Raw genomic sequence first — 142,595 nt, 5'->3', positions numbered from 1 at the left:
CTGTCACCTCGCAGAATTGTTTCCTACAAGAAGGACATCACTAAGGGTATCATGGTGCCCTTCGTAGTAGGTGGCCTCCTCAATGTTTGCGATGTTAACATCAATGTCAACATTGTCTTCTTTAGTGCCATCTTCAAGGGCAATGTAGTCCCGTTTATGAATATGAGACTGATTGCTGCGCCTACGCCATAAGTGTTTAATACAATTACTACAATAACATGATAATCGGCACACCCTCAATGCTGTTGGATCATGCTGAGAGTGTGCAGAGATTGAATGTAGGGATCTTGTGTTTGTTATAGCCTTGACATTCCATGTCTCATCTCTATCTATATCACCCAACTTTATCTCCCAAAAGACTCTACTAATGTACCGAGCTTGTGATTCATATATGTACTCGGCTCCAGTGCTAAGCGTTTCTTGCAAAAACTTTACAACATCAGCTGCACATTATTGGAGCTTCGCACCATTAGTCTTGAGTTGTTCATGAGTTAGTGCTCTCTTCACCACAGCCCCTGCACAGTCATGCTCTCCCTTTCCATGACTAGATCCAAAGAAATTCCAAGTCATTTGCAAACCTGTGATGGTGGTGTACCTAGAAACAAAGTAGAAAGGCCTTTTTGCTTTGAATTGAGATGAAGCACCATCAAACCAAAACCAATGACATTGTAGGGGAATACCTAGGGTAATACCCAATTATAATGTAGCATGAAATAATGTTGCACAAAATGGGTATCATGCTTCTTACCATCAGAGATATAAAAGTGAATCGTTTTGTGGATGTCACCTGCTATGCGAAAGTATGTAATATGCACAAATATGGACACTTGGCTTGAATACCAGTGCATTGAATGTATCTCATTTTGTTCCTTAAAAGAGTAATTCTTAGCAAAGTCTACAATAGATATTACCACATCTTCGGGAAAATTGGACATGCATTCTTTGTATTGCTCAGATTGCCACGTGTACACAAAATTATGTTCGATAAACTTTTCAAGCTAGTCATTGAATATTTGATTCAGTGCCTTGCGTGACATTTCCTTGTGTCTTAACTCTTTTCTCTTCTTTGTCTTGCCATCACATCAATGGTTCCACAGTCTATGTCTTGAAAGATCTTCACTGACAAGTCAACCAACGTATGCAGATTTAGCTAGACAAACTGCTATGTTTGGCAATCTCTCTCTCTCTCTCTCTCTCTCTCTCTCTCTCTCTCTCTCTCTCTCTTATGGAGTTCTTAGTGTGGTTTAATCCACCCTAATTATGTTGCTTAATCTATGTCTATCACCATGATCAATCCCATTTTAGGATTGTTTAACATGGTATCAGAGCTTGGGTGGGCTCTTGGTCATGTGAATATCTATATATAGTTTTTTCTTTGTTATGAGTTCTTTGATTAAGCATTATTTTGAGTTATTATGGAAAAACAATTATGCACACTCATATCATCATTTGGATTTGCATTTGTGAGCATTTGAGAAAGATTTGGAGCTTCCATTCTTAAGTTTGAGAGGAGATTTGCAACAAGGAGGTTGCATAGAAGCTGCCCAAGAGAGTTGCAAATGGGAGTTTTCCAACATGGAGAGCCTGCTCATCAGATTTCAGCAAGTATGAAGGCTTTGGAGCCTTCGATGTCCATTAAGGAGAAGCTTCCAAGGAGATTTGTGAAGGTATTTGGGTGTTTTTGACTCTAATTTGGTGTTTGAGCATGGAAGAATGCTCGTATTTGAGAAGGGTTGCTATGTTGGGACTTGTGAATCCTATGGTTCTTTACACTTGGGCAAAGAGCATGTGTGGAGGTGCATGCTTGTCAAGATGATGGCAAGTGAGATGGTGGACTCAATGAAGTTCACATGTGTGTGCATCAAGAAGAGGATGTGCTTGTGAATGTTGCTCAAGGAGATGAGCAAAGTGGTGGAAGTTGTGGGAACTTCATATATATATGCACCTATGGTTTCTCAATGGGAGAAACTTGATAAAGCACCCTTGAATTTTGTATGCAAGGAAGTATCATGTAAGTTTAGAGCACAATGCAGCCATATTGATGGTTGTTGGAACTCATGGAAGAGGTTTGTGGAGGCAGTTTTGCAGCATGAAGAGATTGAGGGCTCAAATAGCTCATGGAGCTCAAGAAGAGATGCTACAAATGGAGCTCATTTGAGAGCTCATGGCAGCTATTTTAATAGCTATGGTTGAACCTCAAGATAGAGGTATTCATCAGAGGCAAGAAGTTGTAGCAAAGAAGCTGTATATGAATCTAAATGGGAACTCATGAGACGATCATGAAGATGGTCAAGATGATGAAGAAGGGTTGAACCATAGATGGATAGCTTAAGTAGCAAACTGTTAGTTTAAAAAAAAACAATGATGATGGCCAAGAGGAAAATAGCATAGGTTGCTTCATCAACAATAGCAACATGTATAGTTTTTTCAACAGTGAGACCCTTGCACACAAAGGAAGAGAAAGAAAAAAATAGCTACATCACTGTAGTAAGAGAGACACATGGGAAAGCCTGAATGACAAGAGGTGATTGGAAGTAGATACAATAACTTTGCGCAGCTGAGGAGTAGCAGAGAAGGATTGTAGCCGCGCCAGCAAATGTTGACCTTAGAGATGTTATCTCAAATAACATCTTCAGCAGTAGAGCAAACAACAAGAAAAGAGACTAGAGCAAGCACATCAGCACCATTGCAGCAAGCATTGCAGCAAGCAGTGCAACAGCTCTGGCGGCATCTTGCAGAGCGATAAAGCAGCATAATAGAATAACATTTGGATTCGCAGAGCAGAAGCGGCACATCAACAGAAGAAAAAGCGAAGCTATTTGAAGTTGCCAACGTAGCACGAATCGGGCACATAAAGGAGAAACTCAAAGATATGAGCAACATGGAGACTGCTGGTATATGCAGAGGGGACATATCAGCAGAGAGGAAAGAAGGGAAGCAGCCCACTCAAGTGGCAGCACGTAACCACCATCGCCTCGCCATGGAAGGAGCCGCTAGAGCGGTAGAAGAAATTGCAGGCTACAGATATTCCTTATTTTTTTTAATGGAGGATAAAAGATAAGGTTTGAAAACCTAACGTTTTCATGTGTGGTGTAAAACACACTTAAACAAGGGTTTATTCACACACACTTAAATAAGGGTTCATTCACACTTAAACAAGGATTTTTCACATGCTATCGAAATTGGGATGATAGTTTGAAGATGTGTTCATATCGGGTTCCCTGCTCGACTGCGGTCAAAAGAGCTTTATAATTTTCACCCAAAGCTTATGAGAGTAACCATACCTGAGCAGTTAAAAGCTCAAAACGAGATATATATATTTTTGTTCTCACCCATTGGTATGAGAGTTGCCCTGCCTGAGCTCACCGAGAAGCTCAAAATGGTTGTCGTGATGTGTGCATGAGCGATGCACGTTTGAGGTGCATGCACATGGGTTGGTTCCCACCCGAACTTCTATGTTCAAATTGGACTCAATGGTTCCGCAGTGAACGAGTCGGCTCAAAATGGACTAGGTGCTAAGATGGTAGACACGCGCACACATGTTTGGTTGATGAACACTCCAATGTATCATTGAGGGGGAGTGTTGAGAGGTAGCGATTGCGGTTGTGCAATGCTACATTGATGAGTGATGGGTGAGTTGTGGAACACCTCTATTAAGAGGGGGTGTTGAGAGATGTAATCGCGGTGATGTGTGTATGTGGGAATGCATCCTAGAGGTGCAAGATATTGTGGCAAGATAAGAATGCCACCTGTAATATTGAATGGTGTGTGAGTGTTGACCAAAAGAGTGGAAAAGGAGTTGCCACACATGGATGATGATGTGTAAAGTGGGATAAAGCTAGAAAGCCTATATCATTGTATGGTGCAATAGTACAATAGAATTGAGTGTTGAGTGTGCAATCTCTCTCTCTCTCTCTCTCTCTTATGGAGTTCTTAGTGTGGTTTAATCCACCCTAATTAGGTTGCTTACTATCACCAATGATCAATCCCATTTTAGGATTGTTTAACAACATTTATGATCACAAATCAAGAGTTGCATAGGGAAGGACATATTTCAAGATGATGATGTGCAAGGATAAAGGACTATTTTCATGCAACAAGATGTTTTGCTACGAAAAGAAGACTACTATTTTAAATTTGCAATGTGTAGTGTAAACCTTGTAATCAAAAAAGATTTTGGTGCTATTGGTTTGGCCTAAAATAGTCAAATGTAAGCATGTGGGTTTTTTGAATGGGGTATTTATCTATGATGCCATGTGTGATTAATCAATGTTACTCGTATCTATGATCTAATTACGACACAAGCCACTGGTTTGCAGAAGAAAGGCAACACAAGGCGAATGGGAAGGATTGCCTAGAAGAAAGCACGCAGCAGATTGAAGCTATTCACGGGTCTCCATAGGAATCGGTAAGACTATGTCATTTGGTTTTGTTTTCGCTGTGAACCTTGTTAATTAGTGTTTTCTTGTCTCTGTAAATGTAGTCAATTAGGGTTTTCTTGTCTGCGAGCTTTGCGAGATTGGGTTTTCTGCCAAAAGACCAAGAGAAATGATTGCGACTGTGTTGTTTGGCAGATTGGTGTAGTGCGCCGCCAATTATAGGGTTTTCTTGTATCCTGAGAAGACTGAGGAAGGGCATCGGCGAGTTTGATTTTCAAACTAGGTTTTTTGCTTCTGCTTTGGCCCTCCAAGCATGAAATCTTCCCTCAGGTTCAGAGAGGAGAAGAGCCCCTTGCTGCGGGCAAAGTTGCCCTTCAAGGTGGGTCCAATCCCTCTCTCATCTGGCATAGCTGTGGGTAATAGCCAAGACCTCGCCGTGCACCTGGGGACCTTCTTCCCAGCCGGCCCCACCATCAAATTAGCTTTCAAACCCAATGATTCCAGCCCTCTCTCTGTCATCCTGAAGACAGGGCTTGGACTCTGGGGTTCTCCTAATGGTGCTTCCCTCTCCTTGACAGCAGAATTTTGCCTCGCCCCTAAAGGTGGGGATCCATTCTTCTCTCTGCGGCTCAAGCCGAGGGTAGGAGATTTCAGCATCAGAAAGGATGTCAATATCGTCAACTTCCTGCCAGCTCAACAGAAAGAGGCAGTGGCAGCCCCTGTACCCTTGCAGTTGAGGGAAAACAGTGAGCAAAGCCGTGCAACAACACCTGACAAGCCCGACAATGGCACCATGTCAAGCCCAGTCCACAAGCGTAACAGCGGCAACTTCATGGACAAGGATCGCGCTCGCAGTCCTTCGGTTGATTCCAATGCAGTGGTGATTGGATCTAATTTCTCACTGAAGATTGAAGGGCTCGATAAAGAGTGGAAAGGGCGTGGCGATTGGAAGCAGAAAGCAGAAGGTTTCAAGGAGCAGGATGCTGAAGGTGACATGGCAGGAAATGGTAATGGCATGGTAGCACACCATGAAATTTTACATGAGCAGACAAAGATGGATAGTCAGAAGTCCTCTGATGCATTCTCTTTCGCTGGTGCTCATAGTACTCTTCGAGGTTGCAGAATTGTTGCCCACAGCTCACTTCCGTTGGGCAGCCAAGCCAGGCTCAATATCCGATGGGGTGTGAAAACGCCCCCTGAAATTTTTCAAAGATGGGATGGCAGCTTGCCATTATTGTCACTTTATAAACTACCATCTCTTCTTTTAGATAAGGTCAGCTTTGAGCGAGTCAGGGATCCCACGGAGAAGCCCAAGGAAACTGCCCCTCGGCTTGGAAATACAGGCTATCTAGAGCAAGGATTATTACCTGTCAGCTTTCTTGAGGAGAATCGAGAACTTGCCCAAGTAGCTGCCATGTGCTACACTATGAAGCGGCAGTTGCACTTGATGTATGCTGAGAACCAAGTGCTCAGAAGGGCTATGGAGGAGATGAGATCACAGGTAGAATTCAGAGGGTCTTGGAATTCTACTGGGACAGATGATGGTATTCTCACAAAAGAGCAAAGGCGCCCTCCAAAGCCTCCGCTTTTGGATGTCCCAAGACTGCCTCGCAATGAGGTTGAGGCTAGAAAGGGTCAGAGAGAGATGCAAAGAAAAGATGCAGATTTGGATGCTACCAAGCTGTCGTCTTCTATGGGTAGTAGTGCTGATGTGTCTAAAGAGTTGGAAAAGGCAATCTTGAGTGCCAAGAATGGGTCAGTCGGAGGAAAGAAGGATTAGACAACACGATTAGACTACATGGCATTGTGTACAGCATGGATAATTTTAGGCTTGGCTATGTTTCCAAGTCGTGTACATTGTGCATTTTTAAGTTTATGATTCTGGACAAGGTAGATGGTACTGCTGCAGACATGGGAGTTGACTATGGTGGATCAATATTTACCAGTCAATATGTAAGAAGATCATCTAGATAAATGTATGTTCTTTTATGCTTGTTATTTTTGCTTTAAATATCAATGCATTGCTGTTAACATTTTTTTTGGTGGTGGAATGTTTTGAAAGGTGGAGGTAGGTGGGGGGTGGGTGGGAATCATATACTGTGGAGTGTCTTCCGTCTCCCTGTGACAATTTTTGCAACTTCTCACCAATTCCATTAAGTTTTGTGAGGTCGTTACTCTCAGTTTGTCTCTCAACGCTTTTAGAAGATTTGAGGGCAGATTTCTTATCCGTGTTAACCTCTGTAACTAGGTGTCTTCCTCTTGGGCCAGATGGTGTGGAAAAAGTGAGTCTGGGACAGTAAGTGTAATAGGGGAGTGGTGATTTTCATCCCTCTAGATTTTTGTCTAGAGATTCTGGAAAGCAGCACGTACAGAGAATCATGATGGAAGGACTAGGGTTACATCAAAAGAGTACATACAAATCAATGGAGCACTCGCGCTTACATGAGAGATGTCATTGGTAGCACTGCTCAGCACAAGGCATATGAGCATGCTAGTGACAATACAAGTGATGGACAAGCCTTGTTTATTGCAAAACTTATCCTCCCTAATAAGGAGGTGGCTTGCCCAACAAACTTTACCCTGTTAAATCACTCGACTTTTGACGCTACTCTAGAGACACTCTTTTGATTACCTTTGGCACCATAATACAAGTGATGGATAAGCCTTGCCCTCCTCTGTGGAAGTGGCTTGCCTGTCAAACTTAACCCTTTTGACATAGTCAAGGGGTCACCGGAACTTTTTTTTTTTCCCCTGGGAAAAAGATCCTTCAATTAGTTAAAGAAAAAAACAGCCACAAAGGGCTAAGTACAAACCACGACGGCCTAGATACAAACTCGCCTCATATAAGGGGTCACCGGAATTTCGGCCCTAAAGAAGAGATATCTACTCTTCTGATTGCGTTTGGCCCATTTACGTCTTTGCCAATTATTTATATTGCTCATACCCTTGGAATTTTGATCCTAAGCCATAGAATTTTGACCCCAGCAGAAAGGTGCTCAAGTGAGTGCTTAAATTACATGATGCGACATTGATTGCTACGTCGCTAATTGTATAACATGATATGCCACATTGATTGCTATGGGCATTCAAATTACATATTATCATGATCATCTTGTCTTGCCTAACTTGTAAAGAATGCATATGGTTGCCAAACCTTATCATGATGGAACATGTTCCCTCATGATTGGGGATACACCACATATTGTGCTTGGAAATGAATCTTGGATGCATGGATGTTTAGGATAGGCTTCAAAAGCCACTAGATTGCAAGATTTTGCACGAAACCACATTGACTATATTAGTGGATTATGGCTAAATTCTTGATTGACTAAGTAAACACTTTCGATTCTAGAGTTCTATAGCATGAGCCAATGCTTGCTATGATTGTCTTGTCACAAGGTTGCACACATATGAATTCAACGCGTGGTGTGATCTACCGAATATAAAGATTCTTATAATCTTCTTCATGAGACCACAAGATACTTGAATTCAATACATGGCTTGCATTACCCAACATGTTATGTGCAACAATTAATGGGGTGCCACATGGACATTATTTGGCTAATTATGTGCAATTTTGGCTACCTAAGCATGTGTAGATTAGCTTGGTCCAATTGGCTACCTAAGCATGTGTAGATTAGCTTGGTCCAACAGGCTAAGGATTGTGCACCTTGTTGACCCATTATGACATGTTTGGCTTAATGACATTATTTTTGGCTGATGAGAGCAGTTATGAGCCCATAAGTAGGGGGCTAATGGACATCGTTGGACCATTAGTCCTCAATTTTGAATCAGCAAAAAAGAGCTCCAGGACAGCATTTGCTGCACATGGAGCAGCCAATTTAGTCATTAATATGCATTAGAAGTTAACACACATCATTCAAGTGTCCAGATCTACTTCTAATCTGAACAATTATATAAATATTCATGATCATCCATTTAGTTAATGCCTAATACAATAGATTAGGTTGAAACGATGGTGCGTGGCCCTTGCCGGACCATGATAATTGGCTAATTGTTGGAAGGGGAAATCGGCTCCACCCACTTGAGTGGGCCCCGGGTGTGTACGAAAAAAGAAGAAGATTAGGTTGAAACGAGAGTCTCTAGCTCTCGTCTTTGTGCGTTTTTAGTTTTGCATTATTTAACTTTAATTAAACAAGCACGCTTCTGCTTAGCATGTAACATTAGTATCAAAGCATATGTCTTTTTTTAGGGGGTTGTGTATTGCATACAACTTAGGTTCTTAGCCATGTAAGGCAAGTCTAGGTCTTGATAGTAGGCAGTAAGATATGTATTTTTCTTCATAGTAGCAGGCATGGAAGGAAGTTTGAAGGCTCTTTGTAAGCAACTTGGGAGCAAACGATGAAGGCACGTCTCTAGAGCTCCTGGATAAACAAATCTAGGATTCAACTTGGATGAAGAAGATAGAGATAAGTAACGATAAAAGTGTAATTATTTAATTAAGAAAAAGTAAAATTATGTGAATGGATTAAATTAGGTTGTATTAATCACTAATTTTTAGTGGTGCATGAAAGGGTAGTTAGTTAGCACACAAATTTCAATGGTGTAGGAATCCAAAGTTAGACAAGTTTGGAGAGTAGTTGAAAGGTAACAAAGTCACGCTCGATACAAAACTAGAATGCTTGGGTAGCCTTATCTGCCTCTCCAAGTGCACAAGTGTGCTCAAACAAATATGAAGTCCTAATTTTTGCAGCACGTCTTCTTCCTAGGCATGCCTTTCCCAAGTTTCGGTTTGCCATGTTACCTATAGCAAATGTTTGCCGGTTTTGATTGACGTATCTCAAAGGCAAAGTTCCCTTGTTGTGATTGAACATTGCATGGAGACGTAATTATTTTTATTGCCATGTGGTTTACTATCCTTCTTTGCTTTGGTGCAAGCATCTTAGGCTACCCAAGTTAAAAGAAGAACATGCATAATTAATTGGAGGCTTGTAATTGGAGAAGGGAACTCGTGTTTCCTTGAACAGTGATTACTAGGCTGCAAAAGAGAATTTTTAAAGTCATCCCAACCTGAATCGGAGCCACAAGGGTCTCATGAGAAACCCCACAGAAGGAGCTCTCTCTCTCTCTCTCTCTCTCTCTCTCTCTCTCTCTCTCTCTCTCTCTCTCTCTCTCTCTCTCTCTCTCGTGTTTTCTATGAAGGTTAGAGAGGTCTCTTTCAAAGCTTGCAAAGACCAAGGCATCTATGCAAAGCCTCTAAAAGAAGGGACCATCTGCGATCAACAACAACACACTTTTTTTTTTCACTTTCAACACACACGGAGGCACGGTGCTCGAGGGTCGTAAGGGTCTAGGTTAGAAAGGTCTCACTTTCCTATATATATATATATATATATATATATATATATATATATATATATATATATATATATATAGAAAACATGTGTTTGTGCGATAATAATATTATTGGTTGGCCTCACTTTGTTTTTTTTAAAACATAAAATAGTTATATTAGAACCTTATCATCAGTTATATACAAGGTCCAAATATATCACTTACTAAACTCTCAACATTTCATTATTTAATAGACTGCATATCAGATCCCACCTCTCATACTCCCATTTCCTTTTGTATGGAGGGGTGAGCTCAGGCTATAGTGGGCTATTGACCATTATTAAAAAGAATTTAAACCCGTGCATTACAACGAATCATCCGAATGGTAGGATTTTGGTAGTGGAGGTCCAAATAGATGGGAGAGGATGTTGGTGGTTAATATTTATGGGGCCCATAATTGTAAGGTGAGAGGTGAGATGTGGGAGTGGATTGCCAAATTGGATATTCATTGTCCCTGCATCCTTTTGGGAGATTTCAATATGGAGGGGTGAGCTCAGGCTATAGTAGGCTATTGAACATTATTAAAAAGAATTTAAACCCATGCATTACAACGAATCATCCGAATGGTAGGATTTTGGTAGTGGAGGTCCAAATAGATGGGGAGAGGATGTGGGTGGTTAATATTTATGGGGCCCATAATTGTAAGGTGAGAGGTGAGATGTGGGAGTGGATTGCCAAATTGGATATTCATTGTCCTTGCATCCTATTGGGAGATTTCAATATGGCTAGTCTCACTTTGTTATACATAAAGAGGTCTCACTTTTCTTCTTATGAAGATTACATAGGTCTCACTTTATTATATATAGAGTCCTAAAGAATGTGTGCATTTCATGTGGGATAAATGAGTGGGAACCCTAGCTCAAAGCAGACACGTGGTGAGTGGGTTGTGGTACATAGAGGAAGTTGTGGGGGAGAATAGAGAAGCCCTCGCATGGAAGATTTTAAAGAAGCCATTTTTTTGAAACAATAAGTATTTATATTTAAATTTATAAGACAAAAGCTGCCATTTACAAAAGGTCCCTTTTTCCACCTACCATATCCAGCCTACTCCCAATCCAGTTGATGTTCAAGCATGTGCACTGCACTATTGTTGGTGTGTATATTATATAAATAAGTTGAATGATAACCTGTTTGTTGAGTTAGTTCGGTTGAGCTAGGTCCAAGTTACTGGGATATTGTACCCTAACAAATTTTGATATGTAGCAGGTTTACACAAGGAAAGATTTGAAGACAAGGTACCCTAAATTTGAACCCAAATCCAAGAGATGGTACCAAAAGGAGTATACTTTTCTAGCGGTAATTGAAAATCCTTTGGGCATGAGACCGGTTATGAAAATTTGGACTAAGGGAGATTATTTTGAAGAACAGACCCCAAAGGGATGTACCTCTGACTCTCTTCTTGTGGCATGTATGGAATTGGGGTATCATATATCCTAGGAACAGTCATCTTTTGCGTGGGAGGAAGAGAGGTGATATTTTAAAGAAGCTTTAATGGATCATAACTTTTGATCTAATGAATATATATATTGGGGAGCTTTTATTTGGATGTGATTTAGGGTAATGTGTAGAGAATTTCGGTATGTTAAAAGGCTTTTAAAAATTGTAGGTTTTAGATCTTAAATTAAATGAGTTAATTATACCGTAATTACACTTGAGATTGAGAAAACTTCTTTATCCACAATTTTGTATTTAGAGTACCTTTGTAAGAATCGTCTTTTAGGTTGATTAGAGGGGTGTTATGGCATGATTTTGGGGGATTGAATATGCTGGAATTCAGAGAGAGAACCCTCCAAAAAGAATCTAGTTTACCCTCTTTGAAGCGACTTTTTGGACTCGATTCGAGAGCCGATTATGACCTCTGGTTATAACCAGCATTGGATGATTAAAATTGACTAATCCTTGGGACTCAAACCATCTTTTAGGTTAAATTAAATGGGTGTTATGGCATGGCTTTGGAGGATTGATGAATATGCTGGAATTTGCAGAGAGAGAGAACCCACTTAAAATCACGGTGTTGATGGAGTTTAAAAGAAGCTTCAAAACATAGCCTTAGGGTAAGAGGCATCAGGACCAAGGCACCTACAAGGTAACGACACACCCAAGGGCCACAAAAATATGGAGGCAAGGAGTCTCTCTCTCTCTCTCTCTCTCTCAATTTCTCGTAAATTTCTAAAGATTCTTCACTGTGCTATATATTAAGTTTTAAAGAATGTGTGTGCATCTCATGTGGGCTAAATGAGTTAGAACCCTAGTTCAAAGGAGATGGGGAGAATAGAGAAACTCTTGCATGGAAGATTTTGGAGAAACTTTACTGGATCATAACTTTTGATAATGAATATATTGGAGAGCTTTCTTTTGGGTGTGATTAAGGATGTGTGGAAAATTTTGGTATGTTAAAAGTCTTTAAAAAATGCAGGTTTAAGATCTTAAATTAAGGGAGTTAATTAGACCTTAATTGCACTTGAGATTGGGAGACTTCTTTAGGCCATAACTTTGGTTTTATAGTACCTTTGTGAGAACCGTCTGTTAGGTTGATTACATAGATGTTATGGCATAGTTTTGGATTGAATAAGCTAGAGTTTGTAGACATAGTCCTCTTAAAATGAGCCAATGAGGCGATAGCTCAAGGGGTGAAGGTGTTTGCCTAGGACCAAGAGGTCCTAGGTTCAAACCCCCCTTGGTGCTTCCTCAGTGGCATCACCTATGGGCAGATAATCAAGCGCCTATGGGCGGTGAACAATTGGTAACTATGGGAGAATGTTGGACCTAAGGTCAGCTGGAAAAAAAAATCGAGGTTTTGATGGAGTTTTTTTTAAAACTTTAAAATATAGGTAAAGTGAAGACATAGTTCTCATCCCTAGTTAGCCCTATTTGAACTCAATTTAGGGGCCAATTATCTCTATAGGTCTTTGGTTATGACTAGCATTAGAGAGTTTATCAAAAACCATAAATCCCATACAAATGTTCAGCTCTCCCCGAAGGGACCAATCATAATATCCACTTCGACCTTTGTAGGATATGCCGATGTGTTTCTAGAATATTTATCAAGAATACCTCCTTTAAGACCCTTAGATCATGCTATTTGTGTGGTGCTCGGAGAGCAACACCCTATGAAAGTTCCATAGCAGATCAATGTATGAGAGCATGTTAAATTGAAGCAACAATTGGATGACCTACTAAAGAAGGTTAATTAGACCAATTTTATAACATTTGGATGCTCTCGTTCTCTTTCAAAAGAAAAATAACATACACATTGACTATAGAGGATTCAACAAACAAACCATTAAGAATAAATATCCCCTACTTCACATTAATGACCTATTGGTTTAATGAAACGTGGTTTTCCTCTAAGGAAAATTATATAAAATTGAGACAAGACAAAGGAATATCTTCTATATATGTTGATCCTTTCAATTATGCATAGATAACAAGAGGACGGAGTTATATTAATATCTTTCAGATAAAAGGAATAAAAAACTTGTAAATAGAATAATACATGAAGTACTAGTGAAGTGGGAATTATACCCAGTAGAAGATGCAACTTAGGAAGACCTAAGTAAGTTGAATTCAGAGTATCCATCTTTCTACTATGAGGATAGAAAGAGCCCTTTGAAGGAGGGGTGAATGTAAGGTCCCAAATTACCCGTGTGAATAAATGCCAAAGGTGTCAGTGCAAACATATGTACAAAGTCTAAAATAGTAATTTTTAGTACTTGAAGAATGGTTTTAATTGGTGATGAATGTGCTTGAGTGGATCAAGATCTCACCTAGGCTACATGGAGTTCAAAATGGAGCTCCAATGAAGGAGATATAGATATGTAAATGTAAACATAATAACCCACTCCTAAAACCTAGATAAAATTTAAATTAATTAAAAATTTACCTACATAGATAAGTAAAAGTAAGCATAAGAACCCACTCTTAAAACTTGGATAAATACTAATTATTAAGAATGAAAGAGATATAGATATGTAAATGTAAACATAATAACCCACTCCTAAAACCTAGATAAAATTTAAATTAATTAAAAATTTACCTGCATAGATAAGTAAAAGTAAGCATAAGAACCCACTCTTAAAACCTGGATAAATACTAATTAACTAAGAAAAGGTCAATTTGTGTGAATGGATTAAATTAGGTATCAACCACTAATTTTTAGTGGTCCATGAAAGTGCATGAAAGGGGAGTTAGCACACAAATTTGAATAGTGTAGGAATTTGAAATTGGACAAGTGTTGAAGAGTAGTTAAAAGGTAAGTTGTGCTCATAAAAAGAAAAGAAGAAGAACTAGCATCCATGGGGGTTCTATCTGCCTTGTAAACTTAAGAAGGGAACTGCAAGGAGGCTCTCAACCAAGGGTCATGGAACATGGAGGGGACACGTTTACAGTCTTGCCAACTACCTACACACACGCAGAACTGACGCTCGAGGATCATGAACATAGTATGGAGGTAAGGAGAGTCTCTCTCTTTCTCTCATAAGTGTTCAAAAGGTCTCCCTTTGCTATATATCGAATCTTGAAGAATGTGTGTGCATCTCATGTGGGATAAATGAGAGGCCCCACGTAACTTACGTGATGAGTGCAAGGAGCAAGGAGGCTCTCAACCAAGGGTCATGGAACATGGAGGGGACACGTTTGTAGTCTTGCCAACTACCTACACACACGCAGACCTGATGCTCGAGGATCATGAACATAGTATGGAGGTAAGGAGAGTCTCTCTCTTTCTCTCGTAAGTGTTCAAAAGGTCTCCCTTTGCTATATATAGAATCTTGAAGAATGTGTGTGCATCTCATGTGGGATAAATGAGAGGCCCCACGTAACTTACGTGATGAGTGCAAGGACCAAGGCGTCTACACAGATTTCAAGGAGGGGATGTTTGCAGTCTTGTGAACTACACACACACACATACATGATGCTCTCTTTCTCTCTCTCTCTAATGTTAACGAGGTCTCCCTTTGCTATGTATAGAATCTTGAAGAATGTGTGTGCATCTCATGTGGGATAAATGAGAGGTCTCACTTTTCTTGTTGTGAAGGTTAGAGAGGCCTAACTTTGCTATACATAGAGAGGTCTCACTTTGCTTGTTGGGAAGGTTAGAGAGGCCTCACTTTGCTATATATAGAATCTTGAAGAATGTGTGCATCTCATGTGAGATAGATGAGTAGGAGCCCTAGTTTAAAGGAGACATGTGGTGAGTCATGGTACATAGAGAAGTTGTGGGAGAATAGAAAATGAATGGAAACCCTAGTTCAAAGGAGACACCAACTAGCAACTTGACACAACTTACAAGAGTATGTCAATGGTCAAAAAACCAACTGGTGACTAGACTTGAACTCTTATGCCTACCACTTTTAGGCTAGGCGACTCCGATTTACAAGAACTTATTGGTAGCATGCTGCCAATGTAAATGCCTCAATTCCAAGGAGTATTGGGTTCTCCTAAAAGCTTTGTAGGGAGGCCAAAATTCTGTATCACCATAGTCTCAAAGTCATAGAGCATGTACCTAGGTAGAAATTTGAGTCGATGGAAATAGAAAGCCACCACATCCTCATTTGGTCCTTCATTGAGATCATATAGTAACTGTTCTTTGCCCCATCTTGTGCCTATTTTTGGAACATCTAAAAGTGTTATAATAAGCTGTATAAATCTAACAGTTGCCACAAAAGCAGGATCAGGTATCTGCCTCCATGCATAGTACACTTTCTTAAGGTGGCTTCTCATTGCCTATATATCCACGAAGGTTGACGGGTGGAACTTAGGATATTTAAAGATACAGTGGGGATTCTTGCCTTGTTTAGCATTGAAGACTTCCCTATTCCACCTTCTAGGGTAGGGCACAAATCATGGATTAACATGAGGTTCCTTGGTGAATAATGATAGGCATATGCATAGTGATCCACTTGTAGGTAGCTCCGTCTCCATTCCGGTTGTGCACCCTCCCATCCTGTTGGCCTTTCACTATACCTTGCACACCATAGACCTCCAACCACTAGACACTGTCTTGCATCGACTATGAGTGACTTTTAAAATTGCACAATACTATTGGGGCTTCCAACTGTATTGGCTCTTCTTCATCATTTCAGATTTGAGTGAGGGTAATGAATCTCAACCAAGCTCTAAAATTAAGCACAAATGGGTGCACAAGCCATAATAAAAGATCCCTTAACCCATATTCTTTGCTAAAAATACCAAAGGTGAGAGAGGGGGAATTGCATAATGGGGCAAAAAGGCTAAAATTAGTTGTATATCATCCCTCTTGAGCTGCTTGAAGTCATACTGCAAAGTTACTATAGATAGGTTTAGGTAGCATATCGCCATTTTAATTGTAGTAAATATTTTCCTTGGAGCCATAGGTGCTTCAGCAAGAAAATAGTGATCTCAAAGGCCAATGTCCCAAACCAAACATGGTATGCTTTAAGCTTACTATTTCCTTGGCAGTAACTTCGTTTGTGTATCCCACATTTCCTTTTCACTATGCACAGAGTCTTGAATTTCTCGTAGATACTGGAAGTACTTGGAAGAGAGCCGATTAACTTCCTGTTCCACCTTGGTCAATCGCGTTAGAGTCTGAGTAGTAATATCCTTGGCACGGCTAAGCACTTGTTCTAGAGTTTTCATGTGAGTGCCCTTCCACCATTTGTGTAAGCCTTCTTAAAATATGTGTGAGCCTCATTATTTCCCATTGGACCGCATAGCTCCATTCCTTAGTCTTGTTATGCAAATCTTATAAAGGTAGGTCAAGTTCTCCTGCACGACTGAGTATTAGTGTAGCTTCAGCTTCTTTACTATTACCTTCACTGTTGCCTTTAGAACCTCCCTCTGTTGACTGAGCATTCACAAGGAATAAAGTGATATATGGGTATGTTAATCTGTTTAAAGCTTTGCCCAACCCTTCATCTTCTTCTGAGTTAGGTGGCTTGCCATTGAAGTGTTGCTTGAAATCATTTTCCCATTGAATGACTTTGGTTTCATCAATGGAGGGGTAATTGATGTGAGGTAAATCAAATTTTAAATAATTTCCCCCTCGTTTTAGCCTTTCCAAATGCAATGTAATGAGTTGGAATAATTTCCATATGCCCAAGGGGTGATAATTATTGCATTGCCTAGCCCTTAAATACAAGGAGCAGTCCCTAGCCTCATAAGGTCCATAAAGCTGCGTCCAAGTTAGGCTTTACTCTAAGTAGTCCACAGATGTTTGAGCTTCAAAGGTTAAATCTTCAAGAAAACCTAAATTGATTAGTTCACCCTCTTCAAATAAATCTTGAGAATTTAGAAGCCCCCTAACCGAGGCCCTGAAATTCATAACTATAGGATGCAATAGGGCATAGAAGAGATCACTAGGGCTTTCTAGACTAATATCCCCATGAAGAATGGCCATTACAAATTTTGGGGCATTTTGTTTGGAGATCGTTTTAAAAACCCACTGCACTACCTCATTGTTTAAAGGAGTCTCAAAGTCTATGTCTTTCACATTCATAGATAGTAAAAGGGTAGAGGTGTAAAAATTCTGGGTCTTTGCAGGAGTTCTTAGGGAGGGAAACAACTAAGGTAGTAGATTAGAGGCATGGTTAGAGATGGTATCAAGTAATGTATCTGCCCCTTGTTCCACTAGAGAAGACTCCTCCTCTTCATGCTGATTCTGCTTCTGGAGAGTAGACTCCAATTTTCTTGCTTTATCCATAGCTTCATCATGATACTTTGTGCAATCTTCTTGTGCCTTCTTTAGTTGTTGCTGGAATAAACTATCCTTTTCTACCTTATGCTTGAGGTATAGCCTGAGTTCTTCTTCATTCTGCTTTTGAAGTTGATGTACCAAACTTTCCTTAGCTTCATGTAGTCTACACTCCAAGTCACTACATTGGGATGTCAAGTCTTTTACCTTAGTTGTTTCCTCAGTAACCTTGTTGTGAACCGGATTCCTATCTGCTATTACCAAGGCAAGTTCTTTTCTTGAAGTTTCTAGTTCTCTTATCAGATCCTAGTTTTGTTTTTTTACCTTTTCATTAACAACCCTTAAGTATGTTAGCAACGTTTTTTTTCTCTTCAAGATTGGCCACACTAATTCGCTGATTTGGTTTGCTTCCTGTACCTGTTTCTGTGTCCAGTCCAAACATAGTGACTACCTACTCCTATACTTGTTGCACTTTAGGGTTTAAGACTTCCTTTTCAATCCTTTTCTTCTTTGTTATAGGTTTTGACGATTCTTTAGGCATATCCCTGAATCAATTTTACTCTTGCCTTTAGGGTCAGCTCTTGCTGTTGTCGCTGTTGTGGACTGTGCTTGTGGATAGATTACAATAGGGGGTTCTCTACACATGGATGAAGATTCACCTTGCACATGTTGGCTGCTTTTTCCGTGAGAGCCTTGATCTCCCTGGTCTATAGAAGATAGGGATTACCAAGTGTATACTTATGGTCTGCACAATAAGCAATGAGATTGTTAAAGATTATATTCCCAATCTTCCTCGTCGCCTTCAACAATCATAAAGATAGCCCGAGAGTTTATCCTATTATGTCTACCAATGTATTTTACCTGAGTGAGAAGATAGACTTCCCTACAACCATTTCTACTATAGGATCCAAGATCTGTGCAAAGAGTTCTCCGATGCAGTGACTTACTCCCTCTTTTCATGTGCTTTACTGATATCTATAGTGCCTATTTTTAGTTTGGAATATGACACCTCTGAAATGCTTCAATAACTAGCTTTCTGTGTAGCTTAATCTTAGCCTCATAGTCTCCTATGGTTACTACACCCACCCCCTATCTGCATCATAAGAGTTTAGGAATTCGGTTATGAGAATAGGGTCTTAGTAAGGATTCCAGGAAGCTGCCATCTATTCCTATAGCTAGTTGCCTTTAACCTCTCCATCACACCATCTTCCTTAAAAACTAAGTAGCATTCCGGTGCATGGTGGTAGGTAAACAACCGGGGCTCCTTATTTGTATTTCTTTGGAACACTCGAACGTGTATGCGTTCTCCATTTTTTCTAGCATTTCCTGACCAACTAGATGAATAACTATGCTTCGTTACCTACCCTTCAGCATCATGTAATGACCTATCTAGCACCTTTGGTATTTTCTTAATTCCTTGGGCTCTTCTTGGAAGTAACACCTCATTTCCTCATCATTTTTGCACTAGATTCAATACTTGCTTGAGTCTTTGTAGACATTTCTTCTGCAAACAAAACCCCATATCAGTGGTGGTGAATTTTATTTGGTTTGTTTTTTCTATATATATATATTTTTAAGAATATCAATATAGCACTATTACATGCAGTGTAGTGACCCAGTGTCCTAGTGAACTACGCTATACCCTTCCGGATAGGACATGAACTTTCGATTGGGAAAAAAAAACCCCATTCCCGCGAGGCGAGTTCCAATGGCCCTTTCCCACTTCCTTGCTTTTGAAAGTGGTGGTCAAAATCCTAGAGGCTCAAGACCCACAAGATGTCCCTCCCCCTGCCTAGACCCAGTACACTCTTCCATGAGTGTGGATGCCCAAGTGAATGCAATCATTATGGCCAAAGAGGGTGGATACGTGTAGTAATTACCAGACAAAATTAGATATGGTTGCCATGGACAAAAATAGTCAGCTGTTTGAAGAGACCAGACTCGAGAGGGCTGAATAAAGCATAGGAAGGATCAGATCTCCCCAAAAATAGGGAAGTTCTTAAAAATAGGCAGTAGTAATGCAGATTCTGATTTGATAGGTGAATAGAGAACAAAAAAATGATCGACTGTTATGAGAGGAAGAATTGTGAAATTAGGATTGTAGGTAGTCCATTTAGGCCAAAATCAGTCTTTAAGGTCCAAAAAAGGTAAACAATGACTGTTGGGTAGCTCATAGAAGGACTTGTTGGATAGGTTCAAGGACCCAACTCCTTGTCCAGGACATGGAAAGGAGATATTAGCAACAATCCAGACAAGATTTGGGTAAATACAACTTAAACTAGGTCATAATTTAAGTCGCCCAACCAACCATATGCGCATGAACCTGCTTTTTGTCAAAAGCAGGTACTTACCTATGTCAGATTCGAACAAGAATTTCAGTCGAGTCTCCCTTGTATTTTTCAAAATTTTCCAAACCAAATTTTGATCGAGTTGTTATATAATTCAAAAAGCACAACAAAAACTTACCTAATTGGATTCAGACTGATCAGTAATTGCTACTTACCCCCCTCAATTAATTGCTCGGATTTGATGGGAAGTTTGTGTACAGCACAAAAAGCTAGAATTGCAACAGAAAGCTAAATAAAAGTATCTTGAAAGCTTCAAATCCAATCATATGAGAGTGATATTGCCTAATCTTATTTGAGAATCAATTCAGCCCGTAGTAGTGCATGCAGAATATGCAAAGAAACAAGAAAATTTGAATAGATTTAAGGGTTTCGGCTTACCCCCCAAGAGTAATTATGAGAATGCCAGGTGATGCAAATGGATGTAAACTGGCAAGCGAAGCCTTTGGAGCGAACCGATTTTCTTCTCAGCTCTGCTTTTGCTCTGATTTGTCAGAAAAATCAGCCCTCTAGTAAGCTATATGCAAGCCAGTGGTGGTCCCAGGCTAGTGGGCTATTCTAGATGTGTTTGTAGTGAAATTCATGAAAAGAGGTAAGAGATGGGAAGGTTGAAGCAAAACGAGGTCTTTGTAAGTGAGTTTTTCATTATTATATGCAATATTAGCTTTTTGTTTTCTTCCCAAAATAAGCAAAAATTGACAAAGATCTCAGAAAATTGCCAAAAATAGCTAAAAATTTACTAAATGCATCAGAAAAGCTAGTTTTGGTATCTGGCCATCAATCATGCTCCAAAAATAATTAATTAGTCTAATTATCTTCTGTATCCAGCTAATTTTAGCGATTCGCTAAATTAGATGTTTCAACCAAGTGGTCAGATGGTTAGGAGATTTTAGGGGTGCATAGTTCTTGATGAGTGGACTCTAAATATGTAATCTTGTGGTCATTGGAAATCTATAGGTAGTCCAAAAGAGCAGTTGTCAGCACTCGGTAACCACTATTATGGACAAATAGTGTAATACGAGTCCGTGGGCATTTGGCATGGACAGAAGCTATAGTTAAGCTTTCCGTATGGGTCCCAGATTTGATATACATGCAAAGTGTATGTCAAATATGTATTGAAGAAGAGCCTAGTCACATTGAGGATCATATGAGCCTTTTTCAAGTATGTCGAATATGGTGTCTGGCTCATATTTCAATCATAGCCCCCTAGTTGCTTGTCCGGCACTGTAATACTATTTTAAGCATGTAAACAGAGTCAAAACAGCTGGTGGTTTGACACTGGGCAAGTCCATAATACTGTTCACACACATGTGCAAGGGCATGTTGAATTCTGACGGCAGCGGGCCGATTGCTAAAATTAGCAAACTTGAACCCTGGGAGCATTCATGGTGAAAAATCTACCTGGGGCATACTTTGTCAGCTCCGTAAACACTGGTATAGTTTCCGGATTGAACCAGGATTTAATATGCCCATAGAACAATGTACTATTTTGACATATACGAGGCCATGTCCGCATGAGAGGTCAGTAGATCCCTTTTTTTTATCCAAATGTGGACCCCTTGCTAGCCAGTAGGGCTACATTTGTGAGAGCAATGTACTATTTTGACATATACTAGGCCCTGTCCACATGAGAGGTTAGTAGACCCATTTTTTATCCAAATGTGGACCCCTTGCTAGCCAGTAGGGCTACATTTGTGAGATTACCTGTTTTTATCCAAATGTGGACCCCTTGCTAGCCAGTAGGGCTACATTTGTGAGATTACCTGTTTGAAGTAGGTTTGATGACTGTTGAATGCCTAAACAGTGTCTGATAAGGTCAAGGGTGGAGATGTAAGTGCTCTGGTATGTGATGAAGTTGTGTGCATGAGCATCTGGCATTTGGGCAAGCTGAAGGGGTTGTTTTTCCCAAATGTGGACCCCTGTATGCCTCTGTTTGGCATTAGGCCAAATCTTTGCCCGAGAGCATATAGACAAGCTATTTTTGGTGCCAAATTTCCCGGAATAGTATGCGGTTTGACATGCTTGTAGTAAGGGAATTTGACAATTTGACTACCTATATATGATTTCCCATGTCAAACAGAGGATGGTAAGGGCCCAAAAGAAGAAAACGTGGACCTACTATAGGCTAGGACAACAACTGATGCAACAGTGCTTCATGATTTACCTTGAACCTTCCAAAAACAGGACTTGGGTAGGATGTTCAGAATGGATGAAAATTTGAAATGCCAATTCTTAACACCCTGTTACCCACTTTCCATTGCAATGGACCCAATTGGGTGTTGTTACAGGGCATTGTTGGCTAAAATAGCAATTTGGCTTCTGAAAATATAAAAAGTTAACTTTTGGCTATTTTTAGTATGTTCCCATGGGCTAAATAACATATGATTGGAATCATAGAAGGTACTTTTGGCACCCTAAACATGTGCACTATGTTTGGTTTGGATTGGATGTCAGATTTGAGGCCATCCAATGGATTGATTTGAACAAGCTTTGTGCTAGTCAATTACTAAAAATACACCCTACATGATCCCAATCCTAACCAAACTTGGTATAAGTCATTAGGACACATTCCACAATCCTCATGTTGAATCTCATTGAAAATCACCTTAAATTAGAGGCTAGGTCCAAAAATATGAGTGTAAATGGGACCTTAAGAGAGCAGCTCCACTTTGCACTTGGCCAAATTGGGTCAAACTTTGTAGAAGGTTGAGCAGAGATGTTGTAAACTCATATTCTAGAGCTTGAAGAATTCGGTCACCATTACATCCTAAATTCTGGTTCAGACAAGATGTGCTTTACATGTATTTAGCCAACGTACAAAACATGTTGGAGGCATAGTGTGTAAACATAGCAAACATGATCAGAGAGACTCAAGACGACCTAACATATAGCAAGACCAATGAACAATTTGCACACCCAAAAATCAATGTTTTTTACTTGTTCATTGCCCTATTTTAGTAGTTAGGTAATCTGGATGGGAACCATACTGGACAGGCATGGAAACCTATGTGCGAAGCATAGATCTTTATGAGCATAGGGCAATCGAGTGTAGACTAGGTCAAATTTTTATGAAACGTGGGATTTTATTGAGCTGGGTTTGAAAATGATATCCAGGTTCCTATTCAGTAGCTTAAAAAAAGTCCTTCAGTTGACCAGAACAATTCAAGATTTGGTATGCCTGCAAAACAATAAAAAGACTACACACTTACCAGAGGCTGAAGCTATTTGATGAGTGGAAGCCCAGGTTTTTACCAAACGTAGACCCTTGATTGGGAGTAGTATTACCTGGTTTAAAACTAATGATTTTTACCAGTTTGAAGCCTCGTGTGGAAGCAGAGGTAGACTATCCGAAATTGAACCAAATTTAATGAGCTATAGTCCTAGTTATTTTTCTCTGCCAGGTATGTGCATGGGGCAATCTAAGTAGACTACGGTCAATTTTTTACCAAACATGGGCTTTTACACAGCTAGTGCTGAAAATGATGTTCGGACCCCACTTCAACAACAGTAGAAAAAGTGACCTTCCTTTGCCTGGAATGGTTTGAGGCCTGGTATGCATCCAGAGCAAGCATTGGAGTATTCATACACCAGGGGATGCAGAAAAATGAGGAGAGTAAGACCCTCTTTTTTCAAAATGTGGACCCCATGTGTGGGCATCTATCCAGAGGTGTCCGATCAAGGTTTTGAAAAGGTTTCCTTGATAAATGACCACTCTATCATCAGTAGATGTGAACCAAATCTTGTGTGCTTGTAAAGGGACATGGGAAGGTTTTTTGTGATAGTTTTTGGATTAATCTTTTATCAGTAAGCCACCCATCCAGCTAGACTTGAGCTCCCACGGACCAATTATGATGCTATGTGCAGATCTTTGCTTGTGGGTAACTTGGAGCACTTAAAAAATACAGTAGATGATGTCCAAACCCTTTGATATTTGATATGCATTTAGGCCAATGTACCCATTAAGCATGTGCAAACCCTTGACTGTATCAGGAAATGAGAAGAGAGGTGTTGTTACCAAACGTGGATCCCCTTCAGGCTCAGTTGGCTACTGTAGGCTAAAATGATATTTTGAGCAGTTTAGGTGTCAGTTAACCTACTTAGAGGTTTTTGAATGTGAAGAAACTTCACAAACCTATGAATGGAATTGGAATTGAGGTTTTTGCAAAAGCATACTGAAATAGAGCAACGATAAGGCCATCTTCCAACCAAACAGTCAGTAAAAAGAACAGTACATGACCAACTGTACATATCCTTGTCAAGGGTCATCTTTGAGCATTCCAAAATCATAGTATTGATGTTTCAAAATCATAGCATTCCAAAATCTTTGAGCATTCCAAAATCATAGCATTGATGTTTCAAATCCCTAGATATTGGACAAGCCTAGAGTCCATATCATAGTCTTTCCATATGCAAATCCTTGATGCCATACGGCAAGCATAAGAACCCTATTTTACGAAACATGGACCCCTGATGAGGTGGTCCCAAGATGGCTAAAAAATCAACAAATTCTTCATGCTTTTAGCCCCTTTATAGTAGTTAAGTTGGATAGAATGAAACCAATCCTTATAGGCATCAAGTACTGATTGTTTTTCACTAGCATGAGCATAGGTGAAACAGATGCTTTGAAGGGGTCCTAACTTCCAAACGTGGAGGCCTGTATAGAAGTGGCCTTTTCTAGTGTCTAGTGCTCAATTCAATAGCTCAGAATATGCCTTTTAGCCTGTTAGAAAACTTTCCACTCATATGCTAGAGGGCTCTGCAAACCAGTGAAGATAAGGTGCTATTTTTACCAAACATGGACCCACCCTGTAGGATAGGGTCACACCAGAGGTATGGCAAGAGATTTGAAGCAGTTGTGTTGATGCAATGAATGGCCCCGTATGATGTATGTTGGTCATCAAACTTCATAGGCCTATGAAAATAGATACAAATGAGAGTCCTGCAAAGGCATGATGAAAACTGATAGGTGGAAGGCCCCTAAACTGACAAATGTGGAGCTTTATTGCCTCTGTTTGGCCAAATAGTCATCTTTAAAAAAGGGAAAATTTGGAATTATCCACAAGAAAATAGTAAAGAAAGGCTCACATGAGGTGGGGATTTCATAATCATGAGTTTTTGATATTTAAAGGAGACTTTTTGGAGGCCTTTTGAAACCTCAGGGGAGTGGGAAGAGAGCTTCAAGGATGCACCTAGAAGTCCATCAATCCCCCATTTTTTAATTCAAAAATACTCCAAAAGCATGGGATATTTCATCTCTCATCTCCTCTTCCAAACTAGATCAGAAAGTGGGTTTAACTAGTCTAAATCTTGTCCAAATTGGATCAAACTAAAGATGGAAGCCTCTAGATCCCAGTTGGGCTTGGTTGGTGGCCTCCCTCACCTATAAATAGAACCTCATTCCTTTTTATTTTCATCTTAGTGTATTTCCATGCTAGTGTAATTTTCATTTTAGTGTATTGCCTTCATCCCTCTTCCTTGCCTCTCCATTGTGAAGCTTTGGTGCTTCACTAAACCTCTTCTTCTCTCCTGAAGACTACCCTCTTCTCTTGGTGGCCAAGCCTCTTCCTTGAGGGCTACACATCTCCTTGCAAGATAAAGAATCAAGCCCAAATCAAGGATAAGCCTAAACAATGATGTTTATACTATCTTCTTCTCCTCTACATGCTTGGGAAAAATTCTATGTCTTGGTTTCTTCTTAAAACCACCCTTCTTGATTTATGTTGTTGTTTAGATGAATTATTGTTAATCTCCTATGCTTAAGAGTATTGTTTATGATTTATATTCACTCTTTATGAAGGAATACTCACTTCTTATGGTTAAATCCTTCTTGGAAGGCTAAACCTTAATTCTAATCTCATTTTTTACCCTAAACTCTAAGCTTATCAAGCTAGAGATGAAGGTTAAACATTTTTATGTTTATTAACCTACTTAGAATGAGATGAATTCATTTAAGCTTGTTTTTATGATAAGAAATCTTATATTTATTCATTTTATGTGATGAAAGAGAGCTTATGATAACATTTATATATCTATTTTTATATGGAAGTTATATTTGAATATTTTTATTAAATAAACAAGATGTTTAGATGCATTTATGTTTATGCTTAGGTTTATGCATAAATAATTTTTATATTAAAAGAGGAAGTCTCATCATATTTTTATAATTATTCAAAGCATGTCATGCATAAATATTATAATGCTAAAAGAGGAATTTTCATGATATTTTATGCATAAATACTCTAATGCTAGAAGAGGAAGTTTACCTTTATGTATAAAAATTAATGTATTTCTATGCATAAATATTTTAAATGCTAAAAGAAGGATTTTGATTATATTTTTGTGTATACATACTTAGTATATGTATACATAAATGTTTAAATGTCAAAAAGAGGATTTTTTTATTATATTTTCATAATTATATTCATGCATGTGTATGCATGATTATTTAGATGACAAAAGAGGTTATGTGAATATATTATTATGTATATTCAAGACATTTTAAATATTACAAGTAGATGTGTGAATATATTTTAAATACGTATATTTATGGTATGTATATACATGAATATTTTTGTTTATCAAAAGAAGAATTTTTATCATATTTTTAAATATGAATATGCATAATTAATTTTAGCATCAAAAGAGAATGTTTTATCATATTTTCATGTATATATTTATGGCATGTTGATGCCTAGGTTTAAATGGAAAAGAGAATGTTTAAGAATATTTTCATGTGAATATCTTAATGAAATGATGCATGCATATTTATTGAAGGACAATTTAGAAAAGAAATATCCATGTTTAAATTCCATTATTCATGATTGAGTAGAATTATTTATAGCTCTTTTATATCCAAAGTAGAATGAACTTTCATATTATTGGATGTTTATCCATGCGATTAGAATTCACATTTATTTTATGAGATAAATGGAGAAAAATCTATTGGAAATAAATCTAGGAATAAATTCAAGAATTATGGTGCTAGACCATGACCATGTGAGAAAGGTGGGACAGTAAGATGCCTACCCATCTCTTGCATCGTAAATTAAGCCAAAGACTTGTGACCATTCCCATTTCTTCAGTGTACGAAGAAGGGATACCCGCCTGATTTAGAGAAGTTTTCCCTAAGATATGAAGTCGTCTAGAAATAAGTTAGAGATTTGTTTTGATTTGTATTTGATGGATGGATCACCCGAGATACGAGATTCGTGATTTTCATTAAGGAAGTCTGGGTTTTGAATCAAAGGTCTTGTGAAACCAATACTAGAGATGTTTTCTCGTGAAATAGCTTTTTGTGAGGTGAAAACAAACTCAATGGAAAAATCCTACTTACATAGAAACTTTGTTTTTTTAAAAGGATTGTCTTACGCTAGAATACTGGAGGAAACATTTGGTTTATTATTTAAATGAGGTCGTGGACCTAAGGAGAGTTTATGTTGCAACAGCCAGCGGGGAGTCAGTGAAGGACGTCTCTCCGGCAAAGCCTGCCAAGGTCTTGACTAGCCTTGGTATGGTTAAAAATGGTGTGCTCCCATTACAATGGGCCAGGGATCGATGAAGCAACCTCTGAGTGAAGAGCTAGGACACCTAAGGAGGATCCTAGAGGGTTTTGATCAGACGGTGCCGGGTTCACGATTACCCAGGTGTATGTTGAAGGAGATCTTCATGGATTGGCGATTACCCACAGGACACCCAGGTGTATGTTGAAGGAGATCTTCATAGATTGGCGAGAAATTTATTTAAGTAAACTGGAAACTATGAAATTGGATCTTGCTGGTTGACTAGCCGGTCTTCAACGGAGAGTTCGGATGACACTTGATTGGAAAACAATGGAACTAAAGACTTTCAAATGAGATAAATCAGGTTTTCTGCCAGTAAACCTCTCCTCTGGAGTTACATCATGTATGGCTGCAGTTGGAGTCCTGTTCATGACGTAAACTGCTGTAGAAACAGCCTCAGCCCAATAGCTATGCGGCATATTCTTCTCTTCCATCAATGCTCGCGCAATCTCAGCAATGTGCCTGTTTTTTTGCTCAGCAACTCCATTTTGCTGCGGAGTGTATCTGCATGTAAACTGTCTCCGAATACCATTCTTCTTCAAAAATTCCTTGATAAATTTCTCAATTGAGCGGATCAACGGCTGTGCCTAATCTTGATTAGGAAAAAAGCGTTGAATTGTTAGTACAATGTACAAGTTACTTAAAGTAGACACAGTGACTATTTGATGTGCCTCTTGCAAAGTGACTACATGTAATTAAAATTCACATTTCTTCCTAGAATCGAGCAGAGGGTGCTCTCTTTGTAATTTTGATTGGTGATCTCTTTTTTTCTTCAAAGATTTCCCCACTTTTGGACCTTTCATGATGCCAAAGTCTTGCTTTGTCTCTTGTTTTTTATCTGATGTCCCTGCTTCAATCTGCATGGCCTCTAGGTTTGAAGATGCCTCCCTATATGTGATGAGGTGGTGATTTTCTAGACCATCCAATTGCATAGAGCTTTTAATGCCATATGTGCAAGAGCATAGGCAGTGTAGGAAAGGTAGTAGCCTGCCCTGGAGCACTACTTGCCTGGATAATAACCAAAAATGTTGATGCAGAGAGTTTCTCAACAAGAATGACTTTGTCCTTCTGCTAGTTGATCTTGTGTCCACTAAGAAACTGTTATAATGACTTGAAGAACCACATAACTCTTTCCCCATCATTGCTTAATTGTTAGTGATAAATTAGCATTTTTGCAGAGGATAGCTTGTTAATATAGTGAGAGAGGTTGGAAAATTGACCAAGACCTCTCTCCCGACTCCCAAATGACCTCAAAAGGAAGCTACCGTCTTCGACAAGCAACTGTAGTGACTGAAACAAAAGTAAAATAATAGTGTATCGTGAGAACAAGAACATCAAAGGACACGACAATTTACCTTCATATTTTCATCTACCTATAGGTCCTTGTCTTTACAAGGGAAAATGCTCCTCTCTGAGCATTCCTCTTCTTCTTTCTCATGCTACTCCTCTTTTCCAAGCTTGTCAATATTAAGGTCTCTTTTAAATGTTTCATCATCCATCTCTTCAGTCCTTTCAAATTTGCTAGCCTCCTCAAAGGACAAGATAAGGGCTTCTTGTGAGCTAAACTAGTTTTCTAGACATATGAAGGGATCATTCTCATCATCAATTATTTGAGAATCCAAAATGCAGGACTGGGCAATCATTGCCAAGGCATAATCCTCCCTCAAATAAAAATTTGACTGGATGTCATGCAAGAAAACATATTCCAGGTCTTTAATCTTGAAAAAGTAGGGAGAAGAGGAAGAGCATACTTGCCGCTTTCAATGTCTAGGCCTTCAACATTCTCTGCTCCCTTGAGTGTCTATGACCTTAGCAACAAGGTCTAAAGCAGCAACTTCAAGCTTATCTTTTTCTAAATTGATATCCTCGTCTACTTCTTGCTCATCTGCTTCTTGATCCTAAACATTTCCTGTATCTGCTTTAACTACTAGTTCCTCTTCTTCCAAGAACTCCTCTTCTTCTGGTTGATCCTTAGTTGCACAATGATGAAAGTTGAGGTAGAGGGCAAATGACATGCTCTCATCTAGAAGTTTGCACTTTCTAGGGTGCATGCTGCACCTTGCCTTGATAGTCTCTGGGAAGAGGTCATACCTCTTGTTGATGGGACTCCTGTACCTCTCACATGACACTACATCCTTGAGGTGGATGAAAGGTTTGTCTCCAATACAAAACCTCCCTTTCCCTGTCAACTCATGAAGCAAATTAATTTCTTCAGCAAAAGCACTCATTCTCTAAGAAGTAGGGAAAATGGTAAAGAGAAAAGAACAACACAAGCTTCAAGAGAGTTTACCTTCTCCTAGTATGGTTCTCTCAAGGGAAATTGACTTCCTTTTCTTGTGTCCTTCACCACCTATTTTCTGTTCTTTTAATCTATTCTTTTGTTTTTTCTCTACATCATTGTGAATCCTCTATGAACACATGCTTGAAAAAGATACAGAGCAAACTATCACACAGACAACTATAACCTACCAGGTTTTGGATGCTCCTCAAAGGGCACACCAAAGTTCACAGTTCTCTTGAGAGATGTCATTTCTTTCTCTACTTAATCCGACAAGTGAGAAGGACAAACTTTAGTCTAAAAAGCAAGCATAAACAGAGATTGTGTGCTAAAGAAAGTGATTTGGGGTATTGGAGGGGTATCAAAGAGTCAAAATCCCTTTCTCTAGCACACTTTTTAGAATTATGCTCAAGAATGCAATTTGGGTTGTTGGGAGTCTATCCAACCTGCCAAATCGCTTTCTTCAGTACAAATTGGTAAATGAGTCACAAAGATTCCCTACCTCTTTCTTGTGGATCCATGGCAATCTAGCTATGGCTCTTGTTGATATTCCCTGTGTGCTTCTCTTGTGGCTTAGCTCTGATGTATACAATCCTTGCTTGGTGTGTAGATGCTGAACAAATCTGGTAGGAGATGTGGATTCCCAGGAGAAGGAGTGAGTTCACAAGGATGCTGGTAGTCCTTGATGATGGTAGAACTAAGAAGTGTTGATGTAGGGCAACTCTAGGGTTGTAGGAGAAGTGGGTACACAAGAGGTGGAGAGGGTTGACAAGCAGCTATTGTGTGTTTGCAGGTGAGTAGGAAGTGTGGCATTCTAGGTGCAAGTGCAAAAAGGAAATGCAACCCAAAAAAACCGCTCAATTAGCTTTTTAAATGGCCAAATGTGGGGGCATGCTTTTCGTGGTGGATTTTGCAATGATATGACATCAACAACTTGACGTGCTTTTGTAAAAGATGTTACAATGCACGTCCCTCCTCCTCGAGGTCCTTTTCTTGGCATCCCACTCCACCTGCAACCACTTGCCACCATGCAACCTTGTTTCAGGGCTCTCCAACAACACACCACAAGGAGCAACACACCATTGTCCCCTGCAAACTGAGAGGTTTAGGGTTTTGTGAGTGTGTGTGTGCTTGCAAGAGCTCAAGCCCTCTTTTCCTTTACATCTTTTCAGAAGAGCCCATGGAGGAGGCCACAATTGGTGTATAAGAGCCTATGGAGGAAGACGCAATTGGAATATAAGAGCTCATGGAGGATCAACCTCCACCAGAGGAGGAGCATGGAGAGCAGCAACCTTCATCACAGGACCAGCCTATGGAGGATCAGCCTCTGCCAGAGCAGGAACATATCCCAAATGTTTAGCCCCTTCCAGAGGAGCAGCCTATTCCGGATTGTCAGCCTATGCCTCACTGTCAGCCTCCACCAGCAGAGGATCAGCCTCTTCCAAAGGACCTTCCACAATAGCAGCCTCCCACATAAGATTAGTCTCTCCCAACACCAGACTCCCAACACCAGAGAATCAACCTCTTCTAGAGCACCTTCAAAAGGACCTTCCACAACAATAGCCTTCCACACAAGATCAGCCTCTCCCATCATTTGCACAAGAGTAGATGAGATGTTAGCTATATTTAGCAGAGTTTTACTATTTGTTTTTATGATGACTCCTTGTCACCTTCTCAATTTTGTACTGTATTGATACTATACCTATAATCATCAGCTTTGACTAATTTCAACAATCCCATCTAGGATGTCTGCATTAAATTGCACTTTCTCTCCTATGCAATACCTATTGTATTGTAGTGTTAGTGATGTATATTACAAACCAAGATATTGAACTTAATAAGGAAGTCTGATTCACCTTTTTGTTTTTGAGAATGAATGAAAATCCTCTCGCAACACCGTCCTCTATCTCCATATAAATATCATGGCACAATTAGGCTAGTGATATAACACTCAACACATTCCCATTCTCATAAACCTTTATGTCCAATGATTTATTTTTAGGATCAAAAGAGCTAAGATCTTGATCCATTAGAACTAATTGGTTCCCAATGAGTCTACTGTATTTATAGTAAAATGAAAAAATAAAATTATGGGTCGCAATCATATATAATTTATTCTAATCGAACTTGGCACAACTTCACAATAGAACTTGTTAGATGTTGTTCTATCCCAACCATCATCCACGAAGTCAGTAACTCCTTCAGCTCCATTTGCTCTAGGTGAGCATTGTTTGACACACCTTGACTGGATATTTGTTGAATAGGTCTATAAAAATTGTGATCGGCATGCAAACATTTATTTTGACAATTGTAGTAGCAATGCCTGACTGTAAAGATTGTTGTACCTCCGAGAAAAGTTTGACTCTATATGTTTTTGTAACACTGCCACAGGAGGAATCGGCTAATCCATAGTATTCCATGCTAGGAGCTCTTGTTTCTTCAATACGCCATAAGTGTTAACCTTGTCCAACAACAACTGGTAAAAGTGATCATAGAAAAATATACCTGTTTGAGCTACCTGTGTTGCAAGTCTTCCTTGGTATTGCAATTCTCCAATTTCTCCATGCGACACATCCAAAAAGCCTAAAATGCATTCCATAGGATGCCATTCCTCATAGGATGATGGGTATATATCTGAAACAAAAAACAAAAACATCCTAAATTAGTCAGAAAGCAACATTGTTTTGGTTATGTAGTATGAAGATTCAAAAGAGATACTCATGATTGGGTCTGTGCTATGGAAGATAATCCGGATAATCCTGTAGTACCAGTTCCTTTTGCATATAGACATGGTGAATTCATATTTCTTTTATACATTTTTTCCCATCTATTATCCTGAAATCTTTCAACCTACCCTTCCAAGCTGCCAGAAATGTATTGCTTGACCATGGTTTCTTTCTCCTGTTGGGCTCGATTAGCCAACTTCCTTTTGACACAACCATTCTTTGCTAATAACCACATGTAATGACCTTTTTGGCAATCTCTATAGAAGATATAGAGCAAACAAGTTGACGAGGCAAAGTGCTCACCTCTATATCTTCATTCTCTGCATTGTTTTCCACACAGCATTTTGCACAAGCACGATCATGGTTTCCTGTAGCCGTTGAAAAAGTACAGAAGATGTTCCAACACAAAAGAATGGACAACCTAATGAAACGTAGCAAGAAAACTTGTTTAGGAGTGAATATGTTTTTTGAAACATTTCTTTTTCAAAGATGATGTATCACATTTATTGTGAAAGAATCTCGCCAAAATCTAAAAAGAATCACTTCATTAAATTTGCTTGGTCATATTTACATAAAATATTATTTTTCTTTTTTATTTTGTTGAATTTCTCTTTTGTTTTGCAAATTGTCTAACATTACGCTGGCCCTTCTCTGATTGGTGGAGAGGGATTTTTGGTTTGGCCAAAAGGTCCCAAAATGAGCTCCCTTTTTTCCTAATGTCTGTATAGAGTCGAGGTGACCAAATCCAAATCTATGGAATGCTTGGTTTGGGTGGGCCATTCATTGTTTAGAATTCATTTTTCCTTGGGCAATAAAATATCCCAATCTGGTTCTAGTCTGTCCTCCTCATATGAAGAGTTATTGTTTGCAAATCTTGCCCATTCACGCATATGGTACATTTGGCACATCATTTGCCAAATAGACTGTCTATTTGCTCGAAGGTAAATGAGCCAAGAATGTATGGGCTCTCCATTTAATATCCAAGACATATTTGGCCATCCAATTCTAACATGGGATAACTTCTTCTTTCATTTCTCTTGCATTCATGACATGGAAAATACCTTCCACAAGATCATTGTTGCTATAATAAGACACATTGAATAAGCTGAGGGACTTGGACACACTACCATTGAATGAAATCAAGGCTAAACATGAATCCTAAAGTGTTGGTTTACCCATTCTTGCCCAGTTTCATAAGATAAGGCTTAAATCAGCTCCTGTTGTCAAGTAAATATAACAAAGGAAAAAGATGGTTCATGGCAAGGAATCCAAGGTACACCCATCCTGGTGTTATATAATCCTCATTTTCCCAGTTTCCAGCCATGTGGCTAGCTTGAATTAATAGCCTCTTAGATTGTTGTTGAGTTTTTCCCGCATGAGCTAGAGCTTCAATCCGAGCTAGCTTTTGCTTCTCTTTCTCCTTTTGTTTCCTTTGTTTAGCTTCATGGATTGCTGCAAGCATGGTTTCCGTAAAGTGGTCCATAAAAGTCACAGAATCATTCTCCCATTTACATAGGAGTCAAAAGGTATTCCATGCAAGGTTTCTAATCTGGTTGAGCCAGAATTAATGAGCTCACAAATTCTAAATGGACCCATGCACATCTTGAGTTTCCTTTTATTTCATTTCAGTATACCAAGTCACCTTCCTTGAACTCTTGTTTGCTCAAGTGGTTGTCAAACCATTTCTTTATTCGAAGCTTTTCTCAACATACTGACACTGAGAAAAATTAGACAACAATAGAAAGAGAAGGACTAGCTATGGTTTATATCATGAAGAAATACAAGAATTATTTATTGGCTAACTAGTTTGTTTTCTTTGTCGACCATCAGGAAGTTCTATATTTGGTGAACAAACCTTGTACTACATGACACATCACTAGATGGTTACTTATTCTTTTTGAATTTGCCTTCATAGTCACAATTAAAAGGGTTCATTACATGTACATACTAAACATCTTTCAAGAATACCAAATGGAGACCCACCAGTAGGTGTGGATGATGACCTTCCCTATGCTTCTTTATTTAAAATTGACCATGTGCCTGAATGGAGTGATAAAATAGCTCATTTCTTAGTAAATGGACTTCCTACAAATCATCCTATAAACAAGGAAAAATCTAGATGCCTTATCAAGAAGGTTGTACCCTATCAAATGATAGCAGGAATGCTTTATAAGAAGGGTCAAGATGGAATCATGAGAAAATGTGTTCATGAAGATGACTTTGTTGCCATTCTTGAACAAGCCCATTCAAGAATAATTGGAGGACATTTTGCAGGTGATACCACTACACGCAAGGTTCTCTTGGCAGGACTTTGGTAGCCTACACTCTTTGGTGAGCCAACTAAATTTGTTAAATGATGCGATGAATGTCAAAGGTTTACCATGGTCCAACAGAGAGATCGCATGCTTTTAACCCCAATTATGAAAAATGGGGCATTGACTTTGTCAGACCTATTAACCCAACAGCTACTAAAGGATCCCAAGCACAATACATTATAGTCGCAACACACTACTTTACTAAGTGGGGTGAAGCCAAAGCTACACAAAAAGATGATGCAAAGTCCACATCTGAATTCCTTTATGAACATGGCTTCACCCCACTTTACTAAGTGGGGTGAAGCCAAAGCTACACAAAAAGATGATGCAAAGTCCACATCTGAATTCCTTTATGAACATGTGTTTACTCATTTTGGCTGCCCACTAGAGATAGTGAGTGATCGTGGTAGCCATTTCATAAACGAAGTGATAGAATTCTTGCTCAAAGAATTCCTTATGGTACATAGAAAATATACACCTTATTATCCACAAGCTAATGGCCAAGTAGAGAGCACAGACAAGACGTGTGCAATTCTCACTAAAACCATAGAGGCATCCCCCCGAACAGATTGGAAACACAAATTACATATGTTGCTTTATGGTTCTACCGTACAACTTACAAGATAGTTATTGACAGTACACCTTTCCAACTAGCACTTGGGCTTGATGTAGTAATGTTATTGGAATATATTTTTCCAAGCCTTCGAATATTTTCTCGTATGGAAATCCCTTTTAAAAAAGACTTATTAAAATGGAAGAACTCAATGAATTGAGATTGAATCCTTCTTACAGATTAATGGTTAAAAAGTTACGATGCAAGGAGTGGTTTGATAACCAACTCAAAGATAAAAACATGAACAATGGAGACATGGTACTTATGTATAGTGTCAAAAGTGGAAAAAGAAAACTCAAATATAGAGGTTTAGGTCCCTATAGAGTTTCACAAATCACTCCCCCAAGGGACATTCCAAATTGAGACCTTGGATGGACAAGAAATGGTGGATTTTTCAATGGTAGCAAACTAAAATGCTACTATGGACAACTCACCCAGGATACGCTCTATCAAATCCACAAGAAGAAAGAAGAAAAGAAAAAAACAAGACAACGAAATGCACAAAGCACGACTTGAAGCATTGGCTCAACAAAAAAGAACCAAAGAGGACAAAGACCTGATAGTGTATAGATATCTGTTCATAAAGCTGAATTTATGAGTCTCAATAATAAAGACTCGTATGTGGAACCAGCTCGTCCAGAGCTAGAGATTCCCGAACCAGACCATATGGCAGCATGGCTAGCCATATGGCAGCATGGCTAGCCTTGGTGATACAGGAGCTAGTCATAATGTAATGTCATTGGAAACATGGACCTCATTAGGTCACCCAAATCTTAAACCGTTCGATAACAACAGTTGCTGCTGCAGTCAACAATGTCAAACAAGGATTGTAGGAACCCTTGAAATCGAGTTTATTATTGGGACTAAACGTGCATTTTGCAAATTCTATGTGACCCGTGTAGGAACAATTGAAGAAAACATCATACTAGGGAGAACATGGATAATGGCCACGGATTGTATGGTCAATTGGACAAAAAGAGCGACAACCATATCATATTGCAAAATGACAAAGTGATTGTACCATTGGAGTACAATACTAACCAAAACCATTCAATCTCCCAAACTTCCACCTCCAAAAATAATAACACAAGTTAGCTAGGTTTTAAACCTAACAAAAATACTAAAGTTGTTGTGCCGACAAAAACCATAAACCTTAATGAAGAACCAAAAACTTGCCAACAAGAACAAAAATTAGAACCTAGGCAACCAACAAAATAATTACCTAAACAAGTCTTGAAAAAAGTATGGATACCAAAGAAAATCTTGGACCATCATAATAGATACAATGCCATACCTAAACCATGGCGACCAAACACCTCATCCAAAGGTACTCCATACATCCAAAAAATTCCAGCGAAAAGTGAAGCCTTGACCAAGACATCCAAATTTGGATACCAACCAAAGTCCTTGCAGCAGCCTAGAGTATTATGAAGGCCACTCTAACATTTGGATCTCGAAGAGAACCTCTCCGTCAAGGCCTAACCTTTCTTTACAAAGAGTAACCAAGATGGAGTGGAGAGACCAAAGGCTACAAAATATGTTGTAGATGATTCCCAAGACTTAAAACATCTACAAATACCTGCAAAAAATTCAGAAGTAGTCATACGCGTCTCTATTACCGTCATGGAGCCACATCATCAATATTAACATGTAGATTTACCAAAATTCACACAAAGCCCATGTGCCACACCACAAATTCAGCTTGCCAGTTTGCAAACCGAAAGTCAAGTCAAATTCACTAACAAATCCAATGACCATGACAACTGAAGTATTATCATGAGCAAGCGATTTAACGCTTCGGTTCCTTAAACCTCTAAACCTTAGCAACAATGTAAATACGTAACATAAAACTTAAAAATAATTGTCTAAAAATTTAATACTAGAAATTAAAATAAGTCTCTAAAAACAAAATCTCAATCTTCTATGACTTTTATTACTACAAGCCGTGAATATGAACTTCTCATGGGTAGATATACGAGTGTCCTAATCATTGACTCGAATCGTACAAAGTGGTTCTACCAATGGAAGAGAAATATTCCTCCATTTCAAACCTGTTCTCATTACTTTTATGCATCATTAAGAGAAAAGTGTTATGAAACTGCATTTGTGAATCTTTTTTGTTTTCTTCCTTTTGCCCCATGCTTAGTTTGTGAGAGTTGCATGCTTCCTGCACAACATCCTTTTTGTGCTGGGAATGTAGAGCTTTAATCTAGACGCTATGGGACATGACTCCTTCAATCATTGGTAAGAGAAACCCCACAAAGACATGATGATATAAGTGTAGTCTACTCAGTGAGAGGACCCTATCAACTAAGAACGAAACAAGAACTCATAGAACAATGAAGAACAAATAAAAGATATGCAATGACTCCAATGTTCTATGAGATAACGCTACCACCTATATGTCATTTTAGGAGCATAGTACAAGAATTCCTTGAGCACTTAACTGAAGATATATACTTAGATTACTTGCCGCCGATAGTTTCCATGCCATTCTATAGACAAGCAATCACACCATTAACTAGTACAAACAAAGAAACCTATGTAGTAGAGACCAAAGACGATGCACATAGTGAAGTTGATTCAGAACCCACATATTGACTATGGCTATCTGATGATGAATTGTTAGTGTCAGTGTTTATTTTTAGAAGATCAGCATAGATCACAAACACAGGACTACATAAAAAAATCAACACTTCAAAACCTACCAGGTGCATTCAAATCTACAACTCACAAAATTTTAAAATTCATGTTTTAGTCATTTTTTGAGTGCCTACATTATATCATCTTATGACTGGTAATATTCTTCTAGTTATTAGTTCGATGAGCATCAAAGTATATTTCTCTCTAGACAAAAAGTCCTAGTCCAATACTTACATAAACTATGCCAAAAGAGTATGCCAAGTACTTCCCTCGTCTTTAGTTTGCCGTCTCTAATTAGAGAAAAGACTTCTAAGTAATTCGCATATATAAAAATAGACTAAATATGTTAATTAAAAAAACCCCAAAAGAGAGAGAGAGAGAGAGAGAGAGAGAGAGAGAGACCAAAAAAAACCATCACCATGTAGATCTTGGTAGGTCATTCGGTTCATTTTATAGACCTTGGGGCCATAGCCGTGATCTTCATGGGGTGGGACCTTGTGTTTTTTTTTTTGAAAGAAAAAAAAACATCGTCGTAATGAGATACTTAGCAGTTCTTATAAACTCTTGGTGGAGATATTGCTTTGATCTCTACGAGGTGGTACTTTATAACTACATACTTATTTCAAAAAAAACATAAATAATAACATAGATACAATAATAATAATCACTTAGCGATCTATTTAGAAGCTTCACAATAGCTAGAGATGACTTCACATTAGTGATGTTGGGTATTGTGCAATCTATACATGCATGTAAATGAGTCCTAATTTAGTTGTAGTGTGGGGCTCAAGTTAGGGTTTCCTAATTTTAGGAAAAGCAAGGCTTTCATGCCTATATATATGTAATTATTTTCATTAATAGAATGAGACTTTCACGTTCTTCATCTCAACATGTCTATTAGAGAAAAGGTCTCCATCTCCAAGGTCTAACAGTGGTGTCAGAGCCGGAGATTCCTATAGCAGCCTGGTAGCTAGCTGATAATTATTCGCCTCTCTTGTCAACTTTTGCAATTCGCCCAACAGATTTTTACGGTTTTTATTTGTCAGGATGGGGAAAGTTTATCCAACTGTCAGCGACAAGTACCTGTATGCAATGGACAAAGCCAGGAGGAAACTGCGACAAAGCCAGGAGGAAACTGCTCCCATCATCGTTCGCCTTGCATGGCATGGGGCTGGAACTTATGATGTGAAAACCAAGACTGGTGGGCCTTTTGGAGCTATCCGCAACGATGAGGAGCTGGCACATGGAGCCAACGCTGGGCTTTATATTGCTTTAAAGCTTTTGGAGCCTATTAAAGAGCAGTTCCCAATTCTGTCATATGCAGACTTCTATCAGTTTGCTGGAGTTGTTGCTGTTGAGGTAACTGGTGGTCCAGACATCCCATTTCATCCTAGAAGAAAGGATGTACCTGAAAGTCCGGAGGAAAGCCACCATTGCTGCCAAAGCGTACTGCATGATCTGCTCAACCAGCTTCTGTCCCTACCAATCCATGTCGTAGAATTTTGCTACAACATGATTGTCAAGCAAGATGCATGCGGAGTTATAGAAGGCGTACGATGCAAATCCAGTATTTGGTGATTTTGTAAGTTATGGTTGTTGTCAGTATTGTTAATATTGTTGTGAGTCTGCTCTAGTCATTATCTGCTTGTTATTAAGCAGTGTACACCACACCTCTGGTATATTGAGGGGGGACACTTACTCTTTGTTGCAGATGATGATTTGTTGCCTAGGGAACTCTCATAAATGTGTGAGTTTGTCAGACTCTTGTCATGTTGTTGTACGGGTGTGTTGTTGTACAGGTATAGACACTGCCCATGTATGTGCATGTGGTAAGACCACCCATGTCTTTGTTTGAATCTGTTGTCCACCACCTAACTGGTTGTAAGAGAGGAGTACACATACACCTTATGTAAAAAAGGGGGGGCTCCTACTCGTAGTTGTTGGGATGGTTTGTCTTGTCATGTTCACTATCAAAAGTTGTACATGTTTAGCTTGAGGGGGGATTGTTGGGTATTGTGCAATCTATACATGCATGTAAATGAGTCCTAATTTAGTTGTAGTGTGGGGCTCAAGTTAGGGTTTCCTAATTTTAGGAAAAGCAAGGCTTTCATGCCTATATATATGTAATTATTTTCATTAATAGAATGAGACTCTCACGTTCTTCATCTCAACATGTCTATTAGAGAGAAGGTCTCCATCTCCAAGGTCTAACAAGTGATACAGGATTGAGACTAAAGCATAACTAGAGACATACACTTAAAGTGTTGTCGAAGGATAAGATTTGGATCACTTTTTGTATTACTCTTTTCTAATAATTAGAGAAATTCTACGTTATCTTATAGTCTATTTAAAAAAAACATTATTGCATGTTAAAGTATTGCACTGTATTATAAAGTTTTCAATATCTAGAGAACACTTTACAGGTTTAAATGTTGCATTACAAATTACGAACAACTTCGGCATACACAAGCTCTACAGCAACGTCCCAACAAGTTGGCCCTCACAACTACACCTTTATAATCGACATAAGTTACACGAGGATACGATCACCATCAGGAAGGGAGGCATGTTAATTACTCCACTTAACATGGCCTTGACCATTCTATTTTTGTAGTACATTCTGCCAACTTATGTTGCCGTCACTTTATTTTTGCACTAAAAAGACGTTCTTTTATTTCAAAAGACGCAACATTTTGTATAACGATAGCTGTACTTTATGAGTGCAACCTTGCACTGCGTTTATTATAAAACAGGAAAAGCCTTAGACTTCATATGTAACATCTTAGGCTAGTAGAAGGCTGGACTATATTTAAGTCATGGCCAACCAAGTGTGAATACTAGTCGCATGTACATAAGTCAATTTCTCAATAAGCAAAGCATAATCATTCCCCTTTGCAATAGATTATATGTGACCTCTCTCTCTCTCTCTCTCTCTCTCTCTCTCTCTCTCTCTTGCATGTGACTTGTAATCTTGCATTGCATGATGGAGTGCGATTGTGATTAGGATATGATTAGTGATTTTCATTTACATAATCTTTTCTTTTTCAACAAAGTCTCTTCTTACTTTCATCATAGTAAGATTAAGCACACTCTTTACATCCAATTGTCTATGGAGCTCTCCGTTGTGACAACAAAGTGAGGATGGAGATGATCAGCTAGGCACCCACAAGAGGAAATTATAGATTACCACCACTTGCGGTGAAAGACAAGGTGAGTGCTTCTAATTAGCAACCACTTACTTCCCAATCAAAAAAGAAGGTGAAACTGGTTAGCAATGGGCTCTAGCCCAAATGAACAGATCCAAGTTCAAACCATGGTGTGTGTGAGTTGCACCCTGAGCTTCCAAAAAAAAGGGTGGTGGAATTGGAAAGAATCTAGTTCTCTCAAAAAGCAAGATCCACATGTCAGTTTTCTTTTCACTAGCAACACCTTAGAGCTGAAGTACCACATGGAGTAAATGACTGAGCAGTCCAAACGGAGATATAATTGCTACATGTCAATTCTTCAAGTTGTTGGTCCTCAACTAATCCAAGGAGAGCTATAAATAAGATAGCTTCACTAATCTCAACACAAGGCCAAGTGAAGCAAGTATCCTCAACTACTTCCAAAGGGTCCACCACATAACAACTCATTACCTTGCAACATTTGAGAGCATGTTCAACACACATCCTTCCTTGCTACTATTTCCACTGCTACCCAAGAAATATCTAGAAGCAAAAAGATGTCTTTAAAGGATTGTTGGAGAACAAGCTCAAGCAAGTCTATTTATCAAGGATGGAACCTACAACAGGAAGGAAGGAAAGCGCATCAACACATTTTGGAGCTCAATTTTGTCATGCATGTCCTAGTATTTTGTAAGAGCATAAGCAAATTCTTTTGCCAAGAGTCTAATGAAAAGTTCATGTATAATGATGAGTTCATGGATTATTTGCAAACGCTACGTTTATAAAGCCAACTCAATTTGTGGCATCTTTTAAAGAGGTTGAGCGATTCGAAATGGGGCACAGGTACTTGTTTGTAAGTCCAAGTGGATGATATGTTTAATAGAAGTCGAAGGTCCAATGCTTTAAAATGCAGAAAGTCGAAATAAATCAAATTGCATGGAAGCCCAATCGTACCACCAACCAAAACCAAAAGCTCGATGTACAGGAGACACAAGATCATGAAAAAAAATCATGGTTAGTCCTGGAGTTTAAGAGAACCCAAACTAAACCTCAGTATGTAATGTAGAGCTCAGAAACCAACCAATAACTCTACCCTTTGCTATGATTTTAACAAGCTTGTTCAACACAGCCTTGATGCCCTTGGAAAGAACCACCACCTACACCTGCCTTGGACAAGAAAAAGAAGAGCTTGGCTACTATATGTACAAGCAAAAGGGCCAGTAGGCTGCTCCCCCTTACATGCATCCACTCTGAAAGCTTACCCTTTCCTTACCATTTCCTTTTCAACCTGTCGCTTGCATTGATGTACAGCTTTGCATTGCTGGTGGACAGTCCATATTGTGAAAGGTTGAAGATGAATATGTTAATCAGATAGCCATGGGATGTCCTGCGTCTCGGTATCTTCGGCCCGGTTGCCCTTTTCTATGAGCTCCTGCTGTATGAAGCCACTATCCTCTTCATGATCCGGCTCGCCATCTTCGTCTGCATCTTCCTCATCATCAGGCTCGCTGTAAACATCATCATGCTGCTCTTCATCTTGTGCATCCTTATATGACTTCTTCTTTCCTAGGTCTTCCTTGGCTTTTGGGCTCTCGCATATGCATTCATCGGGATTCTCAAAGAATTGTCCACTCCCTGGCCTCAATTCATTTGGTTCTCCCATGAACCCCTTCTGTACCTTATGTAACTTTGATGCAAAACCATCCCATGTCATGTTGGGCTTTGCGAGAAAAAGCGCTCCAAGCCTCTTTGCATTTGGTCGTATTGTGCGTTTGTGACCAAAATAACGCCTGTAAGTCGTGTGTAGAGATCACTCAGTCAAAGCCATTGCATTCACATGTCCACCATACACACACACAAGCAAAATAACTAAGGAAACCAAGACAAACCTGCGTCCAGCGAGGATGCGTGCCATGTTGCCATTATTGTTAGTGACAAAAACATCACTCTCGTCACACACTATATAGTCTATGGCTGCCATGCGTGAAGAATAGTCGACATAGGGCTGGAGCTCTTCCTTAGTTGCCAGAGAATCCTTTGTATAGTAATTAGGAAACAGTGCTTTAAGAGGAGCCAGAGTACTCTCGCCACCATAGACTTCCCCTGATGCAACATAGAGATGCGAATCACTGCCAAATCCCAGTGCTCGTAACATTAATCCGACCTCTTCTGGAGTAAGAGGACATTTCCCATTCCGTCTCTCCCTCGCTGGATTACTTCGCTGGAATGTTTCAAAAGTGTCAAGATAAGTGTCAGGCTTAGATGTTGCTGCACATGTATCCCGCAACTAGTTTGCTTTTGACTTACATGTAGTGATTTCCATCGCTTGCGAATCAAACCAAGCTCTCTTAGTTCCACATCACCACCACCATAGTAGCAGCCAGAGAACGCCAGCATGTCAGGCTCAAATCTGCATAAAAGCCAGGATACTATGTTACTCTTCTTTATAGAAGTAAAATATAGTGTCCTAACATGATAAACAATGTGTATGCATACATACCTACATACACTTACAAATGTATATATGTTACCTACATACACATACAAATGTATATACATACATACATACACGTGTGTGTGTGTGTGTTGGGGGGGGGGGGGGGGGGGGATGCACACGCACACGAAAAGATATACATGTATGTATGTATGACATACAAATTTATCCCTGGAACCGCATTTGCCTTGTAACTATGATGCTTATTTAACTGTTTAGTGTAATGGCAAAACAAACCCCAACTTCTCCAAGGTTTACTTTTGTTGTTTGCTTTCGGTACCTCAAATGAAGCGCAATATATCGCCCACTCCTCTGCCTCAACCTTCCCACCAAGGTATCACCCATTGCTTTGATAGCTGTAGTAAAACGCAGGGCATTATAATTTACCCTGCAGCGAAGCTTTTGTAAATCCTTCTCCAACCTATTTGAAAGCCTATAGTCAAATTTTGTTAAACGAATCACCTGCAGGGGACACCATTTAATAAGTTTCTAAACCGATAATAATTCACTTCTTTTGTCAACTTTGCACACACAAAAGAAAACAAAGAGAGAATGAATGACAGTAAAAAGTATAAGACCATGAATAATGAAGCCCAAAACTCCAGCTGGCCTAGAGACGCTCACATCGGTGACAAAGGGTGTGAATGAGGTCAGCCCATATAGGGCAGATAACTCTTGTCACATGCACACATCTGGACATATTTAACCCTCTATTTTTGGCTAGATTAGGAGCTTTTTTAGGCATCGAACAGTTCTTTTTATGGGATTTTTGGTAATTTTCTATCCAAGGACCTGACCGGCAGCAATCAGGTATTGGTAGGGGAAATTCCAAGAGTTTATAAATACACTAGGGCAGTTCATAGTGAAGCCATCTAATCCCTCATAGGTGGGACAAGTAATTGGCGGACCTTTTCAGGTATTGGAAAAGATTGGTGAGGTGGCCTATCGCTTGAAGCTACCAGAACACTGGAGGATTCACAATGCATTTCATGTGAGTCTACTTAGACCTTTCCATGGGGATGTGCCTGAGGCATAGTCACAGGGGACGGCGGGGACGGCGCCTAGGAACGCGGGGACGCCGTCACGGTACGGCGCAGGGACGGGGACGGACGGGGACGGACGGACGTCCCCTGTCTGGCGTTTCAAACCGGGGACGGCGCAGGGGACGCCGTAGGGACGGGGGACGGCTGTCGGGGGACGGCAGATAGCCGTTGCGCCGGCCCGTTTCTGGCCGTTGCGCCCGTTTCCGGCCGTTGCGCCTGCGTGCCACGTGCCTGCCCCACTGTAGCCGTTTATGGCTGTTGGGCTTGGGCTCTACTAGCCGTTTATGGCTGTTGGGCCTTGGCCCTCTCTCTCTCTTGCCTATCTATATAAGAGCCCACAAGGCTACAAGCTGCCACACACAAGTTCATTGCTCATTGCTCATTGCTCAAGCTTCTTGAATCTTCTCAAGTTCTCTCGAGTCTCTTCCAACTTCCAAGTTCCAAGCTCTAGGGCCTAGGCTCTCACCTCTCCCTCAAGCCTCTTGAGTCTTGACTCTTCCAACTTCCAAGCCTCTAGGCTCTCTCTCTCTCTCTCTCTCTCTCTCTCTCTCTCTCATTCCTCAAGGCTCTCTCTCTCTCTCTCTCTCTCTCTCACACTCCTCAAGGCTCAAGAGTCAAGCGGCAAGCCATCTTCAACCATGGCATCCTCCTCACGTGCCGGGGCTTCTCGTAGAAGGACAACGGGATGGACATGGTGGGAGGAGGTAAACTACACCACATCCGTTCATGGAGGCGGTTCTCGGCCATGGGTATGCAAGCTTTGCCCGTACCGGCGAACGGGTGGCGCCGACAAAGTGCGAGCCCACCTCTTGCATGAGAGTGGGCATGAGGTGAGGTTTTGCACGAATGTCACGCCCGAGAAGAGACGGGAACTTCTTGACAAGCTTAGCGTCTACGAAGCGGTCGAAGCGACAAGAAGGACACCACGAGTGGCCGTGGATCCCCCGACGATGGGGAGAGGAACTCAAGCCTCTACCATGGAGTCATGTGGTGGATCGGGATCATGCACACCATCACCTTCGCCATCAAGTCGGAATGTTACTCCATCCACGACACCGGCACCCTCCATCTCCACGGCCTCTCAATCATTACGTGGCCCACGGCGACAATCTACACTTGGGGAGAATTGGAACCCCAAGTTGAAGGAGGAGGTGGATATGGCGGTGGCCCGCTTCTTCTTCCACGACCACATTGCCTTTCAAGCGGCTAGGTAAGTGCAATCGATCATTGCCAATTCATCATTCATGTTTTCATCATCCTAGTCTCCTTCTCATTAGTAAATTACTTTCTTGAATAGGTCGGAATACTTCAAGGTAATGGTTAAGAAGATTGGGGAGTATGGCTCAACCTATACGCCCCCCTCATCCGAGAGCTTGCGCACTACATTGCTCGACAAGGAGAAGCGCATTGTAGAGCAAGCGGCCGACAACACAAAGCGGCAATGGGAGAGGAACGGAGTCTCCCTCATTGTGGATGGATGGAGTGACACCCGCAAGAGGAGTATTCACGGCATGGTTGCATATTCCCGTGGAGAGATGTACTTCATCTCATCTCATGATGCATCCGGCACTGGGAAGAGCGCGGATGTGCTTGCGGCGGAGTGGGCTACCACCATGGAGATCGTTGGCCCCGAGCATGTAGTCGGCTTTGTTGCGGATGGGGAGCCTTCCAATAGGGCGGCGGGAGCTATTCTCCAAGGTATGTATGGACATGTCACGGTGTCCTTTTGTATGGCTCATTGCCTAAACAACCTCCTCAAGGACATCGGGGCATTACCATGGATCAGCCCGCTCATTGAGGAGGCCAACACCATGGTCTCCTTTGTCCTCAACCACCAAAGACTTCGGCATGAGTTCAACAAGAGGTCCTGTCTCTCTCTTCTCAAATATTCCGACACCCGGTTCGCCTACAACTTTCTCATGTTGGGCCGGTTGAAGGATTGTAGTGGTGCTTTGAGGGGGCTTTTCCTTAGCGACGAGTTTGTCGCCATGCAAGAGTCCCATACAAACACTGGCCAAGAGTGTAGGCTACGGGCGGATGACGCCTCTTGGTGGGAGCGTGTGAAGACCACAGATGCTATGGTGAGGCCCATAGTCCACCTGTTGAGGATTGTAGACGCTATGCAGCCATGCATAGGCAAGGTCTACGAGGCCATGGATCGCATGATAGAGAAGTTGAAAGACTTCGTGCCTGACGAAGACAGATACGAGGAGATCCATGCCTTGTGTCTAGGAAGGTGGAATTCCTACTACTCTCCATTGCATGCAGCAGCTTATGTGGTGGACCCAGAATTCCAAGGCAACAAGCAGGAGAGCGACCGGGAGGTGAGCGCTGGATGGAGGATCATCTTGGATCGTCTTGTGCCTGATGCATCGGTTAGGCGCAAGATCAGGGACCAGCTTTCGATGTACAGGTCGTTTCATGGCTCCTATGGCTGTCATGATGCACAGGTTGACCGCTCCAAAGTTGGTGCTGCTCTATGGTGGGAGGACTTTGGTTCAGATGGACCGGAGCTGCAGCAGCTTGCCATCCGCATACTTAGCCAGGCCGTCAGCTCCTCTTGCTTGGAGCAACTTTGGAGTACCTACAGCCACATTGCCTCTAGGAAGAGGAACCGACTCGGGGTAGAGCGTGCCAATGACCTTGTCTTCGTCAGCGCGAACTTGCGAATGCTTTGCAAGAGCATGACCAAGAAGGCAGATTCCTTCACCGAGTGGGAGATGAGTCAACAAGAAGAGCAACGGGAGGATGAGGTGCAGGAGCAGCATGCCAGTGAGGATGAGCTTGATGCTTCTTTGGCAGCCGCACAAGCTACCCATGACCATGAGGCGAGCACTTCACGTGGATGATCATTCATGGATCATGATTCATGGGCCTTACTACTTAGCTCTAGCCTCTAGCCTCCAGTCTTCAGCACTTTTTTGTCATTGACTCATTTGAGTCCGTCCTTGTATTTTCATTTTGCCTCCTTAAGGCTCCTGAGTCCCGACTCTTGAGTCATGACTCATTTTGTATCAGATATCTACTTAATTATTATCTTTGACTCAAAATCTTAGCATTTTAGTGTAAATTTGTGCTCATTTTGATGTGCTTCCAAAGTAGAATAAGTGCAAAGTAGAAAATTTTTTAAAAAAATTATTTTTTGAGTGCCGTTCCCTCCCCCGTCCCCGTTCCCTACTTATGGCCGTCCCCCGTCCCGTCCCCGTCCCCGTCCCCCGTCACCGTCCCCCGTCCCTTGTGACTATGGCCTGAGGATGTATCAGATGAGGCTGAGGAACTTGATGAGGTTCTTATTCCAGAGCAGATACTGGCACATAAGGAAAGAAAGGTACGAGGTAAAGTTTCCCGTCGCTATCTTGTGAAGTTCAAGAACTATTCACCGATGGATGTGAAGTGGATGGAGGAAGGTGACTTAACATATTTACCTCAGGTTTTGCAGCTTTATCTCGATGCCTTTGAGTTGGAGCCGACTCTTGTTATGGCTCATTCAAGTTTAGCATAGCATGGGTTTGGAGCATTGCCTGATGCTCAAGAGGGGGGTAGCACCTCCACTCCCTTGATACAGATAGGCTCAGATAACATCTAGAGGTCGCTTGGTGAAGCTTTTGTCTCACCCGAAGGTACTGATGGTGGCTGACAGTACATCTGTTTATGGGACTTCTATGATATATGTGTACTAGTCACATTGGATGTTGTGGTTGTGTATGGTTCACAGTGGTATACAACTTGGACTACTACTACACCATTGGTTTGCCGTGAATGTTGCTACATATGCATGGCTTAGAGAGATTGGGACGCTGATCTTGCCATATTGTACTTTTCACTTTGGATGTCTTGCTGTATCACCAGATTGCAATCGAGGACGCTTGCCATTTTTGAAGAGGGGGGTTATGTCATGACCCTGTGAAATTGGAACAGTAAAAGTGTAGGCATGGTGGTCGGTGAGCAAGATAAATTTTTAAAGATTCATACTTGGGTGTCCGGACAAAAAGGTAACATGTGTGGATAACCCCAAGTGTGAAGGGGGACCAAGGTATTAAACTTTATAAGGTTTATGAACCTTTTTAAAAACTTTAAGGGAGGGCCACTAGGATAATTATGGAGGGGCGGGCTATTCCACTTTTAGAGTACATGCCTCCTTCTCCATCTCTCTCTCTCTCTCTCTCTCTTGCTTTTGGAAGGGAACTGGTCGGCTGGCTGCGTGGAGAGAAAACGTACAGGTCGCCTGAAGGGGAACCGTACAGAAGAGCATCTGCAGGTGGGCCGTACAGAACATCATCTGCAGGTCAGCAGGTATAGGCTGGTACAGGCGGTGCAGTCCAGTTCAGCTGACGTAGGCGGCTGTAGGTATAGACTGGTACGGACAGGTATAGGTTTGTACAGGTGTTGCAAGTACAGACTGGTACGGACAGGTACAGGTTGCTGCAGATTTTCTGACATAGGCGGCTTCAGTTTTTCTGACGCAGACGGGTACAGGCGGTGCAAGCCAGTAGGCACAGGCAGCTGCTGACAGGTGGCTGTTGGTCAGTTGGCGCAGGCCGGCTGGTGAAGAACCGTACAGGGCAGTTGGTGCAGGCTGAACCCCTCTCTCTCTCTCTCTCTCTCTCTCTCTCTCTCTCTCTCTCTCTTTCTTTTCGTGAAATGGTGTTTTATATTATATGTAAAAAATGTACATCAGCCACATGGCTCACACAGAACCTATGGCCCCAAAAAAACCCCCACAAAAGATCGTCTAAAGGATCATGACCATACAAACCTGTACACTGATAAGAAAGCCTCCTAGCCAAATAAGCATCCCAGATAAAAGCATCAAAGATGAGCCAGCCGAGCCGCCGTAGACCATAACGAAATAACATCTGCATCCAGTAGCTGAGCTGAGAGAAGAGAAGAAAACTGCCAAAGCAGCAAACCGCGGATACGTAGAATGTGTCCATGTATTCCAGACAAGGAATCAAAGATGAACCCATTCCGTGTAGTCCAAATATGCCAAAGTCCTGTCCATCTAAGGAAATGGAATATCACAAGGTGACTGTCCGAAGTAATGACCTGAGGACAAATCCCAAATATCCACTGATGAGCCGAAATAGTAGACCTCTCTACTGCCTCCCAAACACGAGAGACAAAAGACCAAATCTGACGGGCCACTGGACAACTCATGAACAGATGCATAGCTATTTCAGTGCATGTCGTGCAGAAGAAGCAAGAGGCCAATGTAATTTTACGACGGCTGAGCTGATCCCGTGTAGATAACCCTCCCACCAACATCCTCCAAATGAAAACCTTACCTTGGTAAGGGAGTTTAGACTGCCAACCACGCATAAGAGTTTTCTGCCACCATGATTTAGACTTGTGCAATCCCCACACCTTATTGGCCTTGGCTGAAACCCAATCTTTCTCTGATACGAGCTTATGATAGACCTGGTTAGCTGAAAGTGATATCAAGTCACCAGATTTACATAGTGCCCAATCAAGCCAAGGCTGATCTGCAGATGGCCGAGGCAATGGAGTAAAAGGCTCAACTGCATGCATGATGTCAACCCATAGTGGCTGAAATGTCCGAGGAACCCTAAAGTGTTGCCGAATACGACGAAACGAATATGGCCTGTCACGACCAGGTATCACAGCATCTCGGATTCTAACCAAGCCTAACCTGACCATGCGGTTGAGTCGTATGCGTGAAGCAGCTCTGTCTGGCCAAACAATGACACGCGACTCCACAAATGTTTCGAACTGCAAAGAGTTCAAAAGTAGTCTTTAATGACCAGGATCCCACCGAGCCAATAGTAGAACTTCATGCCAGGAAAGGAGAATATGCGATAAAATGTGAGATGAGCGAATACGGACAGGATGTGCCGCATTCACAATGTCCCACCATGAAGCCTGCACACGTGTCCGTCCATGTGACAATCCCTCCAACTCAATCAAGTCACGAGCCAGGAATACCCAAGGCTGCTCCTGCAAACACATATCCTGAAAAGCGTCCACCTACGCGCCACCATATGCAAGCGGACATCCAGTAAAGCAGCCCCACCCATTCTTTTGGGCGTCATAATGTGATTCCAAGCTATCCATGTTTGACCCATAATATTTCCTTGCCTCTTCCACAGCATAAACCGAATGGGAGCAACCAAACGGAGAAGAGATTTGTGCGTCCAAGGTAGCTAAGGCAAAAAATAGGAAATCATGCTAAGCATAATAACCTGAGCTACCTTAACCCTCACGTGCATAGGCCACCCTTGAGCTTTCCAATACACAAATTTATGCGAGATCCGAGCAGAAATCCAAGCAAGAAGCGCTTGGGGGTCCACATCCACACCCACCGGATACCCAAGATGACGAACAATGTCTCTTGTATGCACCACACGGCCTTGCCATCCTAATGCCTCAAGATCAAATTCCGTACATACAATGAGGGCTGATTTTGTTGAATTTATTTTCAGCCCAGAAGCCAATGCAGAATTATTCCAAGCTTCCATTGCTCGATCTATATTGGCTTTTTCAGCCCTGAGAAACATAAAAGTGTCATCCGCAAGGGCTTGAGCAACCAATTGCTTGCCATGAGGGAGATGCAAACCAACCACTTCACCATGCGATGCCATAGCATCTAGGCGAGATAACATAGGATGAGTGGCAATGGCAAAGAAAAGAGGGCTAAGAGGACAGCCCTGTCGGAGAGAACGGGTGAGAGAAATACCATCCGAAAGTCCTCCATTGAGCATAATCCGCGTGATAGAGCCAGAGCCAAGTAAATGCACCAAATTAGCCATTTTGGGACCAAAGCCCATGGCTGTCATTAACAGAGAAAGGAAAGACCAGCTGACATGATCAAAAGCTTTTTCAAGATCCAGCTCCACCATCACAATCTCTTGCTTCTTTGCCTTGGCATAATCCACTCCAATTTGAACATTAAGAATATTATGCAAAATATTCCTGCCATGCACAAATCCATATTGATATGGATGAATAAGAGTAGGAAGCACCTTCTGCAAGGGATTGGCAAAAATCTTTGTAAAGATTTTATACATAATACCCATAAGTGAGATCGGGCACCATTGAGCCAAAGAAGTAGGCGAAGGGACTTTGGGCAACAAACGAAGTATGCTCAACTTCCAATCCCAAACCCTTTGACAAATAAGCGTCAAAGGCTATGCAAGCTGATCAACATATTTTCGGAAAAACTCATTTGTCAAAGCATCCCAAGCAGGGCTCTTTCCCATGGGAAGTTTGGAGAGAACAGCTTCCACTTCCCCTTGAGTAACAGGAGCATCAAGCTGAACCGCCACATCAGGGTCAACTTGATATCGTACTTCAGCAAACAATGACTCCCTTGCAGCCAGGACAGCTGGCGAGACATCCTCTCGAGGGGCAAGCAAATCTTCATAAAACCTGATGCAATGCTGAATAACCTCAGAAGGTTGAGTAACAAGGTTGCCTTGGGCATCCATCCGCCTAACAATATTCTCACGCATATGTTTTTGATGCAACTTATCATAGAAGCGATGAGATTGACAGTTAGCATCCCGCAAAGCATCAAGACGTGCAAGTAGTTTAAAGCGAACATATTGTGCTTCCTGCACCCTAGATAGCTCCTTTTTCAGCCATTCTATGGCATCCACAACTTCAGCATCCATAGAGTCAGTAAACATGAACGCTTGCAAGCCCTTTAAAAGCGACTCAAGAATAGCCACATGCTGTTTTTGTATAGAGGCATTAGCAAGACCATAATGTCGCGCTAATTTCCGAGTGTTGGTAAGGAACACTGGCCAAGCATGATAATCAGCCATGGACACTCTTGTGGAGAAATGTCGTATCAACTGACGCATATAAACATCAAAAACTTCATGCTCCAAAAAAGTGTGATTTAAGCGCAAAGGCAAGCGTCCCAACAAGCCTTTATATGCATCCACAGGATGATAGACCATTTCAAACACAAGCGGCCAATGATCCGACAAAACCTGTTGCTGATCAACCTTTATAGTAAGAACCTCTGGCAAAAAGAGATCTTGATGTAAAATATACATCCTATCCAATCTAGCATAAGGGCCCCGAAACTGTTATGAGGCATAAGTGTAACCCCTTTCATTTGGATGCAACCAAGACCACATGTCTTGTTTTAGCGACCTTGCTGCAAAAGCTTCCCACGTCATTCTCTCCGGGACATCCATTACAGAATGAGGCTTGCCCCTAGAGACACACATATTAAAGTCTCCCGTCACAAAGCCAGGATGAGAGATTGAAAGAGCACACAAGTCATTCCACAGCAAACGGCGTGCACGAGCATTATTTGGAGCATACACCCCTAACAACCATAAAGGCGGATCATCCCAAACAATCTGTATCACTAGAAATCTTCCATGAACATCTTGAATCACAAGAGAAGGCTGAAACTGCGAACGAACGACAAACATAACACCTGACTGCGAAGCAAGATGTCCGCTGTAGAAAACATGAAACCCCTTATATACATAGGCTTTGCCAGCCAACTTATGCTGCTTATGTTCAACTGCACACAAAACATCCCAACCATGACAAAAAGTTGTACGCCAAAGCCTGAATTGCTTTTGGCACGAAGAAATACCCTTTACATTCCATTGTACAATTTTCATAAGCCTTCCCAGAAAAGGAATCAACAAGGCCGTGTACTAGGCCCAGGACAATCTGCCAAATCACGAACCTTTTGAAGCATTGCATTTTTAGACATGGTATTTGTGATCTCAGACTGCCCTTGGAGTTCCCGAGCACGTGCCGAAGGGTAATGACCATCCCATGGCGAGATGACCTCACCCTTCGAACCAAACACAAGAGCATTTGTTGTTGTGCTTCTTTTGTTAGGCGACTTCTAATAGGATAGCATTCTACTCTATCCACCCCAAGAGCCCCTGTACCCTGAGAAAGTTGGTCTCCCGGCCTCTCAATCCTGGTTGTTGCCAGGCACCTAAACCCAAAGGGCGACCAACATATGTATGTAAGGGCCCTTGATGAGTACGCAAAGGCCTCTGCCAAACAGCATCTGAGAAATCCCCCCGCGGGGCAACAAATCGTGTCTTTTTACCACGTACTTCCACCCGTGGCTGCTCAACCTCATTCTGAACATCCACATGTACATCCATGTGCTGGGCATCATGTAAAGGAGCGTCATGCTCATCTTCCACGGGCAACTGCCCATCAACGATATCCTTGGTAGCAACAACTTGTTCTTTCTTAGGACATTCGGAGACAAAGTGGCCCATCTCACCACATTTGAAACAGTGGCCAGCAAATGTATCCCCACCTCAATTCATACATTAAAGGTTGCAGCCCAGCCATATTGACACGCAAATGTGTCATCCTAGGTCTCCCAGTATCCCACAACATGCATAGACGATTTCGGTTTCTAGATGTCATTCGAGGAACCACCAAGACATCACCGATACCTCGCATGAGACCTGGTAAAACATGCCAAAACATTGGTGGGAATTGTTTCACTTCAACCCAAACTGGGCAAGCCTGGCGCAACATATCTTGGTACTCTGCCATAGGCTTCCACGGAACCACATGAACCAACTGCCCATCCAAAAAGAGTGGCACCTACTCCAAGACTGCCCTACGGGCTTCCGAAGTGCGAAAAAGTATTTCATAAAAGCCTCTCGGACCATCATAAATCTCCTCAAGTGCCTCAGGCGACACCAAGCGGCCCAACCATGCTCTAAGACGAGGCAACAACGGAATACGCCCAGTAAAGAAGAAGATAGCAGCACGATCATGAAAATCTGCTAGCTGTTGTAGTAGCAACAAAGGAGTCTCCATGCATACATCAGCCACACCACCATTATCTACTGCAGCCATTTGCACGCTATTTGCCTTCACATATTCTTGCAGAAGCTCACCAGTGATCTGCAGCAAACGTGCAAACTCCGGAGAAGGTACCTGAGAACTTTCCTCTACATTCTCTCCAACATTCACCGGAGTGTAGCTTGCATCAACATCAAGCCTTGACGTTTTTGTTGTTCCGAGGCATCTTAAGCATAACCCACATCCTTCTCGATCATCTCCTCAATAAGATCCATGTTAAGGCTATTGGCAGCCATGCCACCAACAGTAGCAGCCCGGTCATCCAAATCCATGTACAAAAGCAAAGAAAACCCGTTCTCTCACTGCTTTGCATGGAGGCTGCAAGCTGAGCTGGCACTCTTCTAGGGTTACCCTAATTTTTGAAAACCCTAATTCAGCACCTGCAAAGACTTAGAGTCGACATCTCTCCCACTTTCTCTCGTCTCTCCCTCTCTCTCTCTCTTTGTGCTAAAAGCCTAAAACAGCGGAATACAGCTGTACAAAACCCTAACATAGCAACCCCAAACCTTAAAACAACAGTTCGAAACCCTGAAACAGCAGCTTGAAACCCTAAAATAGTAGATAGAAACCCTAAAACAGCAATTCAAAACCCTAAAACAGCAGACCAAAACCCTAAAACAGCAGATTGAAACCCTAAAACAGCGAAAATCAGCAGTAAGAGAGCAACTCGGAAACCTAAAACAGCAGGAAACAGAAATTCAAAACCCTAAAACAAACGAAAACAGCAATTCGAAACCCTAAAACAGCAGTAAGAGAGCAATTCGAAACCCTAAAACAAACGAAAACAGCAATTCGAAACGCTACAAGAACTCTGGCGCCTCACCTCTCTCTCTCTCTCTCTCTTCTTCTCTTCCCCTTGTGTGAGCTTTGGAGGGCAAAGGCGGGTGGCTGCACTTTCAGGACAGCATACTCTATACTCTCAGGGCTGTGGTTTTTGAGGAGGATTGGATTGAGGGACAGCAGTGATCTGCGGAATATCTTTCTCTCTCTTTCCACTGGCTTACGACTGCTTCAGAGTTGTTTCTTTTGGCCCTTTGTGAGAGGAGGGGTGTGGCAGTTTGAAGGGTGGAAACAGAGTTAGATGGTGGATTTGTACTTTCTGAGCTTGAAGCTATGATCATGGAACAACCAGATGCGTGCTCAAGGGTTCCCTGTTGCATTGTCTTGGTTGATTAGAGGAGACATCAGTGTGGCTTTTGTGGGACACAGATCTGTATGTGTATCCTCTATGCTAAGAGGTCTTGAGGGTTGCCAGATTGGACATGCAGGTTTATTTTCCTTGACTGGCTTTGTTGTACTCAGTTAAACTTTTCCATTGAAAATGAATAAAGAAATACTGAAAGGGACGCCAAGCTTTGGGGCCAACAGGTGTCGTTTTCCTTTTTGTTCTGGAGCATTCTAGCTCTTGTTTTATTTGTTAATTGTCTGGACTACAAGTGTATAGGTGATTGCTAGTCTACCGCACTTTGGTTTCTACCAGATGCCGGTTTCACATGTCCTCTCCTCAGGGCGTGTCGCTGAGGAGGAGGGCAGTCCGGCACGTCTCAATCGCTCCGCTCCCTCTCCCTCTCGCCGTATAATTGCATAGAGGACACTATTGCTAGTCGTGGGAGGCGATCTCTGTCAAGCGTGTATACATGCTGAATATAAGTGAGAGAGAGAGAGAGAGAGACCTTTGTACTGTGCGTTTTCCATATCTGCACGAATCCAGCACCTCTAGGACTTCCACTAGGCTCTGATACCGATGTAACATGTAGAAGAACTGTTTGTATTAAGAACTATGCAAAAACACAAAGATGAATAGAGAAGAGCAAGATAGGTTTTACTGAAACAATGTTTTCTGCACATATGTATCAAGATGACATAGATCCTAGCCAATCATGGCCTCCAAAAGGTAACATCTATATAATAGCGCATGCTCAACTTAGGGAATAAGCGCTCTTTACCCTTCATCTTTTTGAGCCTAGCTTTCTCAAATCGCAAAAGAACCCAATCACCCAATGCAAACTCTAATGCACGTCTGTGATGGTCTGCTGCTTTCTTTTGCTTTTGCTGAGTTTTTTGGAGTGCCAACTTAACTCTTGATGTAAGATAATGGCGGTAGCTCTTGTTAATCCTAGAATTGGATTAACACCTCCAATCTCTCTTGTTCTTTCCCTCTATGAGTCAGAGTAATCTTCCTGTTATACGTATCCACCACCGCATGTACTCTATGGCACCATGGCATACCCAACAAAACATCACACCCATCAAGTGGCATGATAAAGAACTCCTCACTGTCCACATAACCCTGCACATGAAGTGTGAGCTTTCCAATAATAGGGGTAACCGGTTCTGCATACCCAGGACAAGCCATATTAGCCTCATACAAAGGCCCCATCTCCTCTACGCGGATCCCCAATCGGCCAGCCAAATCCGATGAGATAAAGTTGGCTCTGGCACGTGTGTCAAAGAAAATCAAGGCATTATGATCTCTCACTTTGCCCCATGCCCTGCACAACTCAATCTCTTCACCACCTGGTTATTCCCCAGCAAGATCAGGAACTAATCCTGTAGAAGGCTTTGGTTTCTTAGACTTGGACTCCCCTTTAGTGTCAGAGTCCTTTTGGGACTTACGCTTGGGAGACATATGTCCCTCCTCTATACAGAAAAAGCACTTCCTAGCATCCATCAAAGCCCGTCTCTCCTCAGGAGTTCTTTTGGGCATTGGTAACTTCTTATACCGCTTCTCTGTAGACCCTTTTGCATCACGCGAAGCATGCCCTGACTTTTCAGATTTCTTACTTGAGCTTTTACTTCCTTTAAATCCAGATGAGACTCCAGTGAGTAACGCATTTGCCGTCATAGCATTCTCTATCATCTGTGACATATTTGTTACTCGAGTCTTTATGCAATAGTCACGCACTTCCTTGGGCAGCCCACAACAATACTTCTCAACCTGCTCAGACAAAGGAACTGCACGATAAGAAGTAACTCGAAGTAAAGCTTCCCAAAACTTCTTATTATAATCCTCAAGATTTTCACACTTCGATGAATCCCCCTGAGGTGGGTTCCTAGAACGCACTTTCTTCTTCTTCTTCTCAGGCTCAGAACGGGATCTCATAAATTCAGCAAACTTCTCACTTTGAGTGAGCTGCATAAACACATCCATTACCCCTGCCAAACGAGCTTTAAACTGAGCATCATCTTCCTCTTTACTAGGCATGTCTTCTGGCTGCGTTACATCCTCATATTGTGCATCTTCTACAGCCTGTTCTCCAGCAAGAATATCCTCAAATTCATTTCTCTCACGAGAGGTCTCTTGCTCTTCCTCTTCATCATAAAAATATTCATCTTCTGTGTCTGACATGTTGCTGAAATTTTCAGCAATGGCTTTCCTCGAGACAACCACGAGCTCACCCCCTTAAGAAAGTTGATGATGGGTCCCGGCAACGGAACCTTGAAACCGGCCTCTGGTAGAAACCAAAGTGCGGTAGACTAGCAATCACCTATACAATTGTAGTCCAGACAATTAACAAATAAAACAAGAGCTAGAATGCTCCAGAACAAAAAGGAAAACGACACCTGTTGGCCCCAAAGCTTGGCGCCCCTTCGGTATTTCTTTATTCAATTTCAATGGAAAAGTTTAACTGAGTACAACAAAGCTAGTCAAGGAAAATAAACCTTCATGTCCAATCTGGCAACCCTCAAGACCTCTTAGCATAGAGGATACACATACAGATCTATGTCCCACAAAAGCAACACACTGCTGCCTCCTCTAATCAACCAAGACAATGCAACAAGGAAGCCTTGAGCATGCATCTGGCTATTCCATGATCATATCTTCAAGCTCAGCCAAAGTACAAATTCACCATCTAACTCTGTTTCCACCCTTCAAACCGCCACACCCCTCCTCTCACAAAGGGCCAGAAGAAACAACTCTGAAGCAGTCGTAAGCCAGTGGAAAGAGAGAGAAAGATATCCCGCAGATCACTGCTGTCCCTCAGTCGAATCCTCATCAAAAACCACAGCCCTGAGAGTATAGAGTATGCTGTCCTGAAAGTGCAGCCACCCGCCTTTGCCCTCTAGAGCTGACACAAGGGGAAGAGAAGAAGAGAGAGAGAGAGAGAGAGAGAGAGAGAGAAGGGTTCAGCCTGCACCAGCTGCCTTGTACGGTTCTTCACCAGCCGGCCTGCGCCAACTGACCAACAGCCACCTGTCAGCAGCTGCATGTGCCTGCAGGCCTGTACGTGTCTGTGTCAGAAAAACTGCAGCCGCCTACGTCAGAAAATCTGCAGCAACCTGTACCTGTCCGTACCAGTCAGTACCTGCAACACCTTTACAAACCTGTACCTGTCCGTACCAGTCTATACCTACAGCCGCCTGCGTCAGCTGAACTGGACTGCACCGCTTGTACCTGCTGACCTGCAGGTGTTCTTCTGTACGGCCCACCTGCAGATGCTCTTCTGTACGGTTCCCCTTCAGGCGACCTGTACGTCTCCTCTCCACGCGGCCCGCCTACCAGTCCTTTTCCAAGAGCAAGAGAGAGAGAGATGGGGAGGGAGGCATGTATTCTAAAAGTGGAGTAGCCCCCCCTCCATAATTATCCTAGTGGCCCTCCTTTAAAGTTTTCAAAACTTTCTAAGGGCCACCCAAGGTTTATAAACCTTATAAAGTTTAATACCTTGGTCCCCCTTCACACTTGGGGTTGTCCACACATGTTACCTTTTTGTCCGGACACCCAAGTATGAATCTTTAAAAATTTATCTTGCTCACCGACCACCATGCCCACACTTGTACTGTTCCAATTTCACAGGGTCATGACAACATGCACAGTGGAGTAGTAGAGGATGAGGCCCATTATATGCCAATTGCCCGACTTACTATGAGATACGGGGGAGATTCCATTGCCTCTTCCGAGAGGGATTCGGACCACTCACAGAGGTGATACAGTTTGAGGATCAGAGATGCTTGGGCATGTACTTGATGGAGCTCAAACGACACAAGGATGTAGTGTTGAGGCAGCATGCTGAGAGAGCCTCGGCTCCGACAAGACACCTCACAGAGAGCCATCATAGATTTCTTTGTGGTACATACATCCACATTAGAATCTACTGCCCACAACAGTTCCTCTACTACGACATCAGAGCCCACCACCCGTACCCACGCTCCAGCTCCACGCCCTAGACGAGTTGTTAGTGAGAGAGCTCGATCCATTCTGCGAGCTAGACGTCCCCGACCCAGAGCATCAGGACCCTCCACCACACAGAGACGGATTCGTGAGGTTCTCCACCGACATGTCACGCTGCCATCACAGAGGCCTGACATTCACTCCACCATCAGATCGGTTCTGGCCGAGGCGGTATCGACATTAGCTGATCATAGCATATCTCACTCTACACAGGATCATCTGTTGATCAAATGTACTGTCAGATGTTTTCATTTTACTTTTTCTTTCAGTTTTCCATGGCTCAGTATATCCATGGTACCGTTGTATTACTTTTGGTCTCATAGGCCCTTAGGGTCTTCCGTAGACGTTAATATAACTCTCTCTCTCTCTCTCTCTCTCTCTTTTTTTCGTGAAATGGTGTTTTATATTATATGTAAAATGTACATCAGCCACATGGCTCACACAGAACCTATGGCCCCCAAAAAAACCCCCACAAAAGATCCTCTAAAGGATTCACATGGTCATTCATGACATGAGGAATGGATTCCTACAAGGAAGAAGCGTCTTTGATAACATCTTTTCCTTTTGGGATGGCAGTGGCATGGGCCAAGGCAAGTAATCGAACCTTGGCCATCTTGCTACTTGATTATGGAAAGCCTACAACAAAGTGGATAGGGACTTCTTGGAGGGTACTCTAGCATGCATGGGATTTTCTCAAGATTGGATCAGAGGTGTCTCTTGCCTTTATCGAGAGACTCATTGCAGCAGCATTGGTCTAATCTTCATACAGACCAGACCACAGGTGTCACAGCTTTTAGCTAGGATACATTTGTCCATGACCTAAATACCAGATTCCTCCCGCCCGAGTACATGACCGGTCTGGCAGATGAGTTCTATGGACTCAGACAGAACAGATCCCCAATGCTTCAGTTTTCCAACAAGGTTATTACTTTAGCACAGCAGTTAGGGCTATCTATGCAGGCCAAGATGGAGAAATTCATTCGTGGATTGGATCCCAACATTGGGTTGACAGTTCGTAACTTTGAACCCAGTACATATGACCGGGCTTTGACTCTCGCTCAGAATGAAGAAATGAAGATGAACGGAGGCAAGCCCAAGCAATCATCTCAGTCCAGTACCAAACCCCAGCATCGGCAATCTGCTGCACAGCCAGGGAAAGGTAATGCATCTTCTAAAGATACTAAGAAGGACGGCAGTTATAGCTCCAATTCAAGGGGTAAGAAAGATAAAGAATCCAAGCCTAAGAAAACCCCCGATGAAAAGGCTAAAGCAGGCATTACTGGAGATTATCTTTCTCCAGAGGAGCAAAAGAAATACCAATCAGAAAACAGATGTTTTTTATGTCACATCATAGGGCACGGTAAGAAGGATTGCCCACAAATGGCAAGCGGAACAAGCTACCAAAGCCCCTTCTACCACAGTTGCCACAACATCCCCAGCTCCTCCAGCCCCGCCTACTACCACCAATGCGGTTCAACTTTTACTTTCTATGCATCCTATGCCATCCATGGTATTTGATGCTAAGCAGGAGGGTGAGAGCGATACTGCACAGAAAAGCCTCATCCGAGCTTATGGCTCTGCCAAGGGCCAACAATTTGTAGTCCTTTTCGATATGGGCAGTTCTGAGAACGCCATCTCTCCCCAATTGGCTGACAAAATGAGCTGCACATTAGTCCCATATCATCTGGATGTGGACGGGTTCACACCTGGTCTCCGCACCCACATTTCTCAGAAGGCATAGCAATTTGCCTTTGATGAGCAAATACTATCTCTGTAACGGGATAGGGGGGCCTTCAGTGGGTAATTCGGGACCCCATACAGTGTACAATTCTCATCTCTCCCATACAGAGCTGATTTGGGGAATCATGGCTTTATACAGGACAGTTGTGGGGCAGGTACGTACTACCCAGGGTATATCTGAGATGGTTCACTCCACTATTGGGGTGAAACAGGGCTGCCCCCTTTCCCCCACCTTATTTGGGATGTATGTGGATGAGGTTTCGGACTATGTAGAGCGGGAGGGTGACAGAGGAGCACAGCTAGCAGGGACATGGATTCCGCTGTTATTGTATGCTGATGATATTGTGCTGATCTCAGATTCTCTAGAGGGGATGCAGCGTCATTTGGATGCATTGCACATGTTTGCAAAGGACAGTGGATTGTCTGTTAACCTTGGTAAAACCAAGGTGATGGTGTTTAACACCACAGCACAGTGGGTTAGGAGGTCAATGCCCACCTTTACATATGGTCAGGAGACAAGTGGAGTATACAGATGCATATACTTACCTTGGTGTGGTTTTTAGTGGCCCACTATTTTCCTTGAGGAGAGCAGCGGAAACCAGATTGACCAGAGCTTATGCAGCATTGGGGAGACTAGAGAGGATGTGTTCGCAGGTTCAGTTTCAGGAACCTCGAACAAAGCTGTGGCTCTTTGACACTTTGGTCACTTCAGCCATGCTGTATGGAGTGGAGATATGGGGACCCTCAGTGGATCACCACAGCCGAGCTGGTAGCACTGATGGATGGAGACGTATGGAGAGGTCCTTGGTTTCTATGATTTCCCGGATGATTAGGGCCAAGGCCTCCGTACCACATGATATTATCCGTGCAGAGATGGCTGCCCCCCCATTGGTAGTAGAGGCACTCACTCGATCAGTCTCCTTTATACATAGCACTTGGGCTCTCCCTAGAGACAGATATGCTCGCTTAGCCCTGGAGTCTTCACGACAGTTGGCATCACAGGGAGACGGATCATGTTGGTATGCACAGATGACAGCTTGGTTCCAACTGCATGGCTTTAGTATGGACAGGCTACCTCCATTTCAGTACTCCCTGGATGCACCCTCCCTCTCTCTCACACGGGCAGAGATTACCAGACTTATCAGGCAAGACTTGACTCAGCTGGACACTAGGAGGACATGGATACAGCCGACACACGAGCTTGGTACGAAGATGGCTTTCTATAGAGATCATCTTCTCCAGCTCACGGAGGATGGGTTTGTGATTAGACCCAGCTACATGGATACTCATCTTTCTCATGGGGTACGGTGTGCTATTGGTCTGGCAGATTCAGAGGAGTACCAGCTGAGGCCAGGATTTGTCAGCTATGCCAGATGGAGCCAGAGACAGAGTTACATTACATATGTCACTGTCCAGTATATTATGAGATACGAGGCCGTTTTCGCTGCCTGTTCAGAGAGGGCTTTGGACCACTTTCTAGAGTCATGAGATACCAGGATCAGAGATGCCTTGGATTGTACTTGCTGGAGCTGCGTAGACATAGAGAGGGTCTCCTGAGAGGGAGGGGATCAGAGAGGGAGAGACACCTACAGAGGCAGATTACAGACTTCTTTCGACCAGAGATTGAGCAGTCAAGTCAGCAGGCATTGCAGCTAGCCCCAGAGTACAGCCGCACCAGAGGTACACTGATTGATCGGGCTATAGAGCTGGGGCGGTCCAGGCGCCCCAAGATGAGAGGCCCATCTCGACACCGGCGGAGACTACAACAGAGGATCAGGATCATACTAGCACGGCATGGGAGACGTCCAGTCAGAGTACTCACCATGGAGGACATTGAGGATATCCGCCATCGACCGATGAGAGACATCTTTGGATAGTGATGTGTATGATGCTTACCTTTGTTGCTGGAGTTTTCCTCCTAGATGTTATCCATTAGGCGTTCCTGGTACCGTACTTTTCCTCATAGTTGTTTCAGTTTCAGTTAGTTGTTTAGTTGTTTTTAGCTTTCCTTACACAGACATTGTATCAGATCCACCAATTGTTGTAACCTTTTTGGTCTCATAGGTCATTTTGGCCTTTTGAAGACGTTAATATATCATTTCATTTCTCTCTCTCTCTCTCTCTCAAATCTCTCAAATGTTTGAAGTCTTAAAGTGGATTGCTAAACTTGCGAAACTCAAGATACATAAGACGGTGTGAGCATTTGTGTGACAAGATCCTCCAATACGAATACTTCCGCTACATGTTACAAGGAATGCTTCCTCTAGCTTCGCCTATTGCAGAGACCACTCCATCTGCTACCCTGTTGCATCCATTCTATTGAAATTGTGCACCTTCCTTGGGACAATGCTTAGTGGACTGAGCCTTAATGCTCTAATACCAATGTTGCATGCACGGAAGCCTAGCTGTACTAATCCACAGCCCTATGTCTAATTAAGAACATTGATACTGATTAAACATGATTAAGACAAAGGAGAGAGAAGAAGAGAGAGATTGGTGTCAGAGATCTCTGTATTTCAATATGGTACAAAAAGGTTGTTGACTTTATGTACATGCTTGGGACTTGGTCATCCCCAAAGGGGTGACCTTCTTGCCTCTTTCTATATGCTAACTGATGACTAGACTTTAGATCAATGAATGACTGAACTCGATGAGTGGATCATTGATTGAATTATGCACTTATGCTTATATATATGTGAGGGATGCAATCAGCCAACCACCATGGTTTATCAGCCTGCTGTGGACTTGAACCAAGAGCTGAGGCTTCTGCTGAGGATGATGATGCTTCTGATGCTACTAATGATGATATCAAACTAATGCTTAACTAGGGATTAAAACTGTTCATGCACAGGACTAGCCATGGCATGGGCATGCACGTGACATTGCTGGAACTCTCGGTCGGCTTCTTCTCGACGGCACTGGTCTTCCTCATACTTGCATGTGGCTTCCTTATCTCTTTGTTTCTCCGCACGTCTCTGTTCTTCTTTATTTTTTTCTTCTTCAGCTTTTCTTCGTGCTTCGTCACGTCTTTCATCATCTTTTCTTCTTTGTTCCTCCAAACTAAAGAACATTTTTGCCAGATCTGAGAGGCCTTATTTGGGCTTCTCTTTTTCTGCAGCAAGCTACATTTCAATGAATTTATTTGCTCCATCATTATTCTCAAGAGCTCTTCTATGCTTGGCGGAAGCATACTTTCTTTTGGTGTGTCGCTTTGGAGACTTTGTGCCTCCATAACTTCCTCCTGGCTTTCTTCTTGATGTGATGTCTCTCCCGACATGGTGTAGGCTTGGGTGTTTTTTCCAGACCGCAATATTACCATCCACCGAATGCTCTCACTTCTTTAAGTAGCCAAGTCGGGTCACCAACCTGATGCTCTCTGTTCTTCTTCATTTTTTTCTTCTTCAGCTTTTCTTCTTGCTTCTTCACGTTTTTCATCATCTTTTCTTCTTTGTTCCTCCAAACTAAAGAACATTTTTGCCAGATCTGAGAGGCCTTATTTGGGCTTCTCTTTTTCTGCAGCAAGCTACATTTCAATGAATTTATTTGCTCCATCATTAATCTCAAGTGCTCTTCTATGCTTGGCGGAAGCATACTTTCTTTTGGTGTGTCGCTTTGGAGACTTTGTGGCTCCATAACTTCCTCCTGGCTTTCTTCTTTTGATGTGATGTCTCTCCCGACATGGTGTAGGCTTGGGTGTTTTTTCCGGACCGCAATATTACCATCCACCGAATGCTCTCACTTCTTTAAGTAGCCAAGTGTCTCATGCTATCTGGCCACAATCGGCCACCATCCGGTGTTTAAACCGGGACCTATCAGGTGACCCGTGCTACTCATAAATGCCTTCTCCTCATATAGGGGGGACTCACAAAGTAGAGTTAGCCGGTGCCTGCGTAGCTACTTGAGGGTGGAAAAACTTTTAAAAAAAAGTATTTTTTGAGTGCCGTTCCCTCCCCTGTCCCCGTTCCCTACTTATGGCCGTCCCCCGTTCCGTCCCCGTCCCCGTCCCCCGTCCCGTCCCCGTCCCCGTCCCCCGTTCCTTGTGACTATGCTGTAAACAGCCTCCAATCAGGCTGTCAACTGGGCAAACAGCCATGGCTGGCCTTGGCTGGCCTTGGCTGGCCCATAGGCATGCCTTCCTAAGGTACTACTTCTGTACAAATGTTGCACTGATGATGATGTCACTGTGTCACTGTGTAGCCTAGTGCAGGGTGCACGTGATAATGGTATTTTCTTCTCTTCCACTCCTACAGGGCTTTTATGGCAGCATAGTGCCCCTGATTAGTTGAGGCACCAGTGCAGGGTGCACGTGATAATGGTATTTTCTCCTCTCCCACTCCTACGGGGCTTTTATGGCAGCATAGTGCCCCCCCGATTGGTTGAGATCTCCCTACCTTTTGGTTTGAGATCTCCCTTTGCATGTTTTTATATTACTTAACTCCTTTCTTTTTTTTAAAAAAACAGCTTCCACGAATTCATAATATGTAATAGCACTGACGAGTGACAAGACTTGCTTACTGAAGCATTCCACAATAATCTCAATACCTGCTCTGAATAAGACTCATAACTCAGGCAAAGATTTATGTACAAGTGGCAAAGAGACTAACCTTCTTTTTCTGTAACAGTGACAATACTTTGTCTCTAAAGTATTCTGGTGTACACTTTCTCGGCACACGTGTGGAGTATATTCTTTCTTCACTAATTTCTAGCCTTGATGGCAGTTCTTTGATGACGGGTACATCCGGGGCAAGCGTGGAGATAAACCAGTCTACATCGAAAATGTCACTAAAATTGCTGCATGTCCCAATACCCAAGTTGGGTGAGAATGTTGGCTGCTTAACATGTATGCATGTACTAAGTTGACCAAAAAACACAAGATCAGGTCCAAAGTGACCCAACTGACCATATCACCAACGGAGGGTAATATTAGACTAAATATCACCTATAATATCATAAAGAATTCAATTCTTTCGAAACAAAAAAATCCTGGAAACACCAAATTTAAGTGCAGGAACCAACCTGCTATCCTTCCAAAATGATTTGTGATCTAATTGAGGCACTACCAATGTGGCATTAAGAATCCAAGCAACCACCACTGCGTCAATAATCTGTCAAAAAATGCAAACAGTGATATGGTACTACCCAAATTCTTACACCCTAGCAGAATGCAGATACAACATGTATCATAAATTTCAATATCCATGTAGGGTTTTCCACCAGAAAGACCACAGAGCATAGAGGGTTACCCCTGTCCTTTGCTGATTTAACCCTCCACTTGTTTGGATCAGTATGTGGCCAGTCGATTGGGACTTAGATGCAGCTCCTGTAGCATCCATAACATAATATATTCATTAGTTTTGTTTGCTCTTCTGTATTTCCAGCAATCCTGGCAAGCGCAGCCTTGAGTTACCATGTCAAACGCAGTTTAGAATGGCCTTGTTCACACTGAAGTTCTCGACAGAAAAATGCATAAGAGTCCCAACACAAATAAGAAAGGGTTGCTCCTGTTTTACTGTTAATATAAGCTCAGCGCCCTCAATCTCATACATGGGCACTCAACTATCCAACACGCACAAGTTACCCTTCCATGCACACTAGTCATGCACACTCAAGTTCTTAACACAAAAAGGCATCAGAGTCCGAGTGCCCACAACACAAATAAGAAAGGGTTGCTCCTGTTTCCCAGTGCTACATGCACACTCAGCTGTCCCCAACTAACAGAGTTACCCTTCCATGCATGCTTCTGTAACTCCTTCGGAAACTGCCTCCAAGGTGAGCCTTGAACCACCCCACCCCCACAGCCTCTTCGTGTGCCCCTACCTCTCACCCCTCCTTCGCAACACCCACCCCTTCTGCTCCTTTCCCCGGCCTCACACCTCCCCTTTGCCCTCACTCCCGCTTCACTTTTCCTGCTGTATCTCCTTGCCACGCACCCCTGCTTCGCCCACCCTCCCCCCTTGCACCTACCTTGCACCCCCACCCCGTTCCCCTGCCTTGCAACCCCCCCCCCCCCCCCCCCCCCCCCCCCCCCCCCGCCGCTTCGCATTCCCCTCCACCCCTTCCCCCTGCCTCGCACCCCTGCTTAATCCCCCCCTTCTTGCACTCCCGCTTTGCCTACCCCTCCGCACACCACCACCACCCCACCCCAGCCCCCCCCCCACCTCGCACCTGCACCTCACTTTTACTAATGCATCTCCCTACCTCACAACTCCCCCCCCCACACTTTGCAAGCCCCTCCTTCACCCTCACCCCCCTCCCTCGCACCCCCGCACCCACACCCCCCCTCTGTCGTGTTGTGTGCCTCTCCGCTCCTCACCACTGCCTCGCACCCCCGCTTGGCCCTCCCATCTACCCCATTCCCTGCCTCACACCCCCCTTCACCCTAACACACACCAACCCCCCTGGGGCCGGCCTCTTCCTACGCTTCTATGTCACACCCCCCCTTCACCCTCCCTCCACTCCTTCCCCCTGCCTCCCACCCCGCTTCGTTTTTCCTAATGTACACCCCCCCTCTGCCGTGCTGTGTGCCTCTCTGCTCCTCACCACTGCCTCACATCCCCACTTGGCCCTCCCCTGCCTCACCCCCCCCCCTTCACCCTAACACACACACCAACCCCCCTGGGGCCGGCCTCTTCCTGCGCTTCTATGTCACCCCCCCCCTTAACCCTGTTAGAAGTCATCTCCTATCCAGTTTTATACACCAGGGCCTTTGTTGTGGGTGTGCCCGCCCTTATCAGGTGTTTTATCATTTTTCCTCACTCCCCGCATTTTTCCCCTATTTTTTCCCATTTTTTTGTGGCTTGGGAGGCAGTCTAGTAGTGGCAGGTGGACCCACAGCCTGGCCGACTGCATCTGTGACATGGTCGACTGCACTGTATGAGTCGTGAGACTCCTCTGCTGCTGGACGACCTATTGTGATGCTGGCCGACTGTATTTATCAGTCGTGGAGGATTTCTGTGTCCAGTCGGCTGCCCTACAGCAGGCCGACTGCTGATGTGGGGGCATATATATAGGCCCCCAGCCCCATACCACTCTTTGTATCATATTCGGGATCTTCTTGTGTATATAGAGCAGAGTTACACGCCTACATCTCTCTCTCTCTCTTGTGCTGTTTTTCTGCCTGCGTTTTTTGCTCTCGTGTTCCCAGATTTGGTCATCATCTCCGCTGCGTATTCTGACATGGTATCAGAGCCTAGGCTCTAGATAGGTCTTGGGATTTGTGTGAGCAAGAGGGGGACTGTTTTTGTGGCTGATTGGTGGACTGTTTTGGGCTGATCGGGAAGAGGAGAAGCAAGAGGAAGGCGGGCTGATTTGCTGGACAGCCACTTGCAGGTTTTATTCGTTCTTTGTTCCCACCCACCCACCCTTTTCAGAGTACATCCCCGCTATGGCAGATCTGTTTGAGATGGCCGAGAGACATGTGAACATCCCGACACTCCCCACGTTCCCGGTGGACCGTCAGTTGGACGGGAGCAACTACGGCATATGGAAGGTGATGATAGAATCTGTTCTGGAGTCTTACGACCTCGCTGATTTCGTCGTTGTTGGGCTTCCACGGCCGGAAGTAGAGGAAGGGGAGTCACCGTCGATCCGAAAGGACCGGGAGGCCCAAACACAGATGTGGGATCGTGTCAACGCCAGGGTCCGTTCGTTTATTTTCCTCAACTGCACACCACAGGTAATCAATCATGTAAAGCATATGACGCTGGCCAGAGGTATATGGCAGCATTTGGCCTCACTTTACAACAGGGCATCGCCCATGAAGAGGATTTCCTTGGAAGTACAGATGCGGGTTATGAGCCCTACAAAGTCGTCGACGATGCGGGAGCATATTAACAAGCTGCAGGCTCTTCAGCAGGAAGTTCTTCAGGCTGGGAAGGAGATATCGTCAGAGGACATGGCCATCACGTTGCTGTCACATTTGCCCTCTTCATACTCAGCATTTTACTCGTCGTTGATTACCAGTGGCAGGCTCAGCACCATCACGTGGGAGGAGCTTGTGCCCATGGTCCTGGACCAGGAGGAACGATTCACGAACCCTCCTCAGGGTGGAGGTTCGGAGGCCTTAACTGGCCAACGGTCGAAAGGCCGTAACTCGGGCAAAGGGAAGGCTTCATCGGAGAAGACTTCTGAGAAGAAGTCCGACGCTGACCGCAAGAAACTGAAGGCAGAGAGGACCTATAATGAATGTGGCGAGAAAGGCCACTATTGGAGGCAATGTCCCAAGCGGAAGACCGAGAAGGGTGAAGATTCCTCAACAGCAATCATGAAGACTCCGGCTTTAATGCACCTGGAGGTGATGGACACCGATGTTTCATTTTCTTCAGGCAGGGAGGAGATTGGAGGACTCTCCGCAACAGATACTCGGGAGTGGATTCTCGATAGTGGTGCTTCCAAGCACATGACTCCTTCCCGTTCCGGTTTACAGGATCTATGCAGGCTTTCTGGTCATATTCTTACTGGGGATACGTCCACTATCCCAGTTCACAGTGAGGGCAGGATGGAGATAGTTCCCGATGGCAGAGGGGGGAAGCATTCCTCCCAGGTGTTGTATGTTCCGGCACTTGGTTTTCATCTGTTGTCAGTGCATCAGGTTTGCAAGACTGGCGTACGGGTGGAGTTTGATGAGCATTTTGTTGCTCTCCGGGACAAAGCAACAGGCCAAGTGGTTTGGGAAGGCGGAGTTGAGAATGGAGTTTACAAGCTTTCAGCACTCTCTCCCAGGTCCTCAGGTTTGTGATCAGTGGCAGTCTGGTAATAGCAACTCAAGTGTGGATACGCTGCAGGTACAGGCTTTCCGGGACCAGATGGTGGATAGCTTACCAGTAGATGGCAGCACTTAGAAACTTTCCAGTACTGATGTTGGTAGTTCTTGTGTTCGTCAGTCAGAGGAAGCTGAATAGGTCACTTATGCTCTGATGTCTCGTAGTGTTCGGGACAAAGAACCTCCAGTAGTTGAGGATGTTCTTTCCACGGGGACCTTTTGGAAAGCCAGGCAGGTGGCAGGTGCTTACTTGCAGAAGGAGGTGGTTTCTCCAGGCTTTGTGGTTCCGGATTCAGAGGGGGTAGTTGACAGGTTTCATCAGGTTACCAGGACTTGTTTGTGCACCGTAACAGGTGTTGATCCTTGTGAGCAGTGTGATGTCTCTGTGACTCAGAAGCTGTATGGTTCATTGATCTGGTTGATGGACACCAGATTGGACGGGAGCACAGTTGAGCTCATGGTTGCGGATGACTCTTTGGGAGGCAGGATTGCGTTTCCTGTGGTTTCTGCGGCATGCAAAGGATCATAGACTCTTGTACACGGGAGGGGGATTGTTGGATGTAGTCCGACTCCACGGTTGGAGTGACTCGGTTTGGGGAGGAGATCCGGACACGAGGAGATCTACTTATGGCCCAGGAGCAGTTTTACGGAGCAACAGGAGGTTACATTGCAGGTTTGGGCTTCCATTGGAGGAACCCATGGTCATCCAGAGACACTTTGTTCGTGAACAGATCGTTGCTGATGACATCTTGCTAGAGTTCTGTTCGACGGAGGACAGTACGGTGGACCTCTTCACGAAGTCGCTCTCTCAGGATTTGCTCAGGCGGCACCCCAGCTCCCTATGGTTGGTTTCACAGCCAGGAGCTGAGAGGGGGTGTTAGAAGTCATCTCCTGTCCAGTTTTATACACCAGGGCCTTTGTTGTGGGTGTGCCCGCCCTTATCAGGTGATTTATCATTTTTCCTCACTCCCCGCATTTTTTCCCTATTTTTTTCCATTTTGGCAGGTGGACCCAGAGCCTGGCCGACTGCATCTGTGACATGGCCGACTGCACTGTATGAGTCGTGGGACTCCTCTGCTACTAGCTGACCTATTGTGATGCTGGCCGACTGTATTTATCAGTCGTGGAGGATTTCTGTGTCCAGTCGGCTGCCCTACAGCAGGCCGACTGCTGATGTGGGGGCATATATATAGGCCCCCAGCCCCATACCACTCTTTGTATCATATTCGGGATCTTCTTGTGTATATAGAGCAGAATTACACGCCTACATCTCTCTCTCTCTTGTGCTGTTTTTCTGCCTGCGTTTTTTGCTCGTGTTCCCAGATTTGGTCATCATCTCCGCTGCGTATTCTGACAAACCCTCCCCTCCACTCCTCCCCCCTACCTCGCACCCCGCTTCGCTTTTCCTAATGTACCTGTAACACGCGGAAGCTCTGGGGGTCTTCTTTCAACCCTAAACACCATCTAGAACATGCTGATGCAAAAACGCAAACAAAAGGAAGAGTAGAGAGAGAGAGAGATATGCTGGAAATTCAGTATATTCATATAGTACAAAAAGGTACTCCTAATCTACAACCCTTGGCTGCCTTCATAAAAAAGGTGATCACCAAAATCTCGTCCATAGTTGGACCCTAAGGACCCATCCCCATAAAGGAATGAATGATCTACTCAATGAGCATCCTTGCCTTTTATAGGCTCTTGAACAAATAGATGAGCTGACTGACCGTTGGTCGGCCAGCCGACTGGCAATAAAATCCCATAAAGGTGATGCGCCCTGCAGCCGCCTCAATCTGGTCCAACCGACAACCTTCTTTTGCAACCAAAAGTCCCCTCTTGCAGCCACCTGGTCATCCTAGTCCCCTCTAGCCAAATCAGCACTTGATGCTCCAAAATCCTAGCTTTAATGGTCTTTTTCTTGGCTGCCCTTCTAGATTAGCCCTGAGAATGTCCATGAGCATTTCATGCACATGACATCCTCCTCTGCTAAACTTGATGACGGGAATCCAACCTGTTCTTGGATGATTGTCATCATCCCAATCCTTTCCCGAAGTCCCTCTGTCATCCATCCATCCCTGGCAACCCTTTTCTCTGAAATCCCGGCCCGAACTCCAAACCACTCTGACTCTGAATAAGATCTATGCATCTGTTCCCTCTAGTCCCCAATCCGTTCCTGCCCTAACTCTGAACACTGTCTTGGTCTTCATTCCTAAGAAAGGAGTCTGGCACTCTCACATCACCCCTTGGAGGATAATCCTCCCTTGGGACCGTTGCCTGAGAACCTATCTGGCTCACAGGACTGCCATCCCCACTGGCTTTGTGGAACACCACCAACAAACCTCCTGGGAGCTCTTCCCGATTTTGTGTTCCTTGCCTTGGGCTTCGTATCCGTGTACTTTCCTGTACCTTGGACCTGTACACCATCATATGGGACTGATTCAGTGTTTCGTTTTGCTGAGCCTGATGCTCTGATACCAATGTAACACGCGGAAGCTCTAGGGGTCTTCTTTCAGCCCTAAACACCATCTAGAACATGCTGATGCAAAAACACAAACAGAAGGGAGAGTAGAGAGAGAGAGAGATATATATTCATATAGTACAAAAAGGTACTCCTAATCTACAACCCTTGGCTGCCTTCATAAAAAAGGTGAACATCACCAAAATCTGGACCCTAAGGACCCATCCCCATAAAGGAATGAATGATCTACTCAATGAGCATGCCTTTTATAGGCTCTTGAACAAATAGATGAGCTGGCCGACTGCTGGTCAGCCAGCCGACGGGCAAGGTGGAAGGTGAAGATCAACGGTCATCTTCAAGCTGAGAGTTACCGCAGCCAAGTCAAGGTCTCCACGGTCAGTTCAGTCCAAGCTATTTATAGCCAGCAGTTCGTCATTCTACTCGTTCAATAAAGCAAATACACCATATGTGGTGGGGGCCCTTCAGAGGGCATTTGAGACCCAACAATGTTCATTGTCTCCCTTCTCTCTTTGCACTCTTATTCTCATTACATTGTGCTATACATCGTCAAAATGCCCCTAACCCCTGTAATTTTGGAACAACCATTTGAAAAATGGGGTTTAGACTTTATGGGTCCCATTGGCAAACTCATTGGGCCCATTCCAATTCCCATTTCAAAGTTGCCGACTATGTAAGGGACCACTTCCTCACCGACCTCAAGAAACGGCTTTGTGGAGAGATTTCGGATGCGACCACTACTAGTTTTCATAGCATTCTTGGCAACATTCGAGTGGATCGAGTTGTTGTGATTGAGCAGTTAGGGATAGTGCATGAGAGTAGTGATGAGTTCATAGAGGTGAGACATCGTAGGAGTGCATATTGGTCATATTTCTAGCATATCCTATGACATTGACTTTGAGAGTTTTCCAGTTGATCTAGGTATTTCCTTAGATCCAGTACTATCGGAGATTGATCTATCATGGGATTTAGGTCATATCAAGGTTGCTGCCGTACGTACGTACGGATCCGTACGGTACGGTACAACCGTACGGTACGGTACGGTGCCGTGCTGTATGGATCCGTACGGAATCATTTAACAAAAAATAAAAAATGTGTGGCGTGTGGCTCTCTTCAGAAGACTCATCGTCTTCATCTGATGATGAGATTTGAGAGGCTTGCGCCTGCCGTTGCTCCTGCCGTTTTTGGCCGTTGCGCCTGCCTGTTTTCTAGCCGTTTATGGCTGTTGGGCCTTGGCTCTTCTAGCTGTTAATGGCTGTTGGAGACAGTAGTAAGAGAGACAATATGAGAGACGATTTTGAGTTCGTTTCAAGCTTCGGGGGCGCTGCCCCCGAACTCCCCCGCCAAGGGGGGCCTAAATTTCTGCCGCCGGCCCCCCTTGGATCCCCCCGGCGGCAGAAATTTAGAGAGAGTATTTTTTGAGTGCCGTTCCCTCCCCCGTCCCCGTTCCCTACTTATGGCCGTCCCCCGTCCCGTCCCCGTCCCCGTCCCCCGTTACCGTCCCCCATCCCTTGTGACTATGCTCTAGAGTCTAGACAACTGTAGTGTTTCATTGTTTTGCTTTTTGCACTTGTGGACCAGGACATGTGCTGTAGACATGATATTTGTACTCTCTTTTATCATCTATGACTTTCATGGTTCTTGCTTATATCACTATGACTGTTGATATGAGGTATTGTGTAATGGGCTTGGTAACTGATAATTGATTTAAACTTTAAGTAATGAGGTTCAGTCTTTATTTTAAGTATTTTGGTTGCTATGTCTACAAAATATTCAGGTTTCTAGGACTGCTTACAAATGGTACGTACTGTTTACGTACCTTAAAATTTGTTCCGTGCAGAAGTACGTTCCGTACGTACTGATAGCGTACCGTACACTACGTACCTTTCCACCTTGGGTCATATAGGGACACCAGTGATGGAGTTGGGCTATACCTTTGGGGATGACCTTAGTGACCTTGGAGATTCCATTGATAGTGAGTTGATTGATACCACTTATACCTCTTGTGTAGACACTTGGTCAGTGCTTAGTAATGACGATCTTTATGATGATCCAGCTTCTGTTTTAGAGGGTCACATACATATAGAGTGTCATACACATGGAGATATTGTGCATGGGTTGGATCATACTCATACATACATAGATATGGTGGATCATGCTTTTGACTTCTTGAGAGGTGCTACATATGACGTAGGCATGAGTTCACATTTGACTCTATATAAGGCCGACCTTGAGCTATGTTCATTTGGCTCCTTCGGATGTCGGCACGATCCTGTGTTCTTTGGAGTCAGGACATTTTTCTTTGGATGCATTCTTTGCCATTTGAGGAGCATAGTTTGTGGATATATGGATCGACATTCAGATGCCTCTACGACATATTCCAGTCTTGGCATACACGATGATTCTTTTGTGCCAGGACCACTTGACATTCTGGCCAAGAGTTTCGAGCTTTTTCAGCCGGTACCTTTCATGATAGATTCACAGTGTGGTCATGAGGATGGGCTTATGAGTTTTCCTTTTGACCCTAGTACTACTATCTCTTTGGAGTCGAGCTTTCCTTTTGATCTAGGAGATACTACCATTCCAGCTTCGACAGTTCGGGGTGTATACCATACATATCCCTTTGATCCTGTAGGATACTCAACTAGATTTGTCATCGACAGTGGTTCCTTATCTACTCCACTTGCACCAGATTATCATGGAGCCATTGCCTTGGATTTTGCATGCCTCGGATTTCCTTTTGATCCAGGAGGTTGCATATATAGCCTCATCATCGACGGGAGTCCTCTATCCTTTCCATTTGACCCAGGGAGTCATATGATTCATGCATGGATCTTTCGCTACATTCAGTCATGGATGTGATTTTTCTTGGCTTTTGTACATAGCCACTTGTATATGTTTTTTTTAAGTTTACGGGATTGCACCAAAACACAATCAATTCTCCAATTTGCCTACAAATTCACTCATGTGGCTTTGCAGTTGTGCAAAATTGAGGAGGACAAGAGGCAATACCTTTATGGTTTAGACACACAAATCTAATGGAATGTGCGTATATGTTTGAACCGCCGACCTTCGAACAGGTCCTCGCGCTTGCACAAAGTGTCATGAGCTTGAGGAAATGCTCACAATAGAACCAAGATTTGGTGGGCATCTCTTGAGGGTCTAGCGATGTAATGCAAGCTGTCAACACAACATGCTACCTAATGAACAAATCCCCAACTGAAGTACTCCAGGGCATCACCCCATATGAAGCCTTTCATGGACTCAAGCCTCAGGTACATCAACGCTCTAATCCCCACTAAAATGGTGGGGGGGAGATAAAGGACCTATTGTGTGACTTAGCATAATTATACCCTTCTAGGACCTTGGCCATATTATTACTCTCAAGGGTTGAGGGTTGACGACAGCTTTTGAGGATGGCAACACTCCCATTCTTCCTTCAATATAAGGGGGAATGGCACCACTACCGACCAGCCTTGAGCCAACCATGGCCTTCGACCACCGACAGCCATCTCCTTCTTCGCGTGCCAGACATGGCCTCTACCACCAACAACCAAGCTTTTCTAACCGCCAGCCATGGCCTCTACCACCGGCACACTAGTGCTTGCAGGTGCAACCCAAGAAGCAAGGGTGACAACAGCACCACCACCTAACTCCACGCAAGACCCTCCCTAGCTCAGTTACCAATGTAAGATCGTGTAACCAACGCATACAAGGGACAACACAACCACCACGTCCAACCTACAGACAAAACATAACCCCCATGCTCTAATCCCTATCATCCCCACTAAAATCGTGGGGGGAGGATAGGAGACCTATTGTGCACCTTAGCATATGTATACCCTTCTAGGACCTTAGCCATATTTGCATATGGGATTACTCCCAAGGGTTGAGGGCTGATAGTAGCTTTTATATTTCCAACAAAAATAGGCCCACAACAGTAAAGCCGGCCGACCAACCTTCCTTGGACTTATAAAAGGGTGGATTCTGCCATGGTCTAAAATCATCAAACAAAATTCAAGTCTTCATCCTCAGTCAAGCATGTGTGCTTAGGCAGCCTGCCTTTGCATACTTTAGCAACCTTTGTGCTCTCAAGCCCAAGGCATCCGAAGCTCAGCCTCTTCCCAGCGTTCTCAAAGCACCATCCCTCAATCTTGGGGCGGTGTATTCTCTCCGAGGATAGCTTCACATTCGCCTACAACTTATGCACACTGTTTGGTCACTTTGTCCTTGTGTTTGGCAATCAGTCAGTTAGTTTGTCCGCTCAGTCTTGTGGACACAGTTTAGATCGTATTCAATTCTCCAAAAGAAATAAAGAAAATAATCCTGCTTGCAAGGGGGGCCCTTTAGTGGGTAATTGGGGCCCCATCTGGTGTTGTCTCAACTACTCCTTTAGTTCATGTATGCTGTTTGAAGGATTGCTAAAGACTCACTAAAATCAGTTAAAGAAGGCCCTGTTGTTTTGGTGTATGCTACATTGGTATCAGAGCTTGGGACGTGATTCAACCCAGGGTGAGAGCGTCCTATGGATGGTAAAGCTGAGATCGGGAAAAACCACAGGCTCATTCACCATGGCATCAAGCTCCAAAGACGTTCCAAAATAAGTCACCCCCAAAGATGAAGAACCATTCAAAGAAACGCTTCCGTAAAAAGAAGACGAAGACACCCAGAAGTTAAAGGAGCAGATAAGGCAACTCCAAATTCAACCCCCAATCTAACCATCCACAGTTCAAAAATCTTTAATCTGACATCCACCTTCAACTCACATTCCAATCAAACTTGCTTCACAATCCTCTGAGTAACAACTTTGTCTCAAACTGAATCCATTCCCAACAGTCCAGAGAAGCCTATTCTTTATGCTTCTTAGGCCACTTTGAACCAAAGCACAGATTAGCCTGTATGCTCTTATATCCCCTAATTAGACCTGCCTGACTCAAACCTGAGATGATCACACTTAACTTCCCCTTATTCACAGTTGATCCCCCCTCTAATGGTTCAAACAAATCAAAGACCCACCCACCAGTAGTAGCCACTGCACAACCTTCGAGTTCCAATCAAACTCAAGTGATTGATGCAATGAAACTTACCCTATCAATTGCTCATCCCTCTTGATCAAGGCATAAACAAGCTTGACATTCAGAGCTCACAGCAACTCATAACCCGACCAAACATAGATCTCTAAGACATAAAAAACTTTAACCACCCCAGATAACACACTCCCATTGACAGATTCAAAAACAACTCTTCTTCGAATGAATCTTCATGAACAGGAAGCAAAGCGATGCCAAGTCTTAATTCCAAACAATTCTACTCAATCATCATGAAAAAAACATCCTAAGGCTAATCTCCAGTAAGAGATCACAAGCTTTTAGCTGGCACTAACATCAATCACAGAAGAATCCTGGGAAAAAAACCAAGTTCCAACAGAGTGATTCTCAAGGTACAAAGGTACACACACATCAATTGGTCCTCTACCTGCTCAGTCCACCCTGCTCTGGCCTCTGATCCCAAGATTCAATGTGATCAAATCCTTCATCTTCTCAAACATTCTCTGACTCCAACATTTGGTCTTCCCCAATTCAACTCTGTATCTAATCCCTGGTCCTCCAATTGTCCCAATTTTTCCATCCCCGTCGTTTTTTTGGCGTGCTCGTTTCGAGCTGACTTCGATGGACAAACAGGTTGAGGGTTTTAGCACAAGCATGACAACGAGCGTCAAGTATGAAGCTCTAGGTGCTAAGTTAGTGATTCAAGGCATAGAGTTTGTGCGTGACTTTATGGTTGCCCCTCTTGTAGGAGCAAACATAATTTTGGGTATTCAGTGGTTTCACAAGTTTCTCCCTGATGTCAAGTGGGACAAGCACACATTCCAGATCAATCGGAATGTGTCAAACGCCCCGGTGACCATTAAGTGTGAGTCAGGAATTCCGAACTTTTCGCTCATAAGCCACTTGCGGGCTAAGCGAGCAGTCAGGAAAGGCGCACAATGTGCGATGATTTACATCCAGACAACCCAGACGGTGGCCAATGCTTCCGAGAAGTACTCGGTTCTCCATGAAAAGTTCCAGAAGATTTTTCTTCGGGACAGCCTCCCTCCCCAACTCCCCCCGTCCAAACCGGAGGACCACAAGATTGACCTCCTCCCAGGCTCAAAACCCCCGAGCAAGTTTCCGTATCGCCTTTCCAAGGCAATGGAATCGGAGTTGGACCGCCAACTCCATGAATTGTTGCAAGCTGGCTTCATCCGCCCCAGCGTGTCGCCATTTGCAACACCGATCTTATTTGTCAAGAAAAAGGATGGGTCTTCCCGTTTGTGTGTCGATTATCGTGCACTCAACAAGCTGACTATCAAGAACAAATTCCCGACGCCTCGAATTGATTATATTCTTGAGAGGCTGAATGGAGCAAAGGTGTTCTCAAAACTGGATTTAAAGAGTGGGTACCACCAGGTACGGATTGTGGAGGGGGACATCCCTAAGACAACCTTCCGTACGGGACGGGCCCACTATGAATTTGTGGTCATGTCATTTGGCTTGACAAACGCCCCAGCTACATTTAACCGCATGATGATGCGTGTTTTCCGGGATTTGATTGGAAAGTGTGTGTCCATATTTCTCAACGACATACTCGTATTTTCAGCTACGGTTGAGCAGCATGACATTGATGTGGAGAAAGTCCTTAAGTTGCTGGAAAGCAACGAGCTCTACGTCAATGAAAAGAAGTCGGAATTTTATCTGTTCTAAGTGCATTACTTGGGATATATAATTAGAGCTGAAGGCATTCGACTTGATCCGGCTAAAGTGGCCGAGATTGTCAACTGGGAAGTACCTCAGACAGCCTATGACATCGGATCATTTGTGGGTATATGCCAGGCATATTCCACCCACATCGACAAGTTTTCTGACCTCTCAGCAGATCTCACCGATCTGCTAAAGGGAGTGAAAACAAGAAGGCAAAAGATTCGAATGACTCCACGAGCGTTGGAGGCATTCCAGAACCTCAAGGTGGCTTTATCAGAAGCGCCTTGTTTAGCGCTTGCCTTGTGGGACGAATCATTTCAGGTGATCACCGATGCGAGTAACATCACAATTGGAGGTGTATTGCAACAGAATGGTCATCAGTAGCTTACATGTCTCGTAAGTTACTGCCCGCCGAGAAGAACTACTCAGTCTATGAGCGTGAACTCCTAGCAGTTATACAGGCCTTGAAACATTGGAAACATTTTCTGTATGGCCGTGACTTCGAGGTTCGCACTGACCATCAGGCATTATGCTGAATTCAGACGATGTCAAGTGCACAGTGGAGTGATCGACAACACCGCTGGAGTCCGATATTCCAACAGTTCGATGGTATAATTGAGTACCTTCCAGGAAAGGCCAATCTAGTGGCCAACGCTTTGAGCAGGAAGGGACAAGTGTCTACGATTCAGACCACTAGACTTGAGCTTGTTGGTACAAGACTAGAGGACATGAAGCACACGTACACGGATTCCTAGGAATTCGGTACTCAATGGGAACAGGCATTGGATGCCACAGGACCATGCCATTTTCTGATACGCGATGGTTGGCTTTTCTACAAAGGCCGACTGTGTCATGAAGTCATTCAGGGCAGCTCTTCTCCATGATGCCCATGACGCCATTACAGGTGGTCATAAGGGCATGAATTCGACTTTGGAGAAATTAGAACGGCAATATTATTGGCCAAAGATGAGGCGTGATGTGTTTACATATGTACAACGCTGTGACATTTGTCAGAAGGTGAAAGCTCCTTGTGGAAAGAAGATAGGGTTGTTACAGCCCTTGCCAATTCCTGAGGATCCTTTCCAAGACATTTCCATGGACTTTGTCTTCTCACGAATCTGCCTCCCAGTCCAAGTAAGCATAATACGCAGTGCTTAACTATTGTTGATAGGTTTAGCAAATTTGTTGTGCTTATTCCTTGCAGGGCCAATGTAACCGCCGAGGATATTGCCCAGTTGTTCATTCGGCATTGGTACCCCGATTGGCGGAATTCCTAGGACCATAGTGTCAGACCGAGATGCCAAGTTTACCAGTCATTTTTGGAGGGCATTGTTTGATAATTTTGGTACTAAGTTGAATTTTTCGAGTGCATTCCACCCACAGACGGATGGCCAGGACTCCATATGAGCCAACGTTTGGAAGACCTTTCCAGTCATTGTTAACCAGGACTTCGTCTTCAATACCGGAGGCGAACAGAGTGACGAAGTCTTACCAGGAGATCTTAGAGTCAGTAAAAGACAGATTCGCTAAAGCGCAGGAGGCCTACACTCGACAGGCCAATAAAGACCGAAGGGATATGAAGTTTTCGGAAGGGGATTGGGTTTATCTTCAGATTATGAAGCAAAGATTGAAGCACGTGGGCAAGCGATGCCCAAAGTTGTCTTTCAGGAGCTTCGGACCTTTTCCCATCCGGAAAAAGATTAATGAGGTGTCTATGCAGTTAAAGCTACCTCCGAGTTGGACTATGCACGATGTATTTCATGTCAGTTGGTTAAAGCCATATGTAGGTCCACCCCCTTCAGAGGTCAAAGACGAAGTGGAACCACACATTGTGGATGAAGCAGAAGTTATGGTTCCAGAACAGATCCTTCTGCACCGTTTCAAGCATGGCTCAAGTCGAAGACTACGACAGTTCCTCACAAAGTTTCACGGCCGAGGAACTCATGAAGCGGTATGGCTCAACAAGTTTTTCAAAGACTATCCGGCGTTATTGACGGATTATTTGGAGGCTATGCAGCTTCCGTCAAGTTAAGCAGAAGGGGATGTCACGTGCATCCCACACTTGGATGCCACGTAGACATTTCTGTACAGAAGGTGCAGGACCTGGGATGGTGAACTGGTCCCATGTGAGCCTAGTCCGGGACGAGTCAGCCAGGGATCCATCTCAGTCGTCCGAGGTCAGGTGTGCATTGTCCTGCACACGAGTCCAAGGTCAGGTGTGCACTGTCCTGCACATGAAACAGTGCCAGTCCGCGCTGTGAGTCTCCCTCTAGAATGATGTCAGTGATTCTGTGTATCTGGTATGGTACCGGATGCCAGATCACTGAGTAGTTAGTGTTTAGGACAAGGGGCCAGCCCATAGGGCTATCCCGGATCTTAGTATGGGCATGGAAATGGTGTGGAACCACCCCCATGAGGGCCGGGAAGGCCCAAGCTGAACCCACCAGCCATGGAGGGGCTGTAGGACAACCCTAGGGCAAGAATAAGGCAGATTCCAGGAGATTACAGCCTTTACATGGCTGTAGGGCAAGTATGGGGCAAAGGCTGTGCCCAGCACTCTGGAAGCAGGCGCATGATGCCCAGCCATCTAGGGAGTAATGCGCAGCATTTTAGGTGATTTTTCCAGCATTTATTGCTGAATTTACACAAGTCGTGGGACATTGGTGCTGGCCGCCTGTTTATCTACTAGCCGACTGCTGTTGGGAAGTAGTATAAATAGTGGAGGCCACAATCCCATTCATTTATCTCATTCTTCACCAAGTGCTCAAGCAATCCAAGGGGCCAAGACAGCCAAGGGCTTGCTAACGCAAAGGGGTGAAGGACTGCAGGTCAAGGGCAGAGATTTCTCAGCCAAGAAAAGGTCCAAGATTGCTGTATTTTCTTTCAGATTTCTAATCATTCTAATAAAGCAAATACACCATCCGTGGTGGGGGCCCTACAGAGGGTAATTGGGACCCAATACTGTGTCCTCTCTACCTCTCCCTCTCTCTCTCTATTTTCTGCACTTCTCCTTTCAGTTTGTGCGTTAATTTCCGTCGCGAAAAGAGTGCTGAATTCTGAGTATTGAAGTTACCGATTCTTCTCCGAAGCTTCCACTTATTACAGCACCAGTAGACACAGACCACCCAACAAAACCAGGCGTCTAATCAACACTCAGGTAAGGGAGCATCCAAGACCAGAAGAAGAAGGTCCAGAATAACTCTTCTACTCGAAAGCAGTGACAAGATGGACCCAAGAAGACATCTGAAGAAAAGATCAAGGAGGGCCTTACCGGAGCATTCCTACAGTCAGATGAGAAGGAGCAATACTTCAAAGAGAACCGTTGCTTTTTCTGCCACCACATGGGACATGCAAAGAAGAATTGTTCCACATGGCAAGTGGAAAAAGGCAAGCAACGAACCTCTACAGTGGCTACCGCCACAGCTTTACCACCCCCTCCACCCCCGCCCTCAACCACCAATGCTATTCAACTGTTGCCCACTTTGAATGCAGTATCCCACAGCGGTATTCGATGATAAGCAGGAAGACGGAGTTCAGGGCTTCAGAAGGGTCTTATCAAAGCTTAAGGCACAACGAAGGGGCAATAATTTGTTGTTCTCTTCGACATGGGCAGTTCCAAAGACGCCATCTTCTGCACTTTGTGACCAAGATGAGATGTGCCCTAGTGCCTTATCATTTGGACATGGACGGGTTCACTCCTGGGCTACGTACCCGTATCTCCCAAAAAGCTCAACAGTTCACCTCCACAATCCAGAAGGCCCAATTTCAGAGGGATTTCATTATCTCGCCCCTCCTATAGTGCGACATGATCCTAGGGATTCAATGGTTCCACCAGTATGCACCCATTCCTGATTGGAGACAAGACACCTTCACGATCACCGAAGGTTTGCCTGAGCCTACTATCATCCGTAGGGATCGGAGCATTCAGGGTATTCCGCTCATTTCCCACCTCCATGCTAGTAGAGCTATCAAAAAGGGAGTAGAGTCTGCGATGATCTATGTCCGCGCACAGCAAATATCGACATCCACCACTACTCCATTAGAGTCATAGATGACAAGACGACTCCAACAGTTTCAAGACATCATGTCACGGGATGCTCTCCCACCCAAGCCCAACCCTCTCGTCCTGAAGACCATCGCATCGATTTGGTACCTGGAGCTGAGCCACCCAGTAAGTTTCTGTATCGTCTTTCCAAGGCATTGGAGGCTGAGTTGGAGATGTAGATCGTGCATCTACTTAGGTCTAGATTCATACGGCCGTCATCCTCTCCATTTGTTGCACCGGTTCTTTTTGTGCAAAAGAAAGATAAGACCGCACGTCGTTGTGTGGATTACCGAGCCTTGAACAAGTTGACAATCAAGAACAAGTTTCCCATGCCAAGGATAGAGTACATCCTCGAAAGACTCAACGGTGCTAAGTACTTCATAAAGATCGACCTCAAAAGTGGCTATCATCAAGTCATAATCTTCGAAGCCGATATCCCAAAGACAGCCTTTCGAACAGAACGAGGTCATTACGAGTTCATAGTCATGCCTTTTGGCTTAACCAATGTACCGGCTACCTTCAACAAGATGATGTCTCGAGTCTTCGCCGTATTCATCAATAAATGTCTTTTCATTTTTTTGGATGACATTCTTATTTTTTCTGCCACTATAGAACAGCACGAGAAGGATGTGCAGCAAATCTTGCAAATTTTGCGAGATAACGAACTCTACATCAATGCAAAGAAGAGCATATTTGGAAATCAAGAAGTCCAATACTTGGGCTACGCGATCGGTTCCGACGGAAATCGCCTTGGCCCTAAGAAGATAAAGGCAATCCTCGATTGGGACATTCCGAGGACAGCCCAAGAGATATGATCCTTCGTGGCCAAGCATATAGCTCGCATATGGATCGGTTTTCTAACCTTGTAGCACGATTGACAGATTTGCTCAAGGGAGTGAAGACTAGAAGATAGAAGATTTCAATCACAGATAAGGCTTTAGAGACGTTCTTTGCTCTACAAAAGGTGGCTTTCGAAGCACTAGTCCTCAAACTCACATCATCGGATGATGCCTTCCAATGCCAGTAATCTTGCCATTGAAGCAATATTACAACAAGAAGAACGACCCGTGGCATATTACAACAGAAAGTTGAATGATGCACAAGGAGAAGAGACAGGCACTCCTCCATGATGCCCATGATTCACTCGTTGGTGGTCACCACGGGATCAACAGTACTTTGGCCGAAGATGCACAGGGATGTACATTGTATATAATTATATTTCCGCATGTCCTATATGTGAGAAAGTGAAAGCATAGTTTTTCCATACGGCAAACGCTACAAGTATGGAAGTACAAAAAAAGTACGATTTAGACCCCCAAGAAATTCCATACAGCACCCTAAATTTAAGGAAAAACATGCTACATATGACATAAAAAACCAAAGAAACTTGAAACTACAAAGATTTAGGGATTAGAAAAAACATAAATGATGTAGAGTCAGTCTGCCAGAATCCAAACTCCAGACTTTATATTACATGTATGATCAATGATGTAACATGTTACATAAGTAGGAAGCGTGGAGAGGGCAAATGCCAAAACCTGTCACCTGTAGGCTGTGGACAAACATGAGGAGGTCCAAGTCTCAAGAAACTAAATAAAACATGAGTGAAAGCGAGCAAAAACATGGATGATGGAGTGCTCACTGCTCAATGGGCAAGCCGCAAAACCTCTACACTCACTTCTAAGCAGTAAGGAAAAACAGACTCCTAAGCAGTGAGTAAAAACATAAGTAGGAAGTGGACAAAACATAAGTAGAGAGTGGAAGAATACTAAGTAGCCCTAAGCCTCATCAAAGCTCCCCTCATCCTCAGCATGATCAATGGGCTCGTCATCCTCATCTACAAACTCCTCATCATCATCATCATCAAACTCATAAGCCTCGGTAGCAATTGAGCATGATGTCCCAACATGGCTAGAGGATGGCTGGCCGTCTGTAGAGGGTGGAGCAATCGAAAGAGGCTCCAAAGCCTCATCTACCTTTGCAATAGCCTCTTGCAAATCTTGCAAGGCAATCAAGCGCCCCTCATCTTTTTCTTTGTTAATCATTTCCAATGTGATCTCCATTCTCTCATAGCCTCTTTCTTTGATCTTGGAGATGAGCCTCAAGTTTGTGTGTATGAAAAAAAGCTTCTCCATAGGAGAAGGGAGAAGCATGTTTCTTAGTATGAATGAGAGAAAATGTGCTCCAATTTCTTTCACATGGGGAGGGGAGACACATGTGCCTTGAGAAAGCACCCTAAGTGCAAGAGCTTGTAATTTGGGTGTGCAAGCCCCAAATGTCTCCCACCATTTCACACTCTCTTGCATTCTTTTTTCATCTTTTGCAATGGGACAAGCAAATGTGCCGCTTTATCCCTTATACTTGTCCAGCTCATCAATGAGATCTCCTTGCAAGGCCAAATCACCCTTTATCCATCCATCATGCACCTCTAAATCACCATCTTGCTCTTTTCCTTTCCATACAAGGTGCAAGATATAGCCCACAGCATGCAATGGTGTGTGCATCATTTCCCATCTACCAATGCATAGGTCTTCGATCTCTTTCATCTTATTGGCCTCAATGCCTTGCATGTTTTGCTCTTGCTCTACCAATACAATATGTAAGCTCATACGTGAGGCCCATGGTGGCTCCTTCCCTGTTATCCAAGAGGAGAATCTTCAAAATGGGAGCGTATATCTTGACAATGGTTCTTGCCTCTTGCCAAAAAGATGCATAGAACACAATGTCTGACACGTCAATTGCGTGAGGGATCTTTGATGCCTTCATTTTTACAAATTTATCATCAATCATTAGCTTGCACACACCCTACATACATCTCTTATCCCCAAGAGAATAACCAGCATAATAAAAAAGTATGCAAACCGAGTTGCAGAAGGCTTCACCAAGTCCTCTTGTTGAGTTTTCCAAACAGTGTCAACACTGTGGACTTCCTTGTGACAAATGTGACAACTTGAGTTGCTTGGTTTAGCACTTTCGCAACCCAAGAAATTTTGCCAATGGCAGGTCCAAGCAATGGCATGCACATCTAGTGTAGAAAATGGTCGGCCACTCCTGTTCAACCAATTCTCCAGTCTGAACGCAATTCGATGTGTTATCCATGCATACCTGCACAACATTTGCTGGGCCAACCTCAATGATAATCTGCTTTAAATGGTAGAAAATAAACTCCCCAGACTTGAGCTCCCCAGATGTGTCCACAGATTTCAAGAATACAATGCCATAAATGGAGCATGCAAAAAAATTATGATAGGCCTGCGCCTAGTGTCTGACCATCCATCAAAAACAATGGTGCATCCATATTTTTTTCTTTTCTCGCGTACACCCATGATCTCATGATCAATGCATTTGACCTCATCCACTAACTCAATGGTGCACAAGCAATGGTAAGGTGGAGGTACATAAGAAGGACCGGCATGTCCAATTGCGTTCACTATCTCCAAAAAGTAAGAACTCCTCACTTTTCCAATGGGGAATGTCCTCCGCATAAAAGAATCCGCTCACTGCAATGGTTGCTTGCTTTCGTGCTTGTACATTCCATGCATTTGCCAAATCCCCCTTCCCTTTAGACATCTTTCTCTTCGTACATGATGACCCAACATTTGCACTACCGTTGACTTGTGTACTTTCTTGTGTGCCCATTGATGCAGACCCTGCACCCTGAGATACATCTCCACCCAAATCATCCACCAAAAGCCTCTCGGCCATGACCACTACTACGACTATCTACATGCAACCTCCTCCTGCGAACATCTTTAACCTCTTCTAATACATTTGCGCGAGGTCCCGCACCATGGCCAACCAAGCCCAACATGTGTGCGCGAATGCGTAGCGGGCCTTCATCCCATTGATGAGGGCAATAATTGCATTTACAGGTGAATTGCCATTTCCCAATCTTCACTCGGGTCACATGCTTGCCAGTTGATGGCAGTAGTTGGCAGGAACTTTCCAGTATTGATGTTGGTGGTTCTTGTGTTCGTCAGTCAGAGGAAACTGAACAGGTAACCTATGCTTTGATGTCTTGTAGTATTCGGGACAAAGAAATTCCTGTAGATGAGGATGTTCTTTCCACGGGAACCTCTCGAAAAGCCAGGCAGGTGGTAGTTGATTACTTGCAGAAGGAGGTGGATTCTCCAGGCTTTGTGGTTCCGGATTTAGAGGGGGTGGTTGATAGGTTTCAGAAGGCCTTGCGTGGTCTTGAGCAGGTTTCCAGGACTTGGCTTTCCACCGTAACAGGTGTAGATCCTTGTGAGTAGTGTGAAGCCTCTTTGACTCAGAAGTAGAATGGTTCATTGATTTGGTTGATGGACACCAGATTGGACGTGAGCTTCCTGATGAGGCAGTTGAGCTCATGGTTGCAGATGACTCTTTGGGAGGCAGGATTGCGTATCTTGTGGTTTCTGCGGCATGCGAAGGATCATGGACTCTTTTATGCAAGAGGGGGATTGATGGATGGAGTCCGACTCCACGGTTGGAGTGACTCAGATTGGGGAGGAGATCGAGACACGAGGAGCTCTACTTCAGGCCCAGGAGCAATTTTATGGAGCAGTAAGAGGCAGTCATCTTTTGCCTTGTCATCGACAGAGGCAGAGTACCGGGCTGCTTGTGATGCTGTTTGTGAGGTGGTAAGGTTGTAGAGGTTGCATGGCAGGATTGGGCTTCCACTGGAGGAACCCACGGTCATCCAGAGGCGCACTTTGTTCATGAACAGTTCGTTGCTGATGACATCTTGCTAGAGTTCTGTTCGACGGAGGACAGTACGGTGGACCTCTTCACGAAGTCGATATCTTAGGATTTGCTCAGGCGGCACCCCAGCTCCCTGTGGTTGGTTTCAGGGCCAAGAGCTGAGAGGGGGTGCTAGAAGTCATCTCCTGTCTTTCTGTAGACACTAGGGCCTTTGTTGTGGGTGTGCCCACCCTCGTAGGTGTTCTCATTTTTCCTCACTCCCCGTATTTTTCCCCCATTTTTCCCATTTTTTCTGTGGCTTGGGAGGCAGCCCTGAGGTGGCAGGATGTCCTTGTTTGTAGCCAACTGCATTAGTCTTCTTAGTGGTGCTGGCCAACTGTATGTGGACAAGTCGTGGACCTTCTTGGTGCTGGCCGACACCCCTATGAGCTGGCCGACTGGTGATTAGAGTCGTGGGCACCTCTAGAGTCTTGTCGGCTGCCTACAACAGGCCGACTGCTGTTTGGGGGCCATATAAAATGGCCCCACAGCCCCTTGCCATTTGTGTATCATATTCGAGATCTTCTTTGTGTATATAGAGCAGAGTTACACGTCTCTCTCTCTCTCTCTCTCTCTCTCTCTCTCTCTCTCTCTCTCTCTCTCTCTCTCTCTCGTGATGTTTTTCTGCATTGCGTTTGCTCTTGTGTTCCCAGATTTGGTCATCATCTCCGCTCCATATTTTGACAGGCACATGTGCCTTGAGAAAGCACCCTAAGTGCAAGAGCTTGTAATTTGGGTGTGCAAGCCCCAAATGTCTCCCACCATTTCACACTCTCTTGCATTCTTTTCTCATCTTTTGCAATAAGACGACCAAATGTGCAACTTTCTCGCTTATACTTGTCCAATTCATCAATGAGATCTCCTTGCAAGGCCAAATCACCCTTCATCTATCCATCATGCACCTCTGCGTCACTATCTTGCTCTTTTCCTTTCCATAAAGGGTGCAAGATATAGCCCACAACATGCAATGGTGTGTGCATCATTTCCCATTTACCAATGCATAGGTCTTCGATCTCTTTCATCTTATTGGCCTCAATGCCTTGCATGTTTTGCTCTTGCTCTACCATACGATATGTAAGCTCATACATGAGGCCCATGGTGGCTCCTTCCCTGTCATCCAAGCAGAGAATCTTCAAAATGGGAGCGCATATCTTGACAATGGTTCTTGCCTCTTGCCAAACAGATGCAGAGAACACAATGTCTGACACGTCAATTGCCTGAGGGATCTTTGATGCCTTCATTTTTACAAATTTATCATCAATCATTAGCTTGCGCACACCCTACATACATCTCTCATCCAAGAGAGCATGCAAGAAAATTTATGATAGGCTTGCGCCTAGTGTCTGACCATCCATCAGAAACAATGGTGCATCCATATTTTTTTCTTTTCTCGCGTACACCCATGATCTCATGATCAATGCATTTGACCTCATCCACTAACTCAATGGTGCACAAGCAATGGTAAGGTGGAGGTACATAAGAAGGACCGGCATGTCCAATTGCCTTCACTATCTCCAAAAAGTAAGGACTCCTCACTTTCCAATGGGGAATGTCCTCCGCATAAAAGAATCCGTTCACTGCAATGGTTGCTTGCTTTCGTGCTTGTGCATTCCATGCATTTGCCAAATCCCCCTTCCCTTTAGACATCTTTCTCTTCTTACATAATGACCGAACATTTGCACTACCGTTGACTTGTGTACTTCCTTGTGTGCCCATTGATGCGGACCTTGCACCCTGAGATACATCTCCACCCAAATCATCCAACAAAGCATCCACAAAAGCCTCTCGGCCATGAACATTGCTACAATTGTCTGCATGCAACCTCCTACAAACCATCTGGTCCCGAAAAGCCTGCACCTGCAACGTATCCACACTTAAGTGGCCATTACCAGACTACCACTCATCACAAAACTGAGGACCTGGGAGAGAGAATGCTGAAAGCTTGTAAACTCCATTCTCCACTCCGCCTTCCCAAACCACCTGGCCTGTTGCTTTGTCCTGATGAGCAACAAAATGCTCATCAAACTTCACCCGTACGCCAGTCTTGCAACCTGATGCACTGACAACATATGAAAACCAAGTGACGGAACATACAACACCTGGGAGGAATGCTTCCCCCCTCTGCCATCGAGAACTATCTCCAACCTACCCTCACTGTGAACTGGGATAGTGGATGTCTCCCCAGTAAGAATGTGACCAGAATACCTGCAAAGATCTATAAATCTGAGGAGGAAGGAGTCATGCCTGGAAGCACCACTGTCTAGAATCCACTCCTGAGTATCCGTAGCGGAAAGTCCTCCAACCTCCTCCCTGCCTGAAGAAAATGAAACATCAGTGTCCATCACCTCCAAGTGCACAAAAGCCGGAGTCTTCGTGATTGAAGCTGAGGAATCTTCACCCTTCTCGGTCTTCCGCTTGGGACACTGCCTCCAATAGTGGCCTTTCTTGCCACAATCATTACAGGTTCTCTCTGCCTTTAGTTTCGCGCGGTCAACGTCGGACTTCTTCTCAAAAGACTTCTCTGATAAAGCCTTCCCTTTGCCCGTGTTACCGCCTTTCGACCGTTGGCCAGTTAAGGCCTCCAAACCTCTGCCCTATGGAGGGTTCATGAATCGTTCCTCCTGGTCCAAGACCATGGGCACAAGCTCCTCCCACGTGATGGTACTGAGCCTGCCACCACTGGTAATCAAAGACGAGTAAAATGCTGAAGTATTGAGAGGGCAAGTGCGATAGCAATGTTATGGCCATGTCCTCTGACGATATCTCCTTCCTAGCTTGAAGAACTTCCTGCTGAAGAGCCTGCAGCTTGTTAATATGCTCCCGCATCGTCGACGACTTTGCAGGGCTCATAACCTGCACCTGTACTTCCAAGGAAATCCTCTTCATGGGCGATACCTTGTTGTAAAGAGAAGCCAAATGCTGCCATATACCTCTGGCCAGCGTCATATGCTTTACATGATTGATTACCTGTGGTGTGCAGTTCAGGAAGATAAATGAACGGACCCTGGAGTTGACATGATCCCACAACTGTGCCTGTGCCTCCCGGTCCGTTCGGATCGACGATAACTCCCCTTCCTCTACTTCCGGCCGTGGAACCCCAACAACGATGAAATCAGCGAGGTCGTAAGACTCCAGAACAGATTCCATCATAACCTTCCATATGTCATAGTTGTTCCCGTCCAACTGACGGTCCACCGGGAACGTGGGGAGTGTAGGGATCTTCACATGCCTCTCCGCCATCTCTAACAAATCTACCATTGCGGGGATGTACTCTGAAAAAGGGTGGGTGGGTGGGAACAAAGAAGAACTTACACTTGCAAGTGGCTATCCAGCAAATCAGCCCGCCATCCTCTTGCTTCTCCTCTTCCCGAACAGTCTCGATCAGTCCCGAACAATCAGCAACACAACAGTCCCCCTCTTGCTCACACAAATCCCAAGAACTATCAAGAGCCTAGGGCTCTAATACCATGTCAGAATACGCAGCGGAGATGATGACCAAATCTGGGAACACGAGAGCAAACACAATGCAGAAAAAACATCACAAGAGAGAGAGAGAGAGAGAGATAGAGGCGTGTAACTCTGCTCTATATACACAAAGAAGATCCGGAATATGATACACAAATGGCAAGGGGCTGTGGGGCCATTTTATATGGCCCCCAAACAGCAGTCGGCCTGTTGTAAGGAGCCGACAGGACTCCAGAGGTGCCCACGACTGTAATCACCAGTCGGCCAGCTCATAGGGGTGTCGGCCAACACCAAGAAGGTCCACGACTTGTCCACATACAGTCGGTCAGCACCACTAAGAGGACTGATGCAGTTGGCTACAAACAAGGACATCCTGCCACCTCAGGGCTGCCTCCCAAGTGGGGGAAAAATACGGGGAGTGAGGAAAAATGAGAACAACACCTACAAGGGCAGGCACACCCACAACAAAGGCCCTGGTGTCTACAGAAAGACAGGAGATGACTTCTAACAGTGCCTCCCCATGTGAAAGAAATTGGAGCACATCTTCTCTCATTCATACTAAGAAACATGCTTCTCCCTTCTCATACGGTGAAGCTTTTTTTCATACACACAAACTTGAGGCTCATCTCCAAGATCAAAGAAAGAGGCTATGAGAGAATGGAGATCACATTGGAAATGCTTAACAAAGAAAAAGATGAGGAGCGCTCGATTGCCTTGCAAGATTTGCAAGAGGCATATGAGGCTTTGGAGCCTCTTTCGATTGCTCCACCCTCTACAGATGGCCAGCCATCCTCTAGCCATGTTGGGACATCATGCTCAATTGCTACCGAGGCTTATGCATTTGATGATGAGGAGGAGGAGGAGGAGTTTGCAAATGAGGATGAGGAGCCCATTAATCATGCTGAGGATGAGGGGAGCTTTGATGAGGCTTAGGGCTACCTAGTATTCTTCCACTCTCTACTTATATTTTGTCCACTTCCTACTTATGTTTTTCCTCACTGCTCAGGAGTCAGTCTAGAGGTTTTGCGTCTTGCCCACTGTGCAGTGAGCACTCCGTCATCCATGTTTTTGCTCCCTTCCACTCATGTTTTATTTAGTTTCTTCAGGCTTAGACCTCTCTATTAGCAATCATCTCTTGTCTATACATTTACACCAGGGCCTCTGTTGTGGGTGTGCCAGCCCGGATTAGGTGTTTTCTCATTTTTCCCCACTCTCCATATTTTTCCCTAATTTTTTTCATTTTTTTCTAGGTGTGGGAGGCAGTATTGGACCTGTCGACTGTACCAGATGCTGGCCGACTGGTCACTAGCTGTCCTGACTTCCCTGTGTGCTGGCCGACTGCATATAGCTGGCCGACTGGAGGGAAACCTGGTCGTAGGACTTTTGAGCTGCTGTCGACTGTCTCTGCAGCAAGCCGACTGCACATGTGGGGCCATATAAAATGGCCCATGGCCCCCCACTTGTTGTATCATATTTTCGGGATTTTCTTGTGTATATAGAGCAGAGTTACATGCCTCTCTCTCTCCTTCTCCATTGCTGTATTTTTCTGCAGTGCACTTGCTCTGGTGTTCTCAGATTTTGTCATCGTCTCTGCTGCATATTCTAACATGGTATCAAAGCTCCAGGCTCTTGATAGATCTTGGGAACTGTGTGAGCAAGAGGGGGACTGTTTTGTAGCTGATTGGTGGACTGTTTTGGACTGTTCGGGAAGAGGAGAAGCAAGAGGAAGGCGGGCTGATTTGCTGGACAGCCACTTGCAGGTTTAAGTTCTTCTTTGTTCCCACGCACCCACCCTTTTCAGTTACATCCCCGCAATGGCAGATTTACTTGAGATGGCTGAGAGACATGTGAAGATCCCGACACTCCCCACGTTCCCAGTGGACCGTCAGTTGGACGGGAATAACTACGGCATATGGAAGGTAATGATGGAATCTGTTTTGGAGTCTTACGACCTTGCTGATTTCATTGTTGTTGGGGTTCCACGGCCGGAGTTAGAGGAACGGGAGTTACCTTCGATTCGGAAGGAACGTAAGGCATAGGCACAATTATGGGATCGTGTCAATGCCAAGGTCCATTCCTTCATTTTCCTCAACTGCACACTGAAAATGTGCAAGAAATGGGTGCTGAAATGTGCATTAGGATCACACGTGAGAGAGAAGGAAGAGAGAGAGAAATGTGAGAATGGAGGGGGCGTGGTGAATCCCACGATCAGCCCCCTTTATTCATGTTAATAAAATTAAAAATATACATGTCCTTTGGTTACATCATTATTTGTACCTTAATGTTTGGTACTTACTTTGTTCATCATCTAAATAAATGTCCTTGTGCACAAATGTGCACCTAGATTGATTTCATTATTTCTAACACTCCCCCTTAATGATCAATCTATTTTCTTTTACATTCATCATATTTCTAAATCTTTCCAACTTATCTCTAGACAATGCTTTAGTAAGCATGTCTGCTGCTTGATCTTCAGTAGAGCAATAAACAAGCTCTATCTCCTTTGCTTGCATCTTCTCACGAACAAAATGATAATGGATTTCAATATGCTTTGTCCTTGCATGGAATACTGGATTCTTGGCAATCTGAATACAGCTTTGATTATCACAATAAATCACTGTTGCATTTGCCTGTACATGATGTATTTCAGCCAATAAAGATCTCAGCCATACTGCTTCACAAACGGCACTCTTTGCTGCAATATATTCAGCTTCTGTTGAGGATAAAGCAACCGTAGGCTGCTTCTTACTTTTCCATGAAATAACTCCGGAACCAAGTGAGAAACAAAATCCTGAAGTAGATCTTCTGTCATCAATACTACTGGCCCAATCAGCATCACAATAACCAGCCAGCAATAAATCACAAGATGCAACATATTCGAGACCATAATTATAAGTACTCTTCATATATCTCAATAACCGCTTTGCTGCCTTCATGTGGCTTTCCTTTGGATCAGCCATATACTGACTTAGAGCACTCACAGCATATGAAATATCTGGCCTCGTGATAGTAGCATAAATAAGACTGCCAATCAGCTTTCTATAACCTGTGCCATCCACTTTCTTTTCATCTCCACGTGAGGTTAGCTTTTCATTCAATTCCATGGGGGTATGCATTACTTTTGAATCTGCCATTTCAAATTTTTCAAGTACATCTTTCACATACTTGGATTGGGTCAGGAACATACTATTTTCCTGCCTCCAAACTTCAATACCAAGACAGTAATGAAGCTGTCCCAAATCCTTCATGTCAAATTCAATTGACAAACTCCTCTTTATGCGCTCAATCACTGAGGCACTGCTTCCTGTGATTACCAAATCATCCACATAGACAATAATCAACAATAAATCTGCATTTTCATGAAAGATATACAAGTTGGAGTCATTCTTACTCCTCATAAAGCCATTCTTTGTAAGATACTCATCAATTCTTGAGTACCATGCCCTGGGAGCTTGCTTTAAGCCATATAACGCCTTTTTAAGCTTGCACACAAGCTTTTCCTTGCCTTTGATTTCAAAGCCTTGTGGCTGTTGCACATACACCTCCTCTTCAAGGATGCCATTGAGAAATGCAGACTTGACATCCATTTGTGCGACAGACCACCCATGATGAGTAGCCACCGCCAAAACCAATCGTATGGTTGTCATCTTTGCAACTGGAGCAAATGTCTCCTCATAATCAATTCCTTCTTGTTGCACATAACCTTTTGCAACTAGCCTTGCCTTGTACTTGTCCAAGGTTCCATCTGCCTTGTACTTTATCCTGTAAACCCACTTAGTACCAATGGTCTGCTTCCCATGAGGTAACTCAACAAGAGTCCAAGTGTTATTCTTCATAATAGAAGAGTATTCTTCTTCCATTGCTTCTTTCCATTTGCTGTTTTTTATTGCTTCAGAAAATGAAGTGGGTTCATCATTAGAAAGAACTTTTGCCATCAAAGCAAAGTTCACATGAGTCATACCTTTGTCTTTGATTCTTTGTGATCTCCGCAGCCCATCATTGCTACTTTCAGCTGATTCCAAAGTACTACCATCTTCAATGGTTTTAATGTACCATCTAGGCAATTTCTTCACACTTTGTGAATTGTCTGCATCAACATCTTCCATGGGAACTACATGTGGACTGTTTGGGGCTGATTCATGCACATCTGGAGGCTGAATACCATCATTCATACCTGCTGGTCTGTTTTGGACAGCCTTGAATCCTTCATCTTTCATGTCTCCTGTCTCTTCATTAACCTCAAAGAAGATAAGAGGATCTTCATCCTCTTCCACCAAATGAAAATCAGCACTATTCTTTGTCTCATCAAACAATACATCTCGTGTGAGTAGAACTTTCTGACTCACAGGATCATAAAGTTTATAAGCCTTTGAACATGTTGCATATCCAATAAAGATACACTTAATTGATTTATCATCCAATTTCTGCCTGTTTTGCTTGTGCACATGAGCATATGCCAAGCATCCAAACACACGAAGATGAGACACATTTGGTTTCTTACCATAATAAACTTCCTCTGGAGTCATACCATCAAGTGCTTTTGTTGGAGATCTATTTTGCAAATACATGGCTGTGTGAACAGCCTCTGCCCAAAACTTACGTCCCAATCCTGAATCTTTGAGCATACATCTTGCTCCTTCCACCACAGTTCGGTTCTTTCTTTCCGCTACTCCATTTTGTTGAGGGCTATAAGCTGTAGTAAGTTGATGAAACATACCACTTTCATTGCATAACAAATCAAACTCATTTGACATAAACTCACCTCCTCTGTCTGTGCGGAGGGTCTTCACTTTCATACCGGTTTCATTTCCCACATGAGATTTCCATTGCTTGAACACATCAAGAGTTTCACTCTTACTTGTGAGAAAGTACAGCCAGCACTTGCGTGAATAATCATCAATAAGAGACATAAAATAACGTGATCCACCAAGTGAATTCACTTGAGCCGGTCCCCATAAATCACAATGTATCAATTCAAGAATATGAGTTGCTCTCCATGAGCTTGCTTTTGGAAATGGAGTCCTTGCATGCTTGCCCAAGGCACAAGGCTCACATATACCCGGAATCTCACCAATCTTTGGAATTCCTGTGACCAAGCCATTGTCAAATAAATACTTAAGTGCTTTCATATTTAGATGACCATACCTCCTATGCCAAAGCTGAGAGGTTTGCTCTGTTTGAGACATCAATACTTGCTGGTCACACATTGTAATGAGCTTGTACAGCCTGTCATTGCTTCGTATGCCACGAGCAACTTCTTTTCCCTCATTCTTGAGGTCTTTAATGATGAAGTACTCCTTGAAAAACTCAACACTCATGTGCTGATCTGTTATGCAGCCCACAGAAAGCAAATTTCTTGCCAAATTAGGAATCCATAAGACATTTTTGAGAGTACCAATCTCACCATTTTTGAGCTTGATAGGTATGTCGCCATATCCTTGAATGTTTTGAGTGGAATCATCACCCAAAACTACTTTATTACTGCCTTCTTCATCAACATATTGAGAAAACCAATCACCATTGCCGGTCATATGAGCCGTGGCACCCGAATCAACATACCATTCCCCACGATAGTGGGACTGATTTGTATGACCAGCCATCAACAAAAACTCATCCTTGCTTTTTCTTTCATCATTCTGATTTCCTTCACCCACAAAGTTGTTGCTATTTTGCCTTTGCCAATTTGAGAAGCCTCTGCCTCTCCCTCTTGTTTGTTGTGCATGCTGTTTTATGCGACATTCACTCTCCACATGACCATCTTTTCCACAATAGTAACACGGGCCTCTTCTTGAAGTATAGGAGCTCCGTCCTCTTCCACGAAAGTTGCCTCTATATCCTCCTCTTCCTCGAGGGGTAAATGGCCTTCTTTCTTGATAGGAGGAGTTTATATCTCCCCCTTCTTCATGGCTGCCCTGATTTTGCCTTTCATTATTCCGATTCCATCCACCTCTTCCACGGCCACGCCATGGTCTTCTTGAGGTGTCATACTAGGCACCATAACTGGCTTCATCACATCAGGTCTCCCATCTTTGCCTTCTACAATCTCCCACAAGTCTTTCAACTTCAAGAGATTCTTCATCTTAAACTTCCAAATTGGATAGTTTTTGCCATCAAGCTTTCCACTTTCTGGGAGCACAAAATCAACCTTGCTGTCCGCCATTTTTACTGAATTTCAGCAAGCAACAAATTAGAATAATCACCCCAAAAATGCACTTCAAACACACAGCAAATACCTTGCTGTTTTGGGGTCTTCAAATCCTCAATTTAGAGGTCTTTGGCTGGTCTTTTGGGCTGTAAATCTTCTACACTTTCATGCCTTCTTCATTGCTGGTCATGCATGCCATTGGTCCTCTTCCCGGGCATTCTTTTACATGCAAAATTCTTCAAACCTTCAAGATGCTTGTCTTGCACAAGCACATGGATTGTGGACAGCAGCACATTGCTTCCATCTTTGACCTAAAATCAGGTCCCATCTTCAAGAATTCATTCAATGGACACTTTCTAGTTGAAGTGCCTCCTCTTGCCTTGAAAAATCAGCAATTAATTGACCAATTTGTCAACATAGGCATGGCTGGAGCAGCAATCTTCTCTTGGACAGCAACTTGGGCATCATTTGCCTCAACATTCTCCATGTTTTGGAAACCCATTGATAGGGCCATCAATTAATCATTCATTTGCCCCGATTTGGGCAAGTTTTCCATCAATTTTGGAAGACAAAACAGGGCTGAAGCCCTAATTTTAGATTTTTCATACCTTCAATTGAGAAATTGGCATTGTTTTTGGGGCTGATTTGCAGATTTTTGAGGGCTGAATCATCTCCAAGCAGGCCTTCATGAAATCGCCTCTTTATGGGGCTGATTTCTCCATTTTTCTGCATCAAATCTGGTCGCCCCTCTTCTCTGGTGCAGGCTGGTTCAAATCGCCTCTTCACTGGGCATCCTATGGGCTTGAATTAGGGTTTTTAACCCTCTAATTCATTGCTGGTCTCTCCTGGGCAGAAATCGATTGCATCAAGGCTCTCCAATTCCCACGAATATGCTGTCTCTAGACTCCCCTTCTTCTCCTCTACACGATTTGCTCTGATACCATGAAAATGTGCAAGAAATGGGTGCTGAAATGTGCATTAGGATCACACGTGAGAGAGAAGGAAGAGAGAGAGAAATGTGAGAATGGAGGGGGCGTGGTGAATCCCACGATCAGCCCCCTTTATTCATGTTAATAAAATTAAAAATATACATGTCCTTTGGTTACATCATTATTTGTACCTTAATGTTTGGTACTTACTTTGTTCATCATCTAAATAAATGTCCTTGTGCACAAATGTGCACCTAGATTGATTTCATTATTTCTAACAACACTGCAGGTAATCAATCATATCAAGCATATGACGTTGGCCAGAGGTATATGGCAGCATTTGGCTTCTCTCTATAACAGGGTATCGCCCATGAAGAGGATTTCCTTGGAAGTACAGATGCGGGTTATGAATCCTGCAAAGTCATCGACGATGCCGAAACACATTAACAAGCTGCAGGCTCTTCAGCAAGGAGTTCTTCAGGCTGCGAAGGAGATATCATCAAAGGATATGGCCATCACGTTGCTGTCACATTTGCCCTCTCAATACTCAGCATTTTACTCTTCTTTGATTACCAGTGGCAAGCTCAGCACCATCACATGGGAGGAGCTTGTGCCAATGGTCTTGGACCACGAGGAAAGATTCACGAACCCTCCACAGGGCGGAGGTTCGGAGACCTTAATTGGCCAACGGTCGAAAGACCGTAACAAGGACAAAGGGAAGGCTTCACCGGAGAAGTCTTCTGAGAAGATGTCTGACTTAGACCACGAGAAACTAAAGGCAAAGAGGACCTGTAATGATTGTGGCGAGAAAGGCCACTATTGGAGGCAATGTCCCAAGCAGAGCACTGATAGGGTGCAGAATCCTCAGCAGCAACCGTGAAGACTCCAGCTTTTGTGCACCTGGAGGTGATGGACACCGATGTTTCATTTCCTTCGGGCAAGGAGGTGGTTGGAGAACTTTCCGCTACGGATACTCGGGAGTGGATTCTAGACAGTGGTGCTTTCAAGCACATAATTACTTCCCCTTCGGATTTATAGGATCTCTATAGGTAGTCACATTCTTACTGGGGATACATTCATTATCCCAGTTCATAGTGAGGGCAGGTTGGAGATAATTCCCAATGGCAGAGGGGGAAGCATTCCTCCCAAGTGTTGTATGTTCCATCCCTTGGTTTTCAACTGTTGTCAATGCATCAGGTTTGCAAGACTGGCATACGCGTGGAGTTTGATGAGCATTTTGTTGCTCTCCGGGACAAGGCAACAGGCTAGGTAGTTTGGGAAGGCGGAGTGGAGAATGGAGTTTACAAACTTTCAGCACTCTCTCTCCCAGGTCCTCAGTTTTGTGATGAGTGGCAGTCTAGTAATGGCCACTTAAGTGTGGATACGCTACAGGTGTAGGCTTTCCCGGACCAGATGGTGGATGGCTTGCCAATTGATGGCAGCAGTTGGTAGGAACTTTCCAATACACATGTTGGTAGTTCTTGTGTTCGTCAGTTAGAGGAAACTTTACAGGTAACTTATGCTCTGATGTCTCGTAGCATTCGAGACAAAGAAACTCTTGTAGTTGAGGAAGTTCTTTCCACGAGGGCCTATTGGAAAGCCAGGTAGGTGGTAGTGGATTACTTGCAGAAGGAGGTGGATGTTGCACATTCTCCAAGCTTTGTGGTTCCCGATTCAAAGGGGGTTGGTTACAGGTTTCAGAAGGCCTTGGGTGGTCTTTCGCAGGTTTCCAAGATATGGCATCCCACCGTAATAGGTGTTGATCCTTGTGAGCAGTATTCTAACACGCGGAAGCTCTGGGGGGTCTTCTTTCAGCCCTACACACCACTGGAAACAAACTGATGCAAAACGCAGACATGAAGAGAGGAAGAGAGAGAGATGCTCGATATTCAATATATTCATATAGTACAAAAAGGTACTCCTAATCTACAGCCCTTGGCTGCCTTCATAAAAGGTGGGAAACACCCAAAAACTGTCCTAATTCTAGACCCATTACCTAGAGGAATGAATGATCTAACCAATGAGCAAACATGCCTATTTATAGGCTGGATATGACCAACAAATCTGGCCGACTGCTGGTCGGCCAGCTCTATGGACTTCAATACTTCAATTGAAGCAGCCGACTGAGTATAACACATGTATAATCTGGCCGACAGCACCCTTTGTCCACCAATCAATCAAATCCCTGCAAAAATTAGCAACAAATGCTCCAAAATCCTTGGTTCTAATGTCTTTTTCTGGCTGCCTCTTCTGGATTAGCCCTGAGAATGTCCATGGCATTTTTCATGCACATGACATCCCCCTCTGCTAAACTTGATGACGGGATTCCAACCTGTTCCTTGGATGACTGTCATCATCCCAATCTTTTCCGGAAGTCCCTCTGTCATCCATCCATCCCTAGCAACCCTTTTCTCTGAAATCCTAGCCCGGTCTCCAAAACCACTCTGTCACAGAATAAGATCTATGCATCTGTTCCATCTAGTCCACCATCCATTCCTGCCCTGACTCTGAACACTGTCTTGGTCTTCATTCATTAGAATTGAGTCTGGCACTCTCACATCACCCCTTGGAGGATAATCCTCCCTTGGGACCGTTGCCCGAGAACCTATCTGGCTCACAGGACTGCCATCCCTTCTGGCTCTATGGAACACCACCAACAAACCTCCTGGGAGCTCTTTCCGATTCTGTGTTCCTTGCCCTGGGCTTCGTATCCGTGTACTTTCCTGTACCTTGGACCTGTACACCATCATATGGGACTGATTTAGTGTTTAGCTTTGCTGAGCCTGATGCTCTGATACCAATGTAACACGCGAAAGCTCTGGGGGTCTTCTTTCAGCCCAAAACACCACTGGAAACAAACTGATGCAAAACGCAGACACGTAGAGAGAGAGAGAGAGAGAGATATGCTGGAAATTCAGTATATTCATAAAGTACAAAAAGGTACTCCTAATCTACAGCCCTTGGCTGCCTTCATAAAAGGTGGGAAACACCCAAAAACTGTCGTAATTCTGGACCCATTCCCTAAAGGAATGAATGATCTAACCAATGAGCAAACATGCCTATTTATAGGCTGGATATGACCAACAAATCTGGCCGACTGCTGGTCGGCCAGCTCTATGGACTTCAATACTTCAATTGCTGCAGCCAACTCGGTATAACACATGTATAATCTGGCCGACAGCACCCTTTGTCCACCAATCAATCAAATCCCTACAAAAATAGCAGCACATGCTCCAAAATCCCTGGTTCTAATGTCTTTTTCTGACTGCCTCTTCTGGATTAGCCCTGAGAATGTCCATGGCATTTTTCATGCACATGACAAGTATGATGCCTCCTTGACTCGGAAGCACAATGGTTCATTGATTGGTTGATGTATACCAAATTGGACGGGAGCTTCCTAACGAGGCTGTTGAACTCATGTTTGCAGAGGACTCTTTGGGAGGCAGGATTGCGTATCTTGTGGTTTCTGCAGCATGCGAAGGATCTTGGACTCTTTTACACAGGAAGGGAATTGATGGATGGAGTCAGACTCCACGGATGGAGTGACTCAGATTGGGGAGGAGGACCTTGACATCAGGCTACAGTTTTTCCCTTGGCTCAAGAGTAGTTTTATGGAGCAGTACGCGCTTTGCATTGTCGTCGGCAGAGGCAGAGTACCAAGCTGCTTGTGGTGCTGCTTGTGAAGTGGTGAGGTTGCAGAGGTTAACCCACGGTAATCTAGAGGCATTTTGTTCATGAAAAGATTGTTGCAAATGACATCTTGCTAGAGTTATGTTGGACGGAGGATAGTGCGGTGGACCTCTTCACGAAGTCTCTATCTCACGCTTTGCTCTAGCGGCACTCCAACTCCCTGGGGTTGGTTTCACATCCAAGAGCTGAGAGGGGGTGTTGGCAGTCATCTCCTGTCTATACATTTACACCAGGGCCTTTGTTGTGGGTGTGCCCGCCCGGATAAGGTGTTTTCTCATTTTTCCCCACTCTCCATATTTTTCCATATTTTTCTAGGTGTGGAGGCAATATTGGACTTATCGGCTGTACCAGATGCTGTTGGTCACTGGTTGTCCTGACTTTCCCTCTATGCTAGCCGACTGCATATAGCTAGCCGACTGGAGGAAAACTTGGTCGTGGGTCTATTTTGCTGCTGTCGGCTGTCTCTACAGCAGGCCGCCGACTGCACGTGGGGCCATATAAAATGGCCCCATGGCCCCCCACTTGTTCTATCATATTTTCGGGATTTTCTTGTGTATATAGAGCAAAGTTACACGCCTCTCTCTCTCCTTCTCCATTGCTGTATTTTTCTGCAATGCACTTGCTCTAGTGTTCTCAGATTTTGTCATCATCTCCGCTGCATATTCTGACACTCTCCACAGCCTTCAGGTGACAGGTTTTGGCATTTGCCCACTCCACGCTCCCTACTTATGTAACATGTTACATCATTGATCATACATGTAATATAAAGTCTGGAGTTTGGATTCTGGCGAACTGGCTCTACATCATTTATGTTTTTTCTAATCCCAAAATCTTTGCAGTTTCAAGTTTCTTTCGTTTTTTATGTCATATGTAGCATGTTTTTCCTTAAATTTAGGGTGTCGTATGATATCCGACATGTGGATTTTCTTGGGGTCTGAGCCGTACTTTTTCCGTGCTTCCATACAAGTATGCGTTTGCCGTATGGTTGTCATATGGGAAAACTATGCCCCAAATCATCTCAGGTGGAAAGTGGAGCTCCTGCGACGATCACCCAACAATCTGGGGACGAAATCAAAAGCCTTGCGGAAATCCACAAAGCAACAATAAGCCTGCTGCCTATGTGCCCTAACCTCCTCGATTATAGTCATGAGAGTAAAGACATCAGCCAATGTGGAATAGGTCCTGCCAAAGCCTTCTTGTCCTAGTGCTCTCTAGCTCCACCTCTTTGCTGGAGTACCAATCTCCACCTCCAATACTGCCCTGCCCCATAGATCTTGGCTAAGGTACAGCCAATCATGATAGTTTGGTAGTTATTGGGGTCCATAGGGTCTCCTACTTTATGGATGTGAACAATGGTGTTTGTGGTCGAAGAGGGGGAAAGGCCTTCACAGAAGGCCCTATTGAAGATTTGAGAATAGGAGCCAAGATGGTGAATCCATGTGCAAAGTGCTCCGTGCAGAGATCCTCATGATCCTTGGCTCTACAGTTGTGAAGTTTCAATAGTGTTTTAGTGACATCAGTTGTGGTGAATAGGCTGGCATAGGTGCTGCAGTACTTAGGTAAGAAACTACATGCAGCAGTGCCAATGATTAGCTGGGAGCTAGTATTTGTCTTGGTTTCAAGACAAGGTAATCATGCAGTAATCATCTATCACTACAAAAATGATAGCCCTAAAACAATAGAACAAACTCAAAATGGATTGCTAAGCAACTCACTCCAATGCAACTTAAAGAGAGAAATTTCAGTTAGCCAATGTCGAAGCTGCTTAAACCCAACCAAAACCCGATTTTAAAAAACCAATACTAGATGAGTTCTAGTGCAGGTGATGGTGATTGTACTTAATGCTTGACATTGTAAATTACTAGTTGATTAGTAGGATGTTTTTGTTCTTCATGTATGTATTCTTTTCCAGACCATGGATTTAGCTCAAGGCCAACATGGTCTTTCAATTATGTGTTGGGTCTTATAAGTCATTTTGGCCTTCCGCAAAAGTTCATATTTCTCTCTCTCTCTCTCTCTCACACACACACACACACACTCTCTCACACACACACACACAAACACATTTTTTTCTTATTTTTGCTCAATTTTGCATTATTCGAGTAGAACCAATCTAACAAATTTTACCCAAAAAGGGTTCAAAAATGAGCTGCTTACTAGGGAAGGAGTCACTTGGGGAACTGCAGCCATGGTAGTATTCTGCAAGCTTAGAAGCCCATATATTCTCAGTGAATGTTGATACCAAAGCCTAAAACCAAGAGCCAATCAAAGGCACATCAAAATTTACAAAATCTCCCCACTTTATAGCCTAAGTACAAGCTTTTGTGCTTGGCTTTCAAAGGAGAATAGAATGTACAAAAGAAAAAGTGTCCAGTGTGCAGTCTTACTCGATCGCCAGGTCTGCAGGGGGCTTTAATTGCTTCAATGGAACCTTTTCTCTAAGACACAAAATGAAGCTAAGCATGCGTCCAGAGTTCCCTTCAAAGGAAAAGGATGGAGGATTTCAAAATTTGAAAGAGGGGTAAAATTTGGGCGGAAATTGTACCTGGGGTATGGGGACTGGGGAGGGTCCATCAAGATCCAGCAGCGGCCCCGACATTAGGGACACAAGGGCAAGAAGCACCAGCAGGGAAGCACATAGCATGGATGTTTTGGTGAGTGCAGAGGCCAGCATGCTCATCTTGATATGAAGTCGCCCACGTTGAAATACCATGACTGCTGTTGCATTCAAATATCCCCTGTTTTGTTGCCCTGCATTGTGCCAAGTCCATTGGCCCGTGAGGGCTCCACCTTGGCGTTGCTGCAGAACTGAAGAGGAAGAAACCCGGGAGGGGGAGAGAAAGCAGAAGATATGGAGCAGTTAAAAAAAAAGCAGTAGCAAGCAGGTAGCTCTCTCTCTCTCTCCCACACACACACACACAAAAAAAACACACTGGCGGGCGTGTCTCTCTTCCCGCATAAACACACGTGGTGTCACTCTCTCTCTCTCTCTCTCACACACACACGCACACCAGTTGTGTCACTCTCTCTCTCTCTCTCTCACACACACACACGCACACCAGTGGGAGTCTCTCTCTCTCTCTCTCTTTGTGTGGCGGGCGGCTATGGCGAAAGTCTCTCGAATTACTGGGACTATGAAAACCTAGACGAAGATAAACAAGCTGTGGGCAGCCTCAGACTCCCTCTCTCAAAACATGCCTTTCAGCGGAAAAAGGTTGAGAGCTCTGCACAATGCATGCTAAAAAAGCACAGCAAGCAGGAAAAGCTTTGCTTGCTTTCCCCTTTCCTTTTCTCGCAGACAGGCGTCGAAGTTCGTGCGGCCCATGTTTCGAGAAAATCATGAAAAAACAATTGCTGCCTATGCAACAAGCCTGAAGGGACACAGTACAATCTAACTCTTTGAGCCTCCTTTGCCTGCTGCAAACAACAAGGCGTTTGTCAGAAGTATATACATTACGCGGGTGACGGGTCACTGCACAAAACAGAGCGCGCGCACACACACATTGCCCCCCACACACACGTGTACACACAGACACACATTGCCCCCACACACACACACACACATTGCACACAAGCTACCCTGAATAGGCCCCGTTTCCGTTACAGAAAAGCCCTCAAAGTGTTTTAATTTAATCAAATTTCAAATTTTCCAAATTTCGGAATTTGCCTTCCTCCACCTGCGCTTTTCAATCATGAGCTTTCTCAGCGCAATCAGAAAAGCCATCGATATATTTTAATTAAATCAAATTTCAGCTGCCATATTATTTTCTTTTTTTTTTTTTGAATTTTCAGCTTTTGTTTGCACTGCAAACCGCTGTCTCTTTGTCACACGGCCGTCTCTCAATCCACCCTGTCCAAATCGAACAATTGTTCTCATTCATTGCTTGTAATTTGGTTCAAAAAACAAAAACAAAAAATATAAGACAAGTCACATTATAGTATTACTATTAAATATTTTCAAAGCCTCAAGTTTCAACTCAAGAGTCTAGTCAATTGTATTGATATCTATAATGTTACCCCAACGTCCAATTTAGTCCGGCTTATGGGTTAATCCATTAAACCTCTTACAGGTTTAACGTACCAGTCAACTATTCTCACTATTCTTGCCCTTTATTATTCTCACTATTCTTACCCTTGCTAGAGCATTCACCCACTCTTCTTGCCATCTCATTTTGCTGCATGATGGTAGGAGTGTACAAGGAGGACAAACTCCTACAAAGCACAGTACACGTACACGGCCCCACTAGTTGAATTTTAAAAACCCATCTCTAAATTGTGATGGTGGGTGCCCTGCTCACATGTTATAGGGATTTTTTTACTTTCTAATTTTACCATCAAAAATTACAGGAATACGGCTAGTACAAGTTGCTCATCACAGCTCAGAACCACCAACACCCGTATGACTCAAATTTAGGGTTTTCATTGGCTAGTAGAAACAATAAGACTGGGAAACTCAAGCTATGTCGTATAAAACTCACCAATGGTAGTGAACTCATGCGAGCTCCATTTGTGTCCATATGAAATCGCACCATCAAGTGTACATTGGACTACGAGACCCTAATCTAGGATTGTCTTCGACATATGCCATGCTCATCATAACACACCAATCTTAGTCGCTAATATCCCGCATTATGAAGGAGAAACTTTGATCATTCAAGGCTCCTTGTCCATGGGTGTTAAAACACCCGAATGTGCCTTCTCTTTTTCAAAAAAAATGTCCACCAAGCCTATAATGCACACCAACATTAGAAAAAATGTATTGGTGATTATTTCATAGCATGTGATAAGACTTATAATACATTGTATTACTAAGTGCCATGACTATCTATAAGCATGCTTAACTTTTCCGATTACATGCATTAATGTAGGCCAAGAGCTAACAAAGAAACGTTAAGAGGAAATTTTCTACTCACACGGACTAATGTGTAACCAAACTAGGGTATAACCTTCACACACACCCCCCCCCTCCAACAAACCCCCTCTCTACCAAAACCATGATTACAATTAAGCACATGGCAAAGAGGGTGCTAACGAGTACCTAGTCTATAAACATAATTATACACCAAGTCATTCTTTGGTAATGAAGCCAACCGCCTAAATTATTTCTTTGTTTTTTTTGTCTTCTTCTATTCCCTTGCATAAAATGAAAATAATCTTATACAGTTTGGAGCACACAAAAGAGGCATTTATTTTTGAACTAGATTGCATGAAATCCTTCAAGTTCTCTATTCAATGGTGGATGTGCCCATATAGAAGCTTTCCTTCTTTAAAGAAACAGTTGTACAGCATGTTTTCTAGATCTAGTAGGACCACATTGCTACCAAAAGTAAGCCAAAATCTTTGATAGTAAAGCAAGCAACTCATGAATTCACAAGTTGCAAATGTAAGCTTCCATTCTTATGTGTCCATGTAACAATTTAGATGAACTTTATTACTACCTGAAAGGGACCCCATCCTTGTTCATATAGTACTTGGATCCACAAGTTGCTACTTTAAGGTACATATTTACTTCCATGTCATCTAGCATTTGTTTTCAGAGTTCACTTTCCATGATATTGATAACTTTTGATTTGCTTGAGTTTTCAAAATAAAATCTTGAAAATTGGTACCATCTTTTCATGCTTAGATTGAAATTACTCATCAAACATCACTAGGTGCTTGTAATGTATTCTTCATAAAACAAATCAAGAGGGATAATTATTTTAGGCACTCCATACCCGTCCACATATGCTTACTTAATGTATTCTTGTAATGTATTCTTCATAAAACAAATCAAGAAGGATTATTATTTTAGGCACTCCATATGTGTCCACATATCCTTACTTAATGCATATGTGCATAAGTTTTGTATCACGATAACACCTCAAAACATACCCCAAAAACATTTTGCTTCTCCAACACGATGCCACCAAAATAAGCAAATGCTCTTTTCACTCTTTAGAAAGGACGATGGCATCATGAAGCTTGTGAGCATAATGTTATGGTAGACCCACTTTCCTCATTATAAAGTTTATTATTTATTCATCATGTGTGCAACATGATAGGTGAAGCATTGACTTATGAGAAAATTAGGCACCAAAAACATGCACCTTCTCATACATCAACAATACATATTGAAAAGCTTCTGAAGGGAATTTTTGCATTGTCGAGTTATAATAAAGCTCAAGATGTTACATTTTCCCTAACAATGGTCTATTTTTGTGTATTATTGATTTGTAATAAAGCTCAAGATGCTACATCTTCCCTTAGAGCCGCCCATTAAAAAATGGGGGAATAATAATTATTAGTACCCATCATCATCATCATGAAATGTGTCTAATCTACATTTAAAAGAAGTACAAAAACTATAAGCAACCAAAGCCTCCAATAAACAAGCATACTTTACCTTGCATAATAACTCCAAACAAGTTAGGCATTTTGTAAAGCAAAGGGCCTAGAAGTTTCCCATATATTATCATATAGAAAAAGTTTATGCACACAAATATCAGTAAGAATTTATCATATAACAACTCTCTCTCTCTCTCTCTCTCTCTCTCTCTCTCACACACACACACACACATACACACATGAGCACGCGCGTGTGCACACTTGTGTGTGTGTGTGTGTGTGTGCATGTGCATCACTGTGTGTGTGCATGTGTGCATCACTATGTGTGTGTACATCACTCTATGTGTGTGTGTGCGCATGCACATGCATCATTGTGTGTGTGCGTGCACATGCATCACTCTGTGTGTGTGCATGCATGTGTCACTGTGTGCGTGTGTGTGTGTGTGTGTGTGTGCGCGCGCATGCACGCATGTATACACGCACACATTGTGTGTGTGTGCGTGCGTGCATGCGTGCGTGCGTGTGTGTGTGTGTGTGTGAGAGAGAGAGAGAGAGAGAGAGTGTGTGTGTGTGTGTGTGTGTGTGTGTGTGTGTGTGTGTATGTGCACCCATGCATGGAAACCTAATCAACATGGTCAAAGGTATTGCTTCAACCTAATTAACCAACTAATAAGTATATATGGCAAGGCTCATGGGAAAGGTAAATGGTAGACAAGGGTCAACATGAAATTAAATCTAATGGCAAAATTTTATCATTCAAAGTTGGTCGGATGGTCTAAGGAGATTTAAAATATTTATGTTTCATAAATGATTTCATAAATGGGCAAGAAGTCTAAGTAGAAAAATTATGGGTCTTAATATTGTGTGCTTTAATAAATTTAGAGATTGGGTGTGAAATCATTATAAACAATGCTTAAAATGTTTACAACAAGGAAAGAAGCATAAAGCAAATTATGATTATACATGAGTAAAAGATGGGTACCAAGAATTTAAAGAGTAGTACCATGACTATGACAAAAATAAAATGTGAAAAGATTTGGTTAATATGGTTACTTTAACCAACAAAACATCATTACATAATTTACAACACAACACATTGTAAAAAAGTGTTCAGTATAAGTGTTCTTGAGACGTTTATGCATCTTAAGATTGTACAATGAGGAATTTCAAAAAAAGTGAAAGACCTTATAACAATGGGCACCCTTGGGTCATCATTCTCTAAGAGGGCCAAGTGAAAAAACGTTTGTGAAATATATAAGTTAACTTCTCGTTTGCACAATAGAGCTAGTGCTACATTAAGAAGGGAGCATAACGTCTTAAATACACCATAAAAGTATCCTTGATGGGAAGCAAGAACTCTTAAGATGTCCTTGCATCTTGTATCCAAAGGTTATATCATAAGGTCGCTAGCTTATAAGGTTAAAAATTTTGAAAGGTAGCTACCTTATAAGGGTAAACAACTCTAAAGGTCTCAAGACTAGGAATGGTGCCCTCGCATTACTGTTGAAATTAGGGCATTGTGATGAGCTATGGTGGTTCAAACACTAGAATCAACATCATTAACAAGGTGATTAGCAAATAATTAAGATGTAATTAGTGGGTAATTAGCAAATAGATTAATGTAGGCATGGATACTCAAAAACCAGCAAATTCTCATTAGGGCAATGCCTCAATTTATAGAGTTTACATCAAGCATCAAATCCCACTGATTTCTCCATGATTCACATCACCTCTTTTCCCTGATTCTCTCCACCTCTTCACTTTTCCCAGAATATCTCCACACTTCCTAAATCTTCTCATGCTACCCTTTATTCTCTCCCAGTAGATTCTTCTCACCTTTTCACAGGTTCTTTCACATTTACACATTCTCTTTTACAGCCTCTAACCAAGGGCTTGTTCCTGCACACACCCTATTCACTTGTATTTTCAACACCTCCCCTTAAGTGAATACTCCTTGTCACGTAGGCTATAATGCCTGTGACCGACGGCGGCAGACCGGATGGCCATGTCCGGGGTTCAGTGGGAGAGGACGCCCATGTGGAGTCATGGGCGGCCAGGCTAGTGTGGACGGCAGGCCACACACTATATAGCCTGGGGGATGAGGGGCAATCCTCATTCTTCCTCTATGGCTGGGTGGTGAGCCAGAGGCCGTCCCCTCTTGTGGTAATGCCCGTAGCGGCGTTACGGGAATGTAACACTGGTATCAGAGCGTGGTTCGATGGGATTGTCAGAGCCCGCGCGTGACCGGGGGACCGGAGCCCACTCGATGGTTTTCGACCATTCGTCTCCTTATCCTTATCCGGAATGGAGGGTGTGGAGGGAGGTAGCCATGGAAGAATGGAGGGGAAGAACTCTCTCTCTCTCTCTCTCTCTCTCTCCCTCCCCCGACACACACACAGCAAGGAAAATCAAGTAAGCAATTTCCGTTTTTTTTTCTTTTCTGTGTTGAAATCGTTTGAGTTGCAATTCGTTTCAATGAAGCGCCTATATCTGTGTGTGGGGAGGTGGGGGGGCGAAGAGCAGCCCCCCTGTCTGCGAAAGCTTCGTTGAAGCTTGTGTGAGGTTGAGAGGGCGAAGACCCTTGCGATAAACCTTAGGCTGCGATGACTTGCGTTGTGTGGAGCTGCTGCTGAAGGCGGAGAGCACCACGTTGAAAGGGGGGGGCGAAGAGTAGCCCCAGCCCCGTTGCTGCGTACGCGAAAGTGGGGGAGTCGACCTCTTTCGTTGCTGAAATGTGCGCTCTGCCCGCTGCTGTAGCTGTGCCAGACTCGAGGGCCGAGCTGTTGAGGTGGGGCGAAGTACGTTGCTGCGTGCGCTGTTTGTCTGGGCGAAAGGCCTCAGCGGCCAGGGGCGAGGGGCCCAGCCCAGGCGGCCAGCGGCGGCCAAGCCAGCCCAGGCGGCCAGCCCAGCGGGCGGCCAGCCCTTAGGCGGCCAGCCCAGCGGGCGGCCAGGGCCACAACCAAGGCGGCCACCAGCGGCCAGAAAAAGAGGAGAAAAAAAAAGTTCTTTATTTTTAAAAAAAATTTATTTTCATTATTCAATTTTAATAAAAATTAAAAAATGAAAAATACAAACAAACGCTCTCTCAAAGTGGGTGTTTCCCATGAGAGTAAGGCTAGTGCCCATATCGTAATCGTGACATGACATAGCCCACGTTTATGCTGGAGTCGATCGACACTCCTCCACTGGCTCTAATGTAGAAAATGATTGCGACAATAGTCTTTACACCTTGCCTATGCGCAATGCCTGCATCCTCCAATGTTTGGTACCAGTTGTGGACGCATTGGTAGAGTCCAACCAAATCGTGCCGTAGTGCACATGCTTTGCATTCATGGTGTAGTAGACGAATATATGTGCCGTAGCACACTAACCCCCCACCAACACTTGGAGTTATATCTTTGAAAGAAGTGTGGCGCAGTCGTGCCGTAGTGCACCCTGGCCATTTGTGGCATAACGCACTTGCTCGTGCGGTGCACGTATGTCTAAGGGTGCCGTAGCGTGCCCATGTCTGCTGAACCATTGACAGTCTTGCACACACGTCATGTCATGTCGTGCACATGTTGGTGTCACGTCGTAAGTGCACTCATACCCACATTGTGCCGTAGTGCACTAGAATTTTTTTAAGGTGGCAAGAGGGAAATCGATGGTAATGTTCTCGCGTAGTTCGAGAAGTATTCGTTGACAATACATAAATACATGATATAAATTCTCTCTGTTAGTGGTTTAACCATGTGGTTTACCACAAAGTAATATGAGAGAAGATCAGACACATTGTTCTTGTTGAAAGTCCACAAAAAGAAGTTCGTGGCTCCAATGTGCTTAGACCCAATGAAAAATGTCTACTTGGACATGGTCCATTGTGACGAACAAATGTAGTCCGTAGAGACACTTTTGCAAGCGCAGTCTTGCCATGGTCATGACTTCTAAAATTGGTCAATGGCATTTAAGATAGCTGGGATTGAGGTCGCGTTTATCGATTACCTGCTAGTAGCCTTGATCACATGACCCCATTAGTAACGTACTCTCTAGACATGACTAGTGTTAGACTCTGGGAGCGTAGCCTCGCCAGATTTCAATTTCCACTTTTGCGAGCGTTGTCTTGCTAGAATTAAAGTTTTGTTCGGACAAATTTGTGTTTGTTTTGTAGTGACAAACAAATCTGAAGGGGTATAATCTTGATATGTAATGCTCAATGCCCTTATAGAAGTTGATCGAAGAGAACTGTTCTTAAACTTACTAAGCATGGTTTTCTCTTCTTTTTTATTGCCATGCGTCGACATCCCACTGCTCGAGAGTTTGTGGTGATCTTTCGAGGGGGGGAAGAGCCTTTTTATATGTCACATCAATTGGTTTGGTGGTAATTTGATGGTATGGGACATCAATTCTCACAGAATCGATTGTAGTCTTGGTGGAATGGGATGCCAAGGCTTGTGCATGTAACTTGACTCTTTGGCAGGTCTGTATGTACACTTGTCCGTAGTGATAAAGTGTGCAAGATAAAATTTGAACTTTGAAAATTACAAATATAGCCATGAGTTGGGATAAAACCCAGTTACAGAGTTCGGAGAAGCTCTAGGTAGCAAGACCATGATGGTGTACTAGTGCTAACAGAGTGATTTAGTTCCGGAGTGATCTAAATCTAGAGGTTAGCAGTAAGACTAGTTTGGTTGGACAGTTTCATGCATGGGGGACGCCCTATAGCATTTTGCAAGTGTAGTCTTGCATATGTTCAACATAAGTGTGCGATTGTGTGAGCACATTTTAGTTGCTACCATATGAATTTGGGAAATATATTACTTTCCTACATAAGCAATTGTAATATTGCATGATCGGCTATTTTGCTTACAAAGTTCATGTGCGTGTAAACCCTATAAGTCGTATGACCCCTGGGAAATGAGTGGAGCATTTCTAGGATTTAATAAGGTTTTACATGGCAATAGTGAGTAGTATCTCACTCCAGATGAGCCTGGTTGTTGTTAGTATCGGATCCGACATATGTAGTGTACATAAACTCGGGCTAAGTTAGGATAGAAGGCTAAGCCGGAGAGCTTAGTGGTAAATCCTACTGTATCTGGTGAGTTTTGACTTAACCGGAGTGTTAAGAAGTAAACTCAAAGTCTGGGGCTGAACCGGAGTGTTCGGAGGCAGACATATCTTTTGTTAAATCGGAGAATTTAGCAACAGATGAGCTTGGGGTAAACCATGGTACCCAGGAAAAAAGCTCTTCACACTAAAATAGTGCACAATAATTTTAGGGTGATAAAAATCCATCTCGCAGGAATGTTTTACAACTTTCCATAGATGATAGATGAAGACCATGTACTTTACGGAGTTAAAGTACATAGGTGGTGACTTCGGCGCCACATTTTTTGTAGGAAGTCACCAGTGGTGTGGTTAGGTCGGCCGAGACTCCACAAGACCTATGCACTAGTTTTTAAGTTGACCTCTATGATAAGGACGTCCAAAAATTCGTGTTGTAATACCAGAGATTGTACTGCAATGTGCAATGGAGGGGCCAATTTGTGTAGTCACTTCTTAGCAGCAAGTGACTTAAGCATCTTGTTATAGATGGCTGTATATGGTACTCCCACTCGGGGGAGGTACGCCATTGGGTACGGAGTTACTCACAGACTAGTATGGAGCTACTAGTGTGATGATAGTGGGTACGTAGTTACTCACTAATGTGATGGTAGTGGGTACGTAGTTACTCACTACTAATACATAGCTGCTAATAAAATTAAGATCCTCGAGTGAAAGATACTCTAGATCAACATTTTAAATTACCGAACCACATTCATGAGTATCGAGGTACTCATAAATATGTTGACGTTGCTCAAATCGAGGGACCGATTTGTTCGATGGTATGGAATAAGCAAGGAGAGTGGAGTAACTTAAAAGTTACACATCACTAGTCCTAGTGAGTTGTCGAGGTCATCCGTAGTTTGATGATCCCCTCTACCTATCAGATAACATTCAATTTTGCAAGCCCTGGCATTTAATCCGTAGTGATTATGAGTTGGGTGTGAGATATGGTTATGAAGTTCTTACAAGAGTACTCGTTTATTTGCTTGTCATTGGTTATAGCTTGGTAGAGATTGCCACCTGTGATGGGTAGGTAGCTTTGCCGCTATGATGAGGAGGCAGCAAATAATGTTCTCATAGTTATACTTCATACCAACACCAAACAGGGATAGGATGAAATTCCTAAGTTCATCATCACGAAGTACTGTGATGTTTGCATTTATATTGAATGTATGATGTAATGAGACATTGGGCTTGTGTAATTACCATCATTTATCTAGCAACCTATGGCTTCGCAGCAAGCTCAGTCATTATCTGTGGATTTATAATGTGGTTATTAGTAGTTTAAAATTTTCTTGATAGATGGTACAACCCACCCAAATGATTCATAAGTGTGTAACCGCTTATGAAGGGTAATAATATGCAACAATGAAGCACTTTGTTACAAGTGTGAAACCACTGATCTGTTGCAAAGCAGTTTATCAATAGTACCACCATATGTGCGTAGACACTATACCACATCTTCGTTGCAAGATGTTTAAAAGTTTCTTGGAAGACTCAATAATATAACATATGATAATAAACATGGTCTAGATTTATTCTTGGACCTATGACACTAGCGCGTAGTCCGCTTGAGAGTAGAGTTTTTGAGGACAAAAACCTTTCTTGAGGGAAAGAAGGGATATCCTCAAATATCACATAAACTGGAATGGTTGTGTGAGTCCAGACAATACTTGAAGGGATATGTCTGGTAATAGCAACAAAGAGTTGTAAGTGATTGGATGTAACTCCAGACACCCGTATAGTGGTGCAAGAATCTTTATCAAACATCTCCACATACTATATGATCTGCCTCCGCAGATATAGTATGGCATAAGAGATAAGAAGTTTGATTGTTATATTTGAAGGGAAATCTTCAAAACTTACATTTACTCTGAGTTAGAGTGGAGTTTAACCATCCGTAGATTGATGGTAGTCAGAAACTCAACAAGATTCTAGAGCATATGCTTGTGCAAAGATGTTACTCTAAGAGAGAAGTATCTCTCAGCTTTGGAACTAATCCTTGTGATGCATGATTAGATTGGCTCTAGTTTATTTCTCCTATGGCCGTAGAGCTTTCCAAGGAGAAGTTTTAACAAGTTGGTGAAGCAACATGGTAGCGTAGTCTACAAATATCTAGTAGCATAGTCTAAGAACTTGCGCTACTAGAGTGCTCTCCAGTACATTAGCTTCTGTGCTAATGACATAATGCAAAATCAAGGCATGAAATTTGCCTTAAGGTTTTGGTTGAAATACCAAATCATGGCTTGTGTGAGCATGATCATGGCTTGTGTGAGCATGATTCTGTCTTTACAGAGGTCTGGCACGCTGTACGCGTATGCACTTTGTCACAGCCGCGCCCACCTTCCTCGCCGACACGTAATGCTAGTCCGGAGAGACTGGCCGTAGGTGCGGCGGGTAGCGAGGCGAGAGTTAGTCCGGAGAGACTAGCCGAGTCTTTGGGGTATAGTTTTGATAGTCCAAGTGCGGGTCATCCTAAGATTCAGAAGACCTATGCACTAGTAAAAAGACAGTTTTATTGGCCTAGTTTGTTTAAGAACGTCCAGACTTATGTGCTGAAATGCAGTAAGTGCCAGGTCAATAAACATGAACGTCTTAAGGTTGGAGGACTACTCCGTCCCACTGGAGATTCCTCAAGGGAAATGGAAAAGCATTTCCATGGATTTCATTACCGGTTTACCCAAGACGAGTCGAGAGAATAACTCGGTGTGGGTGATAGTGGACAGGTTAACTAAAATGGCAAAGTTTATTGCCACGAAGAAAACTGTAAAAATGCCAGAGTTGGCAAAACTCTTTATTGAACATCTCTACAAGCTATATGGCCTGCCCGCAGATATAGTGTCAGATAGAGATAAAAAGTTCAACAGCCATTTTTGGAGGGAAATCTTCAAAAAGTTGGATACTACTCTCAGTATGAGTACGGCAGATCATCCGGAGTCTGATGGTCAAACTAAAAGAGTTAACCAAATTCTAGAGGATATGTTGCGTTCTTATATTAGTAAGAAGCAATCTAATTGGGAAGAGTACTTGCCCTTATTGGAGTTTGCCTATAATTACAGCTCCAATCATTCAACGACTGGATTTACACCATTCATGTTAATGTATGGATTCCAGCCGAGATCTCCGATGGCTGTAGGCCTAGAAAAGGAGAAAATTCAATCTGTCAAGGATTTCCTTGAAGATATGAATGATATGCTCAAAGCTGCACGCGAGAGCATTCGTAGCGCACAGGATCGCGCTAAAACATTTGCCTATAAAGGACGCAGACAAGTGACCTTTGCAAAAGGTGACTGTGTATTTTTAAAGGTTCCTGCGCACGGCAGGCCACACACTATATAGCCTGGGGGATGAGGGGCAATCCTCATTCTTCCTCTATGGCTGGGTGGTGAGCCAGAGGCCGTCCCCTCTTGTGGTAATGCCCGTAGCGGCGTTACGGGAATGTAACACTCCTAGTACACCTAGACCCTATACCAAGTTTGCCTCCCCTTACTTGATAGTTCGTGACTAGTGCCTACACCTCCCCTCAAGTTAACTTAGCACACCTGGACCCTGTACCAAGTTTCTCTCTTACTTGATAGCCCGTGACCAGTGCCTCAAGTCCGAAAACTCCATAGTCCTTGACACACTCTCTCTCTCTATGTGTCCAAGGCTACTATAAGTGCCCGCGACCTTGACTAAAGTGCTCACACATACATCTACCACGTGGCCTACATCATCGGTGGCTCATCGGTGGCTCAGAGGTGGTTCTACTTTGTTGGGGCAGGTTACATTGGGTTGTGGGGTCTCTCTCTCTCTCTCTCTCTCTCTCTCTCTCAGAAAAGATGATCCAACTCCACTTCCTTTGGAGCCTCCATGAAGTTTGCCGATGTCGTTCCTTCTCCACTGGGTTTGCTGTAGCAGTCTCTCGCCATGTGTCCTGGCTTTCCACATTTGTGTGGCAAGTGAAGGTCCTTCCTCCTACTCTGCCTCTTCCTCGTCCTCGTCCTTGAGAGAATCCTCCTCGGGTGAAGAATGCTTTTTCTTCTCCTGCTGTTGAGTCGAGCCATTTCTTCTCTTTGCCTCTGCTCTCTTGCTCTAGTAGAGCTGCTTCTATCTCGTGTAGCTTCAATTCAGGTACATTCTTTAGTGTTGCTACAATATTTTCATATTCACCTTTGTCCACACTCTTCAGAAGCACTGCTAGTTCCTCATCATCTTCTATCTTTTTGCCAGCTATTGCTTAATGCTTTTATATTTGTTCAAGTGTGTGATTAAAGGTTCACTTTCCTTTATGTCCAATTTGTAGAATTGCATTAACAGATTTATCTTTGAATTTTTTGCTTGTGTGCCAAGTAATTTATTGAGTTCATCCCATGCATCTTTTGCCCATTGTATCCCTGTGATGTGATGAATGATTTCATCATTTAAACTGAGTGCAATAAGTCCCAATGCTTTTTCATTCCTGCTCTTCCACTCATTTTCTCCTCTCTTTGGGCATTCATCTCTTCCCTCAACTAATCCCCACAGATTTTTCCTCATGAGCAAATACATGGTTTTTGTCTGCCATGTGTAAAATTGCTCCCCATTAAATTTGGCTATTTCGTGTGCTGTACTCATGGGTGGTGATGTGAAGGGGTCTTACCTCGATCCAATATCAAGATTCAAGGGCAGTGTCTACCCTTTTACAACTCAATCTCAAGTTTACTGGTAAGAATAACCAGAAGCAGTCAAAGGAAATGGACATGGAGATAAAGGAGGCCACATAGATGATTACAACAAATTTATCAACATAAAATCACCAAAAATTACATTAAATCAAGGGTAACCAATTTGTACGGAATGGTTGGAGTATCAAACCAACTCCGAATTGAAATCTGAAGCTATAGGGATCTGTATCAAATACCTAATGGTTAATTTGAACCCTCAATTGTACCAAAATATAGTGATTAGCATTGATTAATCACTGATTAGTAAATTAATCCACTATTTTGTGTGTAAAAAATAGAGTATGCGGGGAGTCTAGATCTGGTGCCTTAGACTTCAAATGAGCTCAAATGCTTTCAAAGGCATCAATAGCAATGAGTCTAGTAGAGGATTAAGCCAATAAACACGAGATTTGACCAAATATTGAAAGCTTAATCTCTGTTTTACCAGTCACCCTGCAGATTTGATGAAGAGCTTGGATCTCACTGTAGACTTGATGAAACTGAATTATGTCTTCACCAGCTTGTAGAGCATGCTTGAAAACACCTTGGGCTAAGAGGAATCAGAGAACTTTGATTTGGTGAAGTAGTAATGTCAAAAACAACTCAAAAAAATGACACCCCTTAATCTGTGAAAATCGGCGCTTCTACTCGGCGGTTTGCTACGATTCTTGCATAGCCCAATGATGTTGGCTAGCTATGGCTGGAAGGATTTGGCCTAATGTGATGTGTGCAAGGAGAGAGAGCTCCTCCACTGGCTGGGGGTGCAGAAACTAGTTGAAAAAAGAGAGAAAATTATAATTTTCTACTAATCTTAATTAGCAAAATAATTAGCAAGATAATTGGCTCACAAATTAGCATGGCTCTGATACCATGTTGAAATTAGGGCATTGTGATGAGCTATGGTGGATCAAACACTAGAATCAACATCATTAATAAGGTGATTAGCAAATAATTAGTGGGTAATTAGCAAATAGATTAATGTAGGCATGGATACTCAAAAACCAGTAAATTCTCATTAGGGCAATGCCTCAATTTATAGAGTTTACATCAAGCATCAAATCCCACTGATTTCTCCATGATTCACTCCACCTCTTTTCCCTGATTCTCTCCACCTCTTCACTTTTCCCAGAATATCTCCTAGAATATCTCCACACTTCCTGAATCTTCTCATGCTACCCTTTATTCTCTCCCAGTAGATTCTTCTCACCTTTTCACAGGTTCTTTCACATTTACACATTCTCTTTTACAACCTCTAACCAAGGGCTTGTTCCCGCACACACCCTATTCACTTGTATTTTCAACAATTACTTCCTCTCAAGTGGGCCAAGTGAGAAAATACTTATAAAATTGCATAAGCTAATGTTTTATGATGTAAGTTTTTACTTCTCATTTGTGCAATATAGCAAGTGTTGTATATACTCTTGTTAGTGTGTGTGAACACGCTAATTATTAGGGTTTAAAAAAGGTGACCCTATCTTGACCATGTCTTTTTGGAGGAACCAAGCATGTATTGACACAATCTAGCAATGCAACTCCCCATTGAGACAGGAGTGAGTATAACAACCCCACCCTAGCTAGATAGACCCCTTATCATAACTAGCTAGAAAACACTCAACTTCATGTGACCAACTTGTTACCGATTGGGAATCGATTGGGGACAAGAGAAAACATCTAAAAGAAATTTTCTCCATATGAACAATACCGATTGGGAAGGAAAGGACATCTAAGAGCAACTCGGGACAAGAGAAAACATCTAAAAGAAATTTTCTCCATATGAACAATACCGATTGGGAAGGAAAGGACATCTAAGAGCAATTTGATCTATTTGAACAATAACCTACCAAAATGACTCAAGCCCCAGCATCTACAAATCGGATATGAACACAATCTAGTGTGTCTCCTTATCAACTCATGTTGGTAGATCTTAATGTGTTACCACAATAGGCACATTTGCACTATGTGATACCAGTGAAAGGGCATTACGAATCTCAACAACAAATGTGCCTAGTGTTGCCACACTAGGCACATCTACACTATGTGATACCAGCGAACGGACATTACCAAGCTCAACAACAACTTTCGTATAATTTTATAACATATGAAAGTCAAATTCTTATAATCCCAACCATTTATGTCTCCACATCTAAAGTATGAGAAGAATGTGGGTGAGTGGGTGAGCTTGAGCTCTTTGTAAAATTTCTTCTTCATACACACACAAGGATAGACACAAGAGAGATGGATGGTTGAATTTTCTACTATCTTTTTCCCTTCTCTATAACCATAACACAATGAATAGAGTATATACTATAAGGGAAAATACTCTATTACTAAAATATACAAGGTCCATAGTATGAAGCAGACTATATGAGTTGGCGCTAACTATGTCATGACTCTAGTAAACCAAAGTGGCTGTGTCACACAACCTATACACCACTAATGGAATATTAAAAATAATCTAGTAACCAAAGTGGTTGTGTGACACAACCTTTAAACCACTAATGGAATATCAACATTGAAGTAGACTATAAGTTGGCGCTAACTATGTCATAACTCTAGTAAACCAAAGTGGTTGTGTCACACAACCCATAAACCAGTGGTGGACGGAATATCAACAATAATCTCACCAACCATGCTAGTTTCATAAGTGTGGAGCTATTATCCAAGAAGTCTGGAGCTATTATCCAAGTGTATCAATCTATTCTAGTTGAGCTCTATAGCTCAACTAGAACAGATTAATACACCTAGATAATAACTCAATGCTTCCCCTTTCTTGACCTTGACTCCATACCCTATAGATCAACGCTTCCCATTCCTTGAACGGATTGATCTCTATAGCTCAATTCTCCCCCTTCCTTGAGTGGATTGAGCTCTATCGCTGAATGCTCCCCTTTCCTTGAGCTCAACTACATACCCTACCCTTCGAGTAAGCTTTTAAACAGGCAAAGCTTCTATGTACCCAATGTCTTTGTGAAGATGTCCAATGCCCGATCCTCTGTGTTGACATAGACAAATCCACATCACCTGTTAAGAACCTTCTTCCTCACAAAATGAAAATGCGATAATGCACCTCAATGTACCTTATCCTAGAATGATACAATAGGTTATTGGCCGACTGTACACTACTCATGTTGTCACAATAAATGATAATTTCCATATCCATGAGGTTACCCATATCTACAAGTAGGTTCTATAACTAAGCTACTTCACATGTTACCATAGTAATGCTCATGTACTCAGCCTGTGTATGGCTACTTCTTAGTACTCCAGCTAATAGCAACACTTCTAAAAGAAAACATAAAGATGCTAGTAGATCTTCTGTCTTGGAAGACAACCCAATCTACATATATGTATGTCAACCACGCCATAGGTTATCATGGTTTCATCCACTTGACTTACCACAAGTCGCTTTGGCATCTTACTTTGCACAAACTTGTGTAAGACGGAATTGAAACATATAAAGTAGCCTTATCGCATGTGCTTAATGTCAAATATGGAAAGTCTAAGGACTTAGCATACATAGTTTATTAAGACTAGTAATAGAGGCCATACCATTTCTAAGTTTGGCCGACCTTGTGTGAAAACTAGTCTTTTGTGTATGTATCATTTTTTATAATAAGTGCTCTCTCTAAAGCCATGATGGGATTCAAGAAGTTGACAATAGTTATGGATGTCAACACCAATTTTAATCGCACCTAGTGGAGAAGGTAGGGTTGCTATAGTTCACGTTTCTCCCATGGAACCCTCCAACCATTAGCCCAAATGTACAAGATCAGTTGTTTTGGTAAGAAGTGCATAAGAATGCCACATAGGGATCTCACCTATTCATTAGTTATTGAATACATGGCCAAGATGTTTCATTTATTATTGAAGGGAGCCATGGATGTTCTTCGTCCACCACAGAAGAAGACATAGAGTTCTACTTTGGCTCCAAAGGGTCTGGCAAGGAGTACAAACTCAACAATCATAAAGAAGCTCAAGATAGGTTGCACTTTAGTTTCTTATTGAAATGGTCATCCTCAACTAAAAACTCACTTACATGTTAAAGAGGGAATTGGGCTTATATTTATATACATTTACTGGGTAAGCCTATTGCATGGGCATATATTTTATTTAATCAACTGTAAGAAAATCTGACGAGTATAGGCCCTAACTCAAAGATAAAGATTGCTCAGTATCTGTACTTTCTCCATCAAGGGATCTCAAAGAACTATGCAAACTCTGATTAGCTACCTCAAGAGCAAAGGATACACCACTTTTAGAAGAAAGTGAAGAAGTTTCAAGATGAGGATACAGAGAAAGGGTCCCATGAGGAAACAACCAAAGAGAAAACCCTAGAGAAAGAGCTGAAAGTGAAAGGTAGACATAGAAAGAGCCACTCAAGGAATATAAAGCATTGGAGAGGTAAGAACCATAGATGAAGATAATTGCAAAGAATCATGATGTCATAGAATCCAACCATCCATGATGTGGTAGAGGTAGTTTAAATCCACTAGCTTTTTCAGATAAGGTGGAAGTAGTGGATATAGTCTTGTTTGCAAGCTGCCTACATACACATTTCAAATTGTGTAACAAAAGAAACTAGTGTGTTTGCATCACTTACAATCCAAGAAGATGCTCTGCAGAATGCACCCAATTTTTCCAGAGGTGAGATGACAAAATCCAGAGTAAAACTTGCAAAAATATCCACAATCCATAATAAGGTAGTAGCCTTGAAAGTTGAACATGTGACCTCATGGCAAGGGAAAACAAGTCACTTTTGAGCAAGATGAATAGCAACAACATAGTTGAGTTCAAAGAGATTGTGTTATTTACAAAGAGCAACCTAAATCTTATCTTCAAGAATGAAGTTTGAAGTTATCAAATCAAGAGTTGGAAAAAATAAATGCAAAACTTGAAGACCAATGAGCCTAAGATATTGAGAAGATTAACAATCATTAAAAGAAGGCTAGAGAGTTAAATGTACTAGTTCTTAAACTGAATGAGTATGAAGAGTAGATCCAGAATCTAAAGGCGCATCATGATGAATATGCCGATTTAATGGACAAGGAGACATACGCTAAAGAACTTAAGAGCTCTATTAATGTGTTGAAAAGAGAGCTAGAAAGATGTGCCAATTTTATTCAAAAAGTTGTGGTGAGCGACTCTATGGGATGGAAACTTGCCCATTCCGCCAAACTAGCACGATGTAAAAAGTATTATAGCACATTTCAATAAAGAAATTCCACCTCTTACTTGATATTATTCTTTTAATCAGTCTCTAAATTGTCTATATCCTTTCCACGATCAGGATCGTCCTTTTAGATCCTGGCCTCAGGTAGCTTAACATGTTCTAGTTATTGGTGTCAATGTTAAGACTCGTGCACAAAGGTGAGGTTTGGTTACTTGACTATATGGTCAGAGTAAACAATCTAGATAGTAGGGTGCAAAATGAAGAAAATCCACAACCCAACAATATGAAAATTCAATTTTTTTTTCTATTTATTTATCTTCTCAAAAATAGAATCTTATAGGCAAATTCATCCTTTTGCTCATGTAATATACTGATTTTAGATAGCCATTATATTGATCCGAATTAGGATATACATTCACCCAGATTTATTATTACTTATTTGAATAATCCTCATCTCATCAAGTGGGTTTGATATTTGTCCACGGGGTTCAATACTTGTCCACATGGTGGACTACCCCCACCGGGTGTGCTAAGTGGACTACCCCCACCGAGTGTGCTAAGTGTTACCCCACCGGGTGTGCTGTGTTAGATTAGGAAATAATCCAGATTTATTATTACTTATTTGAATAATCCTCATCTCATCAAGTGGGTTTGATATTTGTCCACGGGGTTCAATACTTGTCCACCGGTGGACTACCCCCACCGGGTGTGCTAAGTGTTAGATTAGGAAATAATCCACCTTAGTTTTATTGTTACTTTCATCTTAGCTTAAGGATAGCTTAGGAATGAGATCTCAATAGACATGTCGGATTGGATATAACACTTTGTTTGTCAATCCAGATGGTTATTTATGCGTAAAGCATTGATGTATAAGCATATAGAAGAAGGAATACACAGAGTCAGTTATGTATAGATCTTTGTCTCGCAATTCTATTTGAGTACTGTAATGTTTTGTAATTTATGTGATGATCATTTTAATGCCCATTAATGTCACAATTATGTTTAATGTTAAATTCATAAATACTATGTTAGTTTATGTGCCAATAGGGTTGATCAATACAAGACCCATTGCATGGTAAACTGGGTTGATCGTCTTCATCACTTGGTTGTAGTTAGAGAAAACATCAAGAAGCTGTAAGCTTCTGCTCTAGTAACACTTTCCAACATATGGTTGGTGTAAGGCAATGGATAGTGATCGCAAACTATGGCAACATTTACCTTTCTGAGGATAATAAATTCTCTAAGCTTTTTGTTCTTTTTGGGAATGATCATTATGTTAGAAAAGCATTTACCCTCGTGATATTTGGGTGAGGGATGTGGTTTGTTATGTGACGCTCCCTTTATGATGAGTAACTATTTTGATGGAGAGCACCACTGGGGCATCCTAGTTTAGACATTAAATGGTGGCCAAATGGTGGCCAAGTGTGGCCAGATGGTTAGGAGATAGATTCTATAGACTTGGCAATCTACCAAGTAGGATGCATGCTTGTGTGAAATAAGTAACCGCATTAGCGAGTGCTGGACAAGGACACATTGCTCTTGGGTTATGGGGCATGTTTGAGGGTCTAGACAATCTCAAATGGCCATGTGAGCTATCGACATCCCTACCTGAATTTGTTACAGTCTAATATGGTCTAGCCAGATGATATAGTCAATGATTGGTCATTTTGGACAAAGTCGTGAGTTGGCTGATTTAGCGGACTCACGTCTATGCCGACCCTAGGTACTATACATAGACTAGTTTGGCATAACATCCTTAGTTTATCGTTGAGCTCATTTGTCTTCAGGCACTCTTATAAGCAAGACATCCTCCATCTAGATTCTATCTGGAGCTCCAACTTAGCACTCTTATACTAGTTTGGAAGCCTTCGTTTATCATTGAGTTCATTTGTGTTTAAAGCAAAAGCACTCTTATACTAGTTTGGAAGCCTTAGTTTATCATCGAGTTCATTTGTGTTCAAGTGTTTAAGGCAAAAACACTCTTATACTAGTTTGGCAGCCTTAATTTATCATTGAGTTCATTTGTGTTCGAGTGTTTAAGGCAAAAGCCTCAACATATAATATTATGCACAAACATAGAGAGATAGAGAGAGATTACAATTGCTCAATATTGCTTGATATAAGAGGGATTACATTTTCTTATGTCTACGTGAGGGAGGTGATGGTGGTTATGATATGGAAAGGTGCAATCAAATGGGTGTATTTTCCTAAGGTCTAATCATCATATACTAGTAGAAATGCCCATGCTAATGCTTGAGCTAGTGTATGAGTAGTGTGCCCACTAACACTTGGCACACCCGATAGGTTGGATGCCAATCCTAAGTACAAACCCACAGAAATGCCAAGGCATGCCAAAAATGAAATCCTATATTGAGGTACATGTAATGCCATGCTATATCATACAATATAAATATATGGAACCGTGAATCAATAATGAAATCCACACTCCAAGACCATGGAGTGAAACATAAGAATTTGCATGAAGCACCAGGTTGAAAATAGCCTATCACCAAAAAAGATATGTTGATGTAAATCCACCAATAGAAAATATGAAGCACACAGTGAATAATTATCATTATAAACCCATGCCAACTGCATCAAAATAGCATGGATGGTCGAATCCTCCTCCAAAGATAACACCATCAAATCAGAATGATCCACCATAGGTACAAGAAGAAGAGTATGCTCCTCCACTAGAACATCATTTAGAGCACCATCATGCTCTAACGACGCAGACACGTTATCATAAAAGATATCATCATCATCAGGAACATATGTGCAACCAATCAAGGTGATAAGATAAATTTGCTCTAACTTGGACATGTCATCATAAAATATCATCAGGAACATATGTGCCACCAATCAAGGTGATAAGATAAATTTGCTCCTTCCTCCCTTTGCACTTCCAATCATAAGGAGGGCCTTCAAGAAATATATCCCCCGTGTTAGCATCAAAGAATATAAACATAGAGAATGATAAATGTATAATATCTACATGCCAATAGGATAGGAAAATCCATGCTTTTGTGCTGTAACATATAATCCATAAGCACATGCCTGAATATCCATTAATATGAGTATGGAAAGATAAAGAAATCCCATCATGTCGAGAATAAGAAACCATAGCATGGATAGGTAAAGGCCACATAAAAACATCATGAAGATCATCATAGACCATAATAGCATCATCAAGAATAAGAGCAGCTACATTATCATCGTCTCGTAAGCTCGTACATCAACAATTAGAGCTTGAATCACCACCATTATGCATGTATGGATCACTATCAATGTCCACATTAGCATCCATGTAAACTATATTATCTGCATTATAAGTGTAAATCGCCAAATCTAGATCAAGAAGATGAACATCGAGAAACTTTAGATGAAGAAGATCATCCAAAAGATATTCGAATCAAAATCATCATATGTAAGAATATTTGGATCAGCCATTTTTGGATCAAGATCAAAAGAAAGACAAGATCATTTGGAAAAAAATTGAAACAAGCTTCGCATCATGAAGAACATTCGAAACATCCGGATCGGATGCATTCCGAACATTTGCATCCACTATAATGGAAAAATTCAAACCATCTAGATCAGAAATGACCTCCGAAAAAACATTTGGAACTAGGTTCAAAGAGAACCCTCATATCTGCATCTCTGCTAACCAAAACTAGCTCCTATGGATCATTATCAAGAATGAGTAATTTCGGATTATCTGGATCTCAAGCATCTAGATCATGACTATTTGGATCGATAATTGAATCCGGATCATGATGATCTGGAGCATCCGGATTAGGATTGCTATCCGAATCAAAAACATCATGTGTAGTAGATTCAATGTGAGCCTCCACACCCACCATCGATCACAAATCTAATTATGAATGGAAGCCACATCACCATGCATCACCACATCACTCTATGTGTCCCTATTATGTGTCTAGTCATGTGAACCTTATTCTCTAAGTGGTTCGGACCGTTATGTTCAACTCATTGCTTGGAGAATGCCTCTACTCATGGGATGAGTCTTCCCTATCTTTAGGTTTATCTTTAAGGACTGGTTGTCTTTATATATATATATATATATATATATATATATATATATATAATGTGATTGGTGCTAGCCTTACTTCTCTCTTGTAAGGCCTTTTGAGGATCATTGTGTATGACCCTTTTCTTTGGAAATCCATCATCATGAATATATGGTGGAAGCTTAGTCCAAAGGTCTTGATCTTTGCATCTTATAGGATGCCTACGGGTTTGGCTACAATCCATTGGTAATTTCACTATGAGATTTTGCCTCAAGTGGTGAGCTACCCTAGGCCTTGGTGATCTATGCTAACACCAATACCATTATCCAAGTTTGTGGAGACTCTAAGTCCCTTATATACCATAAGTAACATGACATTCATTTTGTCACTTTTAAAATAGTGCCCTAGTTTTTTCATGGGAACTTTTGGCTCTCCTTTGGTTTTGATTATGGAGGGAGGATGGGCAGGGCTCAACCTCTTCCTACTTAAGTTTAAGTTTAGGTTTAGATGTGTGGGATCTTAAGTTCTTATCATCTAGTCAAACGAGTCTTTTTAAAGTTAGGAATTTCCTTGTAAAAGAGAACTTATTAGAACTCAGACTTTTGAGGACACGTTGTGAGGCCTACTACGTCCTATGGGTGATATTTGCACTCATTGGGTTCATACTCACTCTCAAGTGGGATAGGAGTGCCAATGTGTAAGGGATGTGGACTGCTCCTTCCCTAGGGGGGCGCTTCTAAAGCGGATGAGATAAAGTCATCTAGCTACTATGATCACCTCACATAAAATGTTACTCTAGCTACTATGACCCATGGAAGGCCAACTCTTTGACCTCCCACTGAGTCCTCCATCACTAAATTCAATAATGTGGGGATTAATTAGATTGGTTCCAAAGGCAGAGGCTCTGAAATTTGTTATATCTTCAGCCTCTTGAGAATGGTTATGGGTCTATTTGAGGCCTTGGACAAACTATAAGCTTCCCTCACTAGGTCTATGATTAGCTTTGGGATAGGGTATATGACACGTTCAGGCAGGGTTAGTAGTTTGTACTCGACCACTTTCTTTAGCACTAGCTCTAGTTTAGTCTGTACCTTCCTTATAATCTCTTGGTCTTGTTTCATTCTCTCTTTCTCTAATAGGGGCTTGTACCTTTCTTATAAGCTCTTGGGCTTGTTTCATTCTCTCTTTCACTACTAATAGGGGATTGTACCTTTCTTATAAGCTCTTGGTCTTATTTCATTCTCTCTTTCTCTAATAGGGCTAGGGTACTCCTTGAATTTCTTATGAAGGTTTTTGTAAATCTATGGTTTCATTTCCTTAGGAGAGCAAGTTTGAGATAGAGATTGTTGGTTGCCTCTACAAGAGGGAGGCACCCCTGGAGCTCTTGTTCAAACCACTTTTAATGGTCATGATGTTGTTGTCTTGAAAACTGACTATGCGTTACGTTTACGAGTGATCTTCAAGGAATTTTCTTTTGGACCTCTCATTCTAGTTCATTAGCCTTTTTTGGGATTGGTGCAACCTTTGGGGCTTGCACCTTGGGTTCTCTTACTACTTGCTTCAAAGTTAAAGCCTTGACTTTTTTCTTATCAATAATCTTGGATGTTCCTTTGGTGGTTGTGTTGCCCTCATCTTAGCTTGGAGCCTTGTGAGGCATCAGGGGGGACTATGTGAATAAGCCCTCCTTGTATGCTTAATAAGTTAAGTCTTGTTAAAGTGGTAGCATACACTTATACCATAGGGATGATTGTCACTCTGTTGGGACAATCTTTATAAGCATGGTCAAATTCATACTTATAGCATGTGTTTGCACAAGAATTGTGTTAGAATTTGGTGCGAGATTTGGAGTGCTTGGAGCACTTTTTATGGGATTTGGTGTATGGCCTCTATGTGAGGGCACTCTATAATATGGTGTGATATTCGGAGTGCTTGCAGCACTTGGGGGATGTGGTGTGGGTCTCTATGTGAGGGCATCCACAATATGGTGTGGGTCTTTGCACATCAAATGCATTGTATTGGTGGCCTATGTACCCTATATTGTTGAGGTCTCTTGGTCTTTGTTGCACCATGGCTTCGAATATAGAGATATAGTTGATGGGGTGAAACCTGTTTTGGATACCCATAGCGATCATTCTATTACTACTCATATTTAGTCATAAGACTCATAGCTCTATTGACATTCCTGGTTTTTTGTCTCTATAGGTAGAGTCATCGAGCACTGTTATACTGGTGGAGTTTTTGGAGGAACCAATTGAGGTGGTAGTATTAGAGGTGGATATACATACCTTGCAAATAAGGGTTGATATGTAGGCACTAGAGGTGGTAGCATTAAAGGTGGATATACATACCTTGCAATAAGGGGTGTTGATATATAGGTACTAGAGCTTGTGTGATTGGAGGGGCTAGCAAGGCCAATGGTTACCTTAGCATGGGGAGCATATGCTGTAATGTCGGATTCCACCCTACCAAGTTTCCTTAGTACTAACAATGAGTTGTATCAGGGTTTCCATGGCACTAGCAACAATGAGCGTAAAATGGTTGCGACCTAGGCTTTTGCATTGAACACTCTATATATACTTGTATGACTTTGCTGATTTACTACATAACAAACCATGTCTCTTTGTGGGAATAGGTGTAGATGTCTTGCTTGAAAAGATTGGGGGAGGAGAGAGAGCTTGAGCTCTTACAAGCACACATACACTTTGAGCTTACATATTTCAACATCCCCTCTTAAGATATTATCTTGTGTGTTGTGGAAGATAAGAATGCCACATGAGATATTGTGTGAATGGTGAAAGCCACATGAAAGAATGTGAAAAAGGTATTTCCACATGGCATAACACATATAAATGAGATTGGGCTAGAGGCTATCTATATTAGAAGCCTCTCATTGTATGGTTCATAACACATTGCAATAGATATTGATTGAGTGTGCCTATCTTATCTACCTTGTATTAGTATGAAATTAGCATCATGGCTTATCTTAATCATTATGAGCCTCCTTAATATGTGATTAGCATAAGGCTTATCATGATCTCAAATTCTTAACATTGCTTGAGGTGCAAGATGGAGTTGGCCTTGAATTTGCCCTTTCAAGCTATCCTTGTTGCTGCTAGCCTAAACAGTTTAGCAACTCCTCCATGCTCATATCCTTGACTAGGACTCTAGTTGGTGCTAGTTAGGAACCCTTGGTCAATGAGGCTTTGGATGATGTATCTCTTACCCCTTGGTTTAGGATGACTTTTACATCCTTGTCTTGCTACTAGGTCTATTACATCACTTACAACACATTTGCCCTTTCAAGCTATCCTTGTTGCTGCTAGCCTAAACAGTTTAGCAACTCCTCCATGCTCATATCCTTGACTAGGACTCTAGTTGGTGCTAGTTAGGAACCCTTGGTCAATGAGGCTTTGGATGATGTATCTCTTACCCCTTGGTTTAGGATGACTTTTACATCCTTGTCTTGCTACTAGGTCTATTACATCACTTACAACACATATCAAAGTTATAGTGCCTAGACCTGTAGAGAAGATTGTGAAGCCTCTTGCTCTTAAGACCGATCATAAATCAATCAATTAACAAGTGATAAATCATCCAATCTTTTGTGGGTGCTACATCACATGTGGAGATACTTGGTTACATCAATGTAATCCCATATTATTTCTTTGTCATGCTGCTTGAGGTTACATATTTGTGTAATGAGGCTTTATGTGGCTCCACTAGGTGAGAATCCTACAATGATGTTGTGTCTCAAGAACTCATAGCCTTTTTAAGTGGTTTTGGTGACCTAAACCATTGGTGTGCTTTGCTCTCAAGGAAAAGCTTGAATGAATAAATCTTTGTGGGATCATCAATCCTTCCCATAGCCTTGTATGTTTGATCAAAATTCTCTAAGTACTAAATGGAATCTCTAGTTCCATCAAATTTGGTCATCATTCTTAAGATGTGGATAAGCTTGGTTTTTCCAACTTTGAGCCTCTAGGTGCTACGTTGTTGGTCACAACCCCCCTTCCCATTTTAAACTCCATCCTTAGCATGTCTTTTATGTATTCACATGGTAGTGGAACGCAAAGAGATGGTTGCAAAAAACCTAGCTATGGGATCTCTTACCCTAGGGGGTGAGGTTGTGGGATTTCCAATGGCACTTATCCTCAACCAGCTTAGCTTTGAGAGTGCAAGCTTGCTAGCTAAGGACACATTTTGAGAAACTTCTCATGGATCCCTTTGCTTTGAGGTAGTCATAGGCACTTTCTCTTTACCCTTCCCTATGTTCCTTGTTCCGTCTCATCCAGAGAAGAATTAGAACTTGGTTTTGTGGTAAAAGGTGCTTCTATAATGAGCTCCCATGGAGAGCAAGAATATTGCTTGCATGTTGTGTCCACTTACTATTGGGTGTACTAGCCTTTCTACATTGAATTAGCCCGATTCCTTTGAGTTGTGTGTAGGCCCTTGAGTCTAGTATGTGCCTCTAAAAGGGCTAGAGCAATGGTTATGTGTGAAGGGAGAGAGAGCTCCTCCACCAGCTGGGGGTACAAAGGCTAGTTGAAAAAGGGCCTTGAGTCTAGTATGTGCCTCTAAAAGGGCTAGAGCAATGGTTATGTGTGAAGGGAGAGAGAGCTCCTCCACCAGCTGGGGGTACAAAGGCTAGTTGAAAAAGAGCTAGAAATTGGATTATCTCATAATTATGATTAGTAGAATTATTAGCAAAGTAATTAGACTTAGAAACCAAATGAATCCTAAGCTTGGCTCTGATACCATGTTAAATTTGCAGCAATGTGATGAGCTATGGTGGATTAAATGCAAGAATCAATATCATTAGTAAAGTGATTAGATGATGATTAAGATAAAATTAGTGAGCAATTAATTGATAGCTTAATGTAGGCATGGATACTCAAAAACCAGCAAATACTCATTAGGCCGATGCCTCAATTTATAGAGTTTACATCCACAAGATGCCAAGCATCTAATAACACTGGTCTCTCCTTGATTCACTCCACCTCTTTTGCTTGATTCTCTACACCTCTTCACTTTTCCCAAAATATCTCCACACATCCTAGAACTTCTCATGCTACCCTTTATTCTCTCCCAGTAGATACCTCTCACCTTTTCACTGCTTCTCACTAATTTATAGGCTTTCTTTTACAGCCTCTTGCTAAGGGCTTGTTCCCGCACACACCCATTCACTTGTATATTTCAACAGTACCCACCATACAATCCACACCAAGGTAACAATGAGCATGTAAAGATCTCAAGAAGCTTTTTCCAAATACATGTGGATCACATGCTCTATGTAGGCCACATGAAGATGACATCAAGCATGCAACATCTTGGGCAATCTTTTCCAACAATGTATAGACCACATGGACCATGCAGAGCACACAATGAGAAGAGAGAGCATACAAAGATAATATAGACCCGTTCCACCCATGTATGGGATGCATGGACACATGGATTGTATAGATCACACCAAGGTGATAGCAAGCATGTAAAGACCTTGGCTAGCCCATTTTGACAATGTACATAGACCATATATACCATGTAGAGCACACCATAGAAGACCAAGCATATAGAGACATAGAGCCCATTCTGACCATAGAGATACATAGAGACACATATGCATATTATCTCTATGACAGCCATATGCCTTTGGCCCTAATAACTTCAATGCCAAGGAAGTACCTCAGCTCACCCAATCCTTCATGTCAAATTTTTGCTTAAGGAGACATTTCACACTCTCACCTTCCTCTCCACTATCACCCCCAACAATCAAGTCATCCACATACATTGGGATGACCACAAGACCCTTATCACTCTTTTGCACATAGAGTGAATGATCAGCATCTGCCACATGAAAGCCAATGGTGATAAGATATTGTGCTATCTTATGATGCCATGCTCTCGGTGCCTGTTTCAAGCCATATAAAGCTTTCCCCAACTTGTATACAAAATCAGAAAATCTAGCCAAATCTTGATTGGGTCCTCAAGAGGTGGCATAGATGTTTTAATTTGACTCCTCCCAATCACTTTTTGATTCATTGATTTTTCCTACCCTGTTTAGAATCCATCCTGAGTTCAAGTCCTCATCTAGGTCCCTAAAATTAGCTTTCAATCAGTGTCACAGACACAATGATAGGACACATATAGGATGCCAACACTCTAGCAATTGCATGGTAGAACCTGGTTGTTTACAGATGTTCTAGACCAACACAAAAGGCAAGGAAACTTCTTCTAAAATAAGAGCTGCATAATGTGGAGAAGAAACGCATGTCTATCAATGAGTATACTTTAAAGATTAAATGAATTTGTTAATCCCCTTGGGTGTATCAATGTATCAGTGGAAGATGATGATTTAGTGAGTGTCTGTCTAAATGGACTTGGCAAAGAGTACAAGCCATGCAAGACCTCCATTACAGTTAGGGAGAACGTTTCCAACTTTCAGGACTAAGTGTCTATGTTAATCATAGAAGAAAATTCTATGGGTGAGGACTCTTCTTCACAAACCAAGAATGCATCAGAACATGCCTTCTACTTCAGATCAAGTAGACGCAGAGGTAGAGGTCGTGGTCGAGGCCATGGTCATGACTCGACATGAAAGTTAGAATTATAGAAAATAAAAAATGTCCAATGATTCGCGGTAGTAGTAATCATACACAAGTGGAAAAGGCCAATCTAGAGGTGGTTGGCAAAGAAATCAGAGTGCAAATAGCATAGAGTGCTATTATTGTGGTAAACCAAGGCACAAAGGGCTAAGCACTTTAAAAAGCAGAATGACATTAAAAGTGGAGAGTTGTAGCAGCAAGGGAACTAAGTAAACAAGGTGGTGATGACAAGTGAGCAGTTATTTTTGTGATGCAGCACATACTCAATTCCACAACAAGAGATGTGTCAGGATCTAAAGATATATGGTATGTGGATTCTGGCACCTCTACCCACATGACCAGTCATGGTGAATGGATTAGAGATATACAAAAATGGAAAAACCAAGTTATGTAGAAACAAGTGATGATATTACATATCTCATTGCACATGTTAGCAAAGTTCTATTGTCTATACAAGATGGCAAAATGAAGTACTTCGTAGGTGTACTTCATTTTCTAAATATTACAAAGAACCTAATTTTTGTTGGGAGGACAGATGGTTGAAAGCTTAAGGGACTACATAGAAAAAGGACTATTAGTGTCTTCTATTACAAAGCCTCTATAAGTGGGCCTATTACTAGATTGGTCATCACCAGACAGACATAACTTACATATATTTGTTCACCAATTACAATATTTGGCTTAGTTTATGACTTAGTATTGGTTTGTACTCAGTTTTATCTAGTTTTAACCCAAAAAAAACCTTAAAATGTTTACACGCATACTTCCTTCTCCTCACTAAATCCAAGAGTGTCCTTCTGCATGCCTACCAATGGTAATTTAAATTTTCAAGACCTCTAGAAGCATTAGTTTACGAAAAGGACAAGATCGAGGTCATGTCATTTACTAATGGTAACAAACCAAGGTTTAAAATATTAGTTTTATGCAATTTTCAAGGTCTTCAAGATTGATTCACCCTCTGTGAATGAGAATCAGTGTGTTTCTTATCCATGCCTACTCCCCATGCAAAATTTAAACACTTAAATGCCTAAATCACCCATACAACATATTCGCTTTGTTTTCAAGTGATAAACCAAAATTGGTTTGTAAATCATTCAAAATCACCAAATGGAATTCAATTTTTTTACAAAAGTCTCTACCGAAAATTTTGTAATGTTGTGGTTATCTTGACTTTCCTATTGAACACTACACACCAATCATTAACTCGAATTACATATTAAACTAAACACCAATCATTAACCCTAATTACCTTTATGTTGAACACTAAACATTAATCATTAACCCTAATTACATAAAGGTCTTGCAACCATAATCAACTACTATGCCAAAACCTCTTTTACTACCTAACGAAATCTTGTTTTCGTTGAATTATTTTGCCCATTAGAAAATCTGCCCAAATGTTGATTGGATCCTTAAGAGGTAGCATAAATGTTTTAATTATTGACTCCTTCCATTCACTTTTCAATTCATTAATTTGCCCTACCCTGTTGAAAATCGGCCCTTGTGTCCAAGGAGTCCAATTCCTCACTTAGGTCCCTAATATTGGCTTTCAATCAGTGTCACCATAGACACAATGACAAGACACATATAGGATGCCAACACTCTAGCAATTGCATGGCAGAATCTGGTTGTTGTGTAGATGTTCTAGACCAACACAAAAGGCAAGGAAACTGCTTCTAAAATGTAGAGAAGAAAAGCATGTCTATTAATGATAAGTATGCTTTAAATAGTAAGGGAATTTGGTAAATTCCTTGGGTGTATCAATGTATCAATGAAAGATGATGATTTAGTGAGCGACTGTCTAAATGGACTTGGTAAAGAGTATAAGCCATGCAAGACCTCCATTGTACTTAGGGAGAACGATCCTAACTTTTAGGAATAAGTGTCTATGCTTATCATAGAAGAAAGGTCTATGGGTGAGGACTCTTCTTCACGAACCAAGAACACATTAGAACATGCCTTCTACTTCAGATCAGGTAGACACAAAGGTAGAGATCATGGTCAAGGTGGCCAAGGTCGTGACTCGACATTGTGCAATGATTTGTAGTAGTAGCAATCATACAGAAGTGGATGAGGCCAATGTATAGATAGGGGGAGCTAGACGTGGTTGACAAAGAAATCATAGTGCAAATAGCATAGAGTGCTATTATTGTGGGTAAACCAGGGCACATGGCAAAGAACTAAGCACTTTAAAAAGCAGAATGACATCAAAAGTGGAAAGTTGTAGCAAGGCAACTATGCATCATCTAGTAAACAAGGTGGTGGTGATAGAAGTGAGCAGTTGTTTGTGATGCAGCATATACTCATTTCCACAACAAGAGATGTGTCAGGATCTAAAGATATATGGTATGTGGATTTTGGCACCTCTAATCACATCACCAGTCATGGTGAGTGGTTTAGAGATATGCAGAAAATGGAAAAACCAGGTTAGGTAGAAACAGGTGAAGATACTACAGGATGGCAAAACGAAGCACTTTACAGATGTACTTCATGTTCTAAATATTAAAAAGAACCTAGTTTTTCTATTGGGTCAGATGGTTGAGTAGGGTCTATAAGTGAGGTTTATTTCTAAAGGATGCGGCTAAGGTCCACCCCATGCACCCAAAGTAGCTTGACCTAGTAGCTTGAGAGACTACATAGAAAAAGGACTAGTAGTGTCCTCTATTCCAAAGCCTCTATTAGTGGACTTATGACTAAATTGGTCATCACCAGATATAGCTTCCATATTTTTGTTTGCAAATACAATATTTGGCTTAGTTTATGACTTAGTTTTATCTAGTGTTACCCAAAAAAAAATCTTAAAATGTTAACACACATACTTCCTTCTCCTCACCAAATCCAAGAGTGTCCTTCGCATGCCTACCAATGGTAATTTAAATTTTCAAAATTTTCAAGACCTCTAGAAGCATTATTTTACCCAATCGACAAGGACGAGGTCGTCATTTACTAATGGTCACAAACCAAGGTTGAAAATATTATTTTTATGAATTTTCAAGGTCTTCAAGCTTGATTCACCCTCTATGAGACTAAGAATAAATGTGTTTCTTATCCATGCATAATCCCCTTGCAAAATTTAAGAATTTTCAAGGTCTTCAAGCTTGATTCACCCTCTGTGTGACTGCTGAGAATAAATGTGTTTCTTATTGGTATAGGATGCTGACATAATAGATCTTTGCCAGTGATTCTACAGCTGGATTACACCAGCTACTAGTCCCTCAAAGTAACGTTACTTTTACGGTTTTTGTGTGTGTTTTTTTTAAAACCCTTAATTATCAATTATTTTATTAAAAAAAGCCTAACCTTTGGTTTTTGAAGTATTAGATCCCCAAGCTTTGTGGAAAATGGAAAGTCATTAATTACTCAAAGAGATAGAATCTCATCTCAATAAACTTAAGGAACTAACAGAAATGAAAATCATATTTCATGCAATAAAATTGTTTCCTAAGACTAGTTAGTCCTTATTTGTAGAATCTTATCCTCTTATGCATTAAAATTTGGAGTTCTAATTCATGCCTTGAAAAACTCAATCATGAGTGAGTTTTTCATCGCCTGTGAAAATCTCAAAATTCTTTGCTTAAGGAAAGATCTAGATCCAAAATCATCGTTGATGCTCATCTCAAACAACAACAGTCACCCGAAAAGAAACATCCAAACTAACTTTCAAGTAAACTAGATACTTTTCCATGCAATGAAAAACTAAACACCTTGTCAATTATTGGGGTACTCGAGTATTGTGGGTACATCATACATTGAAAAAACAAAAATTGCAAGGTGGAGTTATCATCGTGAAAAACTTAAATTGGATTTTCACACCATGAAAAACTCAAGTCTATGGAACAAATATATTGACAAAACATTGACGTAGGTGTGGAAACCAATAGTGAGGACTCCATGGAGAGCACTTCAAGAATGAGGAGAAAATGATTAGATGATTGAATCCTCTCCCATAAATTCTAATAGCGTTTTGAACTATGCCAAGGATCTATTCATATTACGACCAAAAAATGAATAAGAAGCTCATTAATCAGCTACTATCAAGCAATGAGTAGTGGATTAATGAATGCTGTGGTTGAAACCAGATACTCAAAGTGTACCTCCTCCAATAATGTTTATGCAAGGACAAAATCTTTCAAGTGTCTCGGATAACCCTAGATCACTTCTTTTAAGAGAATGCAGGGGAAAGGGAGAGCTTGAGTTCCTTGCACAAAAAAGTACATCCATAAGAGAGAACAAGATAGAAGAGATAGATGGATGGGGCCGAATTTTCTTCTATCTTCTTCCCTTCTCTACACCCATAAACTAAAGAGATAAGAGTACGCACTATAAGGGAAATTACTCTCCTACTGTAGCATACAATGGTCAGTCTATAGAGTGAGCTCGACTATATGAGCTGGCATTATGACTATGCCATACTCTAGTATTACAAACTTGGCTCACAACTTGTCACCCCCCACTGGTAGCATAGCAACCATAATCTCACCAATTATGGAAGTGGCATAAGTGTGAAAGCTATTACCTAGGCGGGTCAGCTTCTCTGTACCCAATGCCTTCATGAAGATGTCAGCATGTCAGCCATCTGATCCTCTACGCTGATATATACCATATCTGCATCACTTAATTCTCTATGCTGACATATACCAGCCCCTATTTACCCCAATAGTGTGAAATTGACCATATGTTCATGTTGTGGGTACCATAGATCTCTCCTCATGTTCAATTATCCAACTAGCTTGTGTTTGTATGACCCTAATTATGAGGAGTAGCCATGCCCAATATGGCATATCCCCTTATTTACATAGGCCATATGGTCTGGAGATCTTGGATTAGATTTAGCATAATGTGAAATAAGCTACATATTACACCATTTTCCCATAACGGTCCCATGCACATGGAATAGGTAGACTTCACTCTTGGTGGACACCCTATCCTAACATTGAACACGGTGCAAGATGAGCTTAGATGGCCATAGTGGCACCGACTATGATTACTAATGATGGCACTAACTATGACATAATCATGTCCTACATATACATGCCTATATAAATACACCGCCTATACCTTTTATCTATAGTTCATTTATGCCCTATGTATACTTGCGGCCACCCCTCTATATAGTTTATTCATGACCTACGTATACATGCATGCATGTGCATGCCCTATATAAACACACAACCAGTCCCTTCTCTACATAGTTCATCAATCATCTAGTATGACCTTATTCATGACCTATGTATACATTCATGTACATGCCCTATATAAATACACAACCAGTCCCTTATCTACATAGTTCATCAATCATCATTATGAGTTCACTCCCTTGATTCTACTAGCATATAAAAGTTTTGGATCAGCCATTAAGTCTCCTTTTCACCAAGAGTAGAGTGTGTGGCCTTCCCATTGTATATTGTACAATGTAATATTCTTGTCTATCTTTCTTATTATGTAATTAGAGATTTAAAGTTTTATCGTGTGAAAGATCCTACTTCTTTTATTTGTTCTCTTGTATACACCACATGTTGTCTACTCTTATATAATATTAGAGCCGTAGCTTGGTATTAACTTCTTTATTACCAATTGTTATCTAATAGAAGAAATGCAATTTTCTATAAGACCCCATGTACTGTAAGGACCCCATACCCGTAGGGCGGGGGAATCCTTTTTGATAGGCGGTTAAGTCTCGTGTTATTTTTCAATTGACGACACCTCGATCTCGTAGAAATACGAGGTTACGAGCAAACGGAGGGACCTAACTCTATCTCGCAGGGGAAGCATAGTCATCCTAAAGGAAGTTCTAATCCCCAGCACACGGAATGTGCGTGGAGATGGAACAAGACCCACACTTGGTTCAAGGAAACCAACGCCTTTTTCCCCCGTATTTCATGAGGCACGGCCGCTAGCTCGGTCCCCTAAAACAAGTCTTGTTCGGGACTCTACTATTCCCTAAGTATCGCAAGTTACGACTAGTAGAAAGCTACCTGACTGATTGGGTCCACCCATCCTTAGAATGGTACCGTCAGGGCATCCATTCTCCCTCTTTCCACACACTCACCCGTTCAATTGTTTTCTAATTAAGTCCTACCACATTGTGAAACACTTAAAAACAAATTCCTTTGTTAATTAATTACACTTGATTCCTTAAAGAAATCTTCCTTAGCACAACATTGAAATCAACGAACATACTTACAGTGAAAAATATTTACAAAGACCTTGGAACCGGGCCGATATTCCAATCCAAACTTCCATGTCCAACCCATAACCACAACCACAACCACAATCCAATCACAACCACAACCACAACCACACCGATGATCTAGAATTCGACCTTCGCCTCAACCAGCTGGGTAAACCTCACGGACCGTCTCCCCTCATCGTCAGCCAGCCGATGAGGGCCAAGCCGTCCTGTCACCCCCTCAGGTACTGCCGCTTGTACCAAACCCTCTCGCCCTTCGGAGGGGACATCTCCTCATCATGAGGTGGGGGTTAAGTCACCGCACTAGCCTGGACCCACAGAACTAGGTAGCATATATACATCACCCTGGTGGTGAAATCCAATTCCCAGTGGCATAGGAGGGGATTGCCCTGGGCCGACTCCCGGCCTCGCTATATCCTCCGCCCGGCTACACAGGCAAGCACGGAGTTAGCTAAGGGGAGTGAGAAGCTGTACCTGCATGTTAGCAATAAACCAGTAGTGTATCCAATAAAAAGAGACATAGCCTTTATTCAATGAATTCGGAAAGACAATGATTCAAAAGCAAGATTATTTTTTTATAACTTTACTTAAGAATAACCATAAGGTACTTTAGGCCATCTATACTAGGGGTTTAACCTTGGTTCCTTTCCTATTATTTCGAATCTTTGCATTAAGCTTCATAAGAGAGAATTTTACTTAAACTTGTTAAATGACCAACTTGGTGGAGGGCTTGCACCTAGGGCCTTGCTGGGGGCTTGTCTGGAGAAGAGTGTAGGACATGTCCTAGAGTTTGAGGGAGGGCTTGCGCCTAGGGCCTTGCTGGGGGCTTGTCTGGAGAAGGGGGCTGGGAGGGTCCTTTTATAGGTGCTGGAGGGTGGACGTCCGTGTGCGGGAAGGTGACACCTGGGTGGTGTAGGTGTCCGGGAGAGAGTGTGGGCATGAGACACCTGGGGGTGGAGGTGTCGAGGAGAGAGAAAGTGTGACACATGGGGGTGGAGGTGTCCCCAAGAGAGAGAGAGCGCGACACCTGTGGGTGGACAGAGGGTTCTGGGAGGAGGGGGTACGTGTAGGGGTGTGCTGGAGGGTGCGTCTAGGTCGTGTACACGCTTGGGTGTCCCGGGTGGATTGTCGGTTTTTTCACGGGCGGCGCCCGTGGTGGGGCCCACGCCGGCCGCCCGCCGTCGTCCCGGGGGAGTCAAAATTTTTTATCGGACGAAAATGTCCAACCTTGCCCCGTCACCATGGGGGCGTGTTCCATTCGTTGATTAGACGCCTGGATAGTTACTATTTTAGGTCGGAAGTTCGCAGATTAAAGGCTTAAAAGCTTAATTAAACCCATTTCGGGTGCCCGTTTTTAGTTCAAAAAAACTATTTTAAGCATAAAATTACGCGTAGATTCCATATTTGGATTCAAAATTACAAATTTCTAAGCAAAAATGGCTCATTTTTCAAAAATAGAAGTTTTTCTGATCGTAAAAATGACAAACTAAGTTATATTTTTCAACTCTGAAGCAAGTACATTGTTATTTACAATGGGTATATTATATCCTTCCCTACTAAAAGAACTCGAGATGTCCTCATCTCGGCACGAACTCTGGGTAATACTCAGAATAGACTCTCTTCTTTGCTTGACCACTCTTTACTTCTTTAGCCAGAGGTTTGGCTCGGGTAAGAGCATCTTGCAAGGTAGTTGGCCTCATTGCTTCAAGGCGAGAATCCAAAGGTTCATTCAGCCCTTGGCAAAATCGGGCCAGTTGTTGAGTGATCGACATAGGTGGAGGCCGTGAACAAAATTTTGGCATGAAAAAAAAAATTCGACCGTGAAACAAATTGGGCCTAAACGAAATTTCGGTCGTAAACAAAATTCTCTCATACTTTTTGAAATTTTTATCTTCACTCTCTATAAATTGAATCTTTCTTGTCAGTTTGAAATCTCCTTTCTCATTAACTCCCACCGTATCTCCCTTCCATATCAGCAAAACATTCTCGTATTTAGGTGGGCCCCAAAAAGTGATTTTATTTTTTATTTTTTTACATTTTGAGGTGGAAAAAACACCACCCAACCAATATGTATGATGAAAATAAAATTTTCCCTCCAAAAAGCTTGTAATTCAAGGGTTACGTCAGAAGCCTGTCAGGAGCCATTATTCCTCCACTCACGTTTATGTTTTGTTGGCTGATTTCCTCCCAAAATTCCTCACTTAAGGTGGATCT

At 42.6% G+C, this 142,595-nt stretch overlaps 2 protein-coding genes and 1 pseudogene across 3 annotated transcripts; 2 read left to right on the top strand and 1 right to left on the bottom strand.

Annotated features, from left to right (window-relative positions):
- Positions 1-3,864: 3,864 nt before the first annotated feature.
- Positions 3,865-6,414, top strand: LOC147608631 (uncharacterized). 2 transcript variants are annotated; one of them, XM_086788989.1, is made up of 3 exons: positions 3,865-4,210; positions 4,320-4,408; positions 4,575-6,414. In XM_086788989.1, the coding sequence occupies exon 3, from the start codon at positions 4,693-4,695 to the stop codon at positions 6,157-6,159; it is 1,467 nt and encodes a 488-aa protein (XP_086645115.1). In that variant the 5' UTR covers positions 3,865-4,210; positions 4,320-4,408; positions 4,575-4,692; the 3' UTR covers positions 6,160-6,414. The 2 variants fall into 2 exon arrangements, with proteins under 2 accessions (XP_086645115.1, XP_086645117.1); XM_086788991.1 differs by lacking the exon at positions 3,865-4,210 and having other exon boundaries at positions 4,265-4,408.
- A 32,464-nt stretch (positions 6,415-38,878) lies between these two features.
- LOC147608630 (L-ascorbate peroxidase, cytosolic pseudogene) lies at positions 38,879-39,478 on the top strand (annotated as a pseudogene).
- A 2,334-nt stretch (positions 39,479-41,812) lies between these two features.
- Positions 41,813-105,718, bottom strand: LOC147608629 (protein ROOT HAIR SPECIFIC 17-like). The gene is made up of 10 exons (XM_086788863.1): positions 104,843-105,718; positions 104,685-104,735; positions 104,455-104,545; positions 66,571-66,647; positions 66,344-66,432; positions 65,932-66,118; positions 43,824-44,005; positions 43,357-43,459; positions 42,939-43,270; positions 41,813-42,839 (listed from the first exon to the last, which is right to left on the bottom strand). Exons 1-10 carry the CDS (start codon positions 105,008-105,010, stop codon positions 42,413-42,415), a joined length of 1,707 nt encoding a protein of 568 aa, XP_086644989.1. The 5' UTR covers positions 105,011-105,718; the 3' UTR covers positions 41,813-42,412.
- Positions 105,719-142,595: the final 36,877 nt, after the last annotated feature.

This window comes from Cibotium barometz, chromosome 53 (genome assembly GCF_041138505.1).
Source record: "Cibotium barometz isolate CiBa-2024 chromosome 53, ASM4113850v1, whole genome shotgun sequence".
NCBI lineage: Eukaryota > Viridiplantae > Streptophyta > Polypodiopsida > Cyatheales > Cibotiaceae > Cibotium > Cibotium barometz.
This window is presented reverse-complemented; position numbering and strand designations above follow the sequence as displayed.

Coding starts and splice junctions, on each gene's coding strand:
- LOC147608631 (XM_086788989.1), top strand. CDS start 4,693: ATGAAATCTTCCCTCAGGTTCAGAGAGGAGAAGAGCCCCTTGCTGCGG.
- LOC147608629 (XM_086788863.1), bottom strand. CDS start 105,010: ATGGTATTTCAACGTGGGCGACTTCATATCAAGATGAGCATGCTGGCC. Junction 66,433..66,570: donor TAAATCAGCAAAGGACAGGG/GTAACCCTCTAT, acceptor ATTTTTTGACAG/ATTATTGACGCAGTGGTGGT. Junction 66,119..66,343: donor TCATTTTGGAAGGATAGCAG/GTTGGTTCCTGC, acceptor TGGGACATGCAG/CAATTTTAGTGACATTTTCG.